The sequence below is a fragment of the Patella vulgata genome, chromosome 8 (assembly GCF_932274485.2).
Source record: "Patella vulgata chromosome 8, xgPatVulg1.2, whole genome shotgun sequence".
In the NCBI taxonomy this organism is placed as follows: domain Eukaryota; kingdom Metazoa; phylum Mollusca; class Gastropoda; family Patellidae; genus Patella; species Patella vulgata.
Window position 1 is genome coordinate 24,316,160 of NC_065886.2, and position 113,983 is coordinate 24,430,142.

General features: G+C 36.3%; 2 protein-coding genes across 2 annotated transcripts; one reads left to right on the top strand and one right to left on the bottom strand.

The window, feature by feature from the left end:
• Positions 1-1,383: 1,383 nt before the first annotated feature.
• Positions 1,384-77,145, bottom strand: LOC126830062 (protocadherin-11 X-linked). The gene is made up of 4 exons (XM_050560278.2): positions 77,009-77,145; positions 15,744-18,588; positions 3,868-3,970; positions 1,384-2,795 (listed from the first exon to the last, which is right to left on the bottom strand). Exons 2-4 carry the CDS (start codon positions 18,483-18,485, stop codon positions 2,434-2,436), a joined length of 3,207 nt encoding a protein of 1,068 aa, XP_050416235.1. The 5' UTR covers positions 18,486-18,588; positions 77,009-77,145; the 3' UTR covers positions 1,384-2,433.
• A 29,592-nt stretch (positions 77,146-106,737) lies between these two features.
• On the top strand, positions 106,738-109,141 carry LOC126829258 (uncharacterized). Its single transcript, XM_050559014.1, has 3 exons — positions 106,738-106,798; positions 107,332-107,592; positions 108,367-109,141. The coding sequence occupies exons 1-3, from the start codon at positions 106,781-106,783 to the stop codon at positions 108,769-108,771; spliced, it is 684 nt and encodes a 227-aa protein (XP_050414971.1). The 5' UTR covers positions 106,738-106,780; the 3' UTR covers positions 108,772-109,141.
• Positions 109,142-113,983: the final 4,842 nt, after the last annotated feature.

Here is a 113,983-nt window from a genome sequence, read left to right on the forward strand (position 1 = left end):
CCTATTCTAATTGATTTCAGATCACAGCTGTATTCACCACAGCCTAGCCCCATCATTGTTAGGCTAACAATTTTTAGTTTAATATTTTACTAAGGACTCGGAGAAAAGCAAACCACCATACTCCTTGTCACGCATAACAAATACAGAAATATTAGACCATCGACATGATACAAATACACCCTACACCCATGAAGATTCAAACAAATCAATTCTCTAGTATTATGCGTCTCACAACCACATATGTATTATATAGAAAATGGCAATATATGAAATTTTAATAAAAAATACAAATATGAATATTTTAATAATAATAAATCATTTACAAAAGGTTAAAAATGAAGTATGAAATCAGAAACTATCTATATACGTTACATCTATTTTTATTTCATACCTCTATTTGTCTAGTTTTATATTAGAGTCCTGTACATAATTTTAAGCAGAACCCCATAGGTGTGGAAATCAGGTTCAACTATAATCAGTGACAGCATTGCTTGTCTAAATCAGTGTGGCAACACAAAATCCCATCCAGTTTTTTTCAATAAATGTTACTAGTTTTGAAAATCGCACAAGGTGAGTGCACTGGATGTTGTAAGAACTACAGGAACTGATTTAGTTTATTTTCCAATCACTTATACATATGTAATGGCAGCGGCAGATAATCTAGGACACTGGCCTTATTTGGTTTTCAAAATTAAAGACCGTGTTTATATTGGTGATCGCCATAGTCCAGAGACAGGTCGCCGAATAACATTTCGTATGGGAATTGAAACGAAAAGTCTCAAACATTCAAGACTGTAAAATTGTCTCATCACTAAGGCCCCCGAAAAATACTACCTGTGTTTACGCTTACTTGGTCTAAAAGCATAGTGTTGGTCGGTCGAATTTGTTTTTTCCTGTGGGACTTGTCAGGTAAGATAGGATAGAACAGTAATATATTAATAAATATCAATCTTGCATTTTAAATACTGTAAAGTGTTTAATTCTTATATCCAAACATTTCAAGATTAATTACCGAGTAAGGTTCCAGAAATTAATCGCGATTCGATCTTTTGTCAATACCGAAATTTCAGTGTGGAAATCTTTTTGCAGGAAACATCACCAAAACTGATTTATAGCATATGTAGAAGGGGTTGGGGTAATATGATACGTCGGGTAACCGTAAACACGGGATATCTTTTTATGGAGGGGGGGGGGGGGTAATGTATTTAAAAAAACACCCAGTATTGAAACTGGGTAAGATAATATAAGTATTGATCTTATATATTACCAACAAAAGCCAACATGAGTTCAAAATCTCCAGGGTAAGCAGCAATCGTTTATCTTCTTCATTGTTAGACTTAATTTGAATCATGTACAGGTAACCCGTTCGGTCGCGGTGCCAGAAATTCAGTTTTCGTCTATTTGAAACAGGGTAATTCGCAGTGTAAATGTCAAATAGGATCGTAATTCATGTCACGATAAACCCGAATCTATTGACAGAGGTGAAAAATAAATAACATATGTGAGTAAATCGTGTGTCCTTCTGTAACACCTGATACCACTCTCGTTCAAGAAGTTCACATGGTTAATAAATGTTCATAATTGTGTTGTATTACTATGCGTATGACCATGGCACGAAATAAGACTTGTATATAAAAAATAATCGTATGACTTTCTTGGACACCTGATGCTACTTCTCATTTGAGGATTCTACATGTGTAACCAATTTTCATCGTTCTGTTATACTATTATAAATATGGCCACGACAATGTGTATTTGGTTAAAACTCAACTATTCCGCTAACTGAATATAAAAATACGAAACTTACCCTGCATAAACTCTGAAGCTATATGATATATTTAAACAATAAACAGGCTACATTTATTCATCTCACAATAATATTGATCGATATGTTTTTAAATAATGACAACTAGATCATTTAAAATGGTTTAATCTTATACATGTAAATTAACAGCAATGACTAGACTAACTCCCCTTTTCACAGTGTTAGGGAATTACGGCATAAAATGATACATTGACTGCGTTAGCCGATCTATTTATGCACAAAGATTTAAGACAAATCAGAACATAATTATAGAACGTGAAATGGGATTTGGCGGCCTTGTTTCTTCTTTTAACCAATTGGCTAATGAAGACCGACCAACGTAGTTTCCGGTTACTTTTCATCGACTTTTAACTGCAAAGGATTCATTTACGTGCAAGGCTAGACCAGTTTTTCTTGCCAGACATGGAACGAAGCTGCATAATCAAGCGTTCATATGGATTGACAACTTGATGACAAGTCTACATGTTTTGAGACTATATTCTTAGAATATGTCAATACATGTATAAATCAGAGGCCAAGAATGAAAATAAATAATACTCAATTCACCACAATATAAATACACATAAAAATGTTTCACTTTGCGCACTTTGACCCTTTTTAGTTGTTATTCAGGAGACTTTATAACCATTTGGTGTTATTTCAAGTCTTCTCATTTCTATGGTTGGGTAATCGTTAATACCCGAGCCACTTGGCTTATATAAAAGTTTTCCACTTGAGCCATTTACTAAAAGTTTATTTTCGTACCCAAGAGTACCATAAGCACCCCTTTCAGTGTTAGATTTACTAATATTATGCAATGAGGCACCAGCGCCTTCCTTTTTCATCGCTCTGGGTTTCGGGTAGGTTGACACGTGAGCCAGCTGTTTCGATTGGTCAGTTTTATCGCCAATGACGTAAGGCGGTGGTGGTAGAAAATCCTCGAAATCGGGACTCAAACTCACTTGACAGCGTCTGTAACTTCCATCGCCACCTAGAAGTAAATAAATTGACTTAAATCGACTAGTATTTGGAGTAAGCGTGTGGTGAACGACTAAAAACTAATTATTGTGCGTTTAGCTCTAACTCACACTTTTCGTCGCAGTCATATTGCGCAGTTGTCCAGGGAACAAACATGCCAAGGTTCATGATGACCGTACTAGTGTAATGGTTGAGCCTAGGGCTTTTAGGGAAAGCGTCGCTACAAGACCAAGCACAACTCAAGTGTATTCACAAAGTTCCTGTGTTTTGTCTGTTTGCATAATGGCGTTAACGTTTCAGGAACTGAATCAAACTTTAGTAGTTGATTTCATAATATTGGTATTTATGTGGGAGTCATTGAAATTCCTGGGAGATACATTGATTCCCAATATAATCGGACCTTCTTAATCTACAAATTTTGGCGTCACTTTCCACAATATCGACCCATCTCCATTTCTTTATTTATTAATAAAGTCTATGTTGGATTTATATTCATTTATACTTCTCGAATTACAATTACCCATAATGTACACGCAAAACACAAGTGTATAATAATGATTTTTATTCTATATCAACTATCGCCACGGTATTCTTGTCTAGATATATTTGGAAACATATTTGGAATTATTTACACAACTGAAACCAAATATGCATTTTGTCTAGAAAGTAATACAATCGATCTATAGTCTTAAAACCTTGGTCTAGACCGCCAGATTTATTCTCAATAAATAATACATTACAATTAATCAACATATACTTCCTATCAGAAAATGTTACCATGTAGTGGAAAAAAATCTGACGTGGAGCAAAATAATGAATAATTTCGAACACTGCTGTACAACCTACAATACAAATTTAATCCGAAAATGCGTATTCCAACAGTTAATCGTAAATACATATCGGATTAACTCGATTCAACATTATATGTGGATCTAAGCCAGACAGGTCTTCCTCGTTTTGAACATTTTTGACCTATCCCAAACGAATTCGTCTAGATTTGACTTCGATTGATTGGCAATTAGGAAGTAGGAATCGGATCATATTGCTTAACAATCTAATTGTAATCTCTGTTGTATTTTATTTACCTGCTAATATAGTTAAATGGATCTCATCTTCACTGGTACCACGCCCACTATCACTAGCTGTTTCACCAGATATATCACTTCTAACGTCATCATTTAACGCCTTCTGTTAAAATAGTAAATTATAATATAACAGATAACACCTCCTCTTAAAATATAACGCCTTGTTAAAATATGTAATAAAAAATCATTATGTAACGCCTTGTTAAAATATTAAAATATAACAGAACGTATTAGTATCGTGAGAAAATATAATCAGAATTTAGGTCAATTGTACATACAGTTATTAACGAAAAAGAAGAGAGGGCACCCGGAATGACTATTAATTCAATGTTTTCATCTACATTTAACTAAGACTGACAATTTAATAACAAAATTATTTCTCCAATAAACGTATATTGTTAAATGTATCTTTGCCATTGAAAACCTGGTCATCAAAATGGCTTCCCACAAAGAAGACATACACGTAGTGTTTAAATTAAGTGAATATTAGAAACCTTTAACATCCATGCTCTTAATCATCAACGTGAAAGTACATAAGATCAAAACCCAATGTCTTGAGTTCGAAACCCGACAAGTGCCCGACTTCACACGCTAATGTGGTGATATATTGACAGAAGAAAGCATATTGATTCTTTGTGGTTTGATAATAAACGAGTGTCATGTTGCATTGTGCAGATTATTGAAAGCTTATGCTATCTGATAAATTAACGGAGTTTAACACCGTACTTTTCTGTACAATCTGGGCTAATCACGACGGAAAATTTGCCTGGGCAGGGTTATTTCAAGTTCACATCAACGAGAACACGATGGTCTTTCGTTTATCGTTCTACCAGAAGGACTAGACGCTTTTCCCTTGACAGACCCTCCGTCCTACACCAGGGGGAAAGAGACTGGGACATAATCCATGCGATCTTTCTATGCCAAAACCGTAATCTACCCCGTAACCATCGAATCCCAACTGTCAATGACTATTTAACGTTCATCCCACGGGTGATTCTCGGTTATTCGTGCCACCCGAATGTCCAGACGCTTTCTCGTCTTGTACCATTGACAGTGACAAGATGATCTTTCTCGGCCAGCGCCGGCATCTAACATTGGACCCCCTGGTTAGTGAACGAATGTCATACCCACTGAGCCACCGGTTGATGACGATGAGTAGGATTTTAATTTCATTTGGTTTACCGAAAACAGTTCTGATGATCTCACTGGTTTAGCTTTATATATTTAACAAAAATTTGGCACCTTTAATGACATTCAAGGTCTAGTTAAGTATTGAATTTTAAACATCAATTTGTCGTCGTGAATGGTGGTATTTCGATCACAAGTCTCAGTGTTGACTTAGTAAAAAGTTGATAAAATATAGGTCATGTTGGTAATATTGATACAGTCAACAGTTTGAGGACCTGTTTTTCCCAAACAACAATCACCCAGACACCACGCTATATAATACTACTGATTTAGACCCAGTTCTTCTGTTCAGAGTTTTAATCCAGCATGGGGCATCAGAAGATAAGTATGTGTCCATACAAAATAAATGAGCTTGGCGGAATAAGCTTGTTTAATAAAGCGACTGGATATCAATTATGAGGTGATTTATAGCTCCGAATAGCAAGTGGTCGTCATTTATCATAATTAGCGCGTTATGACGTAATGTAACTCTTTGTCTAAAGGGTATTATCAGTGTATTATTGCGTGACGAGAGTGGAAGTGATTAATATTTCATCATAACCAAACCCATCGTTTAATTAATGGAACCAATGGGTTTATCAACTAGAATTTGTCATTATAATTAGTATGAAATATACTGTGGCTGATCTCTCTGAAACATAACCACTATTTGACACTTCTGTATTAGTGTTTTGCAGGCCCAGCGAAAGGAACAAATCAAATCCCCACACAATAGCCAGTAATATCGACACATTTTTAAAGATTTAGTCATCCGAAAGTATACGAAAGATCTCGGCAAATGCTAGCCATATTTCAGTTAGAGTCGAGAAATTGCACAATGAATGCATTGAAAACATTTGAAGGTAGTGTATTGCAGTGTCCGTAAATTTGTCTATTTGTTGACAGTGAGATTTTCTCACTTTTGGCATCAGTTTTGTGATTATTATTGGTGTGTGCCATTCAGGCTGTATGGGGTTCAAATTCAAGACATTCTATTTGTTAAACCTTAACCAAACAATTATTGTGGAGCTATAGAAAAATTATGGATGTCCAACCTAGTGTGCGACACCCGGTAGACTTCTAACAGGTGCTAATATACAGGACCTAACTATTTAGCGAAAGGAGCACTGCCCACTAGCGGTCGTCACAGCTCACCTCGACCTACTACTGACATTAAGGGACTAATCTGCAGGCATTAATATATAATATAGATAAAGATAACTATATATTAATGACGATAACTAATCCATTAAAGTTCACATCAATACAAGCTTTTCAATAATTAATCGACTAATTAATATGTCAATCACTAGCTCTCTTAATGCTATCATAAATGTGGGAATTCGCTTGTTTCGAACCTTCTCGTTTCAAATAGCTGGAAGCATCAACGAACAACATTCGCTCGAAACAGCTAACTTATTAGACAAACAGTATTGCTGTAGAAATCAAGTTGACGAGTGTGCGGGTAAAAGCAGTTTTCCCACACCGATTTGTGTCAAGGGATTGGGGCCGCCATCTTATAAGTTCACTTGATATTTTATCTTGTGCGGAATAAGCTTGTTTAATAAAACGACTGGATATCAATTATGAGGTGATTTATAGACAACAAATTGTGCCGCGAGAGATTGTTTGCTGCCTCCATTGACGTACGACGGAGCAATTCTTTGTCGTCAGATATTAAACTTGTTTTATATTTGGCAATTCGTCGGCGGCGACAAAAGTTGATGTTATTTGCTGTCACAATGGGGCATACACGGCCAATTTTCCTAACAATATTGTGGAAATTAAAAATCGCTCACAAAATGCCCACAGAAACCGCTCAGGTGCGGAGGTCGTAAGACAATTAGATTTATATGTTCATCCATAATCCATAATTACCTTTGGTACTATATTATTCAAATCACATCTGACCATTAGCTTGATGATGATGTTGTAATTAGTCCAAACAATAAAGTAAAGACCTTTGTCATTATCACATAAACATCTCCATCGATTATTATTAAACTTAAAGTAATGATGGTTTGATTTTCAAAACTGATGAGGAGTTTTATGTTTATAATAACAGAGATATTTTGTATATAATATACAATGCCATAGTTACCGACCTAACAATAAAGTCACGGTATTTCCCATTGCCTTATACAATTCTCCAGCAATTTATATTAAACTTAAGGCAATGTTGAATTGCTGTGAAATTTTAAAATCATAATGACCGCTAATAACCGATATATTGTATACAACTTCTATTACAAATAAGCTTTCACTACACAAACAATGCCAAATTTGCCGACCTAACAATAAAGCCAACAATTTGAATAATTTATTGTGTTTCAAATGTTTTATCTGGAGATTTATTCTTTTCATTAAGTTGTAAGCCTACATCATGTTTCATTGCTTAATATATTTCTGAAAAACAGTTTGCAAACGCGGGTTAAAGTGTTATATTTTTTAAAACTTAATATAAGGACACATAAAGAGCTACAAGCATCGTATTTCAAGCGCTAGCTCCAATCCGATTTGTGAAGTTGTCAGCTCTAGCGGTAGTAAATGATATGGCTCTACGAGATTTATTTATTTGACGAAGCAACGTGTTCTTGTTAAGATAAACGAATATGAGACTGAAGGTAAATTTATATCCTATATGGTTAATTTTGATTTGAGCAGGTCAACAGCGTTATCTCGGTATCATTTATTCTGATTTCAGTGAAAAATCTTTAAATGACAATATTGGTGTCCATCGATATTACAAAGCGATCAAATTGGTTAAACACATTCCAAATATAACTGTGAAGAGATCCTTTCTATGGTTGATTTGAAGATTCCGAAAGAGACGCAAATAAAGAAAATCGGTTATTTTTACCGACTGGAATAGAGAGCGGTATCAGCTAAATATTTTTTCGATCTCGTAACATTCACGGTTAACGTCTTCAACTTGAATTATCCGATTGACATTTTCGTATCTTGCAAACTACAACACTCTACAACATTGCGCATCCACATGAGACGATATAAGTATCCAGCGCTACCTATACGTTGTATATTAAACTCTATTTAATTAGAACGAATCCCTGTATCAGAAGGTCTGTCATTGAGTCAACTGGCGTGGTTTCGATTCGATTCCCCGGTTGTACGTAACAAGAAGTAGGGTCGCTTTTCCAACCTCGTGGGTTTTCTCCAGGTCCTCCGTTTTCCTCCCGCTGTTAAAGACCCCTACGCGCAAGCGAATTATTGAAATAAAATTGAACCTTTTGTTAGTCCCGAAATTACCTAGTTTGTGTAAAGTGGACGTTAAACTCCATTTCTCTCTCTCTCTCTCTTAGAACGAATCCAAACTGGGAGAATATCTATCGTTTGTATTTTGGTTTGCTTTTGTTCAATAATCAATTTGACCTGATCTTAGCGTGGATTAGATATTGTCTAAAATGTAAATGACCATCCGCGTTTTTAAACACCACAACGCCGTACAGGTTTAGATAGTTTAAAAGGTATTGGAACCCTTGCAGTATTTACAAAGATGCGATAAATTGAAAAAACTGCGTACAATATTAAGGGGATATGTCCGAACAAGCTAGCCCCTCATATAAATGACGTTCAGTGGCTTCAACCTTTAAATTTAATAATAACAATGGCGCTTCTTTAACTAGACTGCCCCCCCACCCACCCACCTATCTCAATACCTCCCACCCTCCGTCACGCAAGGCCTAAATCATTACTATAAGTAAATGCTAAGAGAATATTGTCCCGTAATAGGTGTTTTAAGATTTGCTATTTCCTGGCCTTGCTTACCGTCAAGGGAAATTTGGGGGTATAAAATATGTCTTTTTCAACAGACATTAGTTAGTCCTGACAAACGGGAATTCGGTTTGAATGCTGTGGGAGCAATAGATTCCAACTGGCTTACAAGATATTTATAAATTATTCAAGCCGTTCTGTTGTATTTGTAAGTATATAAATAAACCAGTGGTTGCCAGGCAAGATACACCCACATTTTGCAAGAGATGGATAGAGAACACACTAGAAAAAAAAGCGAATTTTCGTACATTCAGCGGCCATAATCTAGGAAGTTATGGTCTGAAATGAGTGAACATCGAAACGACTGAGATCTTTGGGATATAAATATATATTTTAAAATTGGACAAAAATTGTGACCTCCAGAGGGTTCACGACCTTCGTTTTACATATTCTTACACAATTTGCACACAAGGAGCGGCCATTTTTTCGGGCAGTTTCGTTTCGATTTTCCCGAAATTCGAACTCAACCTTCATTATGTTGGGACGGTGATATATATAAACGGTTTTTAAAATCCGATGACAATTGTGAACTCTAGAGAATCCACAAGCTAACAAACACGATGTTTCGTACAATCAGGGACCATAATTCAGGGCGTTACCATCCGATATGCGCGATACATGGTCCGATACATGCCAATTTCGAAAGGAACCGAGATCGGATAAAAAAAAATGTTACCTGTAGAGTGTCCACAAACAAATTGTAGACCGGCAGTCAGGGGCGACGACAATATACGTCCACATGAAATGTAGGCGTATAAAAATGTTTTTAAGTAAATAGATATTATTCCGCAATCTATAGATCTATTATTATATATGAGTTTTTCGACTTTTTAGTTCTAAAGTTGTTTTTTTAAATAATAGTTTGGAAGAATAAAACACAATAAGACATAAAACAAAATAAAAAATAAATACAATAATTTTGAAAATCTGAGTGACAATAGTTCGTATATAGCCCACAAAATCTCGTTTTAGACCTTAATTTTGCGTATAGGATAAATCTAATTCTAGTTTTGCCCCTTAGATAACAGACTGTGGATAACCTCAAATATTTAGTTACCGAGTTTTGTCCCTCAGAGAACAAACTGTGAATAAGCTAAAATATTTAGTTACCGATTTTTGTCCCTCAGATAACAAACTGTGAATAAGCTAAGATATTTAGTTATCGAGCTTTGCCCCTCAGATATTAAACTGTGAATAACCTAAAATATTAAGTTATCGAGATGTTTCTATATGAAAATAACGCGTCGTCTCTAGACTCAAGTCTTACTGACCCTTTGAAGGGATAAATTTTTAATATGGTCTCAAATAACTCTAAATCTTTCTATTGGAAGTCTTTTATTTTGGCTTCAAATGTTATATAAATTATTAATTAGGCATTTAATAACATGATAAACGTATATCACCCTTCTGAACCATCGGATGGACGTTTTATTTAATTGATTAAAACACAATCGCCATTTACTAATGGATAATAGAGGCTTTGCTTATTATGGTAATATGCATTTCTTATGAGTTCCCGTGCAACGCGCTGGACGAGAATTATGCCAACACTGGTTAAGAAATATGGCCAGACGGTGTTGCTATTTAATCTTTTTGGAATTCCAACTGTCTGTTACCGAGAGATGCTGATATCTCATGGTGTCCGCCGAGACAGGAGGCCACAGTATTTTAGTTAGTAAAGTGCTGGCTCACTAACCAGGTGGGCCCTGGTTCCCGCCTTCCGGATCTTTTTTTCTTAGTTTCACCTTGTCAGTGTTATATAAAGTTAAGATGTAAACTCCTATTCCATTTTACTGTGTCCTTCATTTGAAGGATAAAGCACGCACAATTTAATGTTTAATTACTTGGATTCATTAGTCTGTCTTCTAATTAGATATTTTACGGTTTAATATTTACTTAGGCATTATCTATTCATGCATTAGTTCAGTTTCATTCAAGCGATTTTTCTTGAGACAGGACCTGTCCAGTATACATGCCAATTGTCATTGACCCTAGACCGTAGACCATTCTAACTATTTATCAGTTTCAAGGACCAGTTCACCCCAGTAGATCTGTGGTCAGTGAGATGTAATAAGAAGTCTGGGATATAAATTCTAGTCATATTATTTTCGTACTTAATCTACGACCTTTTAGTGCCAACATAAAACATTCAAGTTCATGGTCTCTTGCAGTAGATTAAGCAATTTAAAACACAGCGAGTATACAATAACCTTCTTTATTGTCGACGTCTACGATGCGTTTCATGATACCCAGAAGAAATCAAATACTTCTAATTGACATTTTAAAACGGCAAAGGACATCAGCTCTTTTTTTATAGTAGGTTAATGTAGCCTAAATTGAAAAAAAGCTTGGATAACTACCGGTTTGTCTGGTATCGAGCGAAAGGGGCAAAGTAAGAATTGATTCGACCAAAAATATCATCGTCAAATCAGACCTTAGGCCATATAAGATAAACTCCATGGCTTGTCTGTCATTATTAAGTAATATGACAGATTATCAATATTGTACTAATGGACAGAAATCGAACTTTATTTTTTAGAAAAAGAAGAGTCTCTTAATACGTAATATGATACATTTACTCCGTTGATTAGAAGCGCTGGCATTGAGTCGACTAAACCTGCCATATTTGATCTTTCATTTATGATTTTTATTCATTTTATTTGAAGCAATTCGCTTGATTAGCCGGCCATCAGTAACTACAATGGTCATGACTCATATGGTCGTTTATTATACCATTAATACCTTTACGGAGAAGATGCGGGACCGGGGTCATGGACATTAACTAAGCTAACATTTATCAATGAATAATTCACAATCCTAATTCAAGCGCTAAAACGATCCGTTTACCGACAGTTCATTCACAACATGGCGAATAACACTGATGCCCCGCGCCTTTTGACTATGGGGTATTCAACCATTATTATTCGTGCATCGGAGATAATGATGGCCACTTCTCCGTAGGTTCTGGGCTCGATCCCGGTGTTGGCCATGAAAGTTCTTTGTTGAAGAACCCATGACAGGACAGTTTTAGTTCGACGAAGAGCATCCAGAAACGCAGCTTTCCGAGCAAAATTTCCTTCATTTAACACACTGCATTACCCCGGTCGGAGGAGAAAAATATGATTCGACACGCCATTTCAATTCCATCCATTCATAACCTGGCTGGATGACATTGATAAACATAATCATCCATGCATCATTAGCGAAGGTGATACATAGCGAAAACAATCAAAAGTTATGAACATCGAAAATCATTAAGAACAAAATAATGAAATAGCCTTTCACGGCTCAGATTAGTTGTCAGTTCCATTTTCAATGCAGTTCAATAAAAAAAGAAGGTTATATGCATATCGAGCGCAAGCGTCCTCATTTATCTTATCAATAATGCAATTACCTTGGAAAAGGTGGTGTTCTGTAGTTCGTGTCTAAAGTGGCCATGTCATTTTTCTCATCAATCATATTTCTGTGTATGGCAAGCAATGAAATAAATTGGGATAGGATTAAACACCTTGACATTTTATTAGATGTTTCTCAGATTGGCACATGGTAATATGTATTTACTACGGTTACCCCGTGCAAGACGCTGGGGAGAATTTTGCCCAGTCAGCGGTTGTTAATCTTATTCGTTCGGATGGGGCAAAAATACCGAGGCAAAGTGTACACATTGGCGTTCACGAAAAATAACCCCTCACCTGCATTAGCCTGGCGTATCTACGTCTTCAGAAAACGGTATTGTGACAGATGGTAACCTAATATAGCCCGGTTAGTGCAAAAAAGTAAGACGTAACCCCAATTCCATTTCACTTCTGTGACCCAATAGGCTACACTATCACTACGTAACAGTCAACTTACAACGTCAATAACTATCTCGGAATACTGGTTATTTACATTTATCAACATGAAGAAGGTACTTAAAATCCTTTATTTCAATTACATACTGCCAAATATGGAGATTCGAATTATTGGGGTGTGCTTAGGAATTTAACTGATGTCTTTTGTTTCAGACAAAGCCATTCCAATCATTTCCAAAACTACAATGCGGGTAGCTTTTGTTATTAGGACCCAACAGTAGTGTTAATTACTTGATTGAAATGAGTTCAGAGAAGTAATTAGGTCATATTTCGTTATTTCATTTTAACACAGAATTCATCAGAGAGTAATTGCAAATCGTTATTTAATATTCAAATTTCACACTCTGGTCTCAAACAAATTATCTTTTTGTTAATGAAAGGCTGAAAAGGCTTCGCCAAGACTGTTATTTTTAATAAAGCTTTATGAATAATGCTAATTACGAGGGCGTAATTAGCATGCTAAGTCCTGTCTATTTGTTGTAATGTCAGGTTGTCAACACACACGTCCTTCAAATTGCGTGCGGGCTTCACACAATCCAGAAAGGACAGATATTGTAGAAATATTTAATGAATCATAGACGTTGGACGAAACCCAGGAGACCGGATTGTATTAATAAGAAAACCTGCTGTCGAAAACACACGTGTTATACACGCCTAAAATAATAAATGTTGCAGGAAAATTACAACAAAAAATCAAAATTGTCATTATCTATTCGTTGAGTTTTTATAAATTCAATTGCCTTTTGTGCCCAGGGCTATAATGAAGTATATATGAATCAATAAGGTTCATCCAGAGTTCTAGCATCGTTTTCAGATGTAGTGTTATTGAATAGATACCTCGACGCCTCCTTAAGAGATGATTTCACACTTGTTCGACGTTTCACAGTAGCCTTGCACATTAAGTTAGTCTTTCTTTGCCACTTTATTTGATGTGTCTGCTGTGGCAGAAGTATCTTATATCTGACAACTGGAGACAGTACATCGAATGCAAGCTGCATGGCAAGTGCGGCATGTTCTAATGATATGAAATGGAGTTTAACGTCCTTTCCTGCACAACTGACAAGGGAAATTCACGCAGGGAAATCCCGTGGTAAGGTATAAAATAATGACTAGGATATGTTTATTTAAGAATAAAACGTGGAAATTGTACAAAGTTAGAAGTAATTTTCTTCATCCGCCTAGAGTGTTATGGGCAGGGCCGATGGCATTGAGCTGACCGGGGCTCCCCCATCCACACTTTTTAAACCCTTTAAACCTGTACGACATTATCATGTTCGGAAAATCGAAAAATGTTCACGGCTTAATCGACGCTAAAATTCAAATAAATTGCTCTGATCGTTTAATTAAAAAAACCACAATATCAACGATAGATAATCCCACAACCTATATTCAAAAGAGTTTACTATTCGTTGGCTACTTTATATTATCTAAAGAGTATAGCGAATGTTGGGTAATACATCCTATGTTTATGACTACTGAGTAGAATTGAACCATATTTGACAGGACACTCATTTCAGAGATTCAACTTAACATAATATTGCAGTTTGCAAGAGATTCAAAATCCCTCACATGACAATAAGCGGCTTTAAATTATATTTTTGTTCCGAAGTAAAACAGTGAATACTCACTTGAATCGATAACGCATTCATTGTTGTTATCTTTTATTGTAATATCATGAGACGAACCTGTTACCTTACGCTGAAAAATATCGGAAGTTTTCTATGCTGACTGAACGCGTCCAATTATATCGTCGTGTCTCCAGATGTAAAACAGTCGCCGAGCGTCGCGTTGTTTTCGCTTTATATCTGGAAACTAAATGGACGCTTTCACACTTGCCATGTATAGATAATCAAAACCAAAACTACCTATTACTAGATTTTCTCAAAAATATCATAAGTAATAATTAAAACGTTTAAGAATAAAAGCTTTCTTTTAATGCAAATTAAGATGGCGGTGAGGGAGAGAGAGATAAATGGGGTTTAACGTCCACTCGACACAAACTAGGTCATTTCGGGACTAACATATGGTTTAATTTTATTTCAATAATTCGTTTGAGCGTAGGGGTCTTTAGCAGTGGAAGGAAACCGAAGGACCCAGAGAAAGCCCACGTGGTTGGACAGGCGACCCTACTCCTTGTCACGTACAACCGGGGATTCGAAACCACGCCAGTTGACTCAGTGACAGGCTTTATGACACAGCGCGCACGCGCTAACCATTCGGCCATCCGACCCCCCAAAAAGATGGCGGTATACTTTTCAATGTATTATGTAAGTTTAATATAGTCGATATTATCCTTTTTATTTTATCGACAAAAGGTTGTTTGTCCCGAATTAATTATATATTTAAACTAACAAACTAAAAATATTGTCATATAGTTGCACATAATATCGTTATTTTCAAAGAAAACTGCATGTCAATTGATACTTTGTTTGTCCCGAATTAATTATATATTTAAACTGAACAAACTAAAAATATTGTCATATAGTTGCACATAATATCTTTATTTTCAAAGAAAACTGCATGTCAATTGATACTTTGTTCCAATTGTAATGCTGTTTATGTTCAATGTTCGTGAAGAAAAATAACCATTATTTTACACTTGAAACCATGCATTTAATTTTTAATTAATAAATATATCAAAAAACATTTGTATTAAAGATCGGCATGACGCGCAGGCCGATAATAATGTTGTTGATCACTATTCCGGCCATTTATCTTAGCATTGGTTTCTAATGGTTTTACACATCTTTATGTGTTTTAGACAAATGTATCAGCTATAATTCTGCTACATTTTTTAATATTCTTATGTTCTTAATAATAACAACAAGTGTACCGTTAAGGATTTTGAATTTAGTGGCCTTTTAGAATCGTTTATAGCCATGAAGCGAAATTCGGAGAACCCTAGGAACACTTATGAGGTTAGGACAGGTGATCTACATAATTATAATGATATTGTGGTGCCGTTTATTTAAGAGATCTAAACACGATTGCAATCTTTAACCTGTTACTGTGGGAATGCCAAATGACCAGTCTTCCAAAATTTTGATAATCATAAACTAATCTTACCTTTTTAAAAGTAAGGAACTCTTGTTTTCCATACTGATCAGAAGTTGGTGGTGGTTCATAGATATTCCCACCTGAAGATTTATTCATGTTGAATTTCGGATCCTTTTCCATCTTGGAATTCATGAAGAACTCAAAGGTGTCCTCGTCGGCATTGGCCAAGGTGACTCGTTTAGGTGAATTATTTTTAAGGGCCTCTTTCTCGCCAGATTTGTCGTCGCCTTGTTCTTGAACAGCCGTTCGTTCTCTGCCATTGTACCTACTGCTGGATCGTTTGAGTCTGATGATGGCCACCACAATGAGTATAGAGAGAATGATAGTAATGCCGGCCACTACACCGGCTATTATCATATATTTATATCCATATGACGCTGTCTTTCTGGCTGCTAAAGTAGCATTTGTAAAGATTATTTTCACGTTGAGGTTTTCCCGAGATTCTAACTGCGGCGAGCCTTGATCTTGAACAGAAATTCTCATCTGGATATATTCTTTATCATCTGGGGTTATTCGTCTGGCAAGACTAACCTCTCCATTTTCCCGCGATATCAAGAACATATTTTGTTTTTTCTCGTGTGTAAATGAGTAAGACAATTGTCCATTATTTTCTAAATCCTCATCATAAGCCATAACCTTTGTTATGACACTTCCTGGCTTAAGATCAGAAAGAACAATAACACTGTCATTAGCAGAATTGGGGAACTCAATGACCGGGTAATGGTCGTTGAAATCCAACACTGCGATGATGACGTGGCCATGCGAAGATCTTGAGGGATAACCTTTATCGGTCACCATAACATCAAATTCATACTTATCGCGCTTTTCACGATCCAAACTTTTTATTGTTCTAATTGTTCCATCAGCAAAGACCACGAACGGTAATCGAGGGTCTTTATCCTTTAAGCGGAATTCTAATTCTGCATTTCTACCCTCGTCCTCATCCGTGCCGGTTATTTTACCCACATCTCCACCAACTGGGATATTTTCTACCACTCGTACACTGAGGCTCTCTGGATCAATTATAGGTGTATTGTCGTTTTCGTCCAGGATATTCACAACCACAGTGGTGGAACCCACAAGAGACGATTTTCCCTGGTCGACTGCCTTAACAGTGAATTTAACTTGCTTCATCGTTTCGCGATCAAATATTGCACTCGTGGTTATGATCCCAGATTCGGGATCGATTTTAAACATTGAATTCGAATCCCAGTTTAGATTGTAATTAAACTGACTATTGACGCCTGTGTCTCGATCTATAGCTGCTACTCGGGTGACAAGGACGCCCTTGGGGGAATTTTCGGTCACGTTAGCATAATAGGTGGAGCGCAAGAATTTGGGTGCGTTATCATTGATGTCGGTTACGACTACGTTAAAAGTTACATAACTAGAGAGACTTGGTGTGCCAGTGTCTTCACAAACTATTTCCACATAATGTTTATCACTCTTTTCACGATCTAGGAGTTTGCTTGTCAACAGAGCATATCCTTTCCCGTCCAATTTTTGCACTCGGAAATACGGCTCCTCGGAGCGGCACTTTACGACGCCGTTCAACCCCGGATCTCGGTCTTCAACTTTAATATGACCGACGAATGTTCCAGCCATTGACCCCTCGGACTGCAAGATGGTGTCCGAATTAACCGGAGACGCGAGATTAAGTTTTAATTTTGGGGGATTATTGCCGACATCGATGATCTTAACAATAAGAGCAGTTTGGGATACTTGAGGGGGATTACCATTGTCAGTAGCTTCAACTATTGTGTCGTATGTTTTACCTGATTCGTATTGTAGAGGTGATTTTACCGTCAGTTCACCCGACACTGGATTGATAGAAAGCAAATCTTCTAATTTACTCGGTCTTAAAGGACTGAATCTGTACGACACGCGCCCATTCTCCACTATATCCTTATCTGTGGCTTTCACGCGTCCAATTATCGAATTAACTCTAGTATTCTCAGCAACGTTTATAGTATATTTATCCTTGTGAAAAACCGGCGGATTATCATTCACGTCCCTCACATTCACATTAATGGCCACGCTGCCAGTCTTTTGTGGCTTTCCGCCATCTTTGGCAAGAACATAAAAGTTATATAAATCTCTGTGTTCTCGGTTCAGTTTCTTTAACAAAACAATTTTCACAATGGAACTCCCGTCAAGTTTTTTCTCTGATTCAATGCCGAAAGCACTGTTAGGTTTTAAGAGCTCGTACGATTGTATTGAGTTATTAGGCCCCATGTCCTTATCGACGGCGCCTTCGATACCATATTTTGTTCCAACAATCGCTGATTCTGGAATGTAAAGGGTGATCACATCCCTAGTAAATATCGGTGAATTATCGTTTATGTCTTCGATAACAAACTTGATGGTGAAGAGTTTGAGAAATATTGAGGCACTGGATTTGATGGTGACATCCGCTTCGGTTTCACAGGTTAATGAGTTCTGACAGAGCACTTCGCGATCGATTCTTCGAGTGGTGTATACTGAGCCATCGTTGCTGTTAATCCGAAACAATGCGGCTTGTTTAGAATTGGAGGGATTGAGGAAGGTGTATTCTAATAAGGGGAGTTCTTCGTCGCTCACATACTGGTCCACTCCACTCGCAGTAGCTACGTTTCCGACATATGTCCCCGCGGGCTTCTCCTCCTCTAAATAGAATACTATGTCGGTTTCTTGAGCCCGAGAATAATGCATCACTGTAAATGTCCATACAAGGCAGAGAGTTAATCTCCTGATTCCGGATGTTGGTTCCATGTTGACACTTGATACTAATCACCGATCTGAGTATGAGTGGTACTTCATATCATATGACCGCCATTTTTCAACTCCATTTTAATTGGTTTGTAAATCGATCGACCTGTAAGAATAGAAAATTATCAATGTCAGTTGTGCAAATTAGTGTGGTGTATAAAAAGTTTGACCGTCTGATAGGTCAAAACTGAAACCCAAGCAGTCCATTTCTAATAACTTTGACGAGACTCTTTATGGGATATTTTTGTAAAAGGCTCAATACCACTCTTGTTGTAACTGAATAATATGTCCCAATCTTTATTCTGGTCAACAAATTGCACTATTTTACAATATTCCAATTAATTGATGATACAAATTTCATCTTAACACACCAAATTTAAAAAATTGGAAAAATTCAACTAAATGATTTGAAAAGCCTGACGCAAAGCTTTTTAAATGTGACTTGGATTTAAAAATATTTTTGAACCCACTGGACAAGTAAAATAGGATTTAATGGAAAATTTATACAACAGGTAGGACACTAACACATCTAGTACTTAGAATAAGGCTATTTTTTATTTTCTGGAGCTGTCAAGCCAGCAAGAGTGTTATTGTCCCTTTAATAATCAAGCGATGCCAAACATTTATATCGTTAGCTTTAGTACATCTTTTGCCGATAAAAATAGAGCTAATTGATGAGTTCTTGCATGTCATTTTTAATACATATTAGAATTCGGTTTATTTTGCTAGATGATACTCAAAATGGATCCCTCTCTCTTTCACCTCCGTTACTTCCCGAAGTGCATTGACATGAAAAGGAACTCTATTTTCTTAAAATAAGAGAACGTTCCTAAAATAGTCTAAATTCAAACCTATTGAAGTATAAAGTAGATTTGTTTCAGAAAAGGGGTATATAGGAAATAAAGTCAAGTGATACAATTACAGGTCCGACTAATCGAATTATATGTACGGTTGAAAATGAATTGCGACGCTAATTTGGGTCAAAAGAGAATATTGGATTAACAAACTACACCAAAAACATAACTTTATCACTGATTTGGTCATTAAATCCCCCCCCTCCCCCTGAGCTCATACATATAACCTTCCATGGACTTCAGATTGCAACAAAATGAAGATTTAAGAACAACAAATCAACACATTTTAATATCCCGCTGTTCGCAAATTACACCCTAAATCACGAAGCAAACAATACTATCTCCCAAAGTTTGTCGTTGAAAATAACATACCCCACCCCCAGCTTTTATATATACAATCTCTAATGTTTAATATTTCAGATACACAAAATAAAGTTATAAAAATTAAGAGTCAATCAGTTTCAAACTTCTGCCGATTGAAACATGCGCCCAAAATGATGAAGTACTGAATCAACAGCTGAACCACCTATACCACGATCGAATAATGAAAAAAACCCTCGTTCGTTATTCTGTTTTATTTCAAAACATGTTGACCAGTCGTAAATGGAAATTAAATCGCGGCGTTTATTAATGTCAGACAGTCTTTTGACTTTATTACTCTACATTTCTTCTTGTTGCCATTTTATAGAGTTTCTTTGCACGCAAACGGTAATCAAGATGGTCTCAGTCAATCGAGCACTGTCCCTCCCGTTATTAAACACATAATGAAGCTTATAGCCAGTTCGATTACACAATCTTAGATAACATCATAAACGATCAACTAGACTGCTCACAGACACACACACGCGTACTTAAAGTGACATTGCATCAAAATGAATTGAAAACTGACCAAATGAATTGAACAAAAATAAAAATTATAAAAGACAGTCGAATATAAACAATCTAATTATTTTATGGCAAACAGAGTATATCTGAGAGTGCGGGTTTTATGTTCTAAACCATGTCGGTTATCATGGTAATATTAATAAAAACTGACACCGATCCAAATGTTATGTAAGTGCCATAAACGACGCTTTGTTGTTTATTACAAAGGTGTACTCGCGGTTCCTTAATGATGGGTATTACAGAGTTTTAAATAGTTCATTTTAAAATACCAATGATTAAGAATTTTTTTTTGAAAACTTTGCTGAATATTGGAAATACAAAAAGGCTTCCAATACGATACATTTACATCTACATTCCTTCCCCGCCACCTTAATCCTCTATGTGACAAGATCTCATTCGTAATAAGCATTTAAGCTGAAATGAAATAGGGCGTAGCGTCTTCTGCTCAACAATTAAGCGGTGAGCCTAGATTTACTCTGTTTTCGTTGTTATTGTTGTTTATTACAATATTAACATACAATACATTATTAATGATATTATAGACAGATGAATTTAATTAAGAACATTTACATTTAAAGCGGGCATAAAAAAAATAAAAACATAAAAAGTTCTTGTATTTATAAATATCATTACCAAACACGTTTTCTCTGCACAATGTCTCTTTTATACTAAGTTAGGGGATGAGCAATGAGCAGGTGTTTATTTTCCAATGATACTATAATTTAGTTCGGGAATTTTTCAAGAGCCACGAGTATTTTCCGATAAGCTTTGCTGTCTTTAAGGATGTTTTTTTTTTCTTCTTCGTCTTCAAATAACAGCTGCATTAAAAGATGAATACTGTGATTGAGAATGTGATACGCTGTGAGTCACTGATGTTTTTAGCTATAATATAATGTTTTATATGTATTTCATCTTGTAGATTTCAGTTACAAATACGTTACGCAATTTTATTAACTGCGTACATGTTTCTTTTAAATCAAAAGTTACAGCAATCTAAAAACATCCGATTTAATAATGTTAACTATCTGGTGTATCTTGTCGAAGTAACCACTAACATTTCATTAAATACTGTTTACAACTATAATATATGGTGTAAAGTACGATAAGTTCTACTCTTGTATGGTTGCGAGGGGACAATTTGCCTGTGGCAGCAGCTTTCCCATTTACTCTTCTAATACCAACTGCCAATGGATGCTTTGTATACGGTACATTAATTCTTTCGTCTCATCCGAGAGATTAGACATATTTTCGATGTCAGTTCAGACGGCGCCACTACTGACCTAGTGGGAACCAAACAAGACATGTTTCAGAGGTTTATCCCGGCCTGCGCTGGAATTCAAACTCTAGATATTCTGGCGTCTTAACCAAACAACCTTCGTGGCCCAGGAAAATAAATACAAAGTTAAAGGACTAATTAAACACATAAATCGCAATACCAACAGGACTATCAGTTAAAATTGAATTGAATTACTAAAAATCAACTGAATATAAACTGGTGTTAACCAACCCCAATGATTGTCAACCTGGTTGTTGTCGCCTACCGAGGGTATAAATTTTCTTTTCTGAAATCGTTCATATTTTTTCTGTTATATATTAAATAAATTTCCGAAGTTGAGAAATACGTGAAATAATATGTGCTATTAGTATTGTTATTTGAACTTTAATTATTATTATTAAAATCAGTATTTTAAAATTTTCCGGATGCCAGTTGCTTCACTATGGTAGCCGTGTAAACTCAAAATAATGCATAAAAACTGGGTCGATTGAGGAAAAACGTTACGTTATCTTTTTCTTGAGATGGTCGAGTTTGGTTTCAAGTATTCTGTTTAAAATATAAATCTGTGTCTAAGAGAAGAAATTATATTGAGTACACAGTATTCAAGTGAAAAATGTATTTATCCCCACTTTATCTGGTGCCAGACGTATAATTATTATACGGCATGGAATGATAACGTTCAATCGAATTTGGGTAAGAACATAATTACGTATTGTGTTTACCGTTATAAATGGGAACACGCATAATGTTGAATCTTAAAGGAGCTAAATCGCTAATATTTGGGACCTAGAAATTGACAAAAGTGGGTCGCAACGCATATAATACTGTAATATGAATGTATATAAACTGATTTACATTCAATGGTTTCCGTTTTTACTCCAATTTCAAATCAGTTATGTTCGGCGAAATAAGCCAGCAGTCTCAAGGGAGTGCAAATTTCTAGCGTCTGGTTATCCCAGTCTACATACGCCGTTTGATTTGGTGCAATGTGTCTAGCCTCGTCCCTCGAGTCTCTCGATACAACTGGGGCTGAAGCGCATTATGGTACACGATTCGTGTACCAATGGTAAAATGTTTATTTTGTCTTAAATATTGGCTATCAAAAGCCCATCTTTTTCCGGTAAGATCACAACATGAATGTTGATTTAATTTGACAAATAATTCGTGTTTTCAATGTTGAAGATTTTGGATGATATTGAGTTAGAGACTTAGCTACTTTAAGTTGAAATATTGTATATTGAAACCAGCATGTGGATATTGCCTGATCACAGGTATTTGTCTATTCCATATGTGAATCTCAATATATCAGTCTATAATAACGCGACAGTCTCTCAAATTTATATTATAAAGGATTTTGCGAACTCGCACGGCGAACTTCTCGTGGATAACAATTTTCTGTTGTACTTTTGTGTGCTGAATGACAAACATTCGTGACATTAATACGTGACTAGAAAACGGTAATTTGTTACACGATGTTATAATACAGTATGTGTATAGTCCAGCAGCTACGTTATTCTTCTGATGACGGTTTTGCCTGTAAAAAGGAGTGAGAATATGGCCAATAGCTATTCTGGGCGACTTCAGTTTGCAATTTGAAATTCCTCGAGGAGGTACTATAGGTTAATAGACAATCTTGTAGGGTCGCCTACTCGGGACCCCCCCCCCCCCCGTGTTTCCCCAAATGGCTAAAGACCCCCACGCACGAAAGAATTATTGAAATAAAATTGTACTATGTGTTAGTCCCGAAATGCCCTAGTTTGTGTTGAGTGGACGTTAAACCCTTACAAGTGATCTTGTACTTTCTATATTGTTAAACTGTAGATATAGCGGAAATTGGGAAAATTACTGTAAATGGCTGAACGCCTTGAAAATAAACTCTCTTCATTATTATTAATAGTAGGAAAAGCATACAGTCCATACAATTCTTGTCCTCGTATTTCCTATAAAAGGATATTGCGCACTTAACTGAATATTTACTCAAAACTGTTGATAACACTTTACTCTCGTATGAGCCTAATTACTTACACGGCTGCGGTCTAGTACACTCAATCAGTCCCTCGTATCACTTTAACATTTATATATAATCTATATTAGTAGATCAATAGCAGGGATTTATGTAGATATGTATCTATTATCAATATCTAATGACATTATATCATACTCAATATATGTAATATCGCCAAACTCTTGTCTAAGTCTATTCGACTAGACGGCTGATTAATGGCTTAAAGGTGTAGCTCTTGGGTGCGATGGTTTGTACATAGAGTTTTATTTATTAAAACCATCCCTTCTCTCCGTAAACAGTACAAGTTCCCATACCATTATCTCACTCCTTGGTTCTTCTTTGGGGAATGAAATGGAATTGAGTTTAAAGGTCTTGTCAAAACAATACTTCAGTCATTGTGAGACTAATATATGATCATTTTCTTTTTCGTGTGGTATGCGAGGGGCGGACTTTGACCGGACAACAAAGTTGCTGCCTACCCTTCCTCGGGTCAACAACTAGACGTACGTTCCGTGTCAACTCTACAAGGCACCATTCCTGACAAGCGAGAACAGGGTGTGACACTAGCCGGGTAGATGTGACTATCCCGGTCACGGACTCCAAATAAGAGATAGGCTGTGACAGTATCGTCTAGGACTTTCTTCGACTTCACGTTGTGCTAACTATTTCCAACGATCAATTTAGTCTAAAACACCGTTTATGTTGTTACTAAGTTTATATAACAAATACAGCGAACTACAAAGTTAAATCCAGGAAAACTACAACATCTATTATATAAACTTTAGGCGTTATTAAAATATCTACGGTCTAAGTTTAGCGTCCTTAATAACTCAAACCGAACGGCTTAAATACTACATTTTGTCTCTATCCCAGCTTCTCAGCCGCGGAGGCTACGATGTTCCCCTCTCGGGCAGCTCTATGCTATCTGAGGGTAAATCAAACAAGCTCTCTCCTATATAGAAATTATAATGCGTCTTCTATAGGGCGGGACAATTACCATTTTTGGGTAAGTGTTTCGCATAGGCACCGTTTTACGTCAACACTATTCCAGTTAATTGTACTAATCCGTGCACGAGATGACTGGACTATAGTACCCTACTTCCAGCAATGGATACTGACAAATGTCGGTGAGTTAGTCTAAGATAGTAGTAGAATAATGCAAGCTACTTCATTACCCTAGTTTTCGCCACACATCATGTAGGTAAAGAATTTCTATATTAAACAGAACACCTATCTTAGAACTAAAATAAACCCTATAGTATTACACGGGCTTAAAGGTCACCGGAAAAGCATCATTTTTTTTTTAAATAATGCAAGTAATAATGTCAACAGATCCTTTCCATAAGTATAACCCGAACCCTAATGTCTATATTACCTGCAAAGGGTAAATTTCCGCCGTTCTTCGTGGGTAGTCGTAACTTTCCGTCAATTAGCAATCCGTGACGTCATTTTAGTCCTTCTGCACATAGAAATATAGACTAGAATATGAGCAGGACTAAAATGACGTCACAGATACGGAAAGTTACGACTACCCACGAAGAACGGCGGAAATTACTAATGTTGAAATTTACCTGTTGCAGGTAATATTGACATTGGGGTTCGTGTTATACTTATGGAAAGGATATGTTGACATAATTACTTGCTTTATTTAAAAAAATTATGAACCTTTTCCGGTGACCTTTAAAATATCACGATAGCTCTTCTCGGTCCGCGCTGTGATTCGAACCTGTGACATTCTTAACGAGAAGCCGGTGCCCTACCACTCGATCACTTGCTCTTTAGGATCAACTATGTACAGTAGTTTTAATCACGCTTAACATGAATTATGTAAATCGCTTCTAGCTTCATATATCTCCAACAATGGCGGCAATCAATGAAATTTTGGGACTTCCCTTTGCAGTTTTCAGAATTTTGCTTTGATCAGTATATATAAATTCTCATAAGAGACTATTGAAATGTTTGATATTAGGGACGAACAACTAAGGTCCACCTGTGACATTTCCATAAAATTCACCTCCCTATCACTGCACACGTGACCATACAAAACAATGATAGTTTCGAAATTACAGACGTATTGTTTTTTACGAGATGTTATAACCCCGTTCCATTCCTTCCCTTTAATATAAGTACTATAAATAATTGACGAATCTTAATCAAATGGGCATTGATACCATCAAAATCGTTTTAAGAAACTCGGTAGAACTCCCCTACTATTGAATCAACATCGATCTTTCTGCAGTCCCTCTGAGCATATTTTTTTTCATTAAGCCAGCATTTCTTTCCGTAATGCCTTAACCTACGGTTGATTCAATCGCTTAAGCTGGCAGTGACAAATCTTCTTAGAAGTTTTAGTAGATAGGTTAAGAGTATGAACGAGAATGTATATCTTTCAGTTGGCGTGGCTAACAAAGTCTGGGAGTTTAAAACAGAGGGATTTTTTGTCGATTGTTCATTTTGTAAAAATCCGATCTACAGCAGTCTGTGACAAATCTTGCAGATCAGTAACCAATAGTAACGTCATTTATTATTAGAAAGTCCATTTTTGAAGCATTTGTTGATAAACCGGTTGTCATTATACCACAGAGTGTGCTGGCAGACATGAACTCATTTGTTTTGGTTCTTGAGTTATAGCTATTTGAACAATACTTAAAGCCACTGTTCGTCAATTGGATTTTATATAACAAAATTCATTTTTTACAGTTTAATTCACGCTAAAATATACTCAAATTGATTACGTAACATTGAATTATGAAAACGAAATCAAAAGAGGCCATCAAAAACATTGAGCGAAGATTATAAATGGCGCCAGCGTGGTTTCAGATGATGCCGAATGTTGACCGTTTTTCAGTTAATCTTTTTTTTTTTTTTTTTTTGGACTGATATTCCGTTTAGTGATTCCGTTTCCCATTATTGTAAGGGATTAAAATCTCTAAAATAGACGATCGGAGACTTTAATAACAGTTCTGGTTTGGTTCGCAAATACATGATTTCAGGTGGTTTAAAGCGTAAGCTACCAATCCGAGTTGAGGTCTACCAAAAGGTTGAAAACAAATATAATTCACAGCCTTTGTATTGCAATAAAATGATCATGTTTCAAAACGAGAAAGAAAGCCCTTCCTTCTACACAACATTCACCACCGAGCTATTAACAACAGGGAAGAAATAAATTGTCAAAACTTTATTGGCACATTAACAACTGGGGGAGGGGGCTGAATTAAAACAATGTTCTGGTATCTCGTGCCTTTCATCAATAACGTTACACGTATTCTTAAACATTTGACAGTTTTGTCCATAGATTCCTTCTTGCGTGGTGTCACCAATTCATTCTCAAGGTGAATAAATGCATCTATCTTGCAGAAAACACATTTAACATCTCACCGCGCTCCGTCAATACCGTTTTCTAATAATCGCTTTAGCAATTACCAAACTATCTCTTTTGTATTTATCTTTAACTTTCTCATTAATTCTCTCTATTTATTTAGTTTTTAGTTAGAACTATAAATTTTGTCGCACAAAAGAAAACTAATCATGTTTTGTTACAATACATTTTTAAACTCCCGAATCTGACCATTCTCGGAGATTTTAAAATAACAAGGTGCTCTCAAGACGTCTTTTAATATATAAATATATTTAATGTTTATTCGCCTTATTTGTTTTCTTTGCAGAACAAGATTTAAATCAATGTCGCTTTTTTAAACTATTCTGTGCTCCAGTTGGTCAAAACGGATAAAATTTTTAATTTGTAAAAACGGTTCTACTCGAATTGTTTTCCCATAACTATAACGAAGGTCACAAAGATTAGCATTTTTAAAGATTACTTGCCTTTGTCCTTTGGTTAGGTCTATTAACACTTCTAGAGTTACTTTGTGGCTTGATTTCAATTTAACGAGAATCTTTATCGGCTTCCAGTGTCGAGATAGTTTGCAGACGAGACATATACCTGGGACGAAACCGAAGATTCCATCTGTGGTGGCCGAACTAATCCGTTAATAACTCGACATCCGGCCCAGTATCCAGACACCGTAATTGGAATTTTATTGGATGCACGAATGTCTTGCTGATTAATGACGTTACGTAATAACACGAAGCAGAACGAATTCTAATCGGAAAGCACACATTGCAGGTATGATTAATAAGCGCAATAAGCTCAACACAAATAGAATTGTCAGTAGGCGAGAGACTTCAGCCAGGCAACAGTTGTTCGGATCTCGGGAGATTCACAAGTTTTGTTTGCTTAGAATGATAAGATAGGTTGAACTCAAGCTAGATTACCTCGTCTGTGTGTGATAATTATATCGTGTCATTACGACAGACGGGTAATTTAGGAGTCTAGGTGCGGAGTCCCAACAAATTCATCAATTAGTGAGACACATTAAAGTATCGGTAATTGTACATCCTGCTAATATTGAGGATTAATTGAACAGACGTATACTTAAAACAGTTCCAACAGAACTAGGACGTCATCAGAATTTACCACACGTGTATTGTATTTCCCTGGGATGTCCAACAACAAGAAAATAAAATTCTAGACTCGGTGACAGTTCCAAATAAGACACGGTCTTCAACGTAAACAGACAATTCAGAGGTGCAAATTAAAATAATTATGTTCACTGTATATGCTAAATTTAGATATTGATTGTGTGTACTTTATATAGGACTGGTGACAGTGACAATTGATTCACCACCACTCCAAAAATTATCCCCAGTTTCAGACAGTGGATAGAAAAATCGTTTGCTTTGCGAACATCCCTAAAAACTGTGGAGTAATAGCATAGGTGTTCAAGATTAAATGAACATACTTTACGAGATACACGGCACCTGTATGGATCTACGTTTAGACTACGGACGTTTCTGCCACGGAGGTTAAATAGGCGGCAATTGGTGCTAATTGGAGTTAACTGTTTAGGGCTAAGCTCTGTGACCGAAACATCGTACATTGTATTTCGGAGAGCGGAAGGCAGCCCTGGACACAAATATAATCTAATATTATTATTAACGTAGTATATTATGATCATCTAAAAACTTCTTGACTCATTTATTGAACCATAAAACACACCTTCCCCGGTAATATCAGCCTCTGGTTATAACACAACCATTATCTGGGTCAATATTAACATCAACTTTACATCACCGTGATCATCCCATCAAAAAGCAGACTTAAAAAGTGATCAAGCAGCATATGGAAAATACAACTTGTAGAAGTTAATAGTTATGATTCATCAATTCTCTCAACAAAGTTTTCAATTTTCAGATACATTTCACATTCATCTTAATCTAAATTAGATGGAACTATTTTCTCTGCGTTGTTACTCCATCGTCCTCCACATTGTTTCATCTAATGATACATGCACGAGTCGCTTTTTTTATTTTTGAAGGAAAATATAATAGCTAGGCGTTCATGGGAATGAATCAAATTACTGGCATGCGGTGTTTTTCTTGTGTTTTCATGTCATCAAATTGTACCATTGTAATGAATAAAATATAGCGGCAACTGTCCGTGACTCATTTTATTCCATTATTCTAAGGATGTTTTTCTCTAAAATGTTGTCAGATGTCAGGTTACATGACATTTATGAACTTTACCTGGTACAAATTCCCCAATTTTAATGTCATTGATGTATTCCTTAATTAATAATCTAAAATAACGTCACACAATCTTACACTTATAACATACTTAAACTTTCGAAATTATCATTATACATGAATTTAACAGGTTTTATGTTTTAAGAATCTCATTGAGGACCACCGTGGATATAATACCACTGTTTCACCAGCAGGGAGGTCTCCAGTTTGATTCCAGATAAATTTATTGAATAAAACTGGGGTTAACTCGGAGTTTTCCTAGTCCATAGTAAACCATATCAAGCTCTGTGATATGTTTCCCCAACTTTTAGTTCTCAGGTGGGATTGGCCAGAAGTCTTCATATTTATCGTTGTCTTAGCGTTACCATCCATATATGTATGCTTTCAGTTTGTGATTCTCGCGATTATCTAGTCACCCATCCAGCTGAAGGATGTAATCTACATTTAGCTTTAATTGCTCTTTTATTGATGTTAGATTATTTATCTGAGTTACGTCGTTTAAGACTTTCGTAAAGAAATGTTTAAACAACCATATCTGTTTCATTAGATCACAATACTTTGATGGAGGCGTTATTTTCGGCCCGATATTATTTTGTCAAATGTCACTATACGCCACATTAAAATTTGATCAAAACGGAAGCAGACAATTTTAAATCTGAGAAATGTGCAGCCGCCTTGAATACAATCACCTAGGGCGGATTGTTATTAAAATACGAAACTATTGGACTCATTTCAAATAAATGTCACATATATATTTATGTCACACTGGGTGGTAGAGGGTTACTAATTACGTGCTGTACAACATAATCTGTCTGTTATCTAAAGTATCGATATATTGTCCATTTTGGATTGTGTGTTTAGTCTGGGGTACCGCCTTTCTTTCATTTTTTCTTGTCACAAGAGAATACTGTAATTAGATTGATGTCCCGGTAGATAACAACAAAACACAGTTTCCGTGACGTGAAAACAGCTACCAGAAAATACAGACTGCAAGACAGTTTGGTTTTAAGACCGATCCATTAAGTTAGCCAAGCGGATTTCAGAGATTGTGATCGTCCTACATAGCCATTTGAGAGTTAGCGAGAGTTGTGTACTTGACTGAATATGAATATTGTTTTTTGGGCAAAATGACGTAGGCGTCATAACTTTTATGCTGCTAATCATTTTCTGATGAACTGAAGTGAGCACGTGATACCACACCATTTCTGTATTCAGTCAATTAAGGATCGCAGTGCCACAAGTAAAGAGTACTCCGTCCCATCCCTACCCCGCACCCACCCAGATTGCACGTGGTACCACAATTAACGAAGGATCCACTGTTTAACATTATGCCCCCTCCCTCTTCCCGAGTTAGTCGAATGGACGTGAACCATGTATAATATAAATTAAGCATTTTTTATCCCTTTTATGAGAAATTTTAGATATATATATATATATATATATTTCAAAAGACCAGACTATATACTAATATATGTTATTGATCCCATGTTATATAAATAAGATCAATTCAATTCAAAATCTAATTTAACAAAAATAAGGAGATCTGATATATTTCGTGAAATTGTAAAAGAAATACTTCAGTTCACTATAGCCTCGGGTGTATGTTTGGAGTTATCTATATTTTATCATTGGGCAAAAACCTAAAGATGAAAGGAATATTGCTCATGTGAATTAAATTATAAAAGTTCTTTCTTAGAAAAACAACAGACCGAGATTATGACAAAAGCTTTGACAGTGTTAAAAGAATACATTATGCCACCCTACAGAAGAAATATCGTCTGTTGAAGTTGAATATTTTTAGATTTTTTACTCATCGACTCTTTGATAAGTTGGTAATGTTATTCTTGTGAAATAAGTTCAAAGTGATTGTTTTGAAGTGAATTGAATATTGCGGCTTTTGTAATAATAACTGGATTTTAAAAGAGATAATGGACGCCATGGGTTATTGAATATGGCCGACGAAATAATCTTTACCCTATAGAATCGTTTTATTTCTTTGAGAGCGAATTAATATTTTGTTTAGTGATTTTTGATAAATATAGATTTTAAACTAAGCCAAAATAAATATTTTAATATCCTGGTTCTACGATCTCGTAAAGACATTTTACTTGAGTTGTTTGTGAAATTCGCATAGCTTATACAATTGTTTGTACTTAAAAAAATGGCCTTTGAATAAAGTCTATATTATGTGGCCCTGTGTCGGAAAGAAGAAAAATTGCTAGCTTGTTTCGACTAGAGGTAACAACTGGTTAGTCGGTATCGTAACTGCGCTTGCGGTCCACCAGTACTGCCGAATGACGTCCCGTGACGTGCATTTAATCAGTCAAAATGGCGATACGCATTCGGAATGCAAATGCGGCTAGTGATATTCAAGAAAACATTCTACTTATCCATCTGATCTAACCTTATCCCCAAGTTAGCAACTTCACGGGAAGCCAGCGTTATTGGTTAGTTCGACCTGTTCTATTGGATGAACCCTTGTTACACGCGACCGAATAAAAACCATCTGCAACCAGTTGCAGCGGTAGAAAATTTCCGACTTGCTAAAATCTGTCTGAGACTTGTTGCGGACGCCCAAAAGCTAGTTTTAGATACGGCCATGTCGTCCTGGCAGTTCAGACTCATCTATTTTTCTCAGTCCTTGTAGGCCACAGATAGACCATTTCCAACAAAAGGAGACAAGCCTGGCTTTCTTTAGTATTTATCTTGTCGGTACGGGTCTCAGAAAGATAAAAGGTATGTGCGTTTAGTTTGATTTAAACGCATTCCTCTATTCAATTGTAGTGCATAAGGCGGGGGGGGGGGGGCGAGTGGTCTTAAGTGTGGGCTTTAGATCATAAGGTCTGTCATTTACAGTTGGAATTTGATATAAGCGTAGATCGTAGTGCCGCTATCCGGACAAAATTGCCATCATTGCACACCGTATTACGTATGCCCGTCTTCAACAACCACACACACACACACTTCTATCTCTCAGCTTGGATTCAGAAGAATTAAAAAGATCTTACCCTATTCTTATAGGTGGCGTTTTCTTGAATGTTGCAAAATTTTCAATTTTTGGTGAATTTGTAAATATAAACGGAATTGACCAATTTTTGGGGTGATAATATTTCACAGCAATGTGGTTATTCAAAATCCTACAAATTACGATCTTCCAAAATGCATCCGAAGTTAAAAGAAAGGTGATGTGTGTGGTTGACGAGGAAATGTAAAATTCAATTATTTAAACATCTGATACCACTTTGTATTTCATTGGTCGTTCCACATAATTAACAATTTCTGATGTACTCTCTATACACAAGCGTACATGTCAAATAAACAGTAGAAAATATACCATAATATTAAATCTTCAAACGATGATGAGGTGTTAACGTGACGTCATATCACCTTTTCCTTCGCTTATTTTTCCTAAAACAATTCAAGCAGAAATTGTATCACTCAATATTATTATGATGGTCTCAATGGGACGACATATGCCATAGCAATTAATTCGTGTCCTGGCTTTATTTCTTTTTTAGATGGATGTCATCAACCTAACAGATAAAACATTTTCTCTTTTAGCCTTATCCTACTCTATTGCTGCTTAGATGGACTTAGTTGGCTAACATTAATAGCAGAAAGAAAACAAAAAATATCGTCTCTGTATTGAAATAAACCCATCTTGTCCTACTTAAGGAATCAAGTGCAAATTAAAAAAGGACAATAGAGGATATTAATGTTGTTTTTAGAGACGAATAATATAATCATAATCATCATCATTTTCAATAACTCTGAACATTCAATTAGTTTGACTACTCCGTGTCGCCTTCTAATAACAATTGTGATAAAATAAAAATAAATAAGTATGTTCAAATGAATAACCAAGCATGATCAAAGTTCACAAAAACTCTTAACATTCGACATACCTAATGAAATTACATAATAAAAAAAATTGCATTAGGACATGTAAAAAAATATTGCATTAGGCATCACTAAAATTAGTTTACCAAATGTTGTTGCAAAGAAATGAAATGAAATGAAATGAAATAGGGTTTAACGTCCTTCTGTTCTGCTCCTATACCGAGCTAATGAAGACGGGCGTACGCCATACAGTGTGCTATGAGGGCAAATTTGCCCGGGCAGCGGCACTATCGCCTACTCTTATATCGAATTCCAACTGCCAGGGGGTCTTTTACGAGCATTCCAATATATACACGGGACCTCGGTTTTTCGTCTCATCCGAAGGACTAGACAGCTGTCCTTGTCAGGCCCTCCGTCCTGCATCACTGACAAGGGGGAACCACGCCGGAAAATCTGGATGAACTTTCTCGGCCAATGCAGGGATCGAACACCCGAATGTCGTTTAGTAATTGGAACAAGAATATAATCTTGGGAATTAAAAGTGTTTAACAACTTTGGAATGAGAGGGGTAACGTTTTGCACTCCCAGGGAGCCGCGTAAACAAATGTCCTATCGCCGACTTTTAATACAGGCTTGGTGTTCAGATGACATGGTGCCAGATACAAGTCGAGTTGCTTTAGCTTAAAGTTTTTGTAACTGCTGTAACAGAAAGAGTGAAGAGTTACACTGATAATATAAGTTCCAATATTCTAACATTAAACAAATGTAAATTGAGCCTTTTTTACAAACTTTTTTTACAAACTTTTTAACTTGTGAGTTACGATATATATGGTCTGGGCTTGCAATGAAATGGCAAGAGTTTTTCCATCAGTCTCTATGCCATTTGAGACTAACATGATTATATTTAAAGCATCCTACGGGTATGTATACAAGTATACAATTCGTAGGAGGAGAACTGATTACTAATGTCATTATACATTTGTCGTATTTGCACTTACAACAGTCCCAGACCGACATAAAATTTAACTGTGCCTTTCCAACAGCGATTCCAAGACCACCTCACTTTTGTGTCCCGGTTGTAATCGTTCTTAGATCGGAACACTTTTGTTTGACCCGTTTACACTATTGAAAGTTTAACCGTTACCTTATCGGAACCGTTCCTGTCACGCTTAGGAAGGATAATATAAACAGGGTTTATGATCAGTATTTTCGTAGCAGTGGAACAATACAAATTCGAATGGCTCGAAAAATTATGTACGTTTTTCGTTGATCTCCTGTCTTTATAGAGAATCAGACGTGCTTATACCGCCGTGACCCAAACAAACGAAAAAAAAGCCCGGACACCTTTCCCAGTGCAAAGTGCACCTAATGTTTTAGATTGTATCTTTTGTTTATCAGCTATCACCCATAAAGACCTGGATAGTCTTAAAATGACACAAATTTGTTGATCAGATATTAAGCAGACTGTCTGTGCATGTGTACGTCTGGGTTGCAGTGCAAGGTCATTAATATCAGTTAGCTGTTTAAAACTATACTAGACGGTGTACCATATGTCTAAACCATAATCAGAAAGATGGCATAATCGATCAAAATATTATTAATGAAAATATCACATATCATGTATTTATGTGACTATCACCTGTTATAACTGATCAGCTGCGCTAAAAAAAATATTCATTGGTTAAATTACGTTTCATATTTGACATGAATTTATTTTCTCCCCGAAAACAAAATTGAATCCAGAATAATTATACGTGTGTTTTAAGTTCACTGCCACCAGGGCCATGTAAACTATAGCATAAACTGTTAGTAATGTAAATAACACAAAGTTGTAATTATGTAAACATCAACTGTTAGTGTTAGCTATGTAAACATCAACACCAACTGCTAAATATATAAAAAGTAAATTTTAGCTATGCTATGCTAAATAAAATACATCGAATGTTAGCTATGTAAGCTATGTAAACTACACCATTAGATATTAGTTTTGTATAGATATCGCCGCAGCTGGTGCACAAAGTTTTCAAATGAATTAATTATGTGTTGCAAGTGTAAACTACCATGCAAACGATAATGTTTACACCGTTAAAACCGACTTGTAAAAACGTGACATATTTATATCAGACATCGTAAACGTTTAAGGATTGTACAAGTAGATGAATAGAAGAGACCACAATGGTAGCACTAAAAGTAATAATAAGCTTAAACAATGTTCTGCTAGCTGGTTTTATGGGTTTTATATAACTCCTCATTACGTTAACAGTACCATCCAGTTGCATGCAATATAAAACATAATTATATGTGTATACAACCTATCTCACTCCCATGATAACATTTTAATCATACTATAGTTCCAACAACCACAGAATCCCTCGTGAGAATAGAAATCCTACTATTTTCCTACTAATCTAGCGCCTATTGTAATGATAACAGGGTAAAAATCGATCAGTCTTACGTCTTGGGTTACTAAACTTACAAAGTAGTAATAATAAAAAGATTTTTTCTGTAACTGTTTGTGGCTTTATAACCCGTGAAGACGGCGTGGGGCTATCTTTCTATTTTAACACCTTCAGTGAAAGCGGCGTCAATGATTCCTGTTGAAAGAATATGTCTACGGCCCTGACTGGTATAAACTATATGATCAATATACCGTTAACCGAATGTACACAACGGTCCTATAGTCACAGTTCAATAATATACACATCACCATGTTAACCAGCAGAAGAACAAAAAAAACTTTCTATGGCTTTTGATCGCTATTACAAAGACCTAGCGCAAAACTAAATGAAATAACAGGAGGGCTGACGTCCCACTTTTCTATACTAACCCGACTAATTACGATGGGTATACTCCATGCAGTGTGCTATGGGGCAACTGTGATATCGACTACACTTCGTCGATTTCAAACCGTCAAAGGGTTCTTTCACGTGCACGCCATTGAGTACATTGGTGAACATAGGGTTTTCGTCCCATCCGAACGACTAGATGATTTTACCTTGCCAGGATCTCCGTTCCTCACTACTTACAATAGGAATTCAGGGTGTTAAATCCCGAGGCTCCCTACAAAGTTTAAACCCTTTTGTGGGAGCTGTACGATGATTCTGATTTATGCAGCAAAATTTTTGGGATATATGAAAATGTAAGTATCAGGTGTTGTAAAAAGTAAGCATACCCTGTCTCGTGCATTATACATAATTATATTTTAAAAGTACTAGGTATTGGATTAAATGTTACGGATAATAAAATTAAAGTACCTGTTGGCATCTATATTTCAAATTTTATAACAATCTAGTTGACCAAATGATGCAGGTGATCCACATTTCTTGTGTGTTAAGGGTTACCTCTTGTTATTCCACAATGCACACACGAATCCACAGAAAATAAATCACATCGCACCGAAAGTATATACTTGTTTTGTTGGTTTCTTTCGTTAAAGTGGGTCGTTTTCAATAGGCCAGTTGGTGCCGAAAAGTATATCGTAACACCCCATTTCATTTCATTCATGAAAGAACATTATTATCATTACCGAATGCTTCAATGTGAAAGACAACATCTCAAGCCAAGCTAGTTGGAACATGCAGTCCAACTTGCCGAATTAGTGAGAGAGAGCGAGAGAGAGAGAGAGATAGAGAGAGTTTAACGTCCACTCGACACAAACTAGGTCATTTCGGGACTAACATATGGTTCAGTTTTATTTCAATAATTCGCTTGCGCGTAGGGGTCTATAGCAGTGGGAGGAAACCGGAGGACCCGGAGAAAACTCACGAGGTGGAATAGGCAACCCTACTCCTTGTCACGTACAACTGGAGAATCGAAACCAGGCCAGTTGACTCAAAAGGGAGACCCTATGACAGCGCTCACGCGCTAAGCATTCGACCATCCAAACCCCCAAAGGGGAAAGGAAATTATAACAATTTGGACGAATTTGCTATGTTCTGCTGTACACAGATTGTAATGTCGACGACGTTTTATCTTAACATAGCCTGTAAATGTTCAATGTTCTTATCTAAGCTCACTCATTCTATGGCATGAACAACACAAATCCGAACGTTTTGATCTTCTGTGCTCACAGTGTAACTCTTTTATTCAGACTTTTCCTTTGCAATAAAAGTGGTGCCTTTTGTTGAGTATCGCGAGCTATAAAAAGTTAACTATGAAAAGCTGCCTTAACAACATGTGTTCATTTCAAAGGATTAGGAAAAAAAAATTCTCTATACATAAAACGGCATTCATAATCGATATGGCTTATTGTTTTATGCCTTTTGGAAAGTGAGCCATGACGATGTGCTATCGATATTAAACCGGCGTACTAGACTGATACATCGTCTTTTGATACCGTGATAATTTGATATGGAATCATAAAGACATTTGAGGGAAATAAAAACAAAAGATCTATTGATCGGTATTAAAGATATATGTATTTTTTTATTATTTGATTTCATTGTGAATTGACTTAGATTGTTATAGACGATAAAATATTGTCTTGAAAACAAATAACTCAACATAACGTCAACCTTTTGAACATGGACAACCCCAACCAAACCTTTACTTGGCGTTGAGAATGAAAGGTGGGCGTGCCATTTTCACAAGAAAATGAAAATGGATAAACGGGACAAATTAAAACATATACACCAATAACAACGTTATCTTGTCCCAAACTTTTATTATTAGTTTATCTAAATGCTAACATGCCTAAGTACCACAATATAGAGTTAATTCGTTAATGTTTTACTTTCGCTGGGCCCCGGGCCGGCTTTTTAACCGAAGACTTTTTTCTCCCAATGTGGCCCAGCATTAGGATAATATTATCTAATCTGGTCGAGTAAAACTGCTTAAGTACAAAAGTACGTATAAATAAAAAGTAATCATTTCAGGTTATGTTGATAAATCTTTTCGCTAAAACAGATCAATCGGACGCCGCCACAGCTCGCTCCTGTCGTTGGCATACGACTGTTGGAATCGCTATGGGTTTTCGAGCAATAGTCCTAATCATACACGGTTTCGTACGTCTTTGATAGTAAAAGTGTAGGCTTACCTTAATAACACTAAACCACTAATTCGGCTCCTAAATTCCAATCTCAAATGGTTCCCCATTTCAGCCACATGCCCGCTTAGAAGTGTTGTACATAAGGTAGGAGTCCTAACTGTCAAGATCGCAATATACTGCAAATAGGTGATGTTAGCATGGCTAACATTTTGTTTTCTGTATACTAAACTATTCATCATATCAAAATCCCCATTTGGCATAACACGAGGAGAAACAATTTGTCTTAGAATGACATTCGTTTGAAATGTTATTCAATTTTAATAAAGAACCAGAGGCAGAAATGAGAAATAAATCCCTGTGACTGTCAGATTATCATTCGGATCAAATTAGATGTCTTCATTTCGTGAAATACTGTTTTGGATTAATACCGTATCCATGACAAATAGGGAGAAAACTCTATTAAAATCTGCAATTGCAGGACAGCGAGTTGGATGCGCTATTACCATACAAAGTTATGTTACAGTATATATATATCCAATGAAAAGAATATTGGAAATGCATAGCAATAGGCTGGTAATTATGTCGTTGTGAAATCTCGGCGGATCGAATGTTTGAAGTGCGTAGTTTAAAATAACAGCTTCGAGAGACAATACTGATTGAAATAAAAGAAAGACTTTTAGTAATGAAATCCAATATAATCATTTTGAACGGACCATATTGGGTTCTTTTGTTTCTGCTCTAAGACAACACACTCAATTGCACAAGGGAGTATCCCTTTGTAGACATTTACATGGCCGACAGCGGAGCGAATAAAAAAACTAGGTATTCCCAATCATCAAAACCTCACTGGAAAAGGCTTAATTGTTAAATCTTTATTTGATTTGAATTCTCTAAATGTTAATATAGGCTGTTAATAAAAAAAAAGCACTTGGGTGGGGCGGGGTGCTCACACCTGGTTTCCACATTTTGAATTTATCCTTGGCAAACTCTACTTACTCTTAATATAGATAGCAAATAACCGAACAATAATAACGACTGAAAAGCGTTGCAGTCCCGAAAAAACCTAAGTTGTGTTGAGTGCGGGGGTTAACTTCCACCACCCCCCCCCCCTCTCTCTCTCTCTCTCTCTCTCGTTGACTTTTATTTTGGCTTGGTGTTCCTTAGTCTGTGATGGGTTTTCTGTTTGGGTTACATGTATCAGTTATTGCCTTCATTTCGTAACATCAATATGTCAATCACAAGACAGACTTATCTATTTATCGGGCGACACGTCATAACTCGTCTGGTTCCACCTAAGAAGAGCTTCAGTTTTAATGGCTGCCCTGTCTCTATTATATATTGAAGCCCATGGATATCATTTCTCATTTCTCTCCCTCTCTCTGGTCAAGGAATACAACCATTGGATTTTCTCCCAAAGTCTTTCATTCAAAAGGCCAAAGGACATTAAAAAACACATTTAATTTTATCTTAATGGTGAAACACCACGTTACCCAAGTCATCTCCTCACGGATGACTACTCACAGAATTTAAAAATCTAATCAAATTTGAAATTGAGATAAATGCATTATGATAGAATAAAACAATGGACGTCATACAATATGACAGCGGTTATCGATAAAATCCCTGGGGTGTACTAAGCACTATGTTATAAACATGTAAATGATGATGGGTGTCATGATGTATGTAACGCGAGTTATGAACGAGCCAGTGAACGAAGGCTGAGTTCACGCAATCGGCAAATCAGCACTAGATTTCATATCAGTATTGCCTTCAAAAGAACTGAATATGCAGGGTGGGGTAACTCTTGTCATTTCAAAGCACGCTTGAGTACTGTGAACCTACACTAGGCATGTTAAAAAAAATGCATCGCCTTAATGAACATGTCACAGAGAGAAATTGTTTTATTTTAACTCGACATAAAGTAGGTAATTTCGGGACTAACATACGGTTCAATTTTATTTCAATAATTCTCTTGCGTGTAGGGTGTCTTTGGCAGTCAGAGCGGAGGACCCGGAGAAAACCAAAGAGGTAGGATAATGAACATGATACAGAATTGCATAAACATCAGTATTTAAGTTTGACTAAGGGTCGAATACAGACCAATACACTGGTGTCTTAGTTGCACTCAGTGCAACAATAATCTTGCCATAAAATGACGGTGCCCCTTTCCACTAGCTTACCCTACGTATCCTTATTACATTCGAGCTAAACCTCCGTATTTTTTTTCATAATTGCTAAAGAACATAGTGCAGTAGTAACACCATTAGATCCTGCGATGGACTGCGACACTGTCATCCTATCGCGTGGTATTTATAATATACCATTACTCTTGCTTTATTAACTACGTCATAGCGCCCAAAAACCCTTTACCCTTTATCATATTATAAAATATGTAACTGTAACTGGGTAACAATGCTTTGTTTTATGCTTGGGTACTGAGTAGTGTACAGGGCACAATTGTATTTTTTACGTCTGATCTAAACTGAGAACGACGTATACCTGTACTGGAATGTCATCGAATTGGTTGAATAATAATTGTAATGAATACTGAATGGGAATTACATCTGTCAGGGAAACAAAACAACGCACATAATAGATCTGCGGGACAACTTTTATTCATTTTTTTTTTCGTGGCTACTCTTGCAGATATGTCTACTTCAAATTAATTTTGCTAGCCTAAAGAAAAACGTTTCATTAAAATAAAAATAATTAGTTCATATGAATACGAAACTCTTACTTGAGTTGTGTGGTATATGATTTCTTTGTGGACAACAATTTATGGCTCCGAGCAATAACTACCCTTCGAAACAAAGAAACTTTTAATTGATATCTTACACCCACAGAAACCCGAATTAGAACTGTTTTTGAAATCAATCAAAAGCCGTTACTTTTAAGGCTTTCTCATAAAAGTTAAGAAACTGTTCTATGCTTGATCTTTGACTTTATTTTCGAAACCTTTGACAATGGCATAGGAGTTCTATTGATACATGGGCAGTATTGCCTTTGTTTAAGATAGTAAAGCTCTTCTCAACCTTATAATTATTATTAACATTTTATAATAGAGACTGACTCATCTGATTATTGATGTAAATTTAAAACCATTTAACAGGTCATAGGTCACGGTATATTTATAAAATCATTATAAATCCATAAAAGGAACAATGGACTTACAACTTTACAGTAGATAATGTACATAGAGTTTCTATCTAGAACGTCAATGAATATATTCATGCTAATCAGAGCATGACTCGCCCAACAGCTGCTGCGCTGTCATTGCAAGGCATCACTAATTATTATTATTATAATATTTGAAATCCTACACATATTAAAACAAGAACTGATAACAGACATGTGCTGTGGATTATCATAAATTGGTTGATAAAATACTAGTTGTACCGTGATAACAAGGTTTGATGTTATCAAGAACGGCTGTTCCTAGCGACAATAACCAGAGCTCATTTTAATCAACTCCTTTGAATATTTTGTCAACAATTGATATACCCGCTATATATAAATTTAATTTAGAAATTCCGTCGAAGACGCCGCTGAAAGAAAATCAGATTTTGATTGGATTCTTCAGATGTTCAGAAAAAATTAACAATCAATCTATGAATGGGTATTTTCAGACCTACAATAATTACGGTATCGTTCAGCATTAGTAATGGTTATAGTTTGGCGTGGGATTTTTATTTTCTTATATGTCTTGAATACAAGGATTTAGAATATTCATTCGTTCGTAGGAATTAACACCCACTATCACCAACGGTGATATCTGAGACATTTCTTGCAAGCTTGTTGTATCCACTTATGCTAAGGGCCGAATCTTAAAACGCCTTGTGGAAATTTAGTGCCGTCCTATAGCAGGAGCTGCACTGAGGTGTGCAAGCTGTACGAAAATACTATACGGTCAAATTACTAAAACGATATGCCAACGAAGATGTCATTGTATCTATATTTGCATTCCGTGGAAATTAGAATAGTTTGCTTCTATACAGATCCGAATGCTAAACACTATCTTTAAAGATATTTGAACAGATCATATACAGTCGTTTTAAATTTTGCGTTTACTTTATGTGTGCCACGCGCCTGTCATGTTGGTGGTGGATTGACCGTATTCACGACTGGACCTTTTGTGATGTGATGGGATTTACCATCATGATTTGGTCGAAATTGAACAGTTGGCTGATTTTGTAGCGCTGACAAACGGCAAGCGCCTTTTAACTGGCTTTGATCAGCGTGGCACTTCAATTTCATTATTTAGGACCCGCCACCCCAGTTTATAAATCAAGATAGGAAGCGGTGAAATTAATATAGTATCATATGTAGTGATTGGTATTCCCATGATATTACAGAATGGGGTAAGGGCTGCTTCCGTTTTGGGCATGTTTCAACATGTCAACAATTTGGACGAAATGGCCACTCACAATGATTTTTTTAAAATATGGTGTTAGTCCAAGTTAGAAGTATCACCATCCCAAAGTGAAACCAATAATTTAATATTATTTGAAAGGCGAACGAGATAATTTGAAAGCTGTTAGCCCCAGTTAGAAGTATCACCGTCCCAAAGTGAAACCAAAAATTTAATATTATTTGAAAGGCGAACGAGATAATTTGAAAGGTTCATCAATAATGTATGTTTCTCATTATGTTTGCCTATATTAATCAGTAGAAGAGCTTATTGCTCTTTGCTTTTAGTCTATTCTCAGTAAAATGCAAGAGATACATAATTTGTTGACGATCTACCGACAATACCTAACATAGTTTATCTCTATTTATTTTTTATTTTCTTTTTAAAATATGCTATTTTATGTTGTTGAAACAATGGAAGTAAAAGTAATGGCAATGTATGACATACTAATTTATTCATTACTACAAAGCAGTAAATCGCAACATACTGCTCTGATATACGAAATGAAATGAAATGAAATGGGGTTTAACGTCCTGGGCTAATGAAGACGGGCATACGCCATGCAGTGTGCTATGAGGGAAATTTTGCCCGGGAAGCGGCACTATCGCCTACTCTTATATCGAATTCCAAATGCCAAGGGATCTTTTACGTGCATTCCAATGTATACATGGGACCTCGGTTTTCGTCTCATCCGAAGGACTAGACAACTGTCCTTGTCAGGCCTGCATCACTGACAAGAGGAAACCACGTCGGAAAATCGGGATGAACTTTCTCGGCCAATGCAAGGATCGAATACCCGACCTCCAGGCTAGCGAGCCAGCGTCTTAACCACCCAGCCACCGTGGCTCCCCTTATAAACGATGTTATTTCATAGACTCTTATATAAATGCGCTTTAAAACAGTTATTAAAATCTTCGCCCGAAAGATGGCTCCGAAGTAGTATAGGCTTGAACTAACTGGCATGAAGTGAAATGAGGCTTATAAGTCTCACTTTCCGTACCTACCGGCCCAATGAAGACGGGCATACGCCATGCAGTGTTCTATGGGTGAACTTTTGCCCGGACGCGAATTTTTTTCCCCCCAACTGACATAGTGATTGCACTTCTATTCGGCCTCTGATTGGTCAACCGTTTCCACGGAACTAAGATTTCTTGTTGGCAGTTAAAGGGGTGCGCAACTGAATCCAAAGATTGATAGCGGCGTGGGTACGAGACCCACGTGTGTATTATTTTTCTTATTATTCTGTATCATTGTATTTCCGTTTTTTATTTCCCTTTTCTCTCATTTAACTTCGGGTTTACTTGAGCACCGTTCTAACTGCCAACAAGCAATCTTAGCTCCATGGAAACGGTTGACCAATCAAAGGCCGAATAGAAGTGCAATGTTTATGTCAGTTGGGGAAAAAAATTCGTTGTCGTCGAATTCCAGCTTTCAAGAGTTTCTTTTACGTGTACGCGTCCACACAACACAAACTAGGTGATGTCGAACAACGTGGTACAATTTAAATTCATTTCAATAATTCATATGCGCGCAGGGATCTCGGCAGTGGGAGGGAACCGGCGAAAGTCCACCAAGTTGGACAGTCGACCGTAATTATTGTCACGTACAAAATTGAGATCGACGTCCCATTCAAATCTAAAGTAGCTGGGTTCATGCTGAAATGTAACGGTGCTTTGAGTAATAAGAAAACCGTACTTTCTGTATTTAAACTATATAATAATACTCGCTGTAATCCACCCACATCGCCACCAACTAATTTGAATCCGTTATAGCGCTTATTGAAAAACGATACCATGTTTCTTATCATGCAATATACATATTTTATCTTGTAACAAAAAGTAAAAGGTTTTAGGGTGAGCTAAAGGTTGATCTCCTCTGATAACAGACATTTTTTAAAGATTAGTCGCTGAAATATCGATCCAGCCTACTAATCATAATTTGATCTACATGTCACATCTTTGACCCTCAGCAAAAGGAAAAAACATCTTTCACAAATGGCTGATTAACCATGGAAGGAAGTATACACTCTAAATATTAGCCACCATTATTAAATGGCTATTCCTGTTTTTCCTAGCTCAAAGATACCATCAATTGATTTGCTTGGTAAATATTTGGTCAGGACTACGGCACGAATATTGAACCGATCTCCACAAAAGGTTAAGAAAATAAGTGTTATTCTAAATGAGTTAGCTACAATAATCATTACAAATTATACACAAAGAGGGCATCTCACTTGTTAGCCCTGTTAAACGCCACATCATGGATCCTTTTACTCAAGTCCCCTCACGAACATTGTAAATATTTTTGTCATAGGCAAAAAAGTGGCAGTTCACGAACCAAATAACAGTTTAATATCTTGGTCAGGAATAATTGATGCTTGCACTTAATCTATAATTTTGATTTTTGTAGCATAAAAAGAGAAAACGATATTTTATTTAACCTGGTATAAAGACAGTTCCTTTCTTTACCTATCCTCTTTCAAAGATTGTCAGCATGTACCGCATAGGAATTGGGGGTTTTCATAGTTACATAGGTTAATCATTTAATGTATAATTTGATATAGAATGTCAAAGGTGGAGTGGTTAAAGCTAGGTCAAGTCGAAACGGCGGGGTGGGGGAGTCAGGCGGTACATCGCTCCGGGGGGGGGGGGCATAAATATAGGGTTTTTTTTCGCTTGACCGTGGTGTTCATTTATTTACAAACTTTTAATCCACCGTTTTCTAGAACCGAACCAAGCTATTTACTAGTAGGAAAGCAAATCGTGATCAATTTAGTAAATAACTCAGGCGGATGTGGGGGTGCAGGCCATCCCAAACTTAGGCTAGCTGTCTACAGCTAGATCCGCCTGAGAACAGGCCCTTAGCTAATTACCCAACATTTTAATTCCTACATCGACGATTTTAGTCGAAAACACTGAGTATGCTTTTAGTAATTTTTAGAAGTATTTATTTCTCTTCTATTGTCATATTGAATGAAATTAAATATGTTTATTTAGCCGCTGTGTGTATGAAAGATGTCAAACTAATCAAAGCCGAATCACAAAATAGTCCTCTTATTATTCAATATGGCGGCGCCCATAAAAGGTAATTTCACAGAGGCGGATTTGTTTGCGAAGACAAATTTAGGAGTATCTAACCTTGTTTTGAAAGATAAACAGATTGAAACTCTAAAGACAGTTTACAATGGCAAAGAATGTATTCCAATATTACCCACTAGCACATATTATATGTCGCTTTTACCGGATTGGCAGAAGTTGACATTTTGCTAAAGACATGTGTTTACATAAAACACGTTCTTGATCGGGTTAATTTTACTCTGTTGTGTACACAAAGCTGTAATCCAGTCGATAAGTCCCGCCCCAAAATGATCACGTGAGCGTTTTAAATGGCAGCTAACTAGGGCAGTGATCATAATGACGTATGACGTAGATGGATCGCTGCGTGCAGTTTGGGTGCAGGCGTTACATCGCTCCGGGGACCATAAATATAGGGTGTTTCTTTTCGCTTGACCGTGGAGTTCATTTACAAACTTTTAATCCACCGTTTTCTAGAATCTAACCAAGCTATTTAAGTGTTAATGGCAAAGGAAATCGTGACCAATTTAGTAAATGACTCAGAAAACACAACACTTATCTACATTACCCATTTCCGAAAATGTCACTCGAATTGTCAATAAAAGCTGTGACATGGCTAATGGCCAAAAATCATCATGACATATTAATGAAATAATACACCAAAAAATCAAAATAAGGACAGACACCGCGCATTCGCCCTAGCCATCACCATCGTCACCAGATACATAAGTGCATTTTGAAAAATCTCTTTTTTTTTTTTACTCCGATGTTCCAGTGGTGCATGCCCCGTGCCTTTCTCCCATACTCGTGTCTAAGGGGTTCGAGAATAGATACCCCCACTCACACTCCGACAGCCCCGCCCGCGGCTTATGGTACTATGTGCTGTCACCGAAGGGTCAAAAAGTACATATCTAGAATAAAACAAAGTATAGACACATTAATAAGCAATTGTTCTCTAATGCAGTCTTTCCCATTTCCAACCCGGCTAATAAGCTTGGTAGGTAATAACAACAATTATAAACAGCCATAAAACAGTGATATATTCTCGGCGAATCATTGATATAGTCATACCTTTCAGCCTTTAGGATTGATTTTTAATTGTCTTTTATTGGTTTTCCAAATAAATTGAAATTACACATTGCTAACTTATTTCATAGAATCTGTTAATAATGTGCTGAGGCTAATATAAAAATGCCTATTTCAGATGGTAAAAAATCGTTAATGAACAAGTGAAATCTCCGCAATTAACTAACAATATACATGTACCTAAATGAATTCGATTTAGATTTTCCATAAATCATTTTACAGTGATTCAAGCTATATCTACAACTCGCACAAAAACACACACAAAAAAATCAGTTTTCATTTTGATTTATATATACCACTTTACATATCACAGCGCTTAATATTACCAGGATTATATTTCAAAAGTGCATGTAATAATAAAGATTCAGAACATGATCGCTAAACTAATGTAGGAAAGAAATATATATTGGAATGTCAGTTATCTTTTTATGATTAATGCGTATGATATATGAACTTGTTTGATAGCAGTGACATTATTTATTATTGATAAAGTCATGTGGTGGTCTTAATCAGTGGAGATGACATAACAAATGTGTGGGGGATAAAAGCACTGAATGTCACTTAGTCTAGAAATCGTATTATTGATATATGGAGCGGAATTCACGACAAAATTCTTTTTCTTTTACTACTAATGCCTCCCCGGATCGGGCTAATGAAGACAGGCATACGCTATACAGTGTGCTATGAAGGAAATTTTGCCTGAACAGTGGCGCTATGGCCTACTCCTATTTCGAATTTCTCCGTCCTGCACCACTGACAAGAGGAATTCATGCTAGAAACTATCTCGGCCAACACAATGATCGAAGATCGGACCTCCTGCTTATTGAGTCAGTGCCTTACTCAAAAAGCCAGCAATATCTTTACTTCAATGAATGTAACTTCTTTCTCACATTTAGTAAATTGGCTAAATTATGGTGACTGATTTGTATCATGTCGTGATGTCGTCATTCGTCTTATTCACCTCGGCTAACAGAAAAGTAGGACATTAAAGGAGCTAAATCGCTAATATTTGGGACCTAGAAATTTACACAAATGGGTTGCAACGCATATAATAATCTAATATGAAGGTATATAAAATGATTTACATTCAATCGTTTCTGTTTTTCCTCTAATTTCAAATCAGTTATGTTCGGCGAAACATGCCCGAATTCTTAATCAAATGACAATCTCTAGCGTCTGGCTATTCCAGTCTGCAACGATAGTATTAATTGCGCATGCTCTCTAGATATTAATATGGCTTCACCGTTTGATATGACTTGTGGAATATGTCTAGCCTTGTTCTTCGAGTCCCTTGTTACAAACTGCGCTGAAACGCATTATAATCGTGTACCAATGGTAAAATGTTGATTTTGTCCAAAATATTGGATATCAGAAGCTCAATTTTTGCGGTACGCTCACAACATCAATATTGATTTTAATTGACATTTAATTCGTGTTTTCAATGTCAAATACTTTAAACCCAGTTTCCGGAGTAATTCCTCTTTGAGTTGACAGCAGTGCAGGACGGGGGCCTGGCAAGGGATAACGTATAGTCGTTTGGATGGGACGGAAAACCAAGGCCCCATTTACATATTGGCGTGCACGTAAAAAACCCACTGACAGTTGGAATTCAATATAAGAGTAGGCTGTAGCGCTGCTATCCCGGCAAAGTTTCCCACATAGTACACCGTATATCCGTCTTCATTAGCCCAGTCGGAGCAGAACGAAATGAAATGGAATGGAGTTTAACGTGCTGCTATTCTGCTCCGACTGGAAACTAATGAAGACTGGCTTACGTCATACAATGTGCTATGAGGGAAATTTTGCCCAGACAGCGGCGCTACGGTCTATTCTTATATTGAATTCCAACCGCCAAGGCATCATTAAGTGCGCGCCAATGTATACACGCGACCTAGGTATTTCGTCCAATCCGAACGACTAGACAGCTGTACTTGTCAGAACCTCCTTCCTGCACCCCTTTCAAGGAAAAACCGGTCCGGAAAAGCTCGATGAACTTTCTCAGCCAAAGACGGGAGCGAACCCGCGATCTCCAGTCTAGCGAGCCAGCATCTTACTCACTTAGCCAGCGTGGCTTCCGGGACAGAACAGTATGATGTTAAACCCATTTCATTTCATTTTCCTACTTTTCTGCGCCGTGGCAATTCTTAAAATGTCGTGATATCGTGGTGTCGAGTTAAGGAGTCGTGATGTCGGGTTGTCGCACGACATGATACCAATAAGCCAACATACTATATACATACTATACACATGCTTATTTATATTACCTGCTCTGCTCATTCAAACACGGGCACTCATTTAGAAAATTCATGGCTACGTCACTTTCCAGGGTTGACCGAAGGGCCAAGAAATATATTGTATCAGTTGGTCGAGAAAGACTACGCACAACCTATCTTTATTCACATTCAATATCGTAATAAAAGTCCAAGTCATTCGAACACGCCATGTATGTAATTATGCAAGCTCTTTAAGAGCAAAAATACATATACAGTAGCCTACCGGCTAAAATAATCTTTTGTAACAAGTGGTTAACCATGTCTAAAACATGTTTAGAGCTAACTTAATTTCCTTCGACGGTGACAAATAAAATTTCTTTTGTGATTTGTCAGTGACATATAAAATTTAGAAATTGAAGTATATAATTCAAATCTATCTACATGTTTATTTCAATAATTGACAGTTGAAATGAATTTCAGCGGGAGCATTTAAATATCAACAATTTGCAATGTAAAGGCAACAAAACATGTGTCCAAATCGACTACATCAGATTTTATATTATACAGTATAAAAAACACATCAGTTTAAATTGATAGCTATAGCTGTTAAATGGTGAATACAGTATGTATTGTAGTATGGCGCTAGTCAATTATATAGTAAATGTTCAATGTAATTACCATTTCTACATATGGTTCATATTGATTGAATTACTTTACTTTAGTAAATACAAGGTGTTTAATAATAGATGCTGCTCGTTTATATATTCAGGTTAAACATGTTCATTGAACACTTCTTTACAACCAACAAACATACAATTAAAGTGACATTCCGTCCAAACTGATGTTTTGTTCCTTATACAAAACTAGCTGCTTACAAAGCGTTATGCGGATAGAGGCATCCGACGCTTCCATATAGGAGTTTCGCGAAACCGGAAGTAGTATAACTCCCCGACTCGAGCTGCCCTTATACCCTCAATTTCAGTCCCGGGGCAGCTCTAATGTAGCTACCCACCCTGAATAGACAAATAAACCCCCTATCGTCACTTAGTACAAAAATAAATGTATTTTCGACAGATTACTAACATCCGTCATCAATTTAGATCACAAATAGAACATTAATTATAAACCAGGGATCGCCCATTAAAGCAAGTTTTCCATTATTTGAGTTAAGAATTATTATCTAGAGAGCTGATTAAATATAGGTTTATAATAATATATTAATCATCCCAATTACCCGTTGTATATTAAACCTTTCCTCAATTATAATGTAGATGCTTATTTGATCCACAACAGATGTACCTTATTTGGGAATAATACTCGAGTACATATTATGTGACTGTGCTTTTCTGACCATTTGCTTGCATTATGTCAGAATACGGAATGTGGGCTGAATGCTATTGATCCTACTGCGGTGGAAAGCGACTCATACAAAAAGGCAAAAACACGCACATTAAACCACACCCAGAACACTGATGTTTTCGGTAAATAAATTTTGCTTCCCAGTGTTATATATTTTCTAGTGTCTCATTATTGATCTTGTCTTTTGTATAGATGCCTTGGATTTTTTGTGTCTCAATTTTGTCTTGCTATTCTCTTGTATTGTCTTTAAATAATCCGCTTAAAATAAGTGTACTGTGCGAATTGAAATTGGCCATTCGACACACCGAGAACTACCTAATAGACACAGTTACGACACCTTGGGTCTGCAACATATTTCAATGGGAGCTGGTATATTTGACATTATAGAATATTGGGATATAATTATTTAACTATTGATATGGAACCCCCATCTTCTCAAAACATAAAACAGGTTGATAGTTTGTATTGCTTGTATTATTATTATTATTATTATAATATAATTGCCGTTAGGACAGGTTACTACACCCTTGGTATCAAACATAATTTCCGATTTATAGATGATATCCTGGGTACTGTAGAATATGAGTTGATAATCTCCGTGCAGTACACGTTCTAGGCACCATAGATGGTGGTGATAATCGACAACAGACAACAATGAACATAAAAAGCAATGGCTTGGAAAACTCAATTTCCTTTTGCTTAAAGCTGTAGAATCGCTCGTATGGAATAACTTGTTGTTTATATTGAATTGCTGTTGGTGATATTTTCTTGTGTTTGCGAGAGAAGAATTATGGATTTATATATCTTTTTTTTAAAAAAAATAAGCCAAAATAAACACTTTGCTTAACGTTTCTTGGAGGTTCGATGTGGTTTATTAGAGTCAACTGTTGTTAATAATAACAGAGATATTTTATGGTGACAGTTAAGTTATTTATGACAAATAACGTAATAACGAAAGGAAGTTATTGAAAACATTAAACTTAGAGGCTGCATTACTTTGTTTGTATTTTTTTAAAAATATTATCACTATGGAAAATGCCTAATCCTCAAAATTATAGTCATTCCTTCAAATTGGGGTTTGGAAGATTTGGTCAGCTAAACGAAATGTCATGTATAAAGTGGTATTGATACGACATCCATCACCACTTACTAAAATACCAAAATATATAACCCCCTCAAATGAATAGTGCTATCCAGTGCTCTATGAGGTGGGGAGGGGTACGCATACCATGCCCCGTTCACGACACTTGACACTGCTTAACGCTAATTGAAGCTAACAGGCTTTATAATGACACCCTTAAAAGATCACCGCTAAAGTTCTCTACCACTTCTCAAGGGTTATCGTTATCCTCTGTGTAGATTGGGATAGGGTCAGTCAGCATCATATATAAACGTGTTTAACTCCCAGTATACAAATAACGACACTTTCGAGATATACCTATAGATTTTTTTAATGGAACAAAACAAACACTTTTTATTTGCATCCACTCTCCCAGAAGATCTCCCTGTTATTGTACGAAAACAACCATATCCTACACCTGTAGTCGATGACCAGCATAAGATGGGCTGTTGTACTAGAAATCGAAGCTGAAACGTGATAGGAATCCGATGATTTCAGGAGTTCAATATAAAAATTGCACATCAAACAAGACAAGACGATGTTTATCTTAGCATTTTCCTATAATGACATTAAAACTCAAATTTTATTTATTCTTTGTTCTATTTTTAACTTTTTTATTACAATCTAGTGGATTACTTAAGATGGCGTTTGGTTTGGTATGTAAATAGTCTACTGTTGGTAAATAATAATGTAATCCAATTAGGGGAAGAAGTCTACCCAATACGAACCACTCACTGACCTATATTTTTTTTCAATTTTAGCCAGCCCACCGAGATAACAGTATAATTTGTTTCCTTTTGTTTCGCAGTTGAATTATTTTCAACTTAGTAGAGTGTAAGTTAAATTGTACAGAAACTCATACATCTGTCATTATCTATCTATGACCGAAGCATGGGTGGGTATTGTTTTATTCTATCCGACCTAAATCAGAGAAGACTAGAACGACGAAATCGTGTTAACTTTTCAAACGAATTTAGAGTTAAATGTGTTTTAGAAACTGAAAAGCACTTCCCGTCCCGTGTGATATGCCCTGTAATACCTGTACAGGCGATAAGTTAATAAAAGCATTGACCAAACACTGATCAGATAAGAGATGCATCACTATGTTCTTCCTCCCTGTCTTTATTCTTTACACTTTGATCAACATGCCATTGGCTCTGGGGTTCTTTTTCCATAAATCTTTGTTAAGGATACTCGGTTTTCAAACAATTAAAGTTACTGTAAAGTCCATGTTACATAGCGTGTTCGGTCTTACATATTACATTTTTTGTATAAAATCGTTTCAGGGGATACTCTTAAAAGTTCCTTGTGCCATTTTAACCAGATCTATTTATATGAATAAATTATGAACTAGTTCGAGATCAGTACCCCAAACTGAGTTGATCTAAAGACTAATGTTAATTTTCAAAACATTCCGTTAACGTGCGAAGGATCTATTGAAAAACATTAATAAAAATCATTTTTGACACACATTATTTAGACGATTTACAGCGCCTGGGGGAAATATGATTCATGCAGTAGACCAGTCCTTAATCAAATATGAAAACAATTTCCATCGGACCAATTAACGTCCTTGACTATTCCAGGTTTGAATTTATCTGAATCCTGGATCAACTTTTGTTATTAAGCATTATGACTGTCGTATATAGGTATATGTTGAAAAGGCGTAGGAACGGAATGACTTTTAACAATGCCTTGTCAACAAAATGTTTCGGTTATCTTTAGGCTGAAATAATATATGGTTAACAGAGAAAAGGGAGCAAGTGAGGGGATGTGCATGTGTACTCTGATTTATATACAGGTCCTAACTATGTGCTTAATGTGGCTCAGTGAGAAAGTCACTGGCTCACTAACCAGGAGGGGTTTTTTTTTTTGGGGGGGGGGGGGGGTCTATAACACTATTTATTCAATAAATATTTACATAATATAAATATAATATATATAAATCTGGGATCTGAAAACAAGACAGTTCCCCGGGAATTTTCAGCGTGATTTTCCCGTGTAAGTGTTGTAGGACGGAGAGTACGAAAAACCTAGAGAAGTTCGGTTCAGTATCATTACTGCATTGCAGCCCCGATAGGATATAGGTATCATGGAATAATGATACCAACTGTTACCAAACAATCCTTTAAGTTAACGAAACTGAAAATCGGATTTCAGACATATTCGTGCTGGAATCCATCATCGGTTACAGCCAATAATGTAATTATCACACGTACTGCATTTAGTCTATGCAATAACATTCGAAAGCAACTACGGGAGGCAATAAGAAACCATTTGAGCCAGGAAGCAATGGATCATGAACTTAAGGTTCTCAGAACTTTTGTCTGGTCAGGTCTGTCACGCACCCTTTCCTTAACCTTACAACAGCCGACCAATTGCCCATGCATACCGTTCCTGATACCAACAAAGCCGCCATGTTGTGGAATCCGATTTAATGCTCCTCTAGATAATGATAGATAATGGCAGTATTGTATGGTCGGTGGAACCCGGGACAATGGTATTGAATGCAGAAAAGAGCGAACTGTGAAATTATTATTGATTTTATTTATCAATACCCATTTTATCTGCTACAAAAGTCTATACCCAGCTGTCTCATATGAATAAATAATTAAAATACGTGTTCAAATTTCAGTAGCATGACCTCTGGGTTTCATTAGGACTTTTGTGATAAACAGGTATTATAAGTATGCAATCTCTCCAGCCTTTTGTCAGCGTACTTAGTCTTCCATTAACGTGATGAATTCTTTTTGAGTGCCATTTTAAATAGTTATTTGTCCTGAAAGTTTAATAAATGTTTTTGCTAATAACTACATCTAACCAAGCACAATGGAAACTTTGTTATTATATGTAACAGGAAACGGGCTAATATGAACATATTATAAACGCAGAACATTATTAACCCTAAACACTCTGATAATTATGGAAATTTGAGAGTAGTTTTTTTATTATTAAAAACCAATATGGAGTTTTTGTTGTGTGTAGAGTGTGTATTTACGAGAAAGTTTCAAATTAAATGATGAAAGCTGATATTATTATTGCGAAATTTTTTTCGTAAACAAAACCACTGAGAGCGTTTTTATTCTCATTATCGTCTTTAATATACATTAATATACATACCTTTATAATAGTGGCAAGTATCATGTTAGAAGCAGTGAATACAATTACTTTTTAAAAATCTGGTACGACTCTTTCGTATTTCTGAGATTCTACCTAAAAATGTTGTTTTCCATTTATCTACTGTATTTTGATTACCAGTTAGCACTGAGTGTATTTTGTAATTTTTATGTGACTATGCCAAAGGACGGATTGACAAATTATTTCTATCCGAAAAGGAGTTTTAGCAGTAATTCAGCTTAGACTTTGGGTCGAGTGGGCGGACTAGGTCCTATAACTTTCCAGTAAGTCACGTATTAAACACCGGTTGTTGCGATGACAGAACGAACAAATCAAGTCAAGCCGTAAACCTATCTTTCTTGGCATCGTTGGTTTAGATGATTACTTCTATAAGTAGTAGTTAGGGAAGTTAATACACCGTATTGATTGGGCTAAATAGATGTTGTCAAGACTAAAAACATTCCTCAACACTGACGCTGTGTTAAGAGATTATCGCAAACATAAATATGTCGTGGAGTTACCTTTTTTTATGTCGCTTTTATAAGCCGAGATACATTTTCTGATCAAATATCGATTATAATACTGTAATCAGTATTTGCTTTGAGGTTTTATGTGTCCTGATGTCAATATACATATTACTACTGAAGCATATGCATCCACCAATTTCAAAGTTGGACAGTATTAACTTAAATATAAACACTTTCAGCAGTAAAAGGGGCCCCCGGTGCTACTGATCTTGATGTTCTTGTTCTTAATTCTTGGGGTGAAGATCTTCCAAAAAAAACATAAGGCTCCGCCAATTCAAGTACAGTCGACATGCAGCTTGGCATGTTTGTTTATTGGAAAATTACCCATCGACTGTGCTGTTACAATTTCAAGATGCCAGTGATGGCGTATTCCTTGGTTTCTGGTCCTTGGTACACTCTTACTTTTTATTGTTACACTACATCATGACATTATGCCAGTAACACCTATACGAAACTATTGTATTCCAAATGGTTATAACCCATAAACAACTCAGACTCATCCATATATACGCTTTCCCATAATTGAGCACAGTTCGATGCCCCGTATACTAATACAGACGAGTTGATTAATCAAATGTTCGCGCGAACAAACTTTCTAGAATCATATAAAAATAAAACGAAACGGAATTAATCAGACTGTTGCGTAGATAACTGTATACCCTTTAATTATAAATGAAAATGAAATGAAATGGGGTTTAACGTCCTACTGTTCTGCTCCTATGCTGGGGTAATGAAGACGGCCCTTTCAGAAGTACAGCATAAAAATAAAACGAAACGGAATTAACATTCTATTTTACTAGACTGTTGCGTTGATAACTTTATACTGTGGCTCCCTCCTGCGACTGACATACCCACACACCGATTATGGACAATACTGACAAAGACATGTGTAGATCAACGTAAATTGGGTATTAGTGTTAGCTGATTTCCCTGAAATCAAACAGAAATGAGCACGGTTCGTAAATTCAAAACTAAAACGAACGTATTTTAGCAATATATCGGTAGATTCCTCCTAATAATTCTACTGCAATTTGCGTTCAATTTTAAAAAGAAATTGTTTAATCTATACTTCCTCTGTATCAATTGCTTTGAAATTGTATACTCACGCTAGAATGTTTTTCAATAAAGTCAGAACATATGTTGTTTGGTATCGATTTACATTTGCCCTGAAATGTGAGTAAGCATTGGAGTATAATACGTACTGTAAACTATCTGGATACTGGAAACCTTTAGATATCTTAACTAAAAATTAAGTATCTTGTCGCTAATGCTACGATTCTCAAACACGAGACAAATCAAATCTTAATCAGTCACGATATAACAGCCTTCTCTTATTGTAAGTCAAACTGGTTCTGCAATCGAAGGCTAATCATTCTTCCCTGGAAGCTGACCCTCCATCTTAAAGCGCCATATTGTATTTGAACCCGATAGGGATATCTGGGAGAAATGTGATCGACTGAAGTTTCGATATGAGTAGTTTAAGTGAATTATCTTATACACCATCCACACGATATGTTGAACTCTCGATACATATCACCGAGGAATTTATACACCCTTAAATGTGTTTGCCATGCAATTGTGGATAACGTAGGCCAATTATCGATAATGGAGTTGTGATACATTTACGTTCCTTTCACTATTGATTCCGCCATTTATAGGCGGCGGGGTCTTGGGTGAAAAATGCAACGAATTAGTTCATCAAGGTTGAAGAAGCTCGGGCAATTAAATGACTAATAAGGCAGAAAGAATGATTACTTATTGTAATGGTGACGCTCAACGCTACAATTAACATAGCCTTAACTTTTGAATGGAAAAGAACGAAACTTTATATTTTATAACGGTGATATTGTGTCACGAAACAAATGTCATTAAATGTAACTTAAAATAAAATATGCATCGCACCAGGTGTTCTTTTTACATTAAGTAACTGCTTTGGTTGCTGTAATGCCAATGCACTTGATAAATGATTCCATTCATGTACACGAAGATAAATGCTTTAAAAAGGAAATACTCCCTCGCTTCAATGTACATCAACTCCTAGACATAATAAATATAAATGGAGTGGAGTTAAACGTTTAACTGATGCTTCACATGGGTTAATTTGAGACTAATATTCTGTCAGTGATATTTACGTATGCAATGCTTCAGGGGTCGATCCACCAAGGGTTCTTTTACGTGCACACCTTTTTGTGTCATCCTAACGACAGGCGTTTTATCACCGAAGACTTTGTATATGACAAATAGCAATGGCTTAATATTCCTAAGAGGTATTTCATGTACACAAATAAATGTTGGGTTTGTCGTGTTTAATTTACTATCCGATAACTGCAATCTAAGATGATGACATATTGATGAGAACCTATCCGACTGGAAATGAAATGGGGTTTAACGTCTTTTTTTTCTGCAGCGTGCTTTGAGAGAAAAATGATTCTGACAGTGGCGTTTATGTATACTCTTTATCGTCAATTACTACTCAGGTGGACATCGGTTTTTCGTCCCACTGATAAGAGAGAACTAGATTTGAAGCTCCTGGGGTACTTTTTTGGCCATTATTAGGATAGATCCTCGGCCGACTGGAATCTAATACTTAATTTCATAATTTAGATAAGCGAAATGCTCCTTTAAAAATATGTCGTGATGGGCCATTCCATTCTCATAGATTTACTATAATTTTTAACCATGATTAAGGCAAGCCTGCAGTTTTCTTATTTTTTGCTTATTAACTAATATCAAAAAGCTATGTTTAAGTCGATGATATTGTGGTGACTTTTTTTTATTTATTTGACAAGAGGATCATCAATTTTACTCGCTGGAAATGTTTTTCTGTGTGTTCCTCGATGTATAATACTCGATCACATCATTCCTAATACTTAGTTGTTGATAAAGGTTATATATATCATAGCCTAACTGTATCTGCAATAACATATTGTATGTCAAAGGTTCATTGTACCGTCAAACTTTGATTGCACTCGAGACGTATTTAGAAACTAGATGATGGCATACAGGTCATAGAGTCAGAATCCAGGATGTTTCTGTACTATTTTTCTATTAAAAAATAACATTGATTGATTATGGATTATCAGTTTCAGACGTGTTTATACTACAATTTCATAACTCTGGTCGGGATTTTTCGTCAATGGTAAAAGGATTATTGGGAAATTAATCTTAGAAATTTAGATCACTGGGAGATATCTTTATTTCGCTGAATATTTGGTATCCACTAGGTCATATTGGTCCGTCGAAAAACCAGTGGCATCAATCAAAAACTTACAAATTTGGATGTGGGATTCCAATCACCTCGTTGTTGTCGTTATTACTGATCCGTACAATGTTGGTTCTATCCGCTGGAGTCGAATCACGTAATACTGCTGACCCAAAATCAAGTTGATATTTAAAACTACCATGTTGGTACTCAATACTAAAGTGTCAAATAATTTGGATAGATTTGTGAACTTCCTACGTAAAAGAGATTTGACATCAGATGTTAGAAAGAGTCCAGTGTACGATACCCGTCAACAAGCTAAATGAATTAATTGTAATAATATAAGTGTTTTTAGGGTTATAAAGGTTAATCTTTGGTGATAATTCAAATTTAATAACTTAAACGGTTTTGTTCTGTGAACTGGCGGAACATATTCCAGAATTCACAACGACTGTAAAGCGTATCGTTTCGATGTTAGGCTCCATTACTCCCAGCATCACCTCTCTCGCCATTTCAATACGGACATCAGCCTTTAAGAACTTAAGGTTACATAAAAAGGCATTCATCATGTAAACAGAATGACGTTTACACGCGATTTTGTCAGTCATAATAAACACACGAGGGTGTATACGAGGCGTTGAGAGACAGATTACGGACATGAAAAATTTACACCAAAACATGCAATACTGTCATACGAGATAATCTTTCTATAAAAACAGATGCCTAGAGAAAACGTGCGAAAACCAATAACTGCTGCCACGGAAGATATCGGACGTTTGGTTCCAAAGATCAATAGGTACTTCATCATTGAATCAAATGAGAAAAAAAGTCTTTCAGAGAACTTTTTACAGCTTCTCGCAAAAGCGCGAACTCAAAAGACATAGCGTGGTATAAAAGAAAATTCCGAATTAAATGCAAATTTGGCGGCTGGAAAAAGAGACATCATGCAATAGTAAAGTTGGAAATAGCCTACGCATCTAATAGAACTTAGGTGTGTCTCTCCTAAAAGAATTTAAATGCCGACCATACAGATATGTTTGTGTCGGTAACGTAATGATAGAGGATTTTAATTGGTACTAAACTAGGCCCAATGGGATACGGTTTGTATTTTCCGTAAGGATCAAGTGTCAGTTTAATATAAGGTCCCGTCCACAAAGTAACGACACAGCCAATAAAGTTCGATCATTCGTGAATTTCTTAAAGGGCAATATATAACTGAGGCTTCCACAAATTTGATCAGTGCTGTTTTAATGGTCTAACTGAATATCGCTTCGTATATTGTTCTTTTCTTAATCTAAGAGCTACTTCCTCGCATGATTTCGACAAGGTAAAGGGTATATTGCAATATTAGGTTCTTGCGTAGGAGGTGTTACTAGCAACTGGTGGTCAGGGGCGTAAATGTGGGGGGGGGGGTACAGGAAAAAAAATAGTCGGTCGCAAAATCAGTGCAGTCGGTCGCAAAATAAGACCAGTCGGTATCAAAATAAGTGCCCACTGCACACGTCACGCTACTCACGCAAAACTTTAGTATAAAATAACCTTGTCAACTTATCATGTTTGAAAAAATGATGTGTTTCACTCTTTTTCTGTTGTGAGTATGTAGGTCTTAGAATAAAATTTCCCCCAGGGAGAAAAATAGTCGGTCTCAAAATAAGTGCAGTCACTGCAGTCGGTCTCAAAATTATGCATCGCCGTCTTAATGAATTAATGAGGTAAACAAATATTGCCAGAATAGATACCAAATACTAGTTGGTCGTAAGATATGAGCAGTCGGTCGTAAGATATGAGCAGTCGGTATCAAAATAAGTTCTCACTGCACACGTCACTCTACTCACGCAAAACTTTAGTTTTTCACCCATGGCAAAAAAATAGTCGGTCTCAAAAAAAAGTGATCACCGCAGTCGGTCGCAGTCGGTCTCAGACTAAATGAATTAATGGGGTGTTTTCTGACCATCAGAATTCTGCAAAATCTCTCCCCCAAAGTCCAGGGCATTTCAGAGACCAAGTAAGCGCCCCATTGAGGTAAAGTGCCCTCAGGCCCAGTCCTCAAAAATTAAAAGCTCAATTCCATTATGCCATCATTCTTCAACTCCTTCTCTGTCTTATACTATCTCATCACTATCATATTCACAGTTACAGTGAATCGCCCAGTTAGTAGTACCACTAGTGAGTGAGTCGTGGGTCAAAAGACTGTAGAATTGTTAGTTCTACTCTCACAAAACAGGCGACATTGACAGATAGGCCTCAAGATTCTGTCCCATGTCTTATCTTCTCGTTAACGAGAATTTGGATCCATTTGCCATGACATTGACTAAAATTGTCAGGCCCAGTCCCAAAAATTAAAAGCTCGGTTACACATCTGAAATTTTTTCGCGCCTGCGGCGCTCGATTCCATTATAACATCATTCTTCCACTCCTCTGTTGTCTTATACTGTCTGAGCACTATCGTATTCACGGTTATACTGAACTGCCTAGTTATGATAGTAGTACCACTGGCACTGGTGTGTGGGTCGTGGGCGTCAGACTATACAAAAGTTCTGTCAACTCTTACAAAACAGGCGGAATTGACAGGGGCAGATCTCGAGATTTTGTCTAATTGACTCACATTTCTGGTCCTCTCGTCCACAAGAATTTCTTCCAGCAATGACCTCAAATGCCAAGATATTGACTCAATTTTTCAAAATTTTCTCAGGTTGCTCAGTGTTGTAGGCACAATCATATACTCATAAACTTTATGTCAACTTAAATAAAACTGCTGTCCAGCGAGACAAAGATCGCCAAACAACTATATAATTATACAATACCATCTATGTTCTACCGGGACGCTTCATGTTATATAGCCAGTATTTTATTGACATGCATTGTGGGGTGGAATGGTGGCTGGGGTGGCGCCCTAGATTTGGACCCCCCACCCCTATCTAGATCCGCTACTGCACATGGCCCCTACAAAACTCGCACCTGTGGTGCTCGGCTCCTGACTGCGTCACTCGTACTAGGGGTATGGGCATCAGTCGGTCGCATTTTGGCTAAACACCCCCAAACAAAATCGTTATGTACGCCCCTGCTGGTGGTATAACATCTACTCCCACATTTATGATATCGCATAGGAAATAACAGGAGAAGACTGCCCCTCTTATTAGAATATGACTGACTAGTTGATGTTTACTGTCAGCTTCCTCATTAGTGATATCGCAGAAAATTTATAATATGATGAAGAGGGCGGGTCTCTAATGTCTATTTTGCAGATGAGACCTATGGTCACATCTCAATCATCTCAGTCCTCGTCGATCGATCTTTCTATGAATTGTAAATTGTTCGGTAATTACTCGATGTCTGATATAGGTGATTATTATTTTAGCCAAATTCTGATTATGCCCACATAAAGGTGCATGGGGATGAGACATGTCCTTATCAGCTCATTTCCGACTGGTCTGTACCGGATAATTTGTTGCCGGAGAAATCTCCCCCACGGCATCTCGTTTCCGGACTACTGCTATAGCACTGTTCAATCTAACAAGTCGGGTCATATATAATTGGGCTCACGATTATTTCCAATAAGACACAAGGGCATTTTTCAGTATCACAATTACGAAGACGATTGTGCTAGGGAACCCTGAACCCATCTCTTGACAAGCTGTAGGTCAAGGACATATCCATCTCAGTAAGTGTGCCGCCGTTTCCCTTTCTGCAGTTTTGTTGCTTTCTAGGGTTTTCAAATAGCTTCAATTTCTAAACATTTTGTGTGGAAGTTCACTAAAGACACCCATTCCAGTAAGAATGCGTTCGTTTCCCCTTCTACAGAATTGTTGCTTTTCTAAGGTTTTCAAATAGCTACAAATTCAAAACGTTATTTCCCTAAACATTTTAAATATTCAAACGGAACTTGAACGGTTAAATGGGCAGTGTATTGCGGAAATTAACGCCACTACGTCTTAATATTTGGGAACTGTAAGTCCATCTAACTCGGAAGCTTGCGTAATTGGGACACATGTTTATAGATCGGCTAAAAGAACTTCACAATAATTTAAAAGGGACACTTACGGCGATACAAGAGTTAAGTTTGAGTAATTGAATACATGCAAAATAAATATTTCATTCAAACGTTCAAGGATTAAACGATCAAGACAAATTAAGGTTTAAATTTTATGCATTGATTTGTTTGTGTTTTTAGAATTTTACAGACATTGATAAATGAAGAGTTGTCCGAGATCAAAGTGAGTAAACCCATATAAATGAACGGCTTGTTCTAAAATATAAATACGTTAGATATATTTTTTAATTTTTCTCGGTTTAAAGGTCTGGCTACTACTCTAGCTAAACTTCAAGCTACGACGATCAAACGAATATTAAAATGAACCAATTTACAGCTAAACGATGAGTTTACATGAGACTAATATAACTTATTTTATACTTTTATCAAGCTTAAATGTCAGACAATAGGAAGATAATAGTCTGATAATTGAATTTCACTAGCTCGAAGAGAATGATTATCTTAATAATAGCTCTTTATTACGTGCTGTAACACAATTTAAATCAAAGGATTCGTACATTCTGTATTAGCTGGTCAAAGTAAAAACTTTCCATATACTCCTACAGGTGATATGAATGTTCTGTAGCTCTTTCAGTTGACGGGGTTCTATAACTTTACCTATCGGTAAAATGAATATTGTCTGATACAATATATTAAAACGTGAACCATTCATTTAGAGGTTGTGCATTAAAACATGCCTCTTTATGTTAAACATTATGTGTTAGAACATGCCTCTTTATGTTGGAAATTGTGTTAAAACATGTCTCTTTATGTAAGACATTATGTGTTAAAACACGTCTCTATGTTGGACATTATGTGTTAAAACATGCCACTTTATGTTAGACATTATGTGTTAAAACACATGCACTCTATATTCGACATTATGAAAACCATCTATAAGACATTGCGTATGAACTCCTGTTAGACATTTTGTATTAATACGAGCCAATTTCTGTTGACATTCTATATTAAAATGAGCCACTCTCGGTTAGAGATTCTATATTTAAACTTGTCTGTTAACTTGTTTTCTGTTAATCAGTATGTATAAAAATATGTCACTAGCTGTTTAAAGTATTTTAAAACCATGCTACTTTCTATTAGCCATTCCGTACTATCACGTCCATTAAATGAGGTTTCGCGGAAGGATAACCAGAAACGACTATAGGTGAAGCGAGAAAGTGGTTATTTATATAGTTTATGAAATGTGTAATGAAGTGGAATATTGCAAGGACACCAATGTCCAGTCTTCTATTATCGCTGTTCTATACTCCTAGTACAAAAGATGACTGCACCAATTAACAGGCGTAGCACTGTGAACGGGAATTGGTATGTATCAGGTGTTCTCGAGATATTTTCATATCGTAGTTCAATATGAATCTGAGTAGGATTTGCCCTTTTTAACAAATATACAGTGTAGAACAATTAAGTATTCATACTAAAGTTAGTCAATAGTATCTGACTTTTCCTTTCACCAAGGACGAATGTGAAAATCCTTAAATGTGTCGAATTAAATTCATGTTGACCTGCTTCGGACAGATGAGGGATTTACAGAACGGTCCATTTTTCTAAGCCTAACGATACTGGAAACATTACTGAAGAATGTTGACTTAACGCATACTATTCGGTAATCCTCGATAAAACAAAAATGTCTGGAAATTTTTGTTAAGAACAACTTAATACCTAAACCATGGATTTTATGTATATTAAGTACAATTTGGCCCCGATACTACATAAGATTCAATAATGCTTAGTAAAATATTATATTGATAAATTACCTCACAATCATCAGGCCAAAAAACGAGTTCATTAATATTGTGGATCATTGTGTCCTAACATATTGAATTGTCGATTGGACGTTTTGACACAATATGATATGATTATAGTATAATCTTAGTAATTGTAAAACAGCGAATCGTTGAAGCTAAAAATTTCAATTAAATTCAATTTCAACAGGTTTTCTGAAAGCAGTTCATACTATTGTGCCGTCTTCAGGAATTTGAGCTATAAAAGCTCTTGTGTCAGAAAGTATCACCATCATAAAACAACTCCTAAACTCTGAAGGCCGGAAATGACGAATCTCATAAAAGATTATTTATTTCAAGCTTAAAGATTTATCAATTCTCTTAAACGAGTTAAATTCTAATGAGGTGTATTGTTTGAATATTGGTCTTCAATAAAATAAAAAAAAGAAATTCAATAAAACCGGGTGACTAAGGGATTAGTTGAGATTGATATGTTAGTTTCGCGCACCTGTACATGTGATGTATGATGAGAAGACGCGAGGCTATACGAGAATACCGGATTGAATTCCCACATCAAGCTCTTCACGTCAACCATCATAACAATAAAAATGTAATAAGAGAGTTTCGATCTCCAAATATTGACAACGTGGGTTATCAAGATATTAGTCATTGTAATCTAGCTTTACCATACACAATGCCACAAGCACCCTGCATGTGACTAACTAAATTATTAATTTTTGACAAGTCAGTAATCATTATACTAAGGCATTAAGCTTAATGAGATAGATCGTCTTACATCATAGATTACCAGACAAAGAAATGCCGCAAGGTATTGCAACTATTTCTGGCAACATTCTTCCATTCCTTTGTTGAGGGGACTGTTACATAATTATTACAATAACTAGTTTTAATTTCTGATCGACAGTGTAAAAACACAGCAGAAACAACACATTATATACAAATATAACAAAATAAGATACATTTTTCACAGAAAGCATATACAATAAAATACAATCAGATGCATATTCCCAGAACGAATTACAATTTATACAGAACACATACACAAGTATACAACACACTTAGATGCATATTCTCAGAACGATTTACAATTATACAGAAAACATATATAACAAAATAAGGTACATATTCCCCAAAAAATGTCCAATTTATACAGAACACATATACAAGAATACAACACAATTAGATACATATTTTATTCAGAAAACAGAAAAGAAACATATTTAAAGAGGCATTATGTAAGATTTAGAAAAAGAGCTGACAGTTCTCGCTATAATAGTTTTAAAAAAATGATAATAAAAAAGGAATATATTGAAAATTTCAGTAAAATTATTTTATTCTGAGCGACGTTATCATTATTTGAAGTTTTGATGCGAATAGAGTAGTCTCGATTTTTATTGTTACGATCATAAACAAAGTCTCGATTATCCATTTTGAAATTAAATTATTGAATGGTGATCGTGTTTCACTCCATTAAAAATCACGACCATCCGATGTTCTAGGGAGTTGAGTGTCTGCTTGGCATGTGAATAAATGTCTAATTATTATGGCCAAAAGAAAGACCTGCAATAGGAAGATTTATCTCTTACATAATGTATCTTTAACGAAATCATCTGTATATTCTCAAATTTGTAAGCCATCGTTTAACAAGAACCGGGATAAAATAAAATACAAGTTATACAATAAGGAAATTAAAACATTTCAGAGGGGGGAACATAGTCATGTTAAATAGGCAAATAATAATTAAACTAACAGTTATGCCACGTGCTCCCCCCACCCCCAATTCAAAATCTTTACATCATTCATGTTTATCGGGTTTCATCTGTTGCTTAAAATTGATAATATAGTTACCATGGTCGGTTGACACAGATCAAAGAGTACTGTGGAATGGATAATTACTCTCAAACAATGGAAAAACTGAACCCCGGTGACTCTGTTATCAGCTTACTCTACCGATAACTGGCTTTCAACAAAGTTCTGATTTGTTCTGATGTTAATATTGGATTTGTATCTAACAATCACTGAAGTGAATTAAACAATATTAGCAATTAAATCTTCTAGGCTAATTGTTCTGTTATTACTCTTACGTAATTTTGCTAATGACTTGGATGAGTAATTTATCAAAAATATGCCTTGTTCCTTTATTTAAAGGAGGTTTTCGTATGGCCTTCTGATAAGTAATATCGCAAACTGGCAAAGGCTGCCCAGCAGCTCTTGTAGACTTTGCCAGTCTGGGGAAATCCGCGATTAAAACGATATTATGGTGTTTAAAATTAACTGTTTGATGTTATGCCTGGATAACGATAAAATCAAGCAAAACAGACTCAAAATAGGACGGACAAAACAAGGACAGTGTAAGCTATCAAATAACTATATCATCTGGTCTCTGGGAAGATGGTAGCCGTCATGGTAACTGAAAAGGACACTCTGTGTATATTCGTGCTGTACAGTCATAACTGATATCACGTGTATAACGTCCAGACAAATATACGTTAGATATGACAATTTTATTAAACACCCGGTGTTTATTATGCAAATTTAACTCCTTATTATTCTACAAGTAAAAACGAAAGGCCCACATAGCTTCAACTTTAACCGGGATAGGCATTTCCCCTCGTCGAGTATGACGTTGGTTCACTAATCGGAATTCAGAATTATGATTCCGATTTGTACGAGGGGGTTACTAGGGTTTTTCCAGCCTGGTGACACTTCTCTGTGGTGCAGGAAAAGACCGAGGCTCTTAGCATGCCCTCTGAAGAACATTAAAGGGTATCTGAAATCTGAGTACGTCAAAGCGCGCTGTTGGTGCAAATATAGTGCAAAAGACAGAGGCTCTTAAAGGGACAATAACACTCTTGCTGGCTTGACAGCTCCAGAAAATAAAAAAATAGCCTTATTCTAAGTACTAGATGTGTTAGTGTCCTACCTGTTGTGTAAATTATCCATTAAATCCTATTTTACTTGTCCAAAGGATTCAAAAATATTTTTCAATCCAAGTCACATTTGAAAAGATTTACGTCAGGCTTTTCAAATCATTTAGGTGAATTTTTCTAATTTTTTGAATTAGATGTGTTAATTATCATAAATTAATTGGAATATTGTAAAATAGTACAATTTGTTGACCAGAATAAAGATTGGGACATATTATTCAGTTACAATAAGAGTGGTATTGAGCCTTTAAAGATACATTATGTAAGATTTAGATAAAGAGCTGACCGTTCTAGCTATATACTAGTTCAAAAATAGATAATGCAAAATATTGAAACTGTCATTCAAATCACTTTACTTTGTGCCAAGTTATCACAAGTTGACAAGATGTATCCATTGATTGCTTATTATCATAACTACGGTACTGGTATATTCGAGTCTCAGCCTCGTTTTCCCATTTTTAAATTAAATCATTAAATGGCCGAACTGTTCTAATCTAGTTAAAATCTCGAGTATCCGACGGCATCAAAAGTCGATTATGGTCTTGTCATGTTAATAAACGTCTAATTAATAATTTATATAAGATTTAAGGCCTAAAAAAAGAACTGAAATCTGCAAAATTTATATAAAATTTAAGGCCTAAAAAAAGAACTGAAATCTGCAAATGTAGCTCTTGAATAATGTATCTTTAATATACCATCTGCATTACATTGATAGTAAGTGCAGGAGGACCGCATTTCACGCTAAACAAAACCGACAAGACAAACTACATATACATTGCAAGAAATAAACAAGAAAATATCAAATGAAGCGAATGGATCCGGGGGGGGGGGGGGGGGGGGTAGCCGCAAGCGTTCACTGTGCATCGAAAATATGAGTAGGTCTACGCATGGCGCAAGCGTTCACTGTACATCGAAAATATGAGTAGGCCTACACATGGCGCGCTGGTAGTGCACAATGCATGGTGGGGGAATGATTACTAGTCCACTGGGTTCACTAGTCCATGGGTTGGCCTTCTCTTATCCTTTATAGTAGAACTTGAGAAAAAGTTTAAACCCTTCAGTGGGTACTGTTTATTTATTTGATAGCCATATTTATAGCTCGTTGTATTGCGGCGTTCAAGTAAATCCCTACCACATTGAGTATGTCCGTCTCCATCTGTGCGAAAATATGACGTTAAACCCATTTCATTTAACCGCGTTTACCTTCTTCCAAGTAGACCTGGGGGCGGGGGGGGGGGGGGCTTTTGTTGAACAAATTACGCCTTTTCTCATTCATTTGGGAAGTTCATGTGGCTTATAGTTAACTCATAACAAGTTTATGTATTTTGTATTACATTGTTGTAGTTACCTTTGGGAAGTTGCATAAATCGAAATGATCCCGTCTCTAATTAGATTAACTGGTTTCCCGTCAAGCGGACATTAACAGTGATGACAATAAATTTATATTTTGTGATAAATTCGTTAGTCATTTTCAGGAGTTGACATAGCTATCAACTTAGGTATTCAAGCCACTGGCAAGCGTTCAGTACTTGCACCCTTACTCACTTTGGAAATATTCATAGCTAATGACTTGGTGATCACTTTGACATGTACAGATTATTAAAGTCATTAGAATCATTTCCCTGTGGTAAACCGGAGATATAGCTATTCAACAACATGTACTATAAGTTGTTATATTTTAAACACAGGCTGGGAATACATTTCCTCTAATGCTAAACTATTACATAGCACTTCACTTAGTTCAAACTCAATTAAACAATTGTCTTCCAAAGCTAACTATTTATCAGTCAAAAAAATATTTAAAGCTGCAGTGTTTAAATCAGAACTTCAGAGAAATATTATTTGTCTGCTAAACAAACAGAAACATCTTCAGCACTAATTCATCACTTCATCACTAAGTTCGGGCAGTTGCAATTCGAAGAAGGCTAAGCCCAAACTTGCCTTATAGCACACTGCATGGCGTTTGCCTTGTTCATTAGCCCTATCAGAGCAGAAAATTAAGAAATAATGATACCCAACAATTAATGTCTTCGATGAAAGAAATCGCCATTAACGGAAGTCAAACTAATTTTATATTCAAAATAGTGTTTCCATTGTGCACGGTGTAGATAATCAAGCCGTCAATAAATACAGCGCAACTCGTTAGAATTGTATTTGATGGTTTATTATAGTATTTGAATCGTCGTTTCCTGTAGATTTCTTGAATAAAGAAAGGAATCGACACAAAACCTGCATCAATAAGTCATCTGTCCTTCAGGATTGAAAGCAACATCGATTACATATAAATACATTCATTTTTTATGTGTTCGTTATGATGTCTATGTTTGAGTTGGGTATTCAACATGGACGCCAAGGCGACCAAATATCCAAATATAAATTTGAATTTGTATGGGTCGTGTCCTCGCAAAGCGACCTTTTTATTGTTATTTTCCGAGTAATTGCTGCTTCTTCTAAACTCTCCAGATGTTTGCGCTATAGTTAAGCACTTCACTTTCGAAATTTTAGAGTGATGTTTTTCTTAATACCCTTTATAGAATCACTTTCACAGCCAAAATTAAACCAATAAGTGTTACAGTTAATTGTACAGGTACCAAATCTGAACTAAATCAGGAAAATTCTAACGCACAGTCATGTGCTCCGATTAACTATATTCAAGTAGAATTAAAACATGTTCGTCAAGAATAAAGACATTATCTTTACGTTTATAGTTTTCCATATTCAGGGTAACTGGAGGCTCATCGAAGTATGGAAATTCCAAGCGTTGACCTCTATTTATATAAAAATGCGCTTAACTTCTTGTTTGTAATTTAAGATTGATAAATAAAGTTTGGCGTACTGTTTTAATTCGAGCATGCCTGATTCATCTGTATAAATTATTATATTTATCCGTGTTGATAAACTGAAGGAGTTTTATGTTTTACAACGCATCACATCTGGATGTGACTATCATTACTCCCATTGTCACTCAAGGCATTACGCAAGGCTATGGTGTGACATTGTTAATTTAAGTACCAAAGGGAATAATAATAATGACTTTTGTTTCTATCCAGAATATATATTATTTTTACTCTGGGAAAATTTAATATACGTCGCTACTAATTCTTTTGTATACGCATTAATGGGATCACATATCGCTCCAATCTATTTCACCGTGGAGATGCACAAGCCTTCTTGACTGAACAAGAGTTCAGCCGATCGATTGCTTTGGGTATTGCTGTAAGTTCATATATTTATGTACTTGTAATTATTACGGTGTATATTTGTGGTGTCTTGAGTACCAAAAATTGGACTAAATCACGAATATAATTTCCGATTATAGTGGTGGGGAGAAAGTCACTTTAACAACCTACGAGACCAGAATACCCTTATAGTCAACTTCAATCAATACCAATTTACAAACAGAGGCTTTCAATAACGACTTCTTACTTAACTTAATCTCGCTTCCTTCACTGATTATGTTGGTTAGTAGAGGATTTAACATGGTCCAATCTTACTGTCGATATCACGACAATTACACGTATATAACGTGTCCACCATACCATTTTATGATATACGGTATATTCTTTGCGACCATTCAAGACGTTTCTGCTTTATACCACTCTTCAAGATGTTTAGCTATTCAACGTCTACTCAACAACATCAAGGTAATTTCTGGACTAACGGATGATATATTTTATTTAAATAATTCGCTTGCATCAATGGGTCTTTAGCAGTGTGTGCAAACGGGAGATCCCAATCCACGACGCGGTTAAGCACACTACCCTACACTTTGTTATTAGTTTGAAAGCATCATGCAGTTATTTTTTACTTGGTGTGGTAAAGGAGAGTTCATTTTGTCTGTAAAAACAGCTGAATGTACTATCAGAAATTGAGAAGCTTATAAACGTAACAGGTGTCAGCATATCGTTCATTTCACATTGATACGGTTACAAAAAAAGGTAAAACATTATTCGACATTTAATATCATGCAGGTGTTGTGTTTTTCCTATTAATAATCTTTAGTATGTCGTTTGCAAATGTTTGAATCATATTTCAGTGGGATAGTTATATCACATTTAAAACATGTTTTAATGAAATTCTACAAAGTAATAAGAGGACTGTTTCAATCTTACCATAAGGGTAGAGAAATAGCACAACGGTTGGCGAGTTAGATCGAATCCGTGTGTACTTGAATTTGACACCTGTATACCAGTATTCCAATAGACAAAGTCGAGTCGTAACTTGGTACCAGCAGAATAGTGCATTGTACATTTAATGTAGCGCGAAATGGCCTCTAAAGGGAGGTAAGGGCATCACTGTATGTTCTGGTTCGAGCTAATGAAATGTATGTCATCGATCGACTCCTAGAACCGGACGAAAGACGTTAAATTACATTACGTTACTTTACTTTTGTCATCAACACCGCATGTCGACCAGTACCCTATCTTGCAAACCTCAAATAAATTAAACACATGTATTATTATTAATAAAACAAAATTGAATGGATGAATTAGGAAACAAAGCGTAGGATTTGCAAATGGTACCGTATAGAGAGTACTAATATCAAATGTATACTGCCAATACTTCTCTTTAATACTATTTTGGTTATACTTCCCGTCTGTAAGACGTTCGCTCTCTATTTTTAATGCTAGATATTGTAGTTATGTTGGTAATTAAGACTATATTGTGAGATAATTTGTTATCTGGATATAATAATATTATACTTAAAAGCCTTCTTATTAAATTACCGGTTTCCATCTTCGTCTTGTGGAAGCCATTGTGGATGGTTGAGAGAAAAATCTTTCAGCTTTTGTGTTAATGTCCACTAGATTCCAATGGACGATTGGTTACAGTCCAATCCGTTACCATAGAAGACATTAGTTACGGCGATAGGTGACATTCGTGTCTAGCACCACTGTTCATGGTAAATGACTGTAGTAAATCTGTTTTGTGCATCACATGTCAGTTGTGTCTCTTTAGTATTGTCCGAAATGTTGTCTGAGCTTAGTCATTTCCCATCTTTCGTTTGACAGATCTTTTGACAATAGCTCAAAGATTTTGATATGCCCATGTCTTCTTACACTATATCGCAAGCTGAACGAAGACACTGTTCATAAAATTGACCTTTCTCTTGTTGGTCTGCAAGGAGATTTGACGAGCTGGCATTGCACGGTACTTTCCGAAAATTCAAATAGAGGCACATTTACAGCATTCTATCGCTGATGTGTTCTCGCATTCCTAGCTCCAAGAAGGTTCATCTGTCAATTTGCAGTTCATTTCATATGTTTTTAATGTTACTTCCTGGTATGTCTATAAAATATGTTTTAACATAGGGGTCCAAAACCAGGATAGTCCAAAATGTTGTTCTTCAAAATCATGTCCGAATGGAATTATTAAATATCCGAGTCAGTGAATTTGTCAAAAATTATTTAAATAGTGCTATTTTAAAAATGAAGACACCAACAGTGACCCTGAATTGTGTCTAAACTTGTTCGATAAAAATTTCGCATGAAAATAATAATATTAAGGTTGTACGCGAATCCAGTTTCCGCGCGATTTAAGGGACCGTTACACGGAAGCTTTTAAATTTTACCCAAATCAACTATTTGGAAATAAACCCTTGCTATGATTACTAATCATACTGGAACTGCGGAAAACTACAAAATATTAAATTGAGGAATGTCAACTTGCGTGTTGTCCAGAACTACCGTGTCCACATTGTGGCTGAAACATTATGTCTCGAAACTGTAATTTACATGTATTTTTTTAACATAAAATTCTAGATTCTTGAAATGCATGTACATTCTATGAAAGCAGAATTAACTAACCATCCCTCATTTCTCATTCCATCGTCCTTTTTATATTGCTTTGATCGTCTAGCCCTTCAAAGACACACACGGTTTCAAAACACATTTACAACAAAGAACAATATTTACGGAACATGGTATGATTACTAAGAACAGGACCAAACATATTCGCTCCATTTGGTTTGGTTTTCTAGGAACTCATTACTGAGTTATTACTGCTAAATCCCAACAATAATTCTGTAATGTCGAACATGGTTCATTAGTTCGACTGCTATTGTCTGTGATAACCTAGACTGTGTATACATATATTATTAATATTTCCTTTAGTTTAAATTCCCAACTTAACCATACGAAAAATAGACAAATGACCGAACAACTATCATATTATTCATCTATTAGAAGCCACGATAACTTGTTGTAGATGTAGGCCTGACAAGAAAACTGTACCTAGTTGCTCAGATTGGGCGGGTTAAAAGATACATTGCGTGCACGTAAACGTTATCTTGGCAGTTGGGCTAGGAATAAGCTCTACTGGCAAAATTATCTTACATCGTATTGCACACCTAACTTTAGAGGGAAATATTTCTTCGGTTATTTTGAAACAAACTGTTACGTATGCAATGCATGGGGGGGGGGGGGATTTTGCCAGGATCGCGGAGTTTACGCTATCGGTTATTCGTATTTCAACTGCCAAGATGTTTTTACATGCACGCCATTGTGTACACGAGTGGATATCCGCCAACTCTTAATCGAATTCCAACTACCAGGGTTCTTTAAAGGAGGCAAGTCTATAACTCGCTATCATCCACAGTCGACGACTTATTGGTCAATTTAAATCAACGTTGATGGGCATCTGATAACCAATATTTAAGACAAAATGAAAGTTTTAAATTGACACACGAATCGCGTGCCCAAATGCTTTCGAGTACCATTTGTAATGAAGCGACTAGATGAACCTAGCTATACATATCTAAGCAGAATACTGCCCATGTAGACTGCAATAACCAGACGTCAAAGACTTCTATTCAATCTGGACTCGTCACGTATTTCGCCGAACATAACTGATTAAAAATTACAGTACAAACAGAAATGATGAAATGTAAATCAGTTTATATACATTCATATTACATTATTATATGCTTTGCGACAAATTTGTGTCCATTTCTAGGTGCCAAAGAATAGAGATTTAGCTCTTTTAACGAACACGCCAATGTGTACACAGGTGAAACTCGGTTTTTCGTTCCATTCGAAAGACTACAGAAACTGTTTGTAAACCCCACACGTGTCACGTTTCAAAATCAAAACGATTAGGAACGGATAAAATGCTGGCTCAAAATTTAAATCAGATGTGGCATCTCATTGTTTTCATGAATTGCTACCTTTGTAATCGAAGTTCCGATATTTTCGGGTCGTCTGGTTTCCATTAGTCCAAAATTAACCCAGTTCTCTCGAGTGAACGTTAAACAACTGTAATATATCTCACTTCGTTTTAGTGACGTAAATACGGGATCTGTTGAACCGCTAAAAACGTTTCTGTCATTGAGCACTTAACAAAGTAGAAAAAAAAACTAGATTAATAAATAAATAAATGATATGTAACAAATCCCCATCCATTTGATTTCATTTTACCTTTCTACATCCAAAATATTTGACAATAGTAATCCTATTTACACGTACTAGAGATTATTGTATGTCAAACAAAGAATAACAAGATTTATACGGCATCACTATTCATTACCATGGTAAAAACCATAAAAACTACGGGGCCAGATTAATATTGTTATTGTTATTTCCATTCTATTGAAAACTCATACATCAAGCGATTATCCTAATGTTTATTATAGGCAGTAAATCAACTAGGTATTTTTTTGCATGAACGGCACCAAAGAGAATTGTGTAATCTGCTTGTTTTTCTTCAGTTTAGACTACTTAGAGAGGGTTACGAAGAGTATGGCCTTGGCTCAGTTACCAGGAGGACGCGGGTTAGATCCTGGTATTCCTTGCGAATTTTTAGACAGGTTTCCCCTTATTATTGGCGCGGGACGGAGGGTTTCTCAGAACAAAAACAGTCTAGTTGTTCAGATGGAAAGAAAATCCATGGTCTTGTATATAAATTGGCAGCACGATACAGATCCGTGAAATCGAAATAAGAGTAGACTTGAGAGCACTGTCAGGGGTAAAATTTACCTCATAGTATACTGAATGGCGTACTGCCATTTCCATTAATGCGGTTAGTATTCAAATTAAGACGTTGAACCCAAAATCGAACTCAGGACTTCTTGCCTAGTGAGCCACCGCCATAGTCACCAGGTCATCGTGGACCCTTCGGTACTCATATACATAGCTCGAATACAACAAACCCCATATCAGTAAGTTCCGGGTGCACTGAATCTAAAGACTATTCCAAAACGAAAACATATCTAGCAGTCTGACAAATTAGTGCAATAGTGCGTGAACCTTTTCAGGGGAGACAGAGGGTGGGGTTTAACTTCAACTCGACACAAACTGCCTTAGCACTAACAATTGGTATAATTTTATTTCAATAATTGGTCTTTAGTAGTAGGGGGGAAACCGGAGAAACCAACGAGGTTGGGCTGGCCACCCTATCAAAAACACGCCATTTGACGCAATGTCAAAGCACACTCAACCACCACGACTTGATCAAGTGAACGTTCTATAATAACTGACTTTCCGATAACAGCGTCGTATTGACTGTTTCAAAAGAGAAAATATACCCTGACTCGCGCACGACACCCGCCAATACTACAATTCAATACTATAATAAACCACAACTTGGATGAATTAAAAAATACATCAGTTTAAAGAAACAATTCAGCTGATTTCAATAATCTAGTAAAAAAGTGCTTCAATCGTTAAATCGTTAAATCCTTGAAATTTGAACTCGGTTTGAAAACCAATAATCTGTTTTATGTTGTGACATATGTATTTTTCAAAATCCGGTATTATCATATAACAGCAGGATAAGGACATACACTAAGTTAAAGAAAGGAAACGTAATACATTTCTGCACCGGACAGGCTAATGAACACTGAGCAGTCAGTCATGTTAATGGAGACGGAGCAAGATTATGCAAATATTACAAGTCTTGTGTAGTACGTTAATTAATGTCGTGTTAACGACTAATAAAGCTATTATAGGTTCTTCACGACTAACATGTAGAACAATAACCGAATGGATGCTATTATAAAGCACATCTATTGAAGCCTACTCGTTATCATCACATTAAAGTCACTTATTGAACCATTAGTTTCAACAGACCCCCAAGCTACAAATGTCATTCTATGAACGCGTACAATTAATTTCATATGAAAATCTTGTAATCTTTGACATAATGTTACTAACTAAAATTAGTTCTATTTTTACTTCGCTATCGTGTGATTCACTCATCGTGGCTTCTGGAGACTTATTATACTGTAGTAGGTCCTACCGTAGTATAGAGCTTCTGGAAAGACTTCTGATAACAAATTGCCTTCAGGATATTTAATGCAGTTCGTTCAATATTGTTTTATTTTTATTCATTCATCTCATAAAACCTTTTATTAAGTGACAGATTAAGCAGAGGGGATATGAAAATGATTAGAACCCCCCTCCCTCCCCCCCCCCCCCCCCCGCCAAGTGCTTCTTATAAAAAGAAAGCTCTTTTCTGTCAAAAAACATACCCCTCTGATCACTTCGAGCAAACCCCGAGTTTCCATTCCGTTACAAAAAACAAAACCACAAATTATACTAGTTATATATATATATATACTTCTGATATTTATTTTCAGCTCGGAAATGGGTAATTCGGAAGGATTAAAATAGAAATAAACAAATTTGCAATAAAAAAAAATAATCGATTTTAATGGTAATTTAATAGTTATAAAAAAAGCAAATCACAAACTATACTAGCATATGGTCGTAGACAACCAAAGCTGAAAGGGTCCTATTAAAACTCTAATAGGCTAGATTCGAGAAAAGCAGTCTATAATGTTAAACGGTTTAAGAATCGAGACATTAACAGTATTTTGTCCTATACGCTGCACCGACTTCTTGGAATTAACTACCTTATTTTCAAAGACACTCTTCACATTTCTGTGTTATAAAACGCAGCTTGATACGTTAACTTCTTTTACAAGAAAGGCGATGTGATTATGCTTCTCAATTTCTAAGAAGCTTGGCGTATTGAGGAAGCGCTTCATAGAATGCTATTACTAACGGACTATTAATTTATTTTAAAAAAGAAAACTGTTCGTAATGCTTCCGCGGAATTCTGAAACAGAAACTGTCCATAAATAACTACCTGTGCATTGTTTCCTTCTCAAAATAGAAACAGCCAATATAAATTAATACTTCTACAGTGATTTCATCCTTAAAGCCAATTGCGTTTTGTTTGCAATGTCAAACTTTTTGTTTTGCCAGTCTAAAAGTTTCTAAAAGTTAGTTAAAAGATGAGACAAAATATGAAAAGCAAATCGTTGTCTTACCTGATGGTTTTATTCAGGGATTGTCGCATGTCAATTGTCCCTATAATCACTGTGTAGTCTGATATTTTAAATTATCCTTTTTAAATGTCCATTGTTATTAGTTATCTATAATTATTTTTATCTGGGTGAACACGAGTTTCCGATACACGTCCTCTGAGCGGCACGCTCGATGTTAGAAATGGTTTGAAAGGCACAACTAGCAAACAGATCGATCAATGGAACAAGTCTCTGTTAGAGTGACAGTCATCCAGCCAATAGAATTACAGGATTGCCCTTCATCGCTGACCACTACCGGGGTGACAAAGCGTCAAGTCCCGGGGGTTATACCATCTCGCCGTGGCAGAAGTGTTTGTTGATGTGACTGCCGCCGATAGATACCGTCACAAAAGAGCTTCGGTCAGAATAACAGACGGTCCCGTTCCCTGCATCAATTACAATAGTAGAAAAAGAACAGAGGGATTAACTGATAAATGATATTGATAATCCTTTTGTTCGGGGTAATTATGTAGCGCTATCGATAAATGCCTTGTCTCTGGGAGAACTCGGTGAGTCTATTAAGCAAGTGGAGTGAAAACGCCCCTAACGTATGTCATGAATAGGAGTGAAATAACGCAGACGTGCGCTGTAATGGTATTTGAACTGGTGTTTGAGTTAGTCAATAAAAGTATTGCTACATGAAATTGTCTATACGAAGATAAGGGTATACAAGCTCCATTATAGCATTGTATCACACAGTGTTAAAAATAACGGTGCATCTCTCTTCGGAGTTTTAAACGGCGACTCTCCAAATAGAATAATGGGGATTCGTGCTGTGTGGTGTTATGAAGGTATCGGCAACAATATTGAACCAATTGCCAGTTGCTGAACGGAACAGAGTAAAACATGTTATGTATGCACACAGTTGAATCCATGCTGTCCGAATGCAATAAATACAATAGTTTTTTTCCATACTTGATTACTTCGGCTTCCAATATGGCGAGTAATGATACTCGCTACGTGCCTTATACTCGGAAAGCTCAGATATGGAAGACATGCCTACAGTTTTATGTTAGATAAAATTAATTAATATCAAGCGAGCAAACAACCAGGAAATAAAATGTAGGGAAGTTTTTGTTAAATGTTTCAAGAAATAAAAATATGTGTCAACAAATTGGAACTTGTCATACAATAGAGAGATCTAGAGTAAAATAAAAATATATTTTAGATTATATACAGTTCGAATCCAATTTAAACTTGAAAAAGTGTAGTTTGATAATTAGTCCATGGCATTTATAACCTTTTGTTAAATGTTGTAAGGCATAAAAATATGTCAACAAATGGGAACTGGTCATATAATTGAGTGATTTGAAAACAAACATAAACTATATTTGTTTAGGTCATACGCTTAAAAAACTCTATGTTAATAATTAGTTCATGATATACATAACCTTTCATTATATGTTGGGTTTTTTTTTAAAGAAATAAAAATGTGTCAACAAAATGGAACTTTTCATAAATGAAGAGGAATTGAAAACATTATAAAACTATATATTTTTCAGATCATATTATATTTTTACATAATTATCAAATAAATTAACATAGTTTGCTGAAGTACAGAAATTTAGAATATTATTTCTGGCGACGTATCGACGAGGGTCCTCTAATCGATTTCTGTTAGTTCTTTTCCTTCCCATCCGATTAGACCCTTTTTCTTACCGGGCCCTCGCCTCGTTCCAGCACCACTGTCAGGGGAAATCAAGTTGGAAAATTATGACGAACATTTTCTGCACAGACGGGGATCGAACTTGGGCTCTCCTGGTTAGTGAGCTAGGGACATATTCATCGATACTACTTTCTCTTGTAAACACCAGCTATTATGATACGTTCCATTAATGTATAACAATGCATATGACTTAGGAATTGAATATTGATGGCACTATTGTTCATTATGAGACAAAGCGAAGTGGCGTTTAACGTCCTCTCAACACAGACTGGATCATTTCGGGATTGCCATATGTTATATCTCTATATCAACATTTCGCTTACGTGCAGTGTGTTTTAGCCGTAGGGGAAATCTGGAAGAAAACCCTTGGGGTCAGGCAGACGACACTATGCTCAAGTTGGCGGGAATAAGCCTGTAGCTGAAATCCTTTGACTCAATGACAGATAGTATGATCTAAAGCGCATGCTCTAGACCATGTGAATGCCGAAATGTTAGCTTGAGAAACCATGCTACAAAATCTCTTTCACGATAGAAGTTTCCATAAAGTTTTTCATGTGTTATCGAACCGTACTTGGCTTTATAAAAGTAATATGTGACTGCTGCAGTTTGTAAAAACTCTATCAGTAATCAGTGTAGCGTAAAGAGATAAAGAATGAAGTGGGATTTAATTGAGGGTGTGACAAAAAACACCTAGGAATTGCATAAAGCGGTTATCTTGACATATCAATTTGGTGATGTGATGTAATTTCCTGTTGTGTACCATTTTCAGTTCAGGAAGAAAGAAATTTCAGTCTTCAGCTTGATTAGAACGTCTATCTAAAAATCATTGATAATTTTAACTTGAATCAAGAGGATACCGAGCGTAATGACCAGAGTAAAACATTCTTGCCAAATATGGTATCTTCGGTTTTTTGGGTCTTTTTAGTTTTAATATTAGTGGCAGATGGTGACAACAACCATAGTAATATTTTTTTTATTATTATTTTTGCGATCGACGTGGTCATGCTGCATTTCGTCTGAATTGGATATACAGAGGCTTTTTACGTTTTGAAAAGTTTACATATCAGTGTTTGAACATGGTGTCTCAGTGAATAAGGGGCCAATCCACAAACTAAGGGTTCCGGGGTTTTTCCCTTGTCAGTGGTGCAGGGCAGAGGGCCTGCATGGCGAAGAACAGCGTCTAGTCGTTCGGGTAGAACGTAAAAACCGAGGTCCCGTGTACACCTTGGTGTGCACGTAAAAGAACCATTGACAGTTCAATTGCTGGGCAGGCAAAAATTCCTCTATAGCACACTGATAATACCTGTCCATTAGCCTGGTTAGTGCAGAAATAAAATGAAATGGGGTTTAACTTCCTACTTTTCGGCACAGATTAGGCTAATGAATACGGGCAAACGCCATGCGGTGTGCTGTGAGAAAAATTTGCCCAGATAGTGGCGTTACGGTCTACTATTATCAGCGGTTTTTATCCCATCCGGACGACTATATACGTCGTCTTATGCCAGACCTTCTGTCCTGTACTACTGAAAAGGGGGTCAGTGAAGAAAAGTAGGACGTTAAACCCCATTTCATTCATTCATTACATTAACATCGTGTGTGGTTGTGCAGTAATACTGTTTAATGTCCGCTTCTACAGCGAAGCGATGTCGCAGAAACCATATCAATTTCAGGCCCATAGAGGTACCAGGCCCACGGATTATTTCGATAACGATGCGTGATATGGGCTGTACATTTCCGAAAAATATGGGCTTAATAGAAGAGTGAAGTAAACAACTTTAGAATGTACCGGTGGTTTTCCCTTGTCAGTGGTGCAGAGCGGAGGGCCTGACAAGGACAGCTGTCTAGTCTTTCGGATGAGACGAAAAACCGAGGTCCCGTGTATACATTAGAATGCACTTAAAAGATCCCTTGGCAGTTGGAATTCGATATAAGAGTAGGCGATAGTGCCGCTGCCCGGGCAAAATTTCCCTCATAGCACACTGTATGGCGTATGCCCGTCTTCATTAGCCCAGTATAGGAGCAGAAAAGTAGGACGTTAAACCCCATTTCATTTCATTTCATTTAGAATGTACCGACATTTTGATGAGCCGGCAAACATAATTGTCATACGAAACTTACCTTGTCTGTAACTCACTTCATGGTACACAAATACTTTTCTCGCTGGAAGACAGTGCTCTGTGTAGACAAAGTGAAAATAATCACTCCTAATTGAAATGTGGTGTAGCAAGGTTTAATGAGATTATAATGCCTGTTACCACTGCTTTATAAAATTATGACCACTTCGTCACATATGAAAGTGCGCTACAAATAATTCCATTGCCTATATAGCAAAATTGTGCACGTCACAGGTCTGAATGTGTTATGTATAAAACCCTAGATTCGTGATTGTGTTTGCGCCTCGAGTGAATTGGAAATGGCATATAATGTAATCTTTATAGAAATATTGACTGTAAAGATTATAAAGTATGTGTCCAAGGAAGAGAATCGCGCATTGTTTACGCCTATTTGGAATAGTAGCCAAGTCTCTAACTCAGTATCATCCAAAGTCTTCGACATTGAAAACACGAATTATTTGTCAATTTAAATCAACATTGATGTGATTTTAGTGGGAAAAGATGGGCTTCTGATATCCAATATTTCTGACAGCGCCATTTGTAACAAGGGACTCGAAGAACGAGACTAGACATATTCGACAAGTCATGTCAAACGGTGACGTCATATTCTTATCTTTAGAGCATGCGCAATAAATACTATCGGTGAAGGCTGGAATAACCAGACACTAGAGATTGCCATTCGATTGAGACTTCTGGCGTATTCGCCGAACATAACTGATTTGAAATTTGAGTAAAAACGGAAACGACTGAATGTAAATCAGTTTATATACATTCATATTACATTTGTGTCAACTTCAAAGTCCCAAATATTAGCAATTTAGCTCCTTTAAGCACAAAAAAACAATAGATAAGTCCCAAGATGATGCATATCCGTGCCGAAAGCGCAAAAAAATCAAGTCATTTTAAATAATTTTCTCTTTTCATTTGAATTTATTGCGATAGGGTTTTCCATTGATATTATAGTAAAATAAGGCGTTAAACAGCAAGTTTAATAAATCGGTTTGGGGAGTCAGGGCGACATCAATTTATTCTAATTGCTTTACCCTTTAAAGATACATTATATACAAAGCCAGGCAGATAAGCGTCGTGATTGGAAAGGGCCATAAATCTTCAAGGTTTCTGGGCAAAGTTTTTAATTAAATTTGAGGAAAACGTAGACTCTTCAAACTATAAGTGCCGTTGCATAATGAAGAGGGTAATAAATTATCTTCTAGATATTCCAACTTGGGTGCCTGTTTTTCGATACGCTGCACTCTTTATCGTAATTGTCTTAAGATAAGCCGAATGATATTCCAGAAGGGGACATTATAAGAATGGCATGCAAATTTGGTATAGATCGTGCATGTGTATAAATGACGGAAGCTCGTGATAACCTTCAGAAGAGATTTAAATGAGCTCGTGTCGATCATTTGGAGTTTTTCTCGGGCTGCATGTAGATTAATATAAATATCTCTCGCTGCTATTTATTAAACAACGGGGATAAACTGTTAGGGTGAATAGTTTCAAAATCGCATTAGTTCACCAGCTAAAGCCTTTGTTTTTGTTCTTCATTGCGATATAATGGTTAGGGAGATGGTCTGACATTTTGGACTTCTTTGCGATATAATGGTTAGGGAGATGGTCTGACATTTTGGACTTCTTTGCGATATAATGGTTAGGGAGATGGTCTGACATTTTGGACTTCTTTGTGATATATTATCACTGCCCTTGTCCATTATACTGCACTGCGTTTACGTGGGATACGTGAAAATGGGTGTTTGTGTGTGGGGGAGGGAGGGGTGTGGGGGATACTTATTATATTACTTTTGGTATTTGTAAGTTTACAGTTTTAAAATTAAGATTACGCCACAGGCAGAGGTTGTTTTTAAAGTCATTTAGGGTGTTTTACCCAACAGAGTGGTCTTTCTAAAACGCCCGATACCAATTAATTCAAATATTTGTAGTGCATAAAATTTTGAAAACAATCATACAAGAATATGTGCGGCTAACCAGGATTATGTTTCAACTTTGTTTCGTGGGAGATTTTTGTTGATATTGGTACGTGTGTGCTGCCGTCTTTCTACCAAAAGAGGGGCTAGTGTAAAATAAAATATACATTTTACATTCATCAAGTCTAATTTATGGGAATGACGTTGACTGAGTGAGTATGCCGCTGGCTCACTAACCCGAGTTCGATCACTGTTTTTTTCCCCGAGATTTTCCACCCTGGTTTCCCCGTGTTTTGCAAGATGGGCGCCGGGTAAGAAGGTGAGCGCCGGGTAAGAGGGTATTTAGTCGTTCGGTTTTCCCAAAAAATGCAGACGAGCCTTTGGCAGTTGGAATTTGAAGAAGAATATGTGGCAGCACCGGTGTCCGGAAAAAAATGTCCCTCGTAGCTACTGCATGCCGTCTGATCGCCTTCATTAGCCTAAGTTAAACCTTGTTTTATTTCATTTCAGTCTTCTAATTATATATATAGTGGTTTGCAAAAGTTTAAGACCACCAAGCGCCCCCCCCCCCCCCTATTGAGCCAGATTACATCAGCCAATAGAAGTGGTGGTATCAGACGAGCAGTGTATCAAGTACGCATTAGGGCCCATAGATTTTTTTTTTTCCAAGCATTCGAAAAAAATGAGCAATAACCTCCCACTTAATCCCTCAAAGTGGGCTGAAATAGCTACCACAAAGAAGTGTATACTGATCGAACAAAAGCTGAACGTTTTCGAATTTCCATTCCAGATGTACACAATGCTGTGATGAAATACTGCTCTGACAGAATTGTTATGGACTAAAAAATGAGACTCCAATCCCGGAAAGCGCCTCCTCCCCAGACCCCACCTGATGCAATCGGAGGAAAATACAAACAAACGAAAAAAAGTGCGTGGCATTCTTTAACGTTTGCAAATGATCGCAGTTAGCTCTTGAAAGATATTATATAGATTCTAAAATATGAATATTGATCAGAAATAGATTGACACTTCGAGGACTCATCAGCAAAAAATATTTTAGTTGTTGGATTATTTTAATTGCACGCGTCATGTGTGATAACAGTCATGACGATGTCATGATATCTGATCTTTAAATATTTAATCAAATACATACACAGTTGATGAAAAATATTGGTATTATTGGCATTCCGTCATATTTGTTCATTTAAGGGAAATAGACATGATTTCATCTCGTTCGTCATCAATTAAGGAAATATTCCTGTATTTGTTGAAAGTTGTTTTGTGTTGAGATTAACAAAGACGACGCCCCAAGGCCATGTGTTACCTCCCCTTATAATTATGGAAAGTGTTTTTCTTACAACAGACGTGTTTTCTCTCAGGTGAGGGTTGCACGCGCCAGTCTTGATCACATGACATGCGTCCCACAGTGAACGAAGCGACCCCCTGCTATTTTCTCATTGAAAATAAACTGATATGTTATGTTTGTTTAAGTGACGGATATATCGAACACGCTTCCATTGCTAACTACCGCCTCGAGCAAGACAACCAAAATATTTACCTGTATTTGTTAAGATAATTGGTTGGATGGATGGTAATTATTCTTCGCCATTGACTAACGATTGTGTTAAAACGTGGTGGGCAGCAATGGCAGATGGTCGAGGACGCGTCTTTGATTCAGACAAGTATAATAATCTGGTAATAAAAAGTAAAAATGTCGAACTCCTTGACATAAACAACTGCTCTTTCACTTAATCGTCATGTCAGATATTTTACGCTGCTGGAGGAATGATGAAGTACTTTTTATTATGGCGGAATATTGGATTCAAAATTCTAAATTTGTTAAAGTAACAGTATATCATTTGCCTTTTTGGCTAAAATATCAAATTTCTCACGGCTTAATCCACGCTAATTGGTACACAGATTGATTATTTAATATTTAATAAAGAAAAGGAAAATAACAACGCTAGATAAAGTCCCGGCTTTGATTCAATCGGATTTAAAACAGGCCTAGCAATGGATTTCCGCGGACAACAAATTGGCGGCAGCATAGATCGTTCAAATATTTTTCAATTCCACATATCTTTGTGACTACTGAACGTTAAAGTAGCTAAGTCTCTAACTCAGTATCATCCAAAATTTTCGACATTGAAAACACGAATTATTTGTCAATTTAAATCAACATTGATGTTGTGATCTTACCGGTAAAAGATGGGCTTCTGATATCCAATATTTAAGACAAAATAAACATTTTGCCATTGGTACACGAATCGTGTACCATAATACGCTTCAGCGCCATTTGTAACAATGGATTCGAAAAACGAGGCTAGACATACCCCACAAGACATGTCAAACGGTGACACCATATCTTAACTGGAGAGCATGCGCAATAAATACTATCGGTGTAGACTGGAATAACCAGACCCTAGAGATTGCCATTCGATTCGGGCTTCTGACGTATTTCGCGGAACATAACTGATTTGAAATTAGAGTATAAACGAAAACGATTGAATGTAAATCAGTTTATATACATTCATATTACATTATTTTATGCGTTGCGACCCATTTGTGTCAATTTCTAGGTTCAAAATATTAGCGATTTAGCTCCTTTAAGGGGGGCTCAGATCGACCTTACGACGCGACTCAACTGGTCGCCGACTGGTTTTCCGTCGCCGATTCTAGTCGATCTGAGTCTAGCTACGACCGTCGTGCGACAGTTTTTCACGATCGGCGACTGAGTCGCAGGAGTTGAACATGTTCTACTTCTACTACGCGACGGAACCAGTCGCCGACTGGTCATCGTCGATGTGTGCGTTTCTACGATCGGTTGCCGACTGCGCTATAAATTTTAGCCAATCAGAGCGGCGAATGAAAAATCAACATTGTGTGCGCATACCTGCATTCTGTGTGGCGCCATTTTGAACGAGTCACATGATCTATTCGTGAGGACGCCACAAGTCGGTGTATCGGTGTCGATGTGAGCGCGCTCGCGTTTAATCGTACGACCGATAGCAACTGGTCGGCGATCATTGCTGAATTCGATCTGAGTGCAATCTACGATAGTCGCCGACAGTTGAGTCGCGTCGCAAGGTCGATCTGAGCCGGGATTAAATGAACCATTTTTGTACTGATAATCATATTAGAGATTCACCTTTCACAATATGGTATTGTAATTTCTCAATTAAGACAATATATAATCAAACTTCTTTATTTGTTCAGTATAAACGGATCTTCTAATCTTTATATTTATATTTTTTTCCAGGTTATTTTTCCTAATTGACAATTACAAGTTAAGAATAGAATGAAGATGAAACAAACGTAGAACTATGACACTTATGAAGTCATTATATGGTTAATTTTATTTTTGACCCAAATCAAAGAGTTCTAGTCATTGGCTGATGCCGCATTAGGTTATCCGAGCAAAACTCATTTGACTATATCGGCAATGCGTTGTGAAACTGTATTTTTCATCTCATGGTGGCAAGAAGTCTCATACAACCTCTGGGTGTCTTACTTCGTACTTCTGTCAAACTCTGAGATTTTACTTCTTCGTGTGTTTACTTCGTACTTCTGTCAAACTCTTGGGGGTTTACTTCGTACAACTTCTATCAAACTCTGGTGTTCTGTACTTCGTGTGTTTACTTAGTATTCTATCAAACACTGGGGGTTTTACCTCGAACTTCCATCAAACTCTGAGGCTTGGACCGAAAATAATCTTTGGGGCTCTACATACCCAATTCCCAGTTGTCAGGGGTGACGCCTTTTGTGGGGTTGACGAGGAAAACGTGTCTATTCGTTCGGAGTGGATATAAAGCCAAAGTATACAAATCGGTAGAGCACGTAAAAGACGTTTTGGCATGCCCCCCCCCCCCTACAACCCCCGACTTGCCTTAACCCGAAAAATGGAAATTACCATATTATGTTTGTACACCCCTCTATACAAGTATCGAGTACACCAAGGCTTGTGTCTTTACCTGTAGATAAGGGGGGTTGGATGGCCGAATGGTTAGCACGCGCGCGCGCTGTATCATACGGTCTGTCATTGAGTCAACTGGCGGGGTGTCGGATCTCCGGTTGTACGTGACAAGGAGTAGGGTTTTCTTCTGGTCCTCCGGTTTCCTCCCACTGCTAAAGACCCCTACGCGCAAGCGAATTATTGAAATAAAGTTGAACAATGTGTTAGTTCCGAAATGATCTAGTTTGTGTCGAGTGGACGTTAAACCCCATTTCTCTCTCTCTCTCTCTCTCTCTCTCTCTCTCTCTCTCTCACACACACACACACACACCCACACCCACCTGTAGATAAAGTGTAAGACTATTGTAGAATTTTTGCTCTTTAAATTAATAATAGCATTATATTATATCTTTAATTCAAATTATAGAGAAGTCATATCCCATGCACTCAAATAAATGAGTGATGTGGTTGATACATAAATGGATTTATAAAACCAAAACATAGCCAACTTTAGGTGAAACCAGAATATTATGTTTGTCCCATGTGTTGGAAAATTCCTATTACATCATTAGCCAAGTTTAGTCCAATCATATCAGTAATTGCACAGATCCCGAGTCTTGAATAGCCTGATCTCTGTGTGATAGACTTCAAGGCCGGTAAATTCGGGGGAGATCGCCGTGGTTCAAGAGACACCAGCTGGATGGAATAGGCTCCATGGATTTGTAGGATGTTGGCATCCATCAGTATAAATTGATCTGGGGCGGAGAGAAAGACGTGTTTATTTTAAATATTGTAATGTAACCTATGCGTGTAACCTACGTATTCAGAGCTTAACATATATAAACCTGTAGTCAAGCATCTTCAATAGAAGGCTTGATCTCGCTTTAACTACGTACATCTTATCAAGGCCTTCACATAATACCCTACATATTTCAGCACTAATTTCGATTGGGTACAAGCCCAACTTGTGAGCCTATCAGATTCCTAGATCGTCATATGGTACTACGAAAGCTATTGAAAAATAAATGAAAATAACAAAAAGATATGGATATATGGGGTTTAACGTCTACTCAAAATATTGTACAATTTTCAATAATTCGATTGCGCATAGGTTTTTTAGCAGTGGGAGGAAACCCAGACACCTTGAAAAACCCACGAGGTTTGGCTGGCGACCCACTCCTTGTCACGCACCACTGTGGGATCGAAACCACGCCACTCGAATCAATGACAAACATTATGAACTAATCGTACGCGTTAGACCATTAAACCACCCTCTAAATAGTGGGTCTAACACCCCCTTCGCACAAGCTAATTACTGTAATACAATTGAACTATATGTTAGTCCCTAAAATTTGTATCGAGTGGACGTTAATTCCTCTCTCTCCCGCTCTCTCTCTCTCTCTCTCTATCAAGCTTTAGTTCGAATTAACTTAGGGGAGGGGTGTGGAGCAGAGTGATTTAACGCGTTGGATCTTAAGGTATGTTACTGAGTCAAGTGGTGTGGTTTCGCTTCCCCGCTTGTATGTGACAACAAGGAGTAGGGTCGCCCGTCCAACCTCGTAGGTTTTCTCCGGGTTCTCCGATTTCTTTCCACAGCTAAATACCCCTACGCTCAAGAGGCCATAATCCAGGAGGTTATGGTCTGAAATGCGCGAATATCAAAAGGGACTTGGTTATTGAGGATATAAAGATATTTTTTAAGTTTCATCAAAATTGGATAAAAAATTGTGACTTCTAGAGGGTTCACAACCTTGGTTCTACATACTTTTAGACTATTTGCGTACAAGGAAGTCATTTTATCAGGCAGTTTCGGTTCCATTCTCGCGAAATTCGAAGTCAACTGTCAGTAGAGTATAACGATGATACATTTAAACGATGTTTAACATCAGATAAAAATTGTGACCTCTAGAGCGTCTACCAGCTAAAAATGAGCTTTTTCGTACAATCGGGGGCCATAATCCAGCAAGTTACGGTCCAATATGCGCAAATATCGAAAGGAACCGATATCATTGGGGGATAGACGAATATTTCAAGTTTCGTCAAAATCAGATAAAAAATTGTGACCTGTAGAGTGTTCACAAATAAATTGTGGGTGGACAGGGGCGACGGGATAATACGTCCACATGCAAAATGTAGGCGTATAAAAAAATCGAACCACATTAGTCCCGAAATTACCTAGTCAGTGTTGAATGGACGTTAAACCCCATTTATAATAAAATGCAGAGTGTGGCTTTATTAATTTCCAGTACTGATTATTTCGGATAAACTGTATACAAAAGTCTAAATTTGTTATTCATGCTATTGTTTTTATGTCGAAGGAAAGCATTTCACTCATTGGTTCAGTTAAGGAAACATTTAAATTATTGCTTATTGAGCAGGAGTCTCAAGATATTGTGCATCCATTTAATATCTACATTAATGATGCGCGTATGTTTTTCTTCATAAGAAAAGGTTAACTCGCATATGTAAAATCAAAAGATATTGTTTCGATTTACCGCTAAAGATTATTTTCCGGCAGACCTAATACAGATTGGCAATATATAAGAATACTCAGAATTACAGGTACTCGATTTCCGAAAATGTATGGGTTTTACAACGATCACGTGTATCATTAACTCATTTTAATTAGTTATATCACGCTTGGTCCGGTACCTACGTCGATCTATATATAGGTAGACTGAACACAATAATTATTTTCTCTAGGAACCGGACCCCATATCACCTGAGTATAATACAACGACTTGAATATGGTTGGTTACCTGGAGATTTCAACTCTGCTTCTTCGTCTTGGGTTGAAATAAATTACCTGTGTACTATTCCAAAAAGTTTGATTGTTGCACTAGTTGCCATAGAATGTACCAGCTACGATGATTAGTCTGAAAATATAGTGATTAGGCCAATTTAAACAATCACCCATAATTGTGCTATCCAAATGTAGCAATGGTTAATGAATTGATACCATTGCTTAGATTTGTGCTTTCAAGTCGGAAAGTAAGGAAACATATTTTTATCATTACCAATAAAAGTAGACTAAATTAGAACTTGTGGGAAGAGGACGTACCGTTATTTGTAATTAGTTGTGAGTCGTGAGTTCCAGACTGATGGGAACTTAATGACCGATGTGATAAGCTTTATTTCGATTGTTTTGACCAGTCTGGACCATAGAGCAGCCATGACTATGAAAAAAGGACAATAATTAGTGACAGAATTTTTAACTATCTGGAAATGTTCCATGGATTCTGTAAATGGGTAGTCGCTGTGTCTACTAAAGGCCATTAACGCGAAATACTTTTAATGCTGAAGATGTCATTTTTTAAGTCCACATTTCCATAGCACATGTGCGGGCGAGACCGGGTTTGAAATTTTATTAACAATTTCTAAATCAAGATTTTGACAAATTTGATCACAAAGAACGGCTTTAAAACGTATATAATCATTGATTAGCATTTAGCCTCTGAGCACATTTATTATACATATAGCAAGACGTTTTGACACGTATGGTATTATATATATAAGTAATCTTCCATTGATAACTGTTAAGTACAAATTAGGTACGTGAATTTTCTAAAGGCAAATTGGCCTGGCTCATCAACATTCAAGTAAGTATACGAGGGAGCGAATGAGCATATCATTCAACACAATAAATGGGGTTTACCTTCTGTCCAAAAAGTAAGGGGTGTCGGGCACTAGTCAGGATTTCCCTGACACGTCAGTTACGAACGGGATTTCACACAGCTAACAATTTATCTTGTACATTTATTTTTAAACAATATTGGCGACTGTGACTCTCTCGGCTTCCCCCCTGTAAAGAAGCTTAGGCGCCTGTAGTCCAATACATACCTACAAGTCTATTATACCTATGATAGTTTTTCTAGGACATTTGATACCACTTTTAGTTTATTTTATTGTGCCACGGGGGATATATTTGCTGTATATTTTACTTCACAAAAAGGGGCAATAATCTGTGAACAAATCTTGTTTCAGTTTGCTTAACACGTTCCTTTCGATCTGTCCGGTTTTCCCTCATTGAACACTGTATGGCGAATCAGTCGAAATGGGTGTAGTCGAAATGGGACGTAGTCGAAATGGGAGTGAACCGGAACAGACAGAAAAGTCGGACGTTAAACCCCATTTCTTTTCATTTTGATCTTAGGAAGAGTAAATAATCTTCCGTAGTGAAATAAAATGGAGGATTTATTCTCTCGCGTGTCATAAAATATGTTCTAGAAAAACAAGGAAGGTTACGTAGTTTATTCCACTACTATCAGAATAATCGGATAATTGTTGATTGTGTAAACACGGGTCTATTAGACACAGGGAAAGATAATCAGATAGGTTGGATAAAACTTAATTGTTCATTTCGATCGGCTCAACATTCCGTGGAGCACTTTATCAGGTGCTAAGCTATTTGCCTCCAATGTTAATAGTTTACATCTCTCGCGAGATATAGATTATTGGCCAGAACTTGGCAACAGATGAATTAAGACAATGGTGTCTTCTCTCTTCTGCAAATCCTCATTTTATATTGATGAACCAATCTCGGTGTTTAAATTCATCTCCTATTATAGAGTTTGAGTTAAAGCGACTTGTCGTGCTACATGTTTGATCGTTTCGGTTGTTTTTATGTGGAATAAGGGTGATCCATAATGGTAAATCTACAATCAATTGTTGGTAATTACGCACTCAGTAATGGTACTATTTATCTCAATGTTGTGAGAAAAGTGCTTGATCTCTCATTAGCCACAGATCCTGCTTATAAAAATCATCAACGTTTAGCAATCTAGGGGTAAAAGTGTATTATTAAAATGTAACAACATTCTAAATAAACACATCAACATTCCTAATAAAACGTATCAACATTCTTAATAAAAAAAAATATCAACATTCTTAATAAAATGTATCAAAATTCTTAATAAAACGTATTAACATTCTTAATAAAATGTAACAACTTTCTTAATAAAATGTAACAACTTTCTTAAAATGTGTCAACATTCTTAAAATATTTCAATATTCTTTATAAAACGTATCAAAATTCTTGATAAAATGTAATAACTTTCTTAATAAAATGTATCAACATTCTTAATAAAATGTATCAACTTTCTTAATACAAAATATCGACATTCTTAAACATGCCATTACGGTTTTCAACCAAAGAACCACTTCCTCCGTTTTTGTTTTGGTTTTCTTTTTTTTTTTTTTTTGCTTTTTGTTTTTTTGTTATATTATTTTCTTTAGGGTGGTAGCGCAACGGTTACATATTAGGGTGTATGACTTAATCGTTGCGAGGAGTTCTTGTGTTTGTTTAAGCCTGAGTGATATCCATACACAAAAGCCGATACATAACATGATACTATATGCAATCGTGATTGTAATATACAAATAACCATACGGTACTAATACACACATAAGAAGAAATGATACTATATAAACATGATGCTTATATACAAATAAACAAACTGTACTGATACATACATAAGAAATGCGCAAAAATGGATAACCGAGACTTTGTTTATAAACGTATATTGTATAAACGTTAGTCATGATGATCGAGGCTAGCTTAAAACTGATCCCTAATATCTCGGTTCAGAGTGAAGCAATTTGACTGAAATTATCGGCATATATTGTTTTAATTATCTATTTTTTAAGTATTATCTAATCTTACCTAATGCCACTTGAAAAATGTTAAAATGTTATTCAACCGGTTTTGAAATCAGTTTGTGTCGGCATGCCTGTTATCTTTTCATCGTATTCCGTGATAGTAGTGCAAATTTACGGTTGTGCTAATGGATATGGTATTATTTACCACCAGACATAATATGTATGTAACCGGTTTGTCTAACAATTTCCAGTTAGTGTAGATAGATATGTTGTAGTGTTTGAAAGGGTTAATTTCTCTCCGATACAATAATTTGACATTTTCATAAACTGTCAGACTTCATATTGCAACACCATTCTAACATAAACCAGACAATGACAATTAAATAATTTCAAAAGAAATAAAATAATAGTTTCTAATAGACGCGCCTGAAGACATCCGTGCGTTATTATCCAAAAAAAGATATCCTTTCAAGTAAAAAAGTCGGATTATCATGGTCTGAAGACGGTTAATACCAAAGGTAGGAAGAAAGTTGGAGAATGGATCGGCTTTGTAATACGTGTCGTGCTCAAATCAAGGTCTATTCACATTTCTAGATAAGAAGAGTCATCTGAGAACGGCATTACTGAATTATATTTTCTTATTAAAAAAAGGTCCGGTACGGCCATTTCGTGCGCATTTAGTCTGATGTGGTGATGATTTTAATGATTTCTACCATTACCTTAAAGCGACATTCTATCCAGTTTTACTAAGACAGAAACTGTAATTTTATTTGCTAAAGCAATGCAATTCTCCGAGTGCAGTGTTTTGCTTACTACTTTGTTTCGTTTTGAGCGATAGGGTAAAAGATCCCCAACATTATCACAATACCCCGAATAAATGAAGTATTAATTAATAAGAAGTATACACATTTAGTAATGTTTCGTATTTCCGGTGCAGTCACCAATAACGGTCGCTAATGTGAACTACATGTATATTTAATATGTTCTCGGTCAAAATGCTAGCTGTGATTGCCTTGCATCCATATTTCTTGTATTGCTGCGGCGTTTCCGCTTACTCTCCATCGAATTCCAACTGCGTCAATGTGTTTAATACGTGAACGCCGACGACAGACTGGGGGTATTTTCGGTTTTCGTACCATTCTAACGACTAGACGCTTTTCCTTGCCATGTCCTCCGTCAGGCAACCAACTTTGATAGCCGGAAACCATAGCCTGGAAAGTTTTCTCGGTTAGTCGGCAAGCGCGATACTCTCCGAGGATATATATAATACATTTTTCTGACAAGAAATATATGTTCCTGTTCTTTTGAACAGTTTTACATTTCCCAATCAATGATTATTTTATGATCTCGATTGTCCTTCAAACAATCGACCCGTTTGTACTCAAATGTTATATTTCTTTCCATTCGCCTGTATTTGTTTGGTTTTTTGGTCTATTTGTCATCAATCTCGATATTCAAATGCGATGACAGAATTCTCTACTTTTTATTTCTATAATTCATGCATTGATTATTGTATCCAGAATTAGGTCATATTGTAAGAGAAAAGCGCGATTTAAATATCAAAAGCAGAAAAATTGATGACAGTATTTGAAGAGATGCCATTACGATGGACTCCATCGGTTCCTTTAAGGCCACGAAACACTTCAACAGAAAAGAAGCCAGTTTATTTGTTATGGATTATGAATTGATTTATGAACTGAGTTAGGTCACAATTTGAAGCATGTCAAAAATAATCAAAGAGAAATCGGAATACTTCCCTACAAGAGTTGGGCAATTATACTAGGATTATATTCTAGCGGTCTTAAGCTTCCAGTTGAATTGATATCAAAAACCGCGGTGGCTCAGTGAGATCGCGGTGTTGTTTTTGAACGGGGGATCTGGTAAGGTACACCGTCTAGTCAGTGGCTTGCAAGCGACCTACAGTAGTTGAGTAACCATTCAATTCTGTTCTTTAGGAAGAGACTAACATCACATCAGGCGCGCATACACAGATCTTGGTGACTTCTAAAGATTTATTATTAAGTATAGCTTAGTTTTTCTCCAAACTTACTTCAAACATTTTCATATATTTCGTAAATAATTACTGATCATGCCTGGATATATTAAAAAGATTATGGGATCACTATTTCTACCTAATTACCTTGACACATATGTCATCCCTAGGAGTCTGCATTTCAAAAAGTGTTAGTTCGTCTTCATAACCGCATACACATGTGTTCTCTTTCGGTCGTGGGGGGTTGGATGGCTGAATGGTTAGCGTGCGCGCGCTGTATCATAAAGTCTGTCATTGAGTCGACTGGCGTGGTTTCGAATCCCCGGTTGTACGTGGCAAGGAGTAGGGTCGCCTGTCCAACCTCGTGGGTTTTCTCCGGGTCCCCCGGTTTCCTCCCACTGCTAAAGACCCCTACGCGCAAGCGAATTATGTAAATAAAATTAAACCATATGTTAGTCCCGAAATGACCTAGTTTGTGTCGAGTGGACGTTAAACCCCATTTCTCTCTCTCTCTCTCTCTCTCTCTCTCTCTCTCTCTCTTTCGGTCGTCGGGTTTCCAAATATCATAAATCATCCTAGTGATAGTTCATTTTTTTAAAAGTATAACCCAATGTTAATTCAAAGTAATGAAGTTACGTAGACGTTAAACCCAAAATATTTTCTTCCTTTAATATAAACACATAAATCGGTATAAAACATATGTGAGAACCTAAATGTTTGTTTGACATGCAGTGTAGAAATTCCAACGCGAGACTCTTAAATAAAAGTTTACTGGGTTACATCGCTGTTTGATATGTGTTTTATGTCAGTACATTTCAAATGCATTATATAAATTGGAAAGTGTGCATTAGGTCAGTTTAAACTAATAAATGACATCACAGATAGAATTAAATGAGTCACTTTGAAAAATAACAAATCTCGGAGGAACTGTCGGATCAGGTATGCAAGCTTTCGCACATTCTAGTAAATCCGTTGTCAGTGTTTGGCTTGTTTCTTTTATTCATAACTTGTCCCTTTCCAGCTACTAAAAGTATTGTATGGATGCGCCCATTATGCTTCGTGGTCTCTGGAGTCCAGTAATCGCAAGTTAATACAACTGAAGCTACTGGGAATCAGCTCGGTGTCAACAGAAGCGGTGTTAAAGCATTTTGCTTCCCCTTTTTTTTTCGCTAACTGATTTTGCACTCGGGAGCTAAATGTTCGATGCAAATAAAATCATGGTCTTAACAATGTTATCCGCTTTATATTTTTCTTTTTTTCCGCATTGATCATTTGGTTGTATGATGATTCTTATCGACTTGTCTCCGGCTATTGATGTGATGTTGTGATCATTACAAATAAAGATTGTCCGTGTAATTGCAAATCGGATTTAAAGGTGGTTACGTGCTGGTATTTCCCTTGACAGTTTTTTGTTGTTGTGAATAACGTCAGATGTTTTGATAAAATTTTATTTTCAAAGGTGCGAAAAGATGAATATTCTAGAATGGATGAGATTTCATTTAATGCATGTGAAGTAATTAGAGTATAAAGTATTTATAATGTTTCGTCACCCCAGCTTATGTTCCTTGATGCATATATTGATCCAACTGATACAAGAGCGTTTATTGTGTCAATAGAAGTACTGCGGTGTCGTCAGGGGAATACCAGGATTCCGATCAGTTTCACCCGATGTTACTGAATTACTCTTGCATCTGTGGTATATTGCGTTATTTTCTATGTTTAAGGACAGAACATTGACATTTGTTGCGTTTATTTGTTATGCTTTGTTCACATTAATCAATGTAGATATATAAGAGTACTACTGGGCCTTTACTGCTCGGTTGTTTGATATCTATGTGAATGAGGTGGGGGGGGGGGACGGGATATTGTGATAGCAAGCCAGCCACATATATAATCTTTACTAAATTCTTTTCATGGACCTCTTTTAATTTGATTGACCACAAGTTGATAAAAATAAAAATGGTTTTCATGACATTGCTTCAAAAAGTCGAATATGGTTTTCCAAATATTAGGAGCGAAAAGCTCGTATTTCCTTGAGAAAAAAAAACAATTTTGTGACTTCTTAAAGCATTACAAGCAATCCAAATGTAGCCAGTATTGTTTTAATAATATCTACTATGTGATATCTATGAAATTGAACCGGTCAAAGGTTTTGTTTTTTATCGAGATACGTCTTTGCTTTATAAAGTTGCAAATTACTATAGCTTTCACTCCTTTTTTACACTGGATGCTGAGCCCGACATGTACGGATAGCTACATACTGTTTAAGCGGCCACACGTATATATTTTTGACAGAAATATTGGAGAAAATCTTCAGAAATACGTCATTTTGTGTACGACATTTGACGTGACTTTGTTGTACGATATAATGTGTCTTAACTTCTATGCGTTTTTGGCAAGACTGGACAATTTGGCAAAACTCGGATACGACCTTTTGACTCGCCACCGATGATATATTATAAAGTCACATTTCGTGAACTTACTTTCTTATTTACTTTACTTAGTAATCCTACGCAAACAAAATGATATATACGCAGTATAGGTTAAATATAGAAACCATGGCCAATGAGATATTGATACACATGTCGCTGGTCAGAGTGGATTAATCACTCATTGTTTTTAATTGTGTTTACGACATCTTCTCAATATCTCATGAACGGAACTAGCTTATAGTATTCCTTCTTAACGGTGATATGTTGCGACATTGTCAACCCAGTCAACTCCCCAGGGAAATTCCTCTGTAAGCATCGCGGGATAATGAAGTCACGTAATATCAAAGTAGGACCAGTGAACTCTTAAAATAAATCTAGTCTTAGAGGTCAGTCATTTAATCAGGGTACTTGCATCAAGTAGTCCGAACCATTTTTTACCATTCATCCTCATCGACTTCTGCCTCCAAACTTGATCCCAATGAAAACGCATTAAAGCTAAAGCTTTTTTCTCTTAAGACGGCGAAATCACGCAAGATTCGGAGTCATTGTTATAAGAGAAAGGCCAGCTGAGACACAATACATTTAACAGATTTCAATGTTTCCCCTAAAAAATGGTTTTCCTGTTTTGTAAAAACGACACGTTTTACCATCTTCCCGTTAATTCCAAACAAACATTATTATGTTTGACATGTCCACGGTAAATGACCTGACTGCCATGTCAATAACAGACGATTCTTGGCGGCAATTACTCTAATGAGCTTCAAATAAAATGATAAACGATTTTTTTTTAAATTTAACCGGTTTGGTCACATACACATGGAAATTAAAATCACTAGGCTTGTCCATCACTGCAACAGATGTGCATGATACACGGGGAGAACATTATCCCGGTAGGGGCAGAACAGTAGGACGTTAAACCCCATTTCATTTCCGTTTTTGGATGGCTGGGGTGGGGCTTGAATAGTCTCGATCATTCCAGTAATATATTTAACGGGTGTCTTATATTTTATCCCTAAGATACATGTATGTAAATGCAATATTTCTAATTTATCGGTTTCCCAACTAAAGATGGGTCAAAGGTTCCGGTTCCAGTTTGGACCGAGTACTTTTCTGGATATCTTAACAAATTTTAAAAAAGTGCAATATGGGGTATTAATTAATAGTTTTTAAAAATGTTTTCATTGTTGACAGAGATAACATCATTTCGGGTTGTTATCGAATGGTTTGAATTACTTGACCTATTTTCACGTAAAACATGGGAGCATTACACGCAAACTGTTTCTAAACACGGGTCATATTAAGTGGTGGGGCATGATCCCGGAAATCAGGGAGACGAGAGGTAGGTGATATTAATAATCAATATACTATTATCCTGGTAGTATCACGTGATAAAAACGGATAACTCGATTTTTTTGATTTTTTTTGTTTTGACGACAGAAATGAAATGAAATCACACAAAGATGGACATAAGCCATGCAGTATGTCATGGAGAAACTTTTGCCCGGGCAGTGGCGTTTTCGCCTCCTCTTCGTCGAATTCTAACTGCCAAGAATTTTACTCTGTTGTAAAGATGAACATTTTTCTATAGTAAACATGAACTTTACTCCATTATAAAGATGAATTTTACTCATTAGCCCAGTTCAGAGCAGAACAGTAGGACGTTAAACCCCATTTCATTTCATTTCATTTCTATTGTGACGATTAAATTTTAATGTATTGTAAAGATGAAACTCGGTGAATATTTTCTAGTTATATATAATAAATGGCTTTATTGTATCTAAGACTAATGCTGGTAATTATACAAGGAACTGTGACAAGCTGATATAATGTCATCTCAATATGTAACAATAATATAAAACTGCATTATGAGAAGCTATAACAATTTAAAAATATATATTGAAAAAATGAACATATTGAAAATTTCAGTCAAATTACTTTATTCTGGGAGAATTTATTAATGTTTGAAGTTTTGACAATACATATCCTACAAAGTCTTAATTTTCAGTCCTTCAATCGGCATTCGGCAATTTTAAAGGTGAGGATATGGTAGACATTGTCTAATACACTCAACGTGATTATGCGATTAGCATGTGAATAAATATTTAAATAATAATTTAAATAGCATTTGAAGACATAAAAAAAGACCTGCAAATGGCAGATTTAGCTATGACATAATGCATCTTTATTAATTTAAAATTTCAAAATATTAAGCATTCTTTAAGGCTATATTATTTTCGTCGTTTCAGCGTATCTGCCCCGTTACGGGTTCAAATAAGACATAGTTTGTAATTACGGCTACCTTGAAGATACTGATGCAAATAATGAATTTAGGTAAGGTTTAATAATGTTGCTAAACGGGCTAAGGAGTTTGTGTTGTTTACTGTGTGTTCGTTTGATCAGACAAGCGGTTCTTTCGTGTTTACGCCAACGAACGACTTGACACTTTTCATTGCCACTAACAAACACAAGACAGGAAAATCCAGTGGAACTTTTTCGGCCAAAACCGGGATTGAATCCGGGACCTCTTGATTAGAGAGCGAGCGCCATACTCACTGGGCCACCGTTTCTCCCCTTATGGAAATAAGCGGCAGATTATTAAAGATCTTCCAAAGCACTATTAACAACGATCCACAAAGATTAAAGTTGTGTGTCAATGGGATATTCTATTTCGTTATCCTTTTTCTGACCTTTGGACAATGAAAATGTTAGCGACGACTTCCTTGTAGCTAGAGATTTGATTTTTATACCAATTGTAAAATAGCATTTATAATGTCCCACGCATATTCAAAGATTTCATAAGAGAGTTTCGTTCTTTTTTTTCTTCAAAAATACGATTTTAATATATTTAATAACTTTTCCATCATAGATCACGATTGGGGACAAGAAGAAAAGATAAAATATTTTATCGGTCCCTCGATACCCTACCATTGTTGTTGTTTCTAACAGCTACAAAAAATAATAAGATGCTGCGCGCTGGATTATAACAATTGCTTTAAGGTTGATTTGTGTAGACAATAGCAATTAAATCAGCGTATTTCTAATAAATATCATCGATTTTTGTCACTCTTTCATAGAATCTGTCTTTCAAAAGAAGTTCATTTAAAATGTCGATACGTTCCATATTTTATTGATAAAAGGGTCTTTCTTCAATGTTTTATACTTTAGAAATGACAAGATTCAACGCCATTCAGGTGTTAATAAGGCTCTTTTAATAAGGTACGAAACCTTGTCTTTGTGTATGATGTTGAATTGTATAGAATAAAATAGATTACAGATAGGGGTATCGAATAGAGACAAACAATCGATCTATTATTCAAATAATGAATCATGATATAGGATCATTCTCGGTTGAGCAGATCGTTCATCCATGTATATCTATGAAAACATCAAAAATAATTGGGGTGGCTTTCGTTCCACATAACGTTTACTTTAATTTGGGCTTTTTTATATATATACACTTTTTTTCCCGAAAATATAAGTGCTTAGCTCCAACAACAGTCCTATCGGTGTTTTCCCACCACAAGGATCCGGGTTTATATTCTTAACGTTTCAGTTAACAATTACTGTAGTTAATTTATTAGTAAGGGTAAGCTATAAAGCCAAGACTGTATAAATTCAAGGACCTGTGCTAATTAGAACCTGTAGAATATCAATTTACAGCCAAACATAAAATTATTTTTTACAAACTGAACAAAACCTCCAAAGCTCCGATGGTTTGGGTCATGGGTATAGCTACAGGGTTTTTACTTCCCCTTGGGGGTAAATCCATTAGATTTCAGTCGACACTTGCATGTTCCACGCACAGCCCAAATTTTCTCGGCGTCGGGGAAGAGGAAGAAACACCCAAGAGACACCCCCGGAATCTTGTTCTTAATGCAAAATTATTGGTCACTATGCCCCTTGGCCAATGCCTCTTGAATACTGCAGACATTTGGATGATCTGGGACTTCACATCAGTGTTGTAGTTCGATGTCACCTGCATACTTGGGTCTCAACGTTTGTGTAAAATGTTGTCCTCAACAGCAAGTACTCTGGGGATTCTGGAGTTCATCTTCGATTAGTCGTGCCAAACAACGCGGGAATCAGTATCTAGATTTTGAAAAGGTTGATTGCTCTGAGGAGACCGTTAGATCGCTCAGTGCAGACTTTACGTGGTTGGAATATAATAAATATTATTAACAAAACATCACGACTGTATAGACGTGTTGTTTTCGATTCGTGTAGAGACCTTTAGAAGTATTAGACCCAGACTTTACTGTAGAGTTCATTATGACACCGCCCCGTGGTATTAAACAAATAACAAGTATAATTTGCAACAAAAGACCTGTAACTACAATAAGGTATAAATATTCTTTCTAGCCACCGGAGCTAAAGAATCAACAGACAAACAATCGATGTTAAGTCCTGTCTAACCCAAGGTTTTAGAGAATTAAACGTACATGTATACTTAATTATGTTTTACATACAGAAAAAGAAAGTTGATTCCTAAACACATGCAGACAATCTATAAAGCTGTAAAAAGATTATTCACTATAATACTTGTCTCACATTCTATAGTCAAGACGAAAGTGTTTTCAGAATGCACCTACTTTATTTCACCCCACTCACTACAATTTCTCGAACCTGAATCAGAAATACTGAAGCTGTTGCACAGAATAATTTTTGTTTAGCGTTTAAGGAAGGTGGGGTATTGAAACAAATCAGGGAAGTTCCGCCCTATAATGCCTATCAACTAACATAAACGGTTATAGGAACATCATGATTAGGTGCTTTAAATTTTCTCAACCGAACACGTATTAACGGTAAAATTAAGAAAACATTATTTAGTTCAAGGCAATACGGTCACAGGAGTTGCAAGGGACAAATTAGCCAAACTGTCAATCGATTTCTTCGGTAATTTCACAAAGTCTGTGCTTTATTGTGCCCGTTGTCTTTTCAAAGTGTCTCTCATAGCACATCGTATGGCGCGGTTGTTGCCGAACAGTAAGACCCTAACCCCCATTTTATTTGGTTTCAGTCAATTGAACCCGTGGAGAGAATAGAAAAGGTGATCTGTCCTTTTCAAGCGTTCCTGGAAATGCTATTCATTATGTGCATGTGGTCTGCATTTCTAAGTTATTGGTCTGGGGAAAATGGTAAATACAAAGCCTAAACGACAAATACATTTCACCGATATGGTTACTTGTATAGGTAATGTTTTTACTTCATGTGACATATAGCAGATCAGGACTCGTACTAGTATTACACAATGTTGTTCTCTGGGTTATATTCCTGTTTGTTTGTTTTTCAATTTTAAATGAAGTCTGTATCACTACAGGCCCGGGATTGTACAGCGCAATTGACGCTTACGGCTAGTCCCCGGATCCAATAGAGACTTTTGGCAAGCGGAATTTTTCCCATCCGTATCACGTATCCGTATTGTATACGTGATACGTTGTGTCAATGTAGTTTTAGAGTTTTGGCCGATTTTCGCGTCGCGTACGAATGCGTCGCTGAGCTGCGAGCTTAGTTCTATTACAGCATGATGACAGAGTATCTAGCCTAAAATGTCCAAGAGGGAGCGAAGTCGCTCGACCGTCGCTGAGCTATTTAAAAATTAAAAAAATTTTGGTTTCACTAATGTATCATTTCAGAAAGTTTATACCCTTTACCATAGAATAAAATCATTTACAGATTTGCAAGGTCCAGCCCCCTAAATTTAGCACGTAGATCAACCAGCATGCAGACAGACAGGAAAAGTATGAAAATTCCGAGAAAAAAAAACATAAAAAAATAATGATTAAATTCCAGTCCTTATCTTGGTTAAAATCACATCAAACACACACCTTCGTGTTCTAGAATACACATATATTCATAAAAACGATATGATATAACATTTCAGCGTCTAAAAGTAGCACAAAAGACGCTAAAAAGATGAAAATGTTATACGGACCTTTTCCGTATGAAAGTTGTTCGATACACGCTGCTGTATCCGTGTGCCGTATCACGTATGCGAAATACACACACATTGATGACGTCACACACAAAACCCATACGAATACGTGATACGAACCAGGAATTTACGCTTGCCAAAAGTCTCTATTCTCTCGATCTTGTTTGTACGTTTGTTTGTGATTCCTGCGTATTGTGTCTTGTTCGTAGATTTGTTTTGTGTAATTATGTGTGGTGCAGTCCCCCTGCACTTACTAATAGAGCAAATGTTAAATGCTAGCAGTCTTACTCTTTCCTGCAAGTGATTAAAATATACTTGGCTGTTTACTTTTATGATTATTGGAACATTTTCATTTTGCTTATCTTTTACATTTAATCGTTAGAAAATAAATATTAGCAGGGTATTAAAATTGGCAGTCATAATTCATCACACATTCAATGAGTACAGTCCATCCGGGTACAATTTTTAGCCAAAAACACATATACCAACGTTTTAATAGTTTATTCCAACATTTCGCTCCGTTTTATGTTTCATCATACACTGGTTCGTTCTTTCGTTCTTTCGTGTGGTTTTACGTCCGCTTCCATCTTAGGTGATATCGCAGACCATATACACTTTTCGGAAGATATTCCTTTAGATAGCCCGTTCAGCAATGGGCAGATTTGATTTGTCGACTTCAGATCAACCTACCAATCAAAACACGTGATATAGATAATTCTGAAAATCCTTTGAGTGCCATATCAAATCTATGTCAAGGGTAGTACTATTGTGTGTTGTCACGGTTTATCTTGTCTGCGATATCACCCTAGGTGCAAGTGGGCGTAAAACACATCTTAAAAATGTCTTTAGATAATTCAGAAACGAACCGGATAACCGGAACGAAAATAACATAGTTTTAATTTATACAATATAGGTTCCTGTTAATAACAAATCAGAACAATGTGTCACAAATATTTCCAACATTGAAAAAACGTCAAAGAATATCTAAAAGAAAAGAAAATGTCTAAAATTGGGTCTCATTTATGAATCCCAATTTTCAGGCAATAACAGCATCCGGTGAATTGCGAAACAACGATTTCTCTGGGTTCGTATATAGACATTGTTCCAGTTCAATATAGCAATACAAATAAATAAATAAAATTTGAAGTAATATTCAAACATCGCATTAAAAAAGCATTAGTCAGATACCAACCTCTTGAAGATAAGATAAATAACAGCCTATTGATTGACACGTCCTGTAAGTATTAAATATCTTTAAAATAATACAGACAATAGTTCCTATCATAATAAAATTGATTTAAACTCCTACATACTCGTATTGTTTTACGTGTTATTTTCCTATTGACTCAACCTCCATAATCTATTTTATCCAAATTGGACCCAACACAAGATTTGAACATTGTTCTTGAAACATGGCGGCATGATGTTTTTCATAGACACCTCGTTAACAATAAAATAACAAACCCGTTTAAAGGTGCGTTAAAGGAAATGTTATTCAAAAATTAAACGAGTCCAAGTTACATAACTCTGATGGCATATATAAACGTTGTCATATTTATTCATTAAACAAAAACTAGATTATGTGCATTCGCAGTGACCTTCGTGGTTTTATTTTATTATTCCATTCAGTTGAAATCACGTTCTCTCATGTTGGGCATATTTTGAAAACATTTGAGAATTATTGAATAAAATACATGTACATGTACATGTATATTGAAAAGGGGCTGTGGATTATTTTACAGGAAGACTCGGTACTCTGGCATCAGATTACTAAGCGCTCAATATACATTATACCTATAATGTGCCTGCTATTCCACTGAATTTTCCCTTGTGTTACACTGCGGAACACGACAAATTCCGCTCATAGTGCTTGGCATAATGCCCGTCTTCATTAGCCCGATTGATGTAGTAACGTGGGACGTTAAACCCCAATTCTTTTCTGTAGACATCTGCTGTCGTGGCCTTTCCTCTTGAACAATTTTAATTCTCAGACAAAAATATTTTAAGTAACTATTTCCTAATTATCCATAATATTAAAGGCGGGAGTTTTGAAGAGAATTCTCAGGAGACATTAGACTAATAGTGAGTGGTCTACAGAGGTGTAAAAATGTAATCTTTATCAGACTGTCTAATGCAAATTATTTATTAAACACCGGGATTAAACTAGACCTGAAGACTAACTGAAGAAGAATATTGTCTGATCCGGGCTTTTCTTTTTACACCGTTTTATATTTATCAGAGAAAGATTTTTATTAATAGAAAGGGGAAAAATATATCATATATTTTATTTTCAAACTTCGCCTTATATTTCATATAGTTTTGTCCCCCTGTTTTCGGTGTATTCACCCTCTGTATACATATATATATTTTATTTTTACCAAGAGGTCGGTCCTTTTATTCAGTTATTAAGATAGCATAGACCTACATGAAGTAAGTTGGTCTGTGTATAGGGCTGCCAGGCTATCTGATAAGTCAATAAATTTCAGAATTTGCCGGTTACGAAAAAAAGTTAGAGGTCTGTGATCTGTGCTAACAATTATGTACTAACTACTAAATGAAAACACAATATATCATTCAGCACGGTGGTCACTATTGACAGACAAAATAAGCTCACCTTTTAAAACAGGTGAATAGACCATTGTAGGCTACTTGAACTTGTCGGAAAGTAATTACGAAACTACCAGGGCTACACTAGGCCTACTTGAAAACTTTCCAAAAATATATTTTAAACAACACAATTCCTTAAAAGGTCCTGGTTGCCCGGGCAAAATTTATCTCATCCTGGCTCTAACAAAAATTACCAGATTATCAGGTGTTAGTTTTCAGATAACAAAGTTTTTTCCACAAAAAAATATTGAATATTATGCTGTTGTGCACCGTACATGTGTTGTTTGCAGTGAAGAATTAAAGGGAAGCTTTGTTCTTCATTAACACTGTTGGTGCAGAAAATTGGGATGCAGCATGCAATATGGTCGCTCTCAGTGAAAATGTGACGACTGTCCACGATCGTTGTGGTTCAACCCATTCTATTAATTTGTTCGCTCTCTGGTGACGATTATCCACGATCGTTGTGATCAACCCATTCAGGGGCGGATCCAGGAATTTTTGCAGGAGGGGGTTTGCCAGGTTCCTGAGACAATTATGTACCCCCCCCCCCCCACATGGTCTCTATCGTCATTTTGGCGTATATACATACACATTGAGCTTTTTAAACAGAGAAATTCACCACCTCGTTTGACGTCAATTTTTATTATGAATTAATACAATGACATTGTGATTCAATTTCATGGATGCAAAGCATTAATTGTGATATCACATAATGTCTATATCATTATCTCGTACTTTGAGTGTCCATCCTGTCCCACATCTGACGATAAAGGATAAAGTAGCCTAAGTACACGGCTGAAAAACTGTTCTCATAAAAAGTGTTGATTTGCAAAAAAAAATTATGTAGCTGAGAAGGGGGGAGGACCCTTCAAAGCCCCTCCCCTCTGGATCCGCCCCTGCCATTCTATTAATTTGTTCGCTCTCTGGTGAAAATGTGACTATTGTCCATGGTCGTTGTGGTTAAAAATAAAAAAAAAACCTACAAGGTTTGGAAAATCAGAGGTTTGGAAAATATAGGCCTGTATCAATTTTATTTGAAACAGGAGAAAACCCAGGAGGATGGACAGGCGATCCTACTCTTTGTCACATATTTGATTCAATGACCGACCTTATGATGCAAAGCGCGCGCGTTATAATAATAGTTAGGGGAAAAGTTTCAAAAGTGTCAGCTTGGGCATATCTAAAACTTAAAACTAAAAGCGTTAGATACCATGATATTCCATGTGCATATTTACTCTAATTTCAGCGATCCTTCCCGTTGGAATTGTTAATTTTGTTATTCAATTGAATTATTTTCCCCAGTGCGTCTGACAATTTTATTTTACTTTGACCTTGATAAATGCATGACGGTGTACATCCAAATTCCTTCGAGTGTAATGTAAGGGAGGCTACTACATTTAAGGTTAGAATGGGTCGTCTCCCCTGCTCCTAAAAGTAGTATAGATTTGATTGTCCAGAGTTAAAATATCGCCCAGAATACGCAAGGCTGGATAAAAAAAACAACAAATAACAAGATGGCTGCCCTGTGTAAGGTTAGTACATTGAGTTTTCCTTCACATCGTGGCATTCACACCAAAACGTAACATTTGTAACTAAATTTACTAGTCATACCACTTCAGTAATGAAAATCTTCCTAAATTATTGAATGGATTGGATGATTTCAAAGCTATAGATACTGTCTTCGCCTGATGAGTTATAATAAAAATAATTGGATTTTCTTCGACTTATAATCTTATATAGTAAAACTAAAACTATGGACATAACTTTAATTATATTTACTGGCAAAATGTAAAAAAAAAAATCAATTATTTGTCATTTAAAACTTACCTGGCATGTTCAGGATGAGGATACTTGACACTGAAAAGTGTCATACATACCTCAAGAGTAATTTTCCCCTCAAGCCATGAGTTCAGATTGGGTGACAAGCCCCTGTTCGGCTGTTGGCAGAAAATTATTTGTTGGGAAACTATTTTGATGTAAGATAATGTAGTTTGGGTCTTTTTGCAGTACCCAACAGTTTAATATTCAAAGGCCAATACATTTTTTTCAAATTTGAATATTTCAGGCCCTGCAAGTTCGGCTATCTGTGTATAATGTATTAAATACACAGGTTCGTTATAGAAGATCAAACAGACCATTGGAGATATACCCCGAAAATATGTCATGGACTAAACCAATTTATGAATTACAAGAACAGAAAATGAAGGAGGAAAAAGAGAATAAGCAGGAGCCAGCTATGTTACATATGGTGTGGCGTGTTAAGAAATTGGCAGGGCGACCATATTGGGAAAAGGATGTTCTAAAGATGTTGAAATTAGATGGGAAAGTATGTAATGTTTTCTTTTTTTAGGTTAGAAATTATTTTCAAGAACTCTGTAGGATGTCAGATGCTCAGTACATTTTATTAAATATTATACTGGTACCACTACAAGAAAACTTGACAATTCACAGTTCAAACCTCGCAAAATGGTGATCATGGTATTTTCGAATTAAATGATGCCGTTTTTTTTTAAATCTTTACATCCATATCAGAATGCTTTGGGTGTTGCTATGCTTAGTTAGATGATAATGTAGTCGCAAGGAACAGTGTTTAGTACATGTATTTCAGATGGTAGAAAAACAGAGGTCCTGTGTAGGCTAAACTTTTGTGAGTACTTAAAAAGAACCATGACGGTTGAAATTCAATGAAAAGTAGATGGAAACACCACTTTCTGGACAGAATTTTCCTAATACTACAATGTATTATTGAAAGTGACTGAATGTCTTAATAAAGACTAGTTTCAGAATTACTTCTCTACTTATCTGCATTGGGGATGTATGCACCAACTCTTATTGAGATTTTGATCTGTCAGGGAATCTTTAAAGGCCTGCCAATGGATGGAATACACATGATCTTGGTTTTCATCTTTACCAAACCCCCCTTCCTGCACCACTGACAAATGGAAACTAAGGAACTTTCTTGGACAACACCAGGATCACACTCTTGAAATTCTGGTTAGTGAGCCAGTGCCTTGTTTGCTGAGCCAACTTGGCTCCCAGTTGGTATAAAGTCTGAATATCAAATATTTTTGAAGCCATATTTTTTTACTTTCCCTTTCAGATGTTCCAGGTACAAATTCATAAAAATACACCAGAAGTTAATGATATGCTGAAATTTGTGAAGCATCTTATAGAAATTAAACCAATAACTTTTCCATATGGCCTGCCCACAGATGAAACTGACTATGAACATTGTCTGTTACAAGATAATGGAGAGTTTGTTGTTACCCAAAAATTGAATGGTGCTGATACCGATGAAATTAAAGTTGTCGATAAACCTGAAAAAATACCAGAAAATCAAATGGACCTAGAAACAATTAAAGCTGATAATAGAAACAAGCTAGAATCTTTTAGTTTAATGTCAGAATATTTTCAAGCGAACTATGAATATAAATACAATCAAGATAAGAAGGAGTACCGATATAATGGGGATCATAATATAGGTGCCGGTAGAGACTGGTATTAAAGAGGAATGTAGAAGATCAAAAATTATGATTTAATCAGTGTAAAAGAAAATATTGTTTCTCTGTTACCGGGGAAAGTGTTAAGAATTTTAGAAAACTGTTCAAAAAATAATATTGACTTAGTGTTATTGTTAGATTGTTTTCTAATTGACATTTGTTGGATTTCTGTGAAATTTAGCAAGATGTGGGCCTTACCAAAATAAATCTTTACAGTACATATGTAATGTTCATTCTATCGCTAAATAAGTTGTGTGTCTACCACAAGTTTTCAGTGTGCTTAACCTAGATCGGGAGATGTTGAAGAGATCAGTATTTCCATAATAATATATAGTTGTATCTATTATACCCAATAAAAATAATCCTTAATTTCAATTTGAATCTTTGCCAACAAAAAAAGAAAAGATAGGTTGCCAGGCAACAAAACATACACCCACATCAGTTAAATCGTCCGGGCGGTCAACAAGGGTTGTCATATTTATAATTTTCGTCGTTTGAGCATTCACGAGGTCCAACAAAGTGAAACAAGAGTCATAACTTTAGAATTAATTAACGGAAGTTGCAAAAACTCAATCAGCGTCTTCATTTCACTAAGTTAAATGAGGCATATAAATTTCATACAGATCGGATTATAAATTTTATCGTTCGAGCATTCACAAGGTTTAACAAAGTGAAACAAGGGCCATAACTCTTAGAAGTAATTAACGGAAAATGATACATATAAATTTCATTTCTGATCTACATGAAATTGTTGTGCATTATTTAAATTAGTAAACCAAAGAAGCCTATCAACAATTTCTATTAATAACTTCTTGTGTTATGGCCCTTGTTTGACTTTGTAGACCTCGCAAATGCTCAAATCACCAAGTTATTATCTGATCGGCATTATATGCATTATTTAAATTAGTAAAAGAGAAGTCTGTCGAATTTCAACAATTTCCATTAAAGAGTTATGGCCCCTGTTTCACTTTGTAGAATCTTTTGAATGTTCACAAGGCTAAAGTTATCATCTGATTTGTATTAAATTGACATCTGTGTCTTGTAAATGCTTCGATTACCCACAAAAGAAGAAATGACAACTCTTGATGATATTATCAAGTATAATCCCTCACTATCTATTTGTACAATTGTCCGATGCACACATCTAAGATTTAATGATAGAAGTAATCATAATAAGACACATGGTAGCATAAATGATTGGCTGGTTAGAATAATTGTTGGAGCAAGCCAAAACATAGGATGCATAATTTGTGCAGTTCTAATTCTTTTTATTTTATACTCTGATGGACAGGTATAATTTAATGGCCGCCAGTAACAAATTATTAGAGGGTGGTGGTGGTGGTTTAGATAGGGTCATATAAAACACAAAGGCATAATAAATCACTTTATTAATCATTCTTCCATGCATTCATAAACCTTTTGTTGTTGACACACAAACTATATGTACTTGATACACACACTGGTTATTAACCATGAAGAATGTTTCTGTTGGAGGCAGGTTTTAGTAAATTCCATGGTTTAGAGACAGAAGGTTAATAGGTTGGTTACGGTTTGTGTATCTCAAAATTTCTGTGGTCAACCTCATACATGTGCAAACTTTTGAGCAAGGACATGGCCAGCTGTTGCCCTGTCTGTGGTGGAAAACATTCAGTAGTCCAATGAATGAGCTGGACAAAGAGACAAAAACTAACACTAATATCAATACAGAAATTAATGTGGTCTGCCTCCTGAGAAGCCTTGAGTTATTCCCCTTTTCACTTAATCCAAAGGAGAAGTGATTCTCTGCCAATATTCCACAATTTCTATTGCCTTGGTATTTTCATTATCATCATATAAATGTATTATAGAAGATTCTAATCAGTCTAATCTAATAAGCAGTAAAATAATCAATAAAATAAAGCTGCTGGTCTCAATAGTGCATTTCCTATACAACATTTAATTTTTCAGACATTGGTCCATATGTGTTTCTTACAGCTCAATACCTGCTAAAATGTACTCAAATTAATTAATATTTAATTAAAAAAAATGAAATAAATTTAGTACGGTAGATAATCTCCCAGCTTAGATTCAACTGGATTAAAACAAGCCCATCGAGAGAGAGGAGGTGGTGGTGGTGGTTTGTTTTTATTGTCTACAGATCATGCCGAATGTTATAAAAATTTTAATTCGTCCTATGCTATTTATGACTAATACGGATTCAAAGTTCACAATATCGTTGTCTGCAAGGTACATGTATTCAAGATCCTTCAACTGACAATCTGCAACTTTAAATGATTACATGTACATGTATCAACAATTTTAAACACAGCACTGCTGTACTAGAGAATATCCTATATTATGTTTGTCTGTATATTTGAGTCAATTTATACAAATATGTACAAATTTACATCACCCATTTTACTAAAGGTCTGTGTTATTGATAACATTCTAGTACTATGATGGTGATACAGATGGAGTAGTGGTAGATAGATTAGGTACAGGTAGTGCAGGTGTATTGGCTAGATTAGTAGCAGCTTGGATGGCTGCTTGCTGTTTCAAGTTTTGTTGTTCCATAAAAATATGCATGGCTTTTTGATTAAAAGCTACATATCTGTCAGCACACATGTAAACACAGTCATTCTGAAAGTAAAACAGGAAAGTATAGAAAGATGTATTACCAATGCAGGAACTTGAAAGGACATTGAAATTAAATGGAGAGTGGCCGATGTGATGCACTTTAGATGATCAGGTAGGTTATAGTGATACAGTTTTAATTGCAGGATTGAACTGGACAAAGAGTAGCTTCTTCTCCCACTGCTCAAGACCAGGGATGTGTATTTGGAACCCAAAAATACATGAACATGTCAACTGTCGAGCATAAATATCTCTTTAATTAAAATAGTAATTGTGTTTCATATTCTGTATTTCTGTTTATTATGACCAGCAGGTTTTCATCAGGATCTCCATGGTTTTTTTTCCACTGTTGTATTAATATTTAGTCCAGAAATGATAAATTTTGCATTGAGTGGATGTTGAAAGCCATTTATCTGTCTCATTACCAGTACAGTGAAATCATTCTGGTTTGTTTAGCAAAGTGGAATAATGGTCAACTTAATGGATGGGACATTGAGCAGCACATCATATTTGAGTGAAGTCGCTTTCTCAATTCATCATTACATAAAGACAAGAATAAACCCACCTCTCTGTTTGATACATCTTTTCTATTAAAGTTATAAACACATCTATCAAAACATTGTTCTGTAAGCTGATTATATAACAAGAGAAAATCTCTCAACTGAAAAAAAAAAAAGAATTTAATTTCAATTTGCAGGCGTATCTGCAAAGATGGAATTAAATTAAGTGTCTGACATAAAATGGAATGTGATTTAGGTCCTAGTTTTTATCAGATGTGCCTGACATTGGAGTAGTTGAGTCTGAAATTCTAAGTGGTGGGGATTTAAAAATAAAAGGCTACATATATACTACAGTCATTGTTTTTTTAAGGCGAGCAATCGCTCTCGAGCACCTGCCACTCACCCGAATGTCGACCGGGGGGGGGGGGGGGGGGAGTTTTTTCCCTCCCCTTAAAACTGAAAATCGCTCTCCTTAACATAGTCATTGGGGGTTTATTATCATTTATGAAACCAGGAATGACCCCATTACATGCAGTTATTGATCTTAGAACCATTTCCCAAGCACATAACTAATCACTTTCCTTAATATCAGATCACTCTCCTTAATTTCTAAATCACTCTTTCTAAACTGGGAGAGTTTTTTGAGGGGAGCGATTTTATTCAATTCGTTGATTGAGGGGAGCTTTTTTTTGGCTCTCCTCTGAAATACAAACAACGACTGATATACTAAGTTCAAAGAATTATGACTTACTAGTGTCTAGTACTAGTCCGATCAGACAACGTTCCTAAAGGAACTAATTATTTATCACAACCCTAAGTAAAATTTGTGCAATTGTTATTCAAGCCAAATCAAATCAGTGATACCCCATTTAAAGTTAGGTTGCCCACGGTTAAATTTAAAAGTTTGGTCAAAGGTGGGGTTACCAAATTATTCATTGAAGAAATTGGGACATTTGGTATTCTGATTAGACAAAAGTAAAAATGAGCATGGAGCGCCTGAAGGGCACGACGTAAATGAGTGCTCATAGCGCGATGTATTGAGCGTCGAAGGCGCGAATTTACTAGGGGTGTTTGGGGGCATTCACCCCCAGAATTTGTTTCATTTCTAGAAGTCGGGAGATGTGTTTTCCGTCATTTTGTTAAATGGACCATTGACAGGCATTATATCGATTTGTTCACTGTCTTGTAGATTGTTTTACAAGTCTTAATTAAAATGTATTTTGTATTGTGACATAAAATCTGTAAACCTCTACGTCGTTAACCAATAAAATTATACCCAAGATATACGTCAGTTTCTATATAGACAAGCGCATTGCAATTCCTGTTTTAGGCCTGTATTATGCACTGAACAAAATTTAGATGATGAAGCACGTTTGTAGCAAACGCAGTATACATTAATTACTAGCCTATAGTTTATGTGTTTTTTGTTATTTTTTTCAATTGAAAAACACCTGGCCCCAAGTTCACAAAGCATTTTCAGACTTAAGTTGAGAATTTACTCAACTTTCAATCACTAATTATGAAAAATATCTTTGATCCAGAAACACGAAACTTTGCACATAGTTTCTTATTGATGTATTTGATACATTAAAACAACAAAGGTTTTATAAAAGGTCTATATTTTAGTTAAAATAAGGAGACCAATTTTGAGTAAATTCTCAACTTAAGTCTGAGAATGCTTTGTGAACTTGGGGCCTGATGTAAAAACCGGGACATTTAGGTACATGACAGGCATCGGGTTGGGGTAGAAATGGTTCCACTACTGATGTCTTCCGTACTCCAGCCACAGTTTAACTCCAGCCACAGTTTAACGTTACAAGTATAGTAACTACGTCGGGGTGGCAGAAAAGACCCCCAAAACCACGATGTATGGTAACCTTAGTAAAAGGTCACGAGATGTAAACAGGGCTAGTGCTTACCCTAACCTTATTTACATCTCCACGACCTGGACGAAAATAGATTTAGTGGTTGCTCACCAATTTGCCGCAGTGACCAATGAAACATAGACTAAAAAAAGGGCATCCGAGAAGACCATAATTTAATTATGACTTTTCTCTCAACAACTAAAACACCAAACTGATCGAAATGAACAAATAAATCAAGG

Excerpts from the sequence above, each read along its gene's own strand:
- LOC126830062 (XM_050560278.2), bottom strand. The coding sequence starts at position 18,485 with ATGGAACCAACATCCGGAATCAGGAGATTAACTCTCTGCCTTGTATGG. Across the intron at positions 3,971-15,743 it reads AGTTCCTTACTTTTAAAAAG|AAGGCGTTAAATGATGACGT; the intron begins GTAAGATTAGTT and ends CTATTTTAACAG. Across the intron at positions 2,796-3,867 it reads CCATTTAACTATATTAGCAG|GTGGCGATGGAAGTTACAGA; the intron begins GTAAATAAAATA and ends ATTTACTTCTAG.
- LOC126829258 (XM_050559014.1), top strand. Across the intron at positions 107,593-108,366 it reads TGTTGAAATTAGATGGGAAA|ATGTTCCAGGTACAAATTCA; the intron begins GTATGTAATGTT and ends TTTCCCTTTCAG.